Source organism: Cimex lectularius, unplaced genomic scaffold, assembly GCF_000648675.2.
Source record: "Cimex lectularius strain Harlan isolate CLEC.00 unplaced genomic scaffold, Clec_2.1 scaffold234, whole genome shotgun sequence".
In the NCBI taxonomy this organism is placed as follows: Eukaryota; Metazoa; Arthropoda; class Insecta; order Hemiptera; family Cimicidae; genus Cimex; species Cimex lectularius.
The window spans coordinates 554,279-698,457 of record NW_019392804.1 but is presented as its reverse complement, the minus strand read 5'-3'; the positions used below and the strand labels follow the sequence as shown (position 1 = coordinate 698,457).

At 33.6% G+C, this 144,179-nt stretch overlaps 5 protein-coding genes and 1 non-coding gene across 19 annotated transcripts; 3 read left to right on the top strand and 3 right to left on the bottom strand.

Annotated features, from left to right (window-relative positions):
* Positions 1-72,011: 72,011 nt before the first annotated feature.
* On the bottom strand, positions 72,012-88,823 carry LOC106664737 (N-acetylglucosamine-6-sulfatase-like). Of its 4 annotated transcripts, XM_024228105.1 has the most exons (9): positions 81,643-81,731; positions 79,716-79,804; positions 79,519-79,578; positions 77,815-78,018; positions 77,577-77,729; positions 77,340-77,510; positions 74,874-75,389; positions 72,871-72,987; positions 72,012-72,264 (listed from the first exon to the last, which is right to left on the bottom strand). In XM_024228105.1, exons 3-9 carry the CDS (start codon positions 79,570-79,572, stop codon positions 72,082-72,084), a joined length of 1,398 nt encoding a protein of 465 aa, XP_024083873.1. In that variant the 5' UTR covers positions 79,573-79,578; positions 79,716-79,804; positions 81,643-81,731; the 3' UTR covers positions 72,012-72,081. The 4 variants fall into 4 exon arrangements, with proteins under 4 accessions (XP_024083873.1, XP_014246202.1, XP_024083872.1 ...); XM_014390716.2 differs by lacking the exons at positions 79,716-79,804; positions 81,643-81,731 and adding an exon at positions 88,499-88,823; XM_024228104.1 differs by lacking the exons at positions 79,716-79,804; positions 81,643-81,731 and adding an exon at positions 83,346-83,444.
* Positions 86,127-98,327, top strand: LOC106664736 (apoptosis inhibitor 5). Of its 2 annotated transcripts, none has more exons than XM_014390714.2 (10): positions 86,127-86,556; positions 89,603-89,764; positions 91,299-91,464; positions 91,530-91,687; positions 91,758-91,955; positions 92,019-92,213; positions 92,281-92,438; positions 92,498-92,711; positions 94,088-94,244; positions 98,103-98,327. In XM_014390714.2, the coding sequence occupies exons 1-10, from the start codon at positions 86,482-86,484 to the stop codon at positions 98,132-98,134; spliced, it is 1,515 nt and encodes a 504-aa protein (XP_014246200.1). In that variant the 5' UTR covers positions 86,127-86,481; the 3' UTR covers positions 98,135-98,327. The 2 variants fall into 2 exon arrangements, with proteins under 2 accessions (XP_014246200.1, XP_024083871.1); XM_024228103.1 differs by lacking the exon at positions 98,103-98,327 and adding an exon at positions 97,465-97,581.
* Positions 98,328-99,588: 1,261 nt separating this feature from the next.
* On the bottom strand, positions 99,589-129,912 carry LOC106664721 (tyrosine-protein kinase Btk29A). Of its 7 annotated transcripts, XM_024228115.1 has the most exons (19): positions 126,296-126,530; positions 120,731-120,843; positions 120,588-120,656; positions 118,098-118,207; positions 117,773-117,832; positions 116,194-116,361; positions 114,462-114,666; positions 110,028-110,183; positions 109,461-109,513; positions 109,299-109,379; positions 109,101-109,231; positions 108,902-109,030; positions 108,636-108,829; positions 108,386-108,557; positions 108,122-108,290; positions 106,806-106,924; positions 106,621-106,739; positions 106,432-106,565; positions 99,589-103,654 (listed from the first exon to the last, which is right to left on the bottom strand). In XM_024228115.1, the coding sequence occupies exons 5-19, from the start codon at positions 117,818-117,820 to the stop codon at positions 103,556-103,558; spliced, it is 1,977 nt and encodes a 658-aa protein (XP_024083883.1). In that variant the 5' UTR covers positions 117,821-117,832; positions 118,098-118,207; positions 120,588-120,656; positions 120,731-120,843; positions 126,296-126,530; the 3' UTR covers positions 99,589-103,555. The 7 variants fall into 7 exon arrangements, with proteins under 7 accessions (XP_024083883.1, XP_024083881.1, XP_024083884.1 ...); XM_024228113.1 differs by lacking the exons at positions 118,098-118,207; positions 126,296-126,530 and adding an exon at positions 129,758-129,912; XM_024228116.1 differs by lacking the exon at positions 117,773-117,832.
* LOC112127337 lies at positions 112,644-112,760 on the top strand. The gene has a single exon (XR_002910515.1). It is a non-coding gene; the product is annotated as a small nucleolar RNA SNORA24 (small nucleolar RNA).
* Positions 129,209-137,303, top strand: LOC106664724 (DNA ligase 4). 4 transcript variants are annotated; one of them, XM_014390690.2, is made up of 17 exons: positions 129,209-129,312; positions 130,852-131,014; positions 131,433-131,590; positions 131,660-131,820; positions 132,089-132,267; positions 132,418-132,617; positions 132,675-132,835; positions 132,924-133,119; positions 133,195-133,324; positions 133,377-133,500; positions 133,741-133,925; positions 134,818-134,955; positions 135,032-135,272; positions 135,350-135,615; positions 136,503-136,628; positions 136,916-137,046; positions 137,104-137,303. In XM_014390690.2, exons 2-17 carry the CDS (start codon positions 130,868-130,870, stop codon positions 137,264-137,266), a joined length of 2,706 nt encoding a protein of 901 aa, XP_014246176.1. In that variant the 5' UTR covers positions 129,209-129,312; positions 130,852-130,867; the 3' UTR covers positions 137,267-137,303. The 4 variants fall into 4 exon arrangements, with proteins under 4 accessions (XP_014246176.1, XP_014246177.1, XP_024083877.1 ...); XM_014390691.2 differs by lacking the exon at positions 129,209-129,312 and adding an exon at positions 129,545-129,629; XM_024228109.1 differs by lacking the exon at positions 129,209-129,312 and adding an exon at positions 130,359-130,688.
* Positions 137,304-137,769: 466 nt separating this feature from the next.
* Positions 137,770-143,260, bottom strand: LOC106664725 (glutaryl-CoA dehydrogenase, mitochondrial). The gene is made up of 9 exons (XM_014390693.2): positions 143,077-143,260; positions 142,959-142,994; positions 141,180-141,314; positions 140,873-141,106; positions 140,495-140,624; positions 140,213-140,432; positions 138,349-138,578; positions 138,127-138,287; positions 137,770-138,055 (listed from the first exon to the last, which is right to left on the bottom strand). Exons 1-9 carry the CDS (start codon positions 143,114-143,116, stop codon positions 137,991-137,993), a joined length of 1,251 nt encoding a protein of 416 aa, XP_014246179.1. The 5' UTR covers positions 143,117-143,260; the 3' UTR covers positions 137,770-137,990.
* Between the last annotated feature and the right edge of the window lie 919 nt (positions 143,261-144,179).

The window sequence follows — 144,179 nt, the reverse complement described above, 5'->3', positions numbered from 1 at the left end:
GAGCCAGATGTTTGCAAATATTTGCGTTGTGTGGAATTATGAAAACGTTTTGCATATCGACTTCGAAAAATTTACGCAACTGGAGTTTGAAAAGTGAAACAACTAGTTTGTGGTGATCACATCGTATGAATACAAGCCTCACCTTATACTCTTGATGTCATACTTTAGAACCCGAAGGTATGTCCTCCTCATTAAATTCAAATCACATTTTTTCTTAATGTTGCATAACCTTTTGACTTGGATTATGAATTATTAAAATCTGTGCAAGTTTGAAACATTATGTTCTGATAAAACATTTTATTTGCATCAACCTTTATAACAAGTCTAATATATACAAATGCTATGCCAATTTTTAAGTATGTTTAATGGTAGTTTATCTATTGTAATAAAATATGTTATATGTAAAATTGTTGTGAACGACCCAATTAATAGACAATTGTTTCTTTTTATCGCTTATCACAATTGTACAGAACAGAGTTCGAATAATTTGACGAACAGTTTTAATTTACATTGGCCGTTTGTGTGCAATCCGTATCCGGTCAAAGCACTCGGGAAAATTGTTTTTTCGTGTGCATGTGACGAGTCTGTAAAATATACTCTTATGTGAAAAAAAGTTGACCGTTAGTCTGGCTATATCTATCCTAAATGTAGACTTTATCTACTATTCCATAGCTCCCCGCTTTTTACGTGACTTTTAAAAGATAAATTTTACATTTGTAAATATAAGTAATTGTAATATTGGGGTATTAAAAGGATATTTGATACTTTAAGAACGATGTGGGATTTTTCCTTTTTTGGGAGTTTTCCTTCTTTTATTATTTTCATACTTAAATCTTTTCCCGAGTGTTTTTAATTAGTGCTTATGTTTCTTTATTTAAATTGTCTAACTAAGGGAAACGTAGGATCACCGATGAATTTCTGACTTCGTTGTGCATATAAATCACCGTTGGTATTATACATATATAAGTCGATGTTTTTATGTAGGGTAAGAAAATAATATGCTAGTGGTGAAAAAAAATAGTTAAACTTAATTTGCTAGTTATTCAGATATCGTGAGATGCGGTCGGGTGTGATGTAGGTTTCAGAAAAACATTTTCTTTATCGTGCCAACGTTTCGATCTTTTATTGAGATCATCTTCAGGGCTCAACATGTTTGTCTTCTGTGTAATTGTGCCATCCTTGCGTGTCGTGTTGAGTTGTTGTTTTTCGGAAACCTACATCACACCCGACCGCATCTCACAATATCTGAATAACTATCGATTAACGGTCACTAATCTCTACACACTTAATTTGCTATTTCGTCGTAGCTCGAAGAACCTAGAAAGTATGTATTTTGGTACCTACAATAGCTCTGAGCAAAATTGGTGTTGTGCTTCACTGGGTATGTTAAAATTGTTGTTGTTGGTGATGGTTTTTGGTCAGCGAGTCGGTGACTAATCCACACTTTTTCATAGTCATCTACGTAAAAATAGTACAATTTCAATCCGAAGAGTTGCAGAAAGACCTCAATTGAATAATTCGCTAATATACGACCCTTGAAACATTGAGTTAATTAGTTTGGCATCTCTGATCATCATGGCTTTGGTGTGTCAGACATTCGAAATTTAGCAATATTTAGCGGTTGGCCTATGTGTTATTTTGTCAACAGTTTCCATTTACAAGATGTCAACTTTGCTAAAACAAGTTTGGCAGACAAAATCATAGGCGGCCGAGGATTGTCGGAGGCAACGAAACTATAGGTTCATTACCTCGCAGGTCCAAACAAAATATCTCTAAATTTCTGTGCCAAGGTAAGACATATCTGCCGACAATATCATCGTTCATGAGTTTAAACCTTTATGTTGAGTGTTAGAGTGATACTATATGTATCATATGCAGGATGTCCTTTTTAGATGGCTGAATTTTTCTTGGACCAATGACGCTATAAGAAAAACGTGTTGAATATTTTTTAGTCTAGTTTCAAATATTACCTTCTTTTGGAGAAAAATTATATAGGATACCTCAGGCCCAGTTCAACTTAAAAGTTTCAAATACGACCCTATACGTCCATGGCTTTTAAGAGTGCCTGAAACTAATGAGAATCTGTTTTGTTTTTTCAGACAAATTTTTTCGGGCCTACTTTACTCAAAAGCCTTCATTTTTATAACATTTTGTATAGCAAATCTTATTTAATACAATCCTGCATATCGTTTTTTAACTTACGTTAAAAAATTTAATGATATATATAATAACAATGAAAAATGAACACAAAAGAAAGGAAGAAAATATATTAAGAAACTATTATTTAAATTAAGAAAAATATTTTCCTAAATTCTTATTTTTATTTATATTCCATTTGGCACCCCCAAAACCCCCTGATTATAAATGTTTGTGAAAATATGACATGTAAGAACATAATCTTTCCTTCCTTATATAAATTAAATCAGGTCAAACAAAAATAAAATGTTTAGGGTTTTTTTATCGATTTCATCGGGTTTTTTCTCATTTGTAATGACAAATTCTAAACCCTCTTGACGATGGCTCAATGAAGAGAAATTCATCCTTCCAATTTTTGAAATAACATTGCATTTGGATAAAATCCAGAAGACGTACTTTGAAAGATAGTTGACAGTCTTGAAGTTATAAATCATAATATTTAACATTTCTTATTAGGAATGATAAGCTAGATTATCGACCTGCTGGAAACATGAAGTTTTTTCGGAGGATCTACGGAAGAGGTCAACACAGGAAAATTTCCTTTCGGTTGTCGCCGAGCTTTCGACAGTTTTTATACGGTCATCTTTAGGGCCTGTTTTATTATCATATAAAAAACAACAATTAAAAACATGAAAAACAAATTGCACAAAAAATTGAAATAGCTTACTTAAACCTTGTTTTTTTTATCTGTGATCTTAGTGTGTAGTAATTTAAATGTAAGATAAGTTAATTGTATATATGTATGTATAAGAAACACACTGTGATCGCATGTACCTGACAACAAAGAAAGGAATGTTTTTACTAGTTTTTTAGACTTTTATGAGGTAACCTTTTCTCGACCACGTTTTTTAATTTTTTGTACTTATAGTTGTAATTTTTAATTTTTAATTTATTCAATTTAAATAATGTTTAGATGCTGACCACCAAAAAAAAAAAAAAAACGTAATGTACTTCTGTGCCCAAAACACCATGTCTTTTTATTTCCCCATTAAGGTTTAAGTAAGATATTTCAATTTTTTGTGCAATTTGTTTTTCATGTTTTTAATTGTTGTTTTTTTTATATGATAATAAAACAGGCTCTGAAGATGACAGTATAAAAACTGTCGAAAGCTCGGCGAAAACCGAAAGGAAGTTTTTCTCTGTGTTGACCTCTTCCGTAGATCCTCCGAAAAAACTTCATTTGTTATTAGTCTTAGGCTTTGATGTGTAATAAATTTTTGTTTTTAACTCTAGTTATTTTACTAAATAATTATTCAATCTCGATTCTATTCTTAGTTTCTATTTTGGAACCTGAATTCTACCACCGATCCTGTCAATAAACACCTATTTCAAAGAATTTTAGACTGTTGTATGATGTACACAAATGTTTAATTGCTTAATTTAATAAATGGTATGGTAGTGAATTGGCATCCTAAATCAGAGACGTTTGTCTTTCACTGATTTTTAGGATTTTTTTCATCGTTGTATAAGGGGGTCTGGTATAATTATATATATCGGAGATTGAGAAGGGAGAGGGTATCCCATGAGGATTGGCTAACTCCACGTTAAGTATGACTAAGGACCTTTGAGAATAAGCTACGTATCGGTATTTGTCATGATCAGGAGCCCGCTTTCACCCCTCGCCTCATTTTGATAATGTGATTTCGTCTTCCACCTCCTTTCTCGTTCCACGTCCGCAGTCGATCGTGAAATTCAAGGGAAAAACCTTACAGCAGCGATTAAAAATGTTGAGTCCTCGAGGGAGGGGTGGTTTGATACATTGTTATTGCGCTACTTCTCAAACAGGATATATCGCGGAACTCCCTCTTCTCCTGCTTTACGAGAAAGAAAGCGACGGCGAGGGGTTGAGAGGGTGGAAAAAGAAAAAACTAGGGACGAGGCAACCTCCAGAATAATTGCCCTAATCGGTACAGGACGCCATTTAAGAGCTGTTCCCCTGGCGTCAATACATCAACTATTGCTGCATTAGTTTTTCTCATTCGACTCGATATTGTTTAAATTTAAAATACATATTACCTTTGGGTTTTTTTTTTAACTTGCTTACCGAATAAAATATTGGAAAGTTATCAAACGTGATAAACCGGTCTTATCCGGCCCAAAATCTTTCAGGGAGGGTCGAGTGGTTTATATGGCAGCAATTCCATTTACCCTGACAAATCTAATGTAAAAGATCAGTGCGAATCGTTTATAGCTTTCGAGGAGGAATTCTTTTTCTACATATAAACCCAATTTAGAAAGAAAGGTGGTCTTGTCCGTATACATGTTGTTTTATCATCATTGTTTATTGATTTTTTATTCTCAACATCTTGTTTTTCCTTATTAATGCGAGGCACATTTTAAATGACAATATTGCAACAAACCATTAACAGTATCTTGTTTGTTTTGCCAATTTGGCTGTTTTTCGTCCTGTCTCTCGTTGGAAAGGACTTTCGGAACTTCTTCCTCAGCAAATTATTATTAGTAAAAAAATTATTTTTTCTTTTCTATTTTTTTAACAGTTTTTTTTATCCTATCACCTTTAGGTTGGAAACGCTTTTTCAAGCGCAACCGCAGCCAATTTAGAAGTTTTTGTTTTTCCTGTCTCCTTCACGTTGGTAAGTCCTTTTCTAGTTCTTTCTCAACCAATTTGATAGTTGCTTTTTTCTTGGCCACCTAGTGAAAGCCTTTTCAAGCGCCCTCCTAGCAAATCTGAATTTTTTTTCTCCTGTCTCTTTCACATTGGTAAGGCCTATTTTAGCTTTTTTCTTAACCGATTTGACAATTTTTTTATCCTGACTCCTTCGTGTTGGAAAGACCTCCTCAGCCAATTCTAGGGACGTTGGGAAGGCCTTTTCTAGTTCTTTCTCAACCCTTTTGGCAGTTTTTTTATTCTGTTTCTTTTACGTTTGAAAGACTTTGCGAGTCAATTTGGATTTTTTATCCAGTTTCTTTCACGATGAGAAGGCCTTTTCTAGTTCTTTCTCAACCCGTTTGGCAGTCTCCTGTCTCCTTCACGTTTGAAAGGCTTTTCGAGCTAGTTTAAGCTCCTCCTTAGGCGATTTGGATGGTTTTTATCATGTTTCTTTCACGTTGGAAGGGCATTTTCTAGTCCTTTGTCGACCAATTTCGCAGTTTTTTTACCCTGCCTCCTTCACGTTTGGAAAGCTTTTTCAAGCCCTTCCTCAGCAGCTCTCGATCACCTTTTAAGTCGTGTTCAAATTCTTTCCCAGCCAATGTGGCAGTTTGCTCCTGTTTATTCACGTTTTGCCACAATGTCTGTAAAACATAGAATACAAATGTAAGGCTAAAAGTCACGTATGAAAATGTACAAAGACGCTTTCAAAAAAACCTCGTGAAACAGATCATATTTCGAAGAATTTTTAAAAAGAACTCCGGAAAAATTCCGTTATTCTAATGAGCAAAAGTGAAAAGCGCAGTTGTTCAAATCCACTCTGAAAAGGCAGTTCTCATCAGTCGGAGAAGGATTTAAAATCTTTTGTACAGAATTTCACGGTTGAAAAAGAGAATAAAAAAACAAAAACAATCTTTTTAAACTTTTTATTTATAATGAAAATACTAATTATTTTTAAATAATCGGGAATATGTAACGGGCAATGTTTTACACTAATTAAACCTGGATAAATAAAATTTAAAATACAAATAATGAATCTATTAAATTAATAAAGAGAAGAAGGAATATAGAAAAAATTGTCTCTTATTGATAATGTTTTGTACATTGATCGACCAACTTAATAATGTTCTCTTAGGTGTTATGAGAGATGTGGTCCATAAACTTTATTTTTAATTTGAAATCTTCGCCTAGCTTTCACCACTTTATTGTACCTTTTTCGGGGTTCTACAAAAGGATATATTATACATTTTTAATTTTGGCCAATTTAACACAGTTTTGTAAAAACTACACACATTTTTGTACTTACTGACTATGGTCAGAATTATAAAAAACGTAAATTCTTTTATTTTCAAGTCAACACTAAAACCGTTTCACTTTCTTCTTCACCTTTCCAACTATAACATGACTAGACTATTTTATCCAAATATCACATATATCAAAAACGTGTATGTAAAAACTGCAACTGTAAAAAAGTTGTTGACCAAAATGATAAAAAGAGACCAAACAACATGTTAACCACCCCAAGTGGTAATCTCCAATCTAACGCGGATAGTAATTGTCCAGGTTAAGTTATTATGAACGAACTATGTTCAAACAGTACCGCTGAAGATGATGAGAAGTCAACAAATTACACAGACAAAAACAGCAATGATACGCTGATCAAATTGATTGGAAGCGGCTAAACTACTTTTTAAAACCCTAAGTGATAATCTGACAATTAACGAAGCTACTAATTATCCAAACTTAGATATCATTAATAATCTGTGTAAAAATATCTAGCATTGCTGACCAAAATGATAGGAAACGACCTAGCTACCTGTTCATCAACCCCAAGACAAAATATTACAATTCAACACAGCTGATAATTATCCACGCTAAATTATCATTAATAATCGATGTTCAAAAACCTAGCATTGAAGTTAGCGAGAAATCTAAACGTGTCTGACAGAACAAAAGAGCGAGGATAGGCTGAGGTCAGCGGGGTGAGTAATTTTCGGGTTGCTTATCTTCTCTGTTTTCTCTCTGTGGGTATCGCCTTGGTTATCACAAGTAGATTTGCCTAAAAGAACAGAATTGACGAAATATCATGCAGACCCATCACTGAATAACTTACAAAATAGCAAACGAAACTTACAAAATTAATCAAATTGATAATTAAAATTATTCTTTTTTTAAGGTGTTGAATAATTATCATTGCTGTTTTGCTACCTCTTCTTGAATCTTCTGCAGGTAATTTAACTCACGTCTTCACTTTTTTCGACAAATAAAGTTCAGAACGACGAGAGCTTAATATGAAAGTAAGCGAAAACTTCTTTTTTTATGTTATTTTTATACATACTATTTTAACTAAATTATTCAAACTATATTTGCCGATGAAAGTGGTAAGTTTAGATTTCTGAAAATCAGGCCAATTTTTAAAAAATCCAGATTTTAAATTGTTTCCAAAAGATTTGATAAATTTTATCAATCACTGTCCTACATTAAATTATTTGAGATTAATGTGTTTTTTTAGCCTTAGGCAAAGAGAAATACATAAAAAAGGTGGGCGAAAGTATAAAGGAAGGGTTGTCCGTGTATGGATGGGTATTTTTTTAAATTAAAAGAACAGGGTCGGGCTAAGTAATTTCATTTAATTTTGTCCCACTCGTGCTCGGGACGATGGAGAATATAAATAAATATACGTTGTAAGAAGGAGAGAAACAGGAGGAGTAATGAATGAAGAAACGGCCGGACTAATTGCCGAGCTAATCTCGTGTCATTAGACAGAACGTGTCTAACAAACAAGTGTTATTTTTTCCCATTACATATTCAGAATGGCTAAGACATGAGGCTCCCATTTGCCCCTCATATAATCTCTGAACCGAATCCCTCGCTTGGGACTTAATTTCAGAATAATATTTTCGTATTATAATTCTGGTCCGAAAGGACGAGGGCCCTTGTGGAAAAGTAATTATTAATGCACAAGATCTACATATTTTATGCTGGGATGAAAAGGGGCCTGGCACTTGGGGCACTCATTAGCTGTAGCAGATGAGACGGGTTCACAACATGTATTAATAAGGACTCTTTGAAGCAGTGATGTGAGCTCTAATAAGTGAACTTTCTCTTCCTACTTATTGATAATGCTCACACGAGTCTCAACAACCTTCTTATAATTAGCAGGCTTCACTTAGCGACTTTGATCATTTCATCGAATCGTTTAAATTAATACCCACTCTTCGCATTAATGAGGTATCTATTGGAATGGCTTTTTGTAAAGGTAAAAGAACTGATAGGTTCGCTTCAATTTTTTCTCTATTCGAATGAATTAACGAATGAAAAAGCGAAATTTTTTGTTTGACCGTTTCATTCGTCAAATACGCACACAGCCAAATCACCACAAATTGAATAGAACAAAGGTCTTTCTACTCCTACAGTAGTACGATTTCCTATGGGGGAAGTCGTTTCCGATCATTTGGTATGACTATCCGTTCTTTATTGGTCTGTCTTACCCGTTTCGGTCTCTCACCATTTTCAGTGCTTTGTTAAAGCAGTTTATTAATAATAACTTAGTGTGGATAATTATTAGCTGCTTTGAATTTTGAGATTTCTTCTTGGGCGTGATAAATAAGTAGTTTGGTCATTTTATATAATTGTGCTCTATCTACCTTCGCTGTTTTGGCCTGTCAGACTTTCGTTCTCTCACCATCTTCAATTCTAGTCGTTTTTTAGTTCATTAATAATAACATAGTTTGGATAATATCTGGCTGTGGTAAATTGTCAGATTTACTCTTAACGTGATAGACATGCAGTTTGTTAGTCTATCTTCCTTAACTGTATTAGCCTGTCAGATTTTCAGCCTCTCACCAACTTCAATGTTAGTTTTTTTTCAAGTTTACTAATAATTAATTAAGGTTTTCAGTTGAGATAAAATAACTGAGATAAATGTTGAGATAAATTGTAATATATTAATTGGTCAAGCGGACCACGAAACTAGTGAATTGAAATTTACTAATAATAACTTTGCCTGAATAAATTACTAGCTGCTTTCAATTGCGGGATATTTTTAGGAGTAATGAAGAAGCAGTTTGGTCGTTTTCTTTTATTTTGGTCTGCCTGACCTGTTTTGGTCATTCAGCCATTTCGGCTTCTCCCCATCTTAAGCGCTACATTTCAAACACTGTTTATTTAGAATAACTTACTTAATTACTTGCTGTATTAAATTTTTATGATTTCCTTTTTGTGTCGAGGTGATGAACTTGTACTAACAGACATCTTGCCGTCTTCAGCGATGGGTCTGTACGGCATTTTGTCAATCGTGTCTTTTAACGCAAACCCACCACTGAATATGGAAAAAGCTACAAATTGTTTGAAAGACCAAAACTACAGGTTTCTCACCCCACAGGCCCCAAGAGAAAATCTCACATAATCAATGTATCTTATTTAATCACCATTAAGTTGACATCATGTTTATTTGTACACTGAGAGGCAAAAAATTTGGCCATTCTGTTTTTGGGGTAAATACTTGCAATCGTTATCATTTGTATTTTTTATTGTTTACTGCACATTTTAAAAGAAAAATATAAGATACAGCTAAATAAAAAAATTAAATAAAAATTAAATTGAGTAAAATAATTTTACCGAAAATGTTGCTGTGCAAACAATGAAGAAAATATTCAATTCAGTACGGAGTATTTCCTCCTCTTGCGTTGACCACCCTTATCGTAACATCGATTTTATCGATGGTTTTGAATATAGTGCAGTGGAATATTTTCATCTTCCCCCAACAGCGACATCCTTAGTTCCTGTAAATTCTCTGGCATCACTGGGGTTTTAGTCGGGACTACATGCTGCCCGCTCCAAACATTCCATTGAAGCCCGTTCCGTGTACTCACCAACTGTGTGGGGCCTTATATTGAATAAAACCGTCGACAATTAATGGCATATAAGGAACAACTTCAAACAATAACACATATTCACTGTATCGAACCTTCGATGAGGATCAAGTTTGTCTGACCTTCCATCGAAATTCCCGCCCAAACCATAACACCACCACCTCCATAGGTTCTCCGGAGTGAAAATGTTGCGGGATATATCGCTCTTCTGCTCCTTCTCTCTTTTCTCGTTCTTCTCCACACCCTCTCTCATCCGCAGAAGACTGACAAAACCTTGACTCATCCGAAAACAAGATTTTAGTCCAATCTTGCTCAAACCGATTGATGTGATTTCTGGACAAATGGCAGGCCTTCTCGCAAGTATTTCAGCTTCTGAAAGCCTTCGCCTTACAGTGTGTAAACTGACATTAACATTTCTAACTTCTTCAAGTCGTTGATCTGAACAGCGGTAGAATGTCGACTATGGAGTACATTCGAAACAATAAAACAATCATCTTTCTGAAATGTTATGCGATGGCGACCTGATCCTTGCCTTCTACAATAACCTCCAGTATGTTGGTAGCGACGGAAGACCCTTCGGTCGGTTGTTCTGGAAAGGTTCAAAAATCTGACCGCATACGCTTGACTTCTTCCATCTTCCAGCAATACTATGATTCAAGCCGAATCTGTATCACTTAGAACCATCACTTAAATCAATTTGCAGCTTAAAAATGGTACAACTTAAAAAAAATCAAATCACCGGAACTTTAGACAGAAGCTTTACAGAAAAACCAACAAGAGCTTGACTATTCAAAGATTTGTTTACAAAATCCAAATGTGAACACAACTGAGAGATTTTATCTGTGATTTATTTACCTATAAACCTTTAAACGGACCAAATATGCTGTAACATAATAAATGGAGAATCGTCCAAGAGATAATTAAAAATATTAAGGGTGGCCACTTTGTTTTGCCTCTAGTGCATTTTTTAATTTATCTCTGCATATACAGATCTGCCCCTTTCTTTTTATTTGCAAATGGCCATCATCAAATACATTGTAGTATATTTAAATGTATAAAGTTTTTATGTTTATATATATTTGCCGCAATTTTGACAATTAAACGATTTATTTCTGTTAGACCTGTGTACACCTCTTTTTATCGTTGTTAAAAATTATCTCTTAAAAGTTACCTCTATTGTAAAAAATATGATTATAGAAACATGTAATCCTTATTGTTGTCAATTAAATTTGGCTTTTGTTTGTTAATTCAAGTATGATAAAAAAAACTTATAAAAATACCTCTCATGCCACAGGCGTTAATACCAAGCAAGTACGGTTTGAAAGGGAAAGATTGAATAGAAGTTGGTGGAGAAGTTTCGCTTCTCACAATCTCACTCGCTTCTCGAAAGTCGGTTGAAACCCGGCCCGAATTCATTTGACGCTCGGGCGGCGCGGTCCGGCGAATGGCATCGATTTTTACCTCAGAATAATTGAAAGCATAAAACCTTGTTGAGTAATTTATACTAATTTGAAAAGGCTTTTACCGGCCCGGAGAAGTTTTGTACAACTCCCCCGTCTTGTGACGTCCTTCAGCCATTCATTTGGGCGGATCCACTCAAAGGTGGATGTACCCGTCCCTCTTCGTGCCCAACAAACGTCTTAAACCTCTTGTAAAAATTATTCATCCTTTACTACCGACTCTAATCACTAACGGATTGTCGTAGATTGTCAGCTGGGTCCTGTCAAAATAAAATGTTAACGTGTCTAGTCTTAAGAGGTGCTTAAACGCAAAATAAAGAATCTGTGAAGCAAGACTTTAAGTAATAAACCATAATTTCTTTGTACCTCAATTTATGATAAAAGAAGAGTGAACATGTGCCGCTCTAAATTTCAGAAAATCCTTTACGGTAAATTTAACAATGGAAAAACACGCCTCCGTGTATCCTGTGATGTCTTAATGGCAAAGGACTTGTAGAAACCGAGAAACCTGGCGCTCAAATAAGAAATACCACGTTTTTCTGAGACAGTTTTGTAAACTGACTGGAAAAATATTCATTCGTCCTTATAAATCCGAATAAACTGTTTCTGTACGGAAATTTTATTAACTGAGAGAGAAATTTGCCTGTAAAACTGTTAACACTTAGTAATTCAAAGCAGGCGGAGTGGGTTTTCCTTGTATTGTTTAAACAAAGAAATTAACACATTTTACAATATATACTGTATATATATTGTATATACACATTTTATACATTACGTCATTAATACGTTTTAACCGTTGGTTATTTTATATACGGTTTATATAACGGTTTATACGTTGGTTTATTTATTCTTTCATTTGATCAACTTAGTCCACTTTTTCTCCACATTTTGACATTTACAGTGATTGTTTCTGTATTTTGCCTTTTGTTTATGTCCTTTTTGCTACTACTAGTGAAAGACAAGGGAATCATGGGTAGATACTATAACATTAAGTAGACGGGTGCTAGAGTACACGACCAAACCTGGTAGAAAATCATTTTTTAATAAACCGGCCTATACTGTAACTACCTGTTCAAGGAATGACGCTGCCAAATATATTTTCGTTTGGATAGGAAATGTTTTGGTGTTTCTCCTGGAGCGGAGGGGTTGAGGGATGATATCGAGCAATGCCGACCGACCTCCCTCGATACATTACCATTGGCTCAACTCTTGTTTTAATTGGACCGACCGACTTAATGACATTTGGGAATACTTATTAGAATAAGTCGACCTGGCTCCATTAACAACTCTCGCCAACATTTCCCATAGGTTTTACAGGTAGGCCCAATTCTCTCTTTTCCCTTACTGCATTACATTTTTTCTACTACATTAGGCATTCTCTTCGTATCATTTATGTTTTGTTAACTTTGACGGTAAAAAGGCACATGCCCTTAGGGGCGTGGCGAAATTTCACAAAGGCTTCAATTAAAATAAAGAAACGATTAGAAATTGATAAATTTCATTCCCGTCTTTTCTTTCTACCATCCTATTCAAATGACACATCCATGCGATCAAGCCGACTACAAAGAAAAATGACTTTTCTATATACAATTTAAATTTAAATTTAATAAGCATAAGTTGATGGGCAAAAAATTCCACCCAATTGATTTTTTCTATTTTTGCAATAAAAGAAAATTCAGCCCTTAATTTGCCTCATAGTTTTTCCAATAAATATTTGTTTATGCTATGTTTTAAATTGGGAATATCAATTAGAGGTAAACACACTTAATCCTTAATAATTTTTACGGAATTTAAAATGTTTATTCAGTCTCATTTGAATTCTGAAGCACTAAACTGTTTAGTTTTCATCTTTGTTTGTTCATCTTAATTTTAATTTTTAAACTTTCAAATGCCACTTTGTGCTGAGGATGTTGCGCGTGGTGTGGCCCTTATTGATGATGGACGTTCCATCAGGTATGCGGCTATTGCCATCGGAGTTCCCTACAAACTCTCCGAGACGACGTTAGATGTTTTCGAGAAACTGGGTCCGAATAGAAGGCCGGGTTATGAACGCCTTAGGGTAACAGAACCACAGGATGATCTTTTTTTTACTTTGAGAATTTTGCGAAACCGGCACCTTACTGTTATTCAAACGATTCATCAGCTCCAGGAAGTTCGAGTTGTCCAAATTTCTTAACGCACTGCTCGAAGAAAACTAAATCAGTATGGACTGATGGCTTCGCCTCGTAAGAGGACCAGAATTGACCAAAACTCACAGAGCTGCACGGCTCGCATTTGCTCGAGAACACAGCCATTGGTCTTTAGACGACTGCTCTGCAGTACTTTTTACAGATGAGTGTAGATTTGCTCTACGATCTCTAGATAGGCATTTAAAAATGTGGAGAAGGCGAAATAGATGGTACGAAGCCTGTAATTTTTCTCAGAGCCAACCTTTTCAACGTAGCTCAGTGATGGTGGGGGCGGGAATTTCAATGGAGAGTCGCACAGAGTTGGTTGTTGTTCGTAGACGGTCTTTGACAGCCACTCGGTATGCGGATGAAATTAAGGAACTTCATGCCTTACCTATCCTCCATGAAATCAGCGACAATTCTATTCTAATGCACGATAATGCCAGTCCACAGGTACGAACGTACTAACAGCATAACATCAGGGTCTTAGCCTGGCCGCTCTTCGCCACTTGAACCCCACCGAAAATTTATGGGATATCCTCAAATGAAGAATAAGAGCACGTCCTTCACTTTCTCATACACCAAGATTTTGAAAAATCTCTTCGTGAAGAATGGGCTAACCTCCAGCAAAGAGACATTTCCAGACTGGTAGAAAGTATGCCGAGACGTCTTCGAGATGTAATTAAGGCAAGAGGAGGAAATACGGGATTGATAAATGCAGTGTCTGTGCATAATTTATTTGCATGTGAGAGATGGAGAGTGAGAGAGTGAGAGAGAGAGCGAGAGCGAGAGAGTTTCAATTATGTTAATTTTTTTTATGCGGAACAGAAATAAAATTAAAAGATTGTTTATTTGTTTGTGTGTAGGCGGAAAAAGGGAGGCAGTGTCTATGTTTGTAAGTACGTATAGGAATATAATTTTTTATTTCCTGCTCCGTTTCTGATTTGTAAATAATTTAGAAGTTAAGATAAGTTACTAAGATAATTAGAAAGGTAGAGGGAGCATCAATGAGGAAAAGGAGAACAACTGTTCAATGAACCCTACTAGCCAATTAAAACGGATTTCTATAATGGTGTAAACGTGTATTAGGAGGAAGCTGCTAAATGCTCATATTAAACCGAGAAAGGACAACAAAGTTCTTTGTGTAAAACAGGTGGTTGTCCGATATCTCCAATCCGCCCACCAATGCATTAACAAATTAACCTATACTTTGCACAATCGCCCTCCCACAATCCCACGCCAAGCTCTTGGATTTCCAGATTGAATTTGATGTCATCTTCGAGACTGCTTTTCCACTTCCATCAAATTATACATGTTTTAAAATGTACTTAGAATTTGCCGGAGCACGATTAATCGCTGAGCAATGTTGTATCATGCTATTTGTACCTTACAATGGTAAATGTTCCACTGCTAGAGCGAATCCCCCTCGCTTTTATTAAATGAACGAAAGCACACAGAACAATATTGAAAGGGAAAATGAAAAACAAAGAAAGGCGACCCTTATTTCACCAGGCTCCCTATCCATTTGAGATCAGGAATGAAAAATTAAAAAGATAGTCCTTTGACACCGAGGTTCGGAGGGGTGGCGACAGGGAGAGAGTTATGTTCTAATCTTCTAACTAATAGCCTCCTCCAATCGGTCACTAGCCTTGCATATAAAAAGCTAATCAATATAAAGTGAAGTTACCAGGCAAACACACACATACACTCACACACACGTCGACTCCCTCTCGATCCCACCCTTACTTTTTCAACCCTTCAACAACACAAAGAAAAATATTCACTTCACTTTTTAATTGTTTAAAAAATTAAATATTTTTCAAAACATTTTTACCCTGTTATTTCTTAAATAATGTAGTTTTGGAAGCAAAAACAATGCACTTAATAGATTATCACTATTAAAAAACATGTCGCATAAGGACAATTAAGCCACCAAAACTAAATACAGTCAAAGTTATCTTTTTTTAAATTTATTAGAAGCGTATCACTAATGAATTAATTGTTGATATGTACTACTTATTATTCATTGCAAAGAATCAATACACAAGTTGTTATCAGTATATTTGCCTTTCTGTGGTTTGTTCTTAAAGGTATTTAAATTGCATACTTCTAAATTTATTGGTTTTGTTATTGGTCCTTGCACAGCTAAGGTCATTTTACACATAATTGACACTTTCTACCCTAAAATGCCGTAAAGTTTATCATTTTGTTATAATTTAGAGAAAAATTTTAGAAAAATGCCTAAAACTTTGCGGCCACCGGCTCGCTTCGGCGGTACGTCCACTAAAAATGAAATGAGTCATTACATACAGTCTTCGCATCTTCTTCGGCCTGGAACATATTCGCTCACTCAGGACATGGTCGTTAGCATAAAGTGTAGGACAATGTGGCTTACACACTCTCGTCGAGTTAAGCGCCTGTTGCATGAATCAGGCAGAAAGGACAGGACTTTGTCTTTGCCCAGAAGGAATGTGCGTCCCATCCCAAGCTGCTATTAGCGGAACAATCGCATAATTGTACTTGTAAACAATATTACATTAAAAACAAGCGTGCAATCAAACATATAAAGACTAGAGTTTTTTTACATCTGTTTAATCAAAGCGAAAGTGTTTTGACAAAGAAAAGAGGGGTCTTTCTAACCCCTAAAGTTAGGGACCACTTCATCGCCATGGGACGTCCCATATACTGAAAGAATATATAACAATTTCTTGTTTGCTTTTATGTCTATTAGTATCTTTGATCACGAGGAAAAACAAGCCAAAGAAATATGACTATTTATGGAAGACATTCTTTTTCATTTGTGCTTACAACCTTTTCAAGAGCTAATCATTATCAATTAGTATGATAAATATGCAGAATAGTTTCCATGTTGTACATGTTCACCACCCCTAAGGGAATATATCACGGTTTTACGCAGCTAGTCATAATACCGTCTAAATTACTATTAATAAATCATGTTCAAAATTAGCATTGAAGATGACGGGACGCCAAAAAATAACACAGAGCAAACAGAGAAGATAGGTAGATCAAAATGATAGGAAACTACCAAACTAGATGTTCATCACACCAAAAGGAGAAATCTCGAAATTTAACTCAGCTAGCAATTACCCAGGCTATGTTACCATTAACAAACTATACACACTAGGACGAGAAGCCTAAACGAGTCAGACAAACTACATGTTCACCATTGCCTACATTACATAACCAGAACAAAATGATATTAGATAGCCAAACTACGTGTTCTTCTCACCCAAAATAGAATCTTACAATTTAACGCGACTAGTAATAAGCCAAGCTAAGTTTTAATTAATAAATTATATGCAAAACAATGTCACTGAAGACGGCGAGAAATTTAAACATGTCTGACAGACCAACAGCAGGATCTATGCGGATCAAAATGATAAGAAACGTCCAAACTTCACATTTATCGCCCCTAAGAGGAAAACCCTTTAACATAGCTAGTAATAATCCAGGCTTAGCTATCTGTGTGTGCTAAGCTTTGAACTGTGTACAAAAGTTGGTATTGACGATGGTGAGAATGAAAATGCGACAGACAAACCAAAATGTTAGAAAACGACCAAAATACATGTTTATCACGCATTAGAGGAAAACTCAAAATTTAGCACAGCTATTAATTATCCAGGCTATGTTATTATTAATAATCTATATTCAGAAAACTAGCACTGAAGATGGCGAGAGGTCTAAACGTGTCTGACAACAAAACAGCGAAGATAGGCGGAGTAAAAATAATAGAAAACGACCAAACTACATGTTTATCACCCCTTATAGGAAAACTCATAATTTAGCACAGCTAGTAATTACCAAGGCTTATTTATCATAAATTAACTTTCTACAAAAACCTAGCACTGAAGATAGCGAGAAACGTCAGACAAACCAAAATGTTAGAAAAAGACCAAACTACATGTTTATCACGCCTTAGACGAAAACTCAAAATTTAGCACAGCTATTAATTATCCAGGCTATGTTATTATTAACAATCTATTCATTAGACTCCATGGTCTGATTGACGGCGATTGATCGTTACTTCGATCGACTCGGACACCAACCTCCAATCTCAACCCAACCATTCAAATTTGTCGCCGAAAATCAAATAGATTACACGACATTTAAAAAATGGCAAAAAGGAGGAAAATTGGTTGGGTTCAGCTCGTGATCCTGACCACTGACTTTTTTATCTCAACCAATACCTTACATAAAGATTAATTAATTAATTATCTACATTCAGGAAACTAGCACTGAAGATGGCGAGCGGTCTAAACGTGTCTGACAACAAAACAGCAAAGATAGGCGGAGTAAAAATGAGAAATCCTTGTAGGAAAACTCACAATTTAGCACAGCTTGTAATTATCCCGGCTTGTTTATCATAAACTTTCTACAAAAACTAGCACTGAAGATAGCGAGAAACGGAAATGCATCAGACTAACCAAAATGATCAGAAAGATTAAATTACGTGTTTATCACCCCTAAGAGTAACAATTTAACATAGCTAGTAATTGTTCAGGATTGTTTATTATATTATAAATAAACTAAGTACAAAAGTAGAAAAGAGTCCGACAGACCGACCCAGCAGTGGTAAGCGCTCAAAATTTATCGGAAATGACCAAATTACAAGTTCTTTACCAGACAGCCCACACGGAGAAATCTCACAATCTCCAACATTGATAATTTCATTAATTATTTGCACAAATCCAACTTAATAACTGTAAATTTCGTCGTTTGACGGCCGTTGTTTCAGTATACTTTGGTTGATTCGTGCCGGTTAATGCAATGCGTGTTTGTAAAATACCCCTCGTTTTGCATTACTCCGTAAGTGTAAGAATTTTTCCCATTGGAACGAAAACTTTTACTTCGGGAGAAGTTTTATTAAAATGTAAATAAGTTAATAAATAACATAGTAGGTGAACTATAGCGGTTAGGGGGCGACGAAGCGTGAGGTGGGGTCGGGAGGATTAGGACGCACCTTGGCGATAGGCGGTAATTGATTTTATTCTTATGGCTTTCCATTAGAGCTGGAGGATCAACGATAAAACAGTTGATGATTTATTGTTAATATTGTGAGTGAGCAGTTGATATATGACTCTAGTATGTAGATGGAGACGACATTCTGACTAGGAAGAAGAGATTTATAAGCTTTCATATGCAAATCCGGTCGGGGTATTGGGGATCCCTTCATACAAGGCCAATAATATATGTCTCCCTTATATCTCAATGTTAACACTTTATACAGACCCCGTCTACGGATTTTATTCAGTTCGTAAAGCGACTTAGGTTTTATTGAATCTCACCTACACAAGATTAATGTAACACGTGCTTTTGAACTCGGGCCTGAACCACATTTTGTTATAATAAAAATCCGGAGAGAGTCGTCCCTCGAAGGCATTTTCAATTTTCTCCTCGGTAAAGCGTAAATACGGAAACCCAAGGCAAATTTACATATGTAAGTGTACATGTTATTACCAAGGCGGATTTAAATTTCCCGCGGCGTGTTTTCAAATGGTTACGGAGCGAGATATTCGCAAGTGACCGTTTAATATTTCTTAGAGGGTTTATTAAACCCTCGACGCGTGCCGCTGATCTTTATTGCGGTGAGAAGATGTAAAGTAGTGCGAGACGTAAGTACTTTTAAATGTGTATATGTGACCCTCATTTATACCGGCCAAGTTGTAATAAAATCGGGAACAAAAGGTGTTGCACCCGAGTTTTAGGGAAGCTTGACAATAAATCTGTAGATATGAAAATGCGAAAAGGGCCCACTGTGTAATAACGGACAATAACTCACGAATGTGCCACAAGAAGCCTCTATGTTAGTCCGTCTATTTAGCATATCAATAAAAAATACAGCTGGGAAACAATGGGGAATTATTGAGTGCTTCTTCCAGGGGCCGTATTGTTTTTCAAATGAGGCTTAAGCTACGATTACCACAACAATACCGTTCCACTTGCCCAAGGCAAAGAGACTACAATACTTTTGTCAAAATTACCATTGATACTCGCCACGTTTCTTTCAATTGTCGCTCATATTCAAAAAGGAATTACTCCCATTTTTAACCTTTAAAAACGTCCTTCTCTTTTGATGGAAAATTTTTTTAGGAAAAGCCCTTTCGATCTAAGCCCCAGATATAAACGATGAACTGACAGGAGATATATTATTCAAAAATGTATCCCTTTTTTTGTGACAACGAATACCATTCAGATAATCACACAGAAAAAATCTTCATTTTTCTCCTGGGTGCTTACGCAATTGTTTTAACTTTAATAAATTACTAAGAGTAGTTGGTCAAAGTGGCTAACACTATTGAAGACACAGAGAAACCAGCTTGATCCTATTTTTGTTAAACAAGACTGATTTTTTTTTTTTTTTTGCTTTGTTTTCAGAAGAAAAACTTCATCCAAAATATGAAAAAAAAGTATACCGTTTTATTAGAAATACGAAAGTTTTATGACCAAACTTTATCATTTTTAAGGATAATAATAGGTCATATAGTTTAAAACACAGGGACTGCGGTAGAAGAGTAGTGGTTAGGGTGTCCGACTCTTATTTCTCACGCTTGTGATCATTATGTTCATTGGTCTGTCGTGATGTCGGTTTTTTTTTTAGATGTTACTTAGGGATTACTTTACTTTACTAGCCCTCCATCCCTCACTATCTTTTAAAAAGGGATGACTTCATAGTAACCACACAGACACACAGACATGGCGAATGACGTCTGACAGATCAATTCGGCGAGGATAGGCAGACGATAACTTCGGGAACAACCAAGTTACAAGTTCATCACCCCTCAAACAAAAGGAAGAAATCTCGCAAAGAATATATCTTATGACTGAAAAAAATATCTTATGGAAGCCTTTTTTGACACTTAATATTTCCATACAGCAAACAGCAAATATTTATGTAATCTATTAATTATCTATAATTTAATTTATTATTTAATTTTATTATATATAATTTAATTTTCTGTTGGGATTTTTTTTCTTAATTGATAAATACCTTCACATTAACAAATCTTCGACCTTTTAAGAATCAGAAACGAAGAGATTAAGTAAAATAACAAAGTGTTTAAAACTGAAGTAGACCTTAAGCTCCCTCCTATATGTTTTAATTTTTAGTTTAACATAAACTAGAGGGAAAAATAATTAAATACTCGTCTTTCACTTTTTCCAAATTTTGTAATATTAAAAAATAAAGGGAGTTAAGCTGGAATAACTCTGGTTATCCTGTATACATGAACCTACCAATGAAGATGACCAAAAGGCGATTTTTAATTTACCCCGACCAAAATAATTTAAAAAACGACCAAACTATGGATTGTATTTATTAGAAAAGTTTTATTTTTCTCTAAACAGAATGAAATAAAATATAATTATAAAAACGTGATTTACATCGGGTAGTAGAAATGGATTAACAGAAAAGTACCCGGCCATCAAGATTAGACTAGAAATAGAAGTAATGGAGGCAAAGAGGATATCGTTGAATACGGATCTTGTCGTGTTTTTGTGAAAAACGATTCAAACTTTTGAGTATTTTAAATTATTTTATTGATAATTACCCACAAGGCAATTTGAATAAACGCTACTACTAATTTATTTTCCTGTGGAGGAAGGCCAAATTATAAATAATCGTCGTATTGAATAAACATTTAAGATAGGGAAAAAAGTATTGTTCCTCGAACAGTAATTTTCCAGCTGTATTAGCGGGTTTCTGTATTCATGACGGGGTAATTTCTGGTTTGTACGGTCGAAAGAGCCGAATAATCGATGTTAATCGCAGCAAACGGGTTTACCATATTCAAATTATTTCCCAGCAATTCAAAAAATTTGCATATTAATTTTATAAGTTGAAAAAGGGATGAGGTTGTAAGATTTTTCCGTCATTTTTTTTAGTTTAAGATCGCGTATTTTTAAGGCAGGAAAGGCTGAGCCGCAGAAAATAAACGTGCAGGATGAGCAGACTCTGTGTTCGAATGGGTGTGGATATGCCCGGGCGAGCGAGTGCAGGTGTTTTTATGATTTTCAGGATCCGGTAGGTGTGGTTTACGAGGAAAGAGATATACTCCTAAGATAAGAGAACCTGATATTGCCGGCGAGAGTCCCATAGTAAATCCAGAGTTCACTCCTCCCTCCCCTGCTCCATTGTCACCACTTCTTATTAATAATTGCTTCAAGGATCCGGCAAGTTTCCTTCCCACCTCATTGTTACAACAATACCGCATTAACATCTTTACACTTTTATTGCCTTTACGCAACTTTATCACAGTGCATTCTCTCCTACTCCCTGATAAACTCCAAACAACACCGGATTTATTGAAATGCTAATTGTCCTGGAGACATGGTACAAAGGATTTCTAACCCCATCCACAATATATACCAACTGGCACAACAATAGACCAGATTTCTCAGCTTTACAACCTCGCTTGTCCTCGTGGCTTAAGAAAGTATCTACTTTCTTTATATCACCTACATAAATAATCACTTCTCTAACTTTTTTGCTGCCTCCGGCTAAAAGGATTTAAAAACATATAATTCCAATTATTTGTGTAATTGTCAAAACGGGGCTTATTCACGTTTTTGTTTTGCAAATGTATACATTTTTCCCATTGTTTGTAACAACTTCATTACATTTTCTCTAGGCCTACTTGTAGGAATCGTATGAAGAAATCATAACAAATTGTATCAAGAAATCTTTTATGTGACCAAATTATCACACATCTCTTATTACTTTCATACCACAAAATCAACGTTTCCGAAACAAACAAAAAATTATGTAAAGGATAACAAGTCAGTATTTTCAATTTAACTCTAAACACTTCCCAGCTTCCTGGTGTGAATAAAAAGCGACTTATTCCAGAAATTTATGAAGGATTGTATTATTTAGACGTTGAAAAAATTTCAAAAATTCGAACATCAACCCATACATCGGCAAATTTTTTGTTTTGGTCAGAGACGGTATTACCCAAACAATGGAAAGATGAAGTAGGCCCGGGTTTTTGCTTATGTTAAGAGGTTTGATGCAAAAAGCCCCACAATTTTTGGAAAATCAAGTAGCATCAGCGATAATCACAGGTTAATCACCCCGCAGACCCAAACAGGAATTCTTACATACAAGGATAAGCGGGCCAAAATGATAGGAAATGACTAAACTACACGTTCAACACCGCCTAAGAGGAAATATCACAATTTAACACAGCTGTTAATTATCCAGGCTAGATTATCATTAATAAACGATGTTCAAACAGCCGGCACTGAAGATGGCGAGAAGTCTAAATTTGTCTGACAGCAAAACAGTAAGGATAGGCAGACCAAAATGATAAGAAACAACTAAACTACATGTTTATCAGTCCTTAGAGGAAAACTCACCATTTAGCACAGCTAGTAATTATCCAGGCTTATTTATAACAAATAAATTTTGTACAAAAAACTAACACTGAAGATAGCGAGGAGCCTAAACGATTCTGATAGAACAAAACAGTTAGGATGTCAACCCAAAATTATCGGAAACGACCAAATTCGTTATTCATCAATCCTACGAGGAAATGTTATTAATTAACGAGACAAATAATTATTGAGACTAAATTAATACTATTAAAAGTATGCTCCAGAAACTAGCACTGAACGTCAAAAACTCATACAGACCAAAACCGCGAAGAGAAGCTGACCAAAATGAACGACCAATGTACATGTTCAAGGAGAAATCTCACGATTCAACGCAACTAGTAATTTATTCTAAAGTATTATTGTTAAGCTATGTTCAAAAAAACTAGTATAGAAGCTGACGAGAAACCTAGAAGCCTAAAAGGCTATGGAAGTTAATGATAATGATCCATACGTGGAGGACACAATGAGATTTTTGGCGGACGCGTTTCGACCGAATACAGACCAATCTTTGAGTGGCTCTCGACGAACCCGACGTCTAAAAAGTAAGAAAGGGCTGTTAAAAGTCTATAATCTTTAAATATTTGGACTTCCGGAAGTAAAACAATTTAAAACAGAAATGCATAATTTATTAAGACGGTTGAAAAGTGAGTTAAAGGTGTGTCAGGGCAAATGGGGTGAGGGAGTAATTGATGCAAATCAAGGACCATGAAACGTCCTCCCCTTGAGCTGTGGGCTTTAAGGAATGCAAAAGTTATTCCAGTCTGTTCGTAAAAGGGTTTGTGTGTTGTTATTAGCGGTGGGATAAGTAAGGAGCACTGTACACCCGTTCTCTTTTAACTCTATTTTAACCAAGTTATCATTTTACGACGTCGGTCACCGGATGGCGTATCTTGTTTCAGCCGTGTTTCTTAACATCTGATAAAATCATAAGACGCCTGCAGGAAGTAAACATCAATTTGTCCTTCCCCGTTCCTTCTCCATTGCATATTAACGCACTTTCTTCTGTTCATTTGCGAAATAAGTATTAGATGTACCACACAAAAATTTCCTTTTTTTGTTAAATTAATAAGGTACTATCCATAGTATATTCATGTTATCGTGCATTAGTTAAATTTATAAGGAATAAATAAAAAACAATTGTTTATAATCGACACTAGTTGAAGAGTGAATAGACTGACCCTGAAGCGTACGTCTCGTATTGCTACACTAGCAGTCCTGAGTTCGAATCCCGACATAGCCCATGGAGTTTTAATTGTGAATAATGTGGAAAAAGTATTGAAAAATGGTTTGACCCCTCATCCGCGACAGCTAACAGGTAGTTGGACGTTAAGTCCTCCTGTATTACAGAAATTAATTTAACCAGCATAGGGTCACTTATTGATTCCGTCTTGAGTCGCGAGTTTGTAAGGGAGTAATTGATGCAAATCAAGGACCATGAAACGTCCTCCCCTTGAGCTGTGGGCTTTAAGGAAAGCCGCGTTTCTCAAACGCGTTAAAACATTGCGACATCTTCAGTGAGAAACTGTTTGTCACTTTGTCCGAGTAGGGCTTATATGTCGTTGGGTCCGTCAGTTGTCGCTAGGGGTATTTGCGGTAGGGTGGGTGGTCATGGTGTTCATTGGTCGGTCGTGATGTCGGTTATTGCATTTTTGTTGGGTTGGTTTCGATATTTCTTAGGAATTACTTTAACTTACTGACCCAGTAAAATTTCAGCCTAGCACATAGTTAAAATGCGTCCCAAGTCCCCACACCTCTACGAAAGATAACGCCAACACACGCCCTCCATCCCTCACGACCTTTAAAAGAAACCTCTTCACGGTAATCACCCAGACACACTGACGATGCGAATGGCGTCTGACAGACCAACCCGGCGAGGTTAGGCAGACTGTAATAACTATCGGTAACAGCCAAATTAAATTAACGGAGTCTTTCTTGTCTTTTTGGACATTTAACATTTCCGTACAGCAAACATTTATGTAATTTTAATTTTCTGTTATGCTTTTTTTCTTATATGATAAGTATCTTCATGTTAACAAAACTTCGACCTTTTAAGAATGAGAAACAAAGAGATATTAAGTAAAATAATAAAGTGCCTAAAACGGAAATTACTAACAAGCTTAAAGCTGATTAACGTCACACTTGAACGAAGGTAGACTGAAAATCAATTACACAGACTTGCAGCTTTCCTTGCTTTTGTAAACTGTTGACGAAGTTCGTTGTCTAATCTTCACTTCAACAGATTTTTAATTTAATTTGTAACTTACATTTTTATAAATTGCTAAGAAAAAATTTAAATTTATTATATTTATTGGATGAAGATAGTTTGAATGTTAAATTCATGCGTACTTAAGGATTTGAAAGTCATTCTAATTTTGTAAACTATAAAACAATTTTGTCTACAATTAATATCGGTTTTTAAAAGGGTAGAGTATGTACAAACTTTTCTGCACAGAACATAACGAGTCTCATGAAATTCCAAACTTTGAAATACTTCAACTACTTCTTTTGAAAGTTGCAAGTTACCATCCATAGCGCTATTTTTTATGTGCATTCAATGCCATAAACTACTTGAAATAAATTGTTTTGGTTGTCATTGTTTGACCTATGGTGTGTCGAAAAGTGCATCAACCTGTGTCTATAAAAAATAGGTGTCAATTTTGTCACAACTTGAGTGCATTGCTTTGTATTAAGTTCAGATAGTAAGGCCCATACCAATATCCTCCTTTTGTTTTATTTTAAATTCACAACCTATTTTAGTCCTAGGACCTTCTTCAGGTGAAAACACGTAGTGCCAATCCAAGAAAATTACCTTTACTCATGTAACACCTTTATTAATAAAGATAATTTTCTTGTATTGATACTCCGTGGAGAATTTGTCTTTGTGTTTCAGAAGAATATGAATTTCATTGTAATTATTGCGCTTTTTTTGCGCTTGTTTTCACCTGAAAAAGGTCCTAGGACCAAAAAACATAGAATTTAAATATTAATCCATTTACGTTTTCGTAGTCCATTGACCAGGTTTCTTCTTTCAATCAATTAATTATTCTTTCTAAGGCCTAGAGATAAAAAAGTCAATGTCACGAGCGGGATTCGAAAGCAAAAAGAGAGAAAATTATGTTATTAAGTTGAGATGGAGAGTTGGTGTCCGAGAGGATCGAAGTCACGATAGCTCAAGTGGTAGAATAGGGGCGTATTTAGCCGAAGGTCGTGGGTTCGAATCCCGCCCGTGACACTGACTTTTTTATCTCAACCAAGAGCTTAGAAAGAATAATTAATTGATTGATTGAATTTAAAATAAAACAAGACAAGGGAATTTGTTTTGACTGATGAGCCCTACAATCTCAGCTTAATAGATAGCTAGATAGATGGATAAATGATATTTATTATATTAATATTGCATACATACATATATACATGCTTCACCATTACACGAGGGATTTTGTCTTGGCAAGATTAACATCCCAAAGCTCCGTTTTGTTACTATTAATGACAAACACATCTCGTCTGTAAAAAAATGTTAAAAAACCCAATGTGTACAAGTAATGCATTTTAAGTTAAAGTCTTCGTCTTAGAAGTGACAATATAAATAGCTTTATTTATTTATTATTAGCTTTATTTATTTAAAATAATTAAATATAATAATGATAATAAAATAATTTAATGTAATAAATATAAATAATTTTAAAAAAATATATATAAATTTGAAAAGTAAACATAAATAAATTTGGAATTATAATAAACATAAAATAAAAAATAATAATGGTAAAACAAAATGATATTAAATAAGTAATTAAGTTTGTACTTATTATTATCACCGTCTATAGTTTTATATTTTACAACAAATTAATGTGTATCACATTAATTTGTTTATGACAGTTGGTAGTTTTGTGTTTTTATTAAGTACTTCAATCTTTTATGTTTTGTAGGGATATTGCCATCATGTTCTTCAATATTTCTACAAAGTGGATTTGGGTGGTTGGATAGCATCTTAAAATATTTTTCTATTATTTTTATTATTTCCTCTGTTAACTAAGATGTAACGGTGGTATGGTGCAGGTCACTAATTTTACCGTGGAGTGGATGAAGCAATCTAAAAAAATAATACTAAGCATAGGTAAACTACTGTTTTGTAAATCAAAATTTTATTTTATTTTTTATTTATTTATTTTTTGCAAGATACTTGTCTCACGACAAAGAATCGGAATTAGGGATTTAATTGCTGCTTTACCCAGGTTACCAGATTTTTATGCGTTTCGAGAAATTCAATTTTAATGACAAATAAAGATATTAAAGTTACCCCAAATTATTTGACACTTTCCTACCAATGTCACAATCATCGAAGGTAACATTATCTTCGATATCAGGATGCCTTCTTATGTAGAGAACTGCCTCAGTTTTTTCTGCACTAATTTTTATCTTCCACCTTTTGCAAAAACTGTTAATGGATTTTGGCTGTGGTTCAGATATTTAATTGTACAGCTGATGCGATATGTTGAACTGTAGAGGACGAGTCATCTGCATACATTCCGAGGTAGCAAGTCCTTGGGCAGACTATAGGATTTATGTAAATATAAAAAAAGTATGGGGCCCAAAATTGATCCCTGGGGCCCTTCAGCTACAAACTTGAAAATTCTGGACTGGGATGTCATTCATGGATGCAGAATTTAATTTTCTAAATATGAGTGAATAATTTTTACAATATAATTCGGAAATTTATAAAATTTTATGAGTCTGTATATCATACTGTCATGCCACATGGAGTCAATTACCTTTCCCATATCTAACAACACCACTCCGGCGTGCTTTTTAACATTAAAGTTCGCAGTAACTTAATCTACTACTGTAGCCAGTTGATAAATAGAGCTCAATGCGAATGTTCATTTGTACGATTAAGAATCAGCTTTTCCATGATTTTGCTTAAAGAACTAATAGGCCTATTCCTCTGTAGCTTGCTGGGTTTTCTGATGGTTTACCTGGGTTTTTAATCACGATATTTTTTTATAGTATCGATAAGTACCCTAGAAAAAAAATCGCGTTGAACAGGTGGCAAGAAGAACAAGAACTTCTTGGGGCAACAGCTTAATACAGATCTAATTATTGGCAATTTACTAAAAGACAACAATTTTTAGTTTGTTTCCAGAAATTAACGAATCGCTATTTTTAAAAAACTTCTACCTACGAATAATGTTTCTTATATGATTCTTGAATCCAAAAACTAGGTCGGGTATTCTTAAAAAAAGGATTGAAGAAGATTCAAAGGCAGTTTCTATCTCTGCCTTCCCGAAGCCCCAGCAATCTCCGTCCTTTTATTTACATTATTTCAACGGTTCCTCTCGAAGGGAAGACGAAATGAAGGACGTGTCGCACCACTCAGTGGTCGAAATTCCACGATGCCTCTTTGGATGTAAAAGGGGCTTTCTCTTAAAGCGGTACTTTTCTCTTTAAAATTATTCCAAGTGAGTGCTGTATATTACATTAGCCTCTTTGTGAAGGAAAGCCCGAATTTTCAGTGGCGAGGTACGAAACAAGGGAGGTATTCAAAGGAGGTTTAAGTATATGTAAACAAGCGTGTAGGATATGTGAAGTTGTAATGCAAGAGGCTCGTGTAGGTATAGTCTGGAAAGGACAAATACTTGCAATCAAGGGCGGTGGATGTGGGGGGGGCCGAGGAGGGCTGGGGGTGGAGGTTCGGCGCGAAGAAAGGCTCAGAATGTTAATTCCCATCCCTGGGAAACAATTCAATTAACATTTTCTGTTGCAATCCACTACTAGAGGGAGCCACCCTTTCTAGAATTCCACATCGGATTACTTCATGTTGAGTCTGCCATGACTGTTAAACACCCCCGCCCTCGTCCCCTCACAATCCTATCTACTTAATCTCCAGTTACCCTGAATTACCGGATATCAAACCGTCTTTAAACTCGTCTCCTAAAACACATTGGCCACCTTAAACAAGGTCGTACGAAGAAAGTACTACATTTTATTCTTGATTGGACGAGACAAGACTGACCTCGGTGACATACGGTGCAACTCGAAGTTTCAACACGTTAAGATACGGGGATTGTCGAGCTTACGTTGAAAACTTGAAAAGACCAAGTTTCCTATTAACCAATTAAATTAGAAATTATTATAAAGAAATAATTACAAACTTTTAGAACTATGGTTTGACCTAAAAGGAGTTAATTTTATCTGCCATATCATTTGACAATATGTTAATGTAAATAACAATTCATTTTTGTTCACTTTAAAAACCCTTCTTCCATAAATCTTTATCTTTCCCAAATAATTTTTTTACATAATTAATTGTGTCCTGAACCTGTGACTAGATCCTCCCTGACATCCCAATCTGCCCGTTCTCAAGACAATTACCAATTTGTTAAGTTTTCTAAATAAATTTGTAATTTAATCCTATTGTGATTAAACCGGAATAGGATAGTTTCCCATGCCAATAGCTATTTCCCCACGCATTCAAATAAAAGCGAAACACAATAATTACAAGGACCGGAACCCTTGGCTATTTTATGCGGAGAGCCACTGAAGCAATTAACAACAGATGACGCTTTACCGGATGGTAAAGAAAGTTTGGTTCAAGGGGCGAGACGTCCCTCGGGAATGGAAAGCAAAACAATAGCTTAGAGCAAGGAAAGGAAAGCCCAAGAAGTTGGGAATGGCGGAGACCGAGGTGATGGGATTCGGCCGGCTTGGCTTCAGCCCCTTTCCACCCTTGTGGAATGCCGGAGCTGAGGGCATTCCTTTGGCTTTGAGAATGTCACCGGTCTGTTCAACTAAGAGACACAATTATCAAGAAGTCCGTTGTTCTATCCCTCCGACGTTTATTTAGCTCCTGCTCACTCTCTGTTACAGGATGAGACTTTATTAAATCTAATTATAATTTTCTCTTAGAATCCCTCCATATAAACTACCCGGCTTTGTGTCCCTTGTTTTAAATTTATAGAATTGTCGAGGACGGTTTTGTTCATTTAATACGATTTAATTAATAAGACACTCTTTAATTTATTTTATACAACGTCGGACACATATGATACGTTTTACTGAAGTTTTCGTCTTAAATAGTGTCAATATAACCAGAAAAACAAGAAATCTGATCATTTTATTAAAATTAATATTATGATACGAGTTACACTACAACTTTTGCATACGTGCTTCAACTTTTAGGTTTTAATCCAGTCATTCATCTTTTACCACAGGGGTCAAAATACTCACAATGGTGACGAGAATCCATAATAGTGCAGGGTCCCTGTACACCATTGTTTAAAGTGTAATTTGATGGTTCCCGATTTTGATCCGCCTACACTCGTTGGATTGTTCTGTCATCTTCCATTTTCGTCTTAAAGGGAAGGTTACGGACGTGCTTTCAATGCAATTCTTTTTGGTGATACTTGGTCGAAAAATATTAGGATCGTATACGAACGTTTTTGACATTGGGCAGTACAATAATTAATCATAAAAACATGAGACAAATTAAGGGCAAAATTTTCCGGGCCTCGTACAATTAAATAATAATAATAATAAATTTTTATTCCACCATAATGGAAAATACAAAAGATAATAATGTTTTTTGGAGTCGAAGTCGAGTGATAAAAAACAAATTAGTGCATAATTGTAAAAGTAATTTGTTATTCTTCCATTACAGCCTGCAAAGAGCAGAATTTTCTCAATAAAAGAAATTATTGTCTCATGCCCTTAATTTGTCTCATGTTTTTACGAATAATTATTTTTTATGCTATGTTTTAAATTAGGAATATCAATTAGAGGTAAACATCCTTAATCCAAAACAAGGATAAAGGATTTTTCAATGTTTACTTTTTCGGAATTTAAAATGTATATTCAATCTCATTTGAATTCTGAAATAATAAACTGTTAGGTTTCATCTTTGTTTTCTTAATTTTAATTTTTAAACTTTAAAATGCCACTTAGTGCTGAGGATGTTGCGCGTGGTGTGGCACTTGATGATGGACGTTCCATCAGGTATGCGGCTATTGCCATCGGAGTTCCCTACGAAAACTGCAAGGCGCCATTAGATGTTTTCGAGAAACTGGGTCCTACCATAGAAGGCCCGGTTCTGGACGCCCTAGGGTAACAGAACCACAAGATGGCCGTTTTTTGACTTTGAGAATTTTGCGAAACCGGCACCTTACTGTTGTACAAGAGATGCATGAGCTCCAGGCGGTTCGAGGTGTCCAAATTTCTGAACGAACTGCTCGAAGAAGATTAAATCAGTATGGTCTGATGGCTTTTCGCCCCGTAAGAGGACCAGAAAACAGAGTTGCACGGCTCCGATTTGCTCGACTACACATCCATTGGTCTTTGGACGATTGGTCTGCTGTACGTTTTACAGATGAGCATAGATTTGCTCTACGCTCTCCAGGTGGGCATTACTACTGTACTCTTTTAGACAAAGACTCTATTATCAAACGTTAAAAAACGTGAAATTTTCATTAATATATAAAAATATATACAAATCAAGTTATATTACAAGTGGGCGGAATTTTTTGCCCCTCAGTGTATAAATACTTGTGCCGACTAGCAGAAGTTGTCTTTTTATTAAAACAAAACAAATAAAAAATAATATTATTTTTAAAAAATACATTGAGAAACTTAATCTCTTGAGTCAAGAATTTATGAATGTATTAATTTTTTGTTACTGACTAAAGTTCTGAAATTAGATATTAATTCCATTTTCATAAATATATTCAGTACCCTGTTATAAGAAAAATTATAGTATTGAATTGTATTTATTTTTGGTAAATCATGGCAATCGTTGATTTAAATTTAAAACGGTAAATTCTTTGTATAGTAACTTAGTTTTGTAACTTATTGGTTTATTTCGATGTTTCGAGCTGAAAATTAATGCTTAAATGTTGGTCCAGTAATACACCTAAGTATTTTACTTGAAATAAAAAGATTTGCAAGAAGAATTGAAAATGTTTGTGCACGAATGTGAAATAATTTTATGTTTATTTAAATCTGCCTTTTAATGAAAATCACATAACATTATTTTTTTATAAATTTAAAAGCAGAGAATTTTGATCATGCCAATCTTTTATATACAACAATTCTTTATTAGAGATAGAGTAGTTATTTCAATTACATTTTTTGCTGAATAAATAATAGTAGTGTCATCAGCGTAGCTAAAGATTTTCCCAGAAAAGTTCAATCTTAATAAATCGATAATGTCAATAAGAAAAAGGTAGTACCTAAAACTGAATGGATAATTGTGTACTGCTGAAAGATCCAATTCTAATTTTCTCAGTTGTATCAGATTAAATAAATTAAAAAGATTAAGAGTAATTCCATTCATGCCAATTTTAGATAAATTATAAAATCAGTACTGTATGGTCAACAGAGTCAAATATCTTCTTAATGTCCAAAAAATGCCAACAGCCTTTGATTAGCATACAATTCCTCAGCAATCAAATTAGTACCTTCAACTTGGGGGCTTGTTCTGCTGATTTTCTATGAAGAAAACCAAACCGATTATTAGAAATTATATTATTTTTTGCAAAGAAATTTAATTAATCGATTATTGATACATTTTCTACGATTTTTATTAATAATATGGCATAACAAGAGTTCTTTAAAAATACGTAGGGAAAATTCCCTATGAAAGAGATAAATTAAAAATATGAAGAAGAGAAGGGAAGATATTGGTTGAAATCAATTTAAGTAGTCGGTTTGTCGAGTTTCTTACTCTTTAATTACATTAATTCGTTTTTTTAAGTAAATTTGTGCCTTATTTCTCATGTATTTCAGTCTTAATATTATCACTCGATTTGTTTTTCTACGTACAATACGAAAATTCAATGGAGCGTTTTTGTTAATGTTTCTACATTTGTGAACAAATATAAAATCAAAACTGTGGCAAGTAAACGATATCACCCTGAAAAGAAAAAACAGAGAATATTATTTATGTAAACTAGTATCTGTAAAAATGTACATATCCAGGAAAAGGAAAGAATAGATTTTTGTCTGGAGGGTAAATTTTGCTTCTAACGGTTTTCAGTTTAACCTTATATTAAAACAAAATAGTTTTGGGTGGCTCTACAACCCCTACACCCATTTAAAATCCATGAGACTAAATTTGAATAAGCTATCTAAAGACCTACAGCCTTTTGCCTGGCTTCTCGGGTCGTCTGGTATACCTTCGGCTGGTTTGGATCCTGCGTGCCCCTGGATAGGGGATCGTTGGCAAAGTTTCGAGAGAGTGATGGCCCGTGGTGGTTTTAGCCCCGCACAAAAATAATGAAATTTTTTGGTGATACTAGGTCGAAAAATATTCTCTGTTTCCGCATTCTTGTCAATGCGTCCCAGAGCCAAAAAAAATTTAAGCACTTAAATTTTTGTAATTTGGTTGTCTGCCTCTATTGTGCATGTATCTCAACTTATTGTATATCAATCAAATTTTTTACGTAGAGCAATAAAATATAATGCGGGATCTTATTAAGTGAGAGTAGGTATATAATAGTTCAGGAGATCATCCAACATGTGAAATTTGCCTAAAAAATCCCTATTGTCCAAAATCTGACTCTCAATTGTATTCAAGATATTTCACTTCTTAGGTTAGCTCAACCTTTCACAACGTTGTTCCATAAAGTCCCCCGAATCTCATGAAATGTTAATCTTAATGGAAATGAGATTTCACCAATGGAAACAGCATTAAAACCACTATGCGATTCAATTGTGTTTTTATTTTAATCTTAAACTAACGAAATATGAAATCATTAACTACGAGGTTGCCAAATTCTTGTCTAAAGTTTAAGTAAAATTTTCTTAGTTCTTTACGTACTGGCAGATCCCCTACTAATAATCGGTAAACACATCTCAAATATCATTATCACCAATGTAAAATAAAAGTTGACCTTTGCAAAATTAGGTACATGTGTTTACAGATCATTATTTGGTGCAACTTTTCTGCAAGCGCCTATCTTTTAGGATTTACAGCACACAAAAATCTTAATTAAGCATTAGAAAAAAACTTTGAAAACTTATAAAAGTTTATATTCTAATTTGGTCATTTTTATTTTGTTTACTTGAGGTTACAATCAAATAAATCAATGTAACAGGGTTTTCATTGCACTTGTTATTGGTGGAATCAAATTTACAGTAGGATTAATATTTTATGAGAAAGTGGATCGACGTCATGATAGCTCAAGTGGTAGAGCAGCGGCGTATATAGCCGAAGGTCGTGCGTACGAATCCCGCTCGTGACTCTGACTTTTTATCTCAGCTAAAAACCTTAATTAATTGAAAGATATTAATTGGTAAAGCGGACCACGAAAACTAGTGAATTTAGTAAGTTAAAATGAAGTATATCTTCACTAAAGCTCTCCGTGGCCATTTCATTTGTCGCCGAGAATCAAATAGATTATACGACATTTGAAAAATGACAAAAAGGAAGGAAAATTCAAAAGGTGGAGTTGAGATGGGAAGTTACTAGTGAATTTATGAGAAACGTTGTACTTTATATAATAACTAACCTGAAAATTGAAATACCACCAATAAAATTGAGACTCAGTTTTTTGTTTTTTTTCCGTAGATATTGAAATACATACTTTGTGACCGAGCGATGTAGCAAAGTATATTAAAATATTTGTTTCTACCAAGAAACAAAATTGATATTCGTTTTTTACACTCAAAATCACCCTGAATACAATTTTTTCAGAAAAACAAAAATTAATTTTAATTCTCCAAATTGGCATTGGCCAAAACAATTGCCCCTGATTAATCGGACCCAAAAATATATATTTATTCTTTACTATAAACATTTGTGTTTAGGGATGTTAAAATCTGCTAAAAAAGAATCTGAATTGACTTCAAAAAAAAAGTTTTTGAACTACTTTATTAGAAACGTCCTTTGGTTTTTGTAATTTTTTGCATATCTAATTTCCTTTAACACGATCTAAATTAATTTAATTACGACTCGTAAAGTACATGTTAAAAAATCCCGTGATTTCCGTTGCACGGTTTAAAATTTCACTTAAATTTGAATGTGAACAAAAAGTGTTTTTCGATAGGGAATTAACACGTGTAAGGTGATTGTTTCTCCCCTCGAGAATCAAATATAAATTTCTTGTATATTTCCTGTGAATTAGATTTCAAAGTTTTATAACAACAAAAAAATTTAAGTGGTGCAATACAATATTTAACATTATTTGGAGATCGTGAAATGCGGTCTTGTAGGTGATGTAGGTTTAGAAAACATTTTCTTTTTTGTGCCAACGTTTCGATCTTTATTTAGATCATCTTCAGGGCCGGGGATTTAAAACATTGTTTGGATTATATTATATTATTAGTATAATCCATACAATGTTTGTAAATCCCAGGCCCTGAAAATGATCTACGTAAAGATCGAAACGTTGGCACAATAAAGAAAATTTTTTTCTAAACCTACATCACAAAAGACCGCATTTCACGATCTCCAAATAATCATTAATTAACAGTCACTAAATACTACACAATATTTAAGAACGGAATGCGAAATAAAAGAAAACGTAAGAGTAGTTTTTCGTGATACCATCCAACTTATAATGGCATAAAATCTAAACCTTGTTCACAATGAGTCAAAGAAGAAAAATCTTATATTCCAACGGTTGTCTGAAGACCTAAATCACATTGAATTTGAATAAAATGCAGAGGAGTTACGAATTTTTAAGTGGAACACATCCGTGGAAAAAAATTGCTCCTGAAATCTAAAAAGATCAAGGCATCTTTAAAAATTAAGCCTATCGAACAGTTGAAGCATTGAGACTATAACTTAATATTAGGAAATTGTCACGAAATGGCCAATGTTAAGATTATTTCCAATAAAAGTTTTTATGAAAAAAGAAGATAAAAGTTAAATATAAATGATTTAGTACGGCATATAAATGGAATCCGATGGCGTTTAGTATCGGGTAAAGTTGAGGGCGGAGTCTGGGGGTGGGAAGATAAAGCGTGGAATATCCGCAGATTGTATTTAGAGGAAGAATTCTTTAGAACTCCTGGAGTGTAAGGCGTACAATACTTGTAATTATTGTAAACCGGCATACCAGGGAGCGAAAACCGGAAAGTCCCGTGAATAATAACATAAAGACAGAAGGGCGAGTAAAGGAGGATTGGGTGATGAAGATTAGAGTTTAGCGTTTATTTGCGACACTTTATATATAGACAGAGTGGAGAGAAAGAGAGCAAGAGAGAGTAAGTGAGTGAGAGAGTGGGGTTTTGGAAGTAGCGAAGCGGCATGGAATAATAAGGAGCTTATTAATTTCGTCTTAAGGAAGAAGCTAGGGTCTGGGATTGCGGTGTTTTGCATAGTAACTGCCATGCAGCCCAGATAAACCGAGCCGTATACAGAAATATCTAATCCAACCAGTTCTTCCCCCAATATATAAATTATCTCGAATTTTAATTGTCATAATTTCTACTCAAGGAGTCAAAGTTAGCGTCAGGAGAAAGAACAGCCTCGGGGGCCTATCTGATTATGCGACTATGTCAGATTAATTCTAGGATTTCATTAGGATAGGGAGCATCAATCTTGCAATAACCTAGTTGGTACCGCCTACTGCTTCTTACACTCCCAGTAATATACACCTTGACTCCTTACAATTACAGCCGCGACCCGAGATTACTCCGCACCTTTACACAATCCTATAACAAACTTAGATAAACACCGGAGAATAACTTCAAATTAATTCCCTTACTCCTCCGACTCAACCAATAATGGCGAAAATTGAATTCATCCGCCCCACCCGGCTAACAGAATTTAACTCGACAGACCGTCCCCGTTTTGTTAATTCGACTCGAAAACTACCTCTTTGAAATTGTATTGTACACAGACAAAAATTGTCAGCGTCATAAGTTTAAATATTGTCCGATAAACTTCTTAAAAAATTCCGGTAAAACAATTTTCGGTGTAAAACCATCTCCTGGAAATAAAGGCAATTGTTGAATGGTTTTAGAATATTTGCGTAAGATAACAATCAAACACAAGTCAATCTTCAAAAATACGTGTGGTGATTAGTGACCGTTAATCGATATTTATTTAGAAATCGTGAGATGCGGTCTGGTGTGATGTAGGTTTCAGAAAAACATTTTCTTTATCGTGCCAACGTTTCGATCTTTATTGAGATCATCTTCAGGGAGAGACTTGAGATCTTACACACAGAACAAAACAAACATAAACGTAATTTCTTAGAAACGGTTTATAACAACAGAGATAAACACAGCATCAATTACAGAACAGATACATGTAAACTCAGTCGCAGCTACGCCAATATCATTAATCAAATTCAATACAGATAACATACCTATATCATCACATTACATTCCACACATCAAATATTTTTCACATAGTCTAATTTCCCAACAATTTAGCTTTCCTTTTCGTATTTATCCCTTTCTATATAAACCTGAATCTATAAGATCTGGCCGAACCATTACCAACACATTTTTTCCCTTCGTCGTCTCCTTTCACCTCAAAGAAGCCGACGCTTTATATAAAAATGTCTTTTCTATACTGACATCCTTCCCCACCCCTTCAAAATCCAACGTATATAAACACAAAATAGCAAAATCTCACTGGCACTCTTGACACGACACGCAAGAATGGCACAATTACACAGAAGACACTTTGAGTGAGTAGAAATACTTTGATTGACTATATAAAAAATATATTTTGCATTGTATAAATTCACTTTTCTACATCCAAAATGTAATTGTAATATGTAAACAATGTTTTTAAATCCCAGGCGCTGAAGATGATCTCAATAAAGATCGAAACGTTGGCACGATAAAGAAAATTTTTTCTGAAACCTACATCACACCAGACCGCATCTCACGATTTCCAAAAAAAACTTCAAAAATACATTCTTTTAACTAATTAATTTTTTTTTTTGAACCTGTGCTACCAAAATTTTAGCCCCCACTCATTGTTATGACCGATGGGTACTCGATTTTCCGCCATCGACCCCCTCACTAATTACACACAACAATTTAATTATTTAAAAATTCCACATTATGTTATATATGCATATACAAATGAATATACACACACATACAACACACCCCTTGTGAAACTTCCTTGATTCTCTTAAGAAACGGACCAGCGAACCCAGCATCTGACTTGCCCGCCTGAGCACCATTTTTATGTCAGGTGTCATGCCTACTCGCTCCCTGTAAGGGGCCAAGGCATGGCACTCTTCAATCAGGTAGGACATACTGAGCAACACTCCGAAGCAAATCACTGCGTTACCTAGGGATCCATCTATACTCACGCTTCACACTGATACACATCTTTGATAAGCTCTTTTTGGACGTAGAAGATTGCTTCGAATTATAATTCGGGTTGCGGTACCATCCGCATAGAAGGGTAAATCTTCTACTGATAATTTTTGATAAATTAATTTTTATTTTTTACTTTCAGGCTTTTAGCTCGTCGGTCTCAAAAAAGGGTGGAACTGCACAGAATCCGATACTGGATTGTAACTACTTTTCAACCATTGTTCCTTTCGATAATTTTACTGCTTAACCAATCCAAATACTGTTTAGTTAATTCGTCTATTAAGATCGATTTTTGTCGCTTTCTTCATTCATTTTTCTTCCCCCTAACGAGTTGATATTAGTTAGGGACGATGAATTGTTAGCGCATTTTTCCCTTCTCTTTTTAAAAGATGAAATTGGATGATTAATTGCAAACATTTCTATACATACCTTTAAACATATTAACCTAGCCACGGGCGTAATCTCGGGTTATAATTTATGTATTAGAATCGCTCGGAACAATAAATCATACTTCTTTAAAAACACCGTGATACGAGCCTCGCCACTCCTGTCACTCAATGGCTGATTGATAAAGCTGTCGGTGTGTACTAGCCTTTTAATCTACAAAAGAAAACCACAATTGCGTGTAACAGAGAAAAAATATTTAAAAGCGATTATAATAATCATATATTCTGGTTTGAAGGTCATGTAGATTTTAAATAATAATATGAAGTACTTGTGGATTTCCATGAACTATCCTAATCAGCTAAAAAAAACAACTACATAAACTAAAAATCATTTCATGTCTATTTTTCTGTAAATAACATAATGCCACGACGTGTCAATCATTTTTAATGAATGTGATAACATCCGAGAAGCATTTTTAAGCCCTCTAAATCCGGCCTATTTATCCACTATAATAAGTACAATAATTCGGCACAATGACTGAAAAACTGTGGTGCTACACCGTCAAACTTTTGTCAAAATCGAATGTGAACCCCGAAGTAGAGGTGTGTACTTTATGAAGTCCCCCTTAGAAGAAATGACCACCGACGAGCCGAGAGTGTGACTAAAAAATAGGAATTAATTTATCAATAAAGATTTACCCTTCTACGGGGATGGTACCGTAACCCCAATCAATATTCAAAGAAATCTTCAACCTCCCAGAATAGTGGAACCAGTGCAGGATAAAGACTGAATTAGGAAAAACACCCACAGAAGATAATTCGATACATTTGAAAAAGAAAAGTTGATCACCAGGTCGGCTTAACCTGCAACTTATTACTAATAGCAACTGCAGATTTTACGTGAAAAAATACCGTTGGAACCATACTTGATTTTACAATAATAAAAAAAGCAAAACTAAAAGGCAATGTTTTTTATAAAAATTCACTGGGTATATTTGGTTTTCAAAAGATAAATAACTGTCATAAGTGCGTAACATAACGGTTGTTTGATTAGAATAGATTAGATTATTCCAATCTTAGGATTATCCATTGGATTGGGTTTCACTTGAATTAATTGGGAAAGCATTTATTAAAACATTTCCTAGCAGCTAAAAAAAAAATTATTTAATTCATTTATTTCAAACAGATAAGTCTCACTAAGGGTAGATTAATCCAACAAAAAAAAATTAAAGACAAAAGTTAATTTTAAAAAATTGAAAGAAGGGGAGATCGCATTCAAAATGTAACCTCTCCAACCTCTAATTGATTACCAGCTTACGATTTCCACAGTCCGCCTAATGCATCAACATTTTTCATAATATGGCCAGTCATGACTAATAACATAATGGAGCCCTAAATGCCCCCCTCGCTTTTCCCCCTTGTTCCAGTTACCATCCATAGTTCCAACTTGGATGGATGGATTAATAACCACATTTAGACTGGAATAAATTAATGAAAATCATCCCCTTTCCAGGATCGGCGACCTGGTTTTATGTTTTAGCTCTTCTTTCCAGAGGGAAAATCAGGAGAAATTTTATTTTTTTTCCGGCAGATCACAAATTGCTTCAGTGAAAAAGAGACAATTTGAAACCACGCAAGCATTTTGCAAAAACTCTTTCAGGAATAGATAATAAAAAATGGGCCCTGAAAAAACATCACCACGGAACTCTCGACGATTAGAAAAAAAAACTATATATAATCTTGTCTCTAAGAACTTAAATTATTCAAGATCATTTATTCTAATTATACATATAAATAGATGAACATAATATAATCGAAAAACGCCTACTTCTGTAGTATTAAAGATTAGTTGGTTTTCATTTGAAACGTTTCGCACATTGTACACTGGAAGAATACAGTTCCAGAGACCCACCCATACGTAATATTTGCACACAATTTTCTACTGCAAAACCTATTTTATTTTGATGAGACTTCTTGGCTTTGCTCTTTTTCTAAATAGATTATGTATTTAAAATGAATCGAAATTTAGCGCTCCCACCGAGGGTTCCATCTATCCAAGAGTTGCAGGACAAATGCTGGAAAAACTAATTGTTTAGGAAAAATTTATTATCTGGTTTTAAAGAATAGTCGAATATTGCAAATGAAAAACTCAAGTCTAAAGAAACTATGTTGGCGACTGTGTTAATTGTTTTTTGTGTGATATTGTACCTCCAACTTATTAAATTTTTCCAAAATGTCTGAATCGTGTTTTTTTAACTTGGATTATTTTTAGTGACGGTGTATTTCTGGCCGGACTATCCATTTCCCCGCCCCAATTTCACGGAACATGCGTTTGTAAGATGTAACCCCCGATATCAATTACTCCTCCGCTCATGGCCTGGCTTTCCATTTTTTCTTCTTATAAATTATTACCACGTTGGGCTCACGCAAAGCATTAAACACCTTTCAGTTCGAGGTACATTAAGAACTACAAATATTTTAATATTAGTTTATGAATTGAAGCCAAATGAAGAATTCTTACAATAAAGAAGGGTATGAGAACATATCAAGCGCTTGTACTTTTATTTTCACATTGGTCCCAACGTAACTTTAAATTAAACCCACCAGACTTCATGGTTTATGTATATTGTTAAGAAAAACTGTAACAAAATATCACTAAATCATCGCTATTAAGAATTATTCTTCTAAATTAATTGTGAGTTGATCTTAAGAAATAAAAAGATATGAAACATAAAGTCTCAAATTTGATCTTTTTCTTTCTCTCTCTCAAACATTGACATTACTTCTCTCACTTCTCTCTCATAATTTCCCTCGCGGAGGAGACTCTCACACACTCGCTCTCACTCTCTCTCTCTCTCTCTCTCTCTCTCTCTCTCTCTCTCTCTCTCTCTTTCTTTCTTTTTTGTTCTCCGTCTTTCTCTCATTCTCTCAATCAATCAGGCTTCTAAGGTTTTTTTCTTTCTGCCAGTACCCCTGTTAAAAGGGAGTTTATCCTGTAATGACTTGAATTAATATATTTATAGTTAATATTTTTATGCTTCAACCTTTTCCAGTCATCGAATGTTGTTATGGCCCATTGGTTTTCTCGTCTCGTTTCTTAATTGTAGACAGATTACGTTTCATTTTTGTGTTATGTCCAAAACGTTTTTTCCAAAAAGACTAGGGGAACTTGTTCGCAGTCTAGAGTCAGTTGCTAACTCATTGTCGACTGTTCCAACATCTTAATATAATAACCAATCATTTAGAACCTACCTACAATTTATAATTTTGCTTGAAAGGATCACAATATTACGTTTTTACTTGCTTAACAAAAAAAGAAATTCGATGATTACTTTCCGCTCATGTTCGATCAAAAAATGTCTGCTTTTTTAAGTAATTATGTTTTGCTATACGTTTTTATTATTAGGAAAATTCATAGTTCTTTTAATTCAATCTATTTAATCTATATTAGGGCTTTAAGTAATGATAACAGTTCTATTGTTACAGTTTCTTGATAGTCTGTATTTTTTTTTTGTGTTTTAGTCAAGCAATCCATCATCATGATATAATTCTAGTGTAACATGTAGGTGTGTTTTATTTTACAACAGCATGTGAACATCTTTCGGACGAGGAACTTTTTGATTCAGCAAATCATTCAGCTTTCCGTTTTTTCTTTTCAAAACTCATGAGTCGTGTTTGATCAGATTTGCTTTGCAGTGTTGCAACTTTCCAATAAAAATTCTTTAATCTGATCTTGATCTAAAAGTATAATTTTAACTTTTGTATGTATTTTTCTTATATCTTGTTCCATATTCTCTTTTCAAATATTTATCAATTTTGTTGTAATTATACACAAAAAAATATGGTCGGTATGTCGCGCTATAAGTGTTTAATTTATATTGGACAGTAAATAATTTATTCTTTAAAATTGTCAAATATTTTTTGGTCCAATTAAAATTGTGTATAATTACACCAGTTTAATTTTGTAATTTGTTGCTATTTTATGTTTGTGAGAGCAGAGTGAACTATAAATCAAGACGGTTTCGAATAAAGGCTTTCATGCTATCTAGCGGTTTCTCCTCGGATTATCAGTGGCAGTAATTTATGATGTGCATGCAGTGTTATATTTTCCTTTCCGAACATAGACATCCTGATTTCTCCATCGATTTTACACGGTTTTGTCAAGAAAATATTTTTTTTTACATTTAACGCTGCTGCAGGTCGTTTGTATTTGACGCCACTAAAACATCAAATTCCCATAGCAAATTTTAGTACATTCGGCCTTAAGTCTATAGTAATAATAATAAAACATATATGTGATATGTTTTAAATATTTTTATTATATTTATAAAGGAAATTAGATCAAAGATACAATAGACTGCCTAAATAGCCCGATGTGATAAAATTTACTTACAATTGTTACCAATAACACGATATAATCATTAGTTATATTGATTATCTACTTTAAAAATATGTGTGTTTTAGTGTATATTTTTATCAATCAACCTCATCTATCAAACATTGGTACTTGTGATCCAAAACTATTTTTATTGAATAATGATAGTTATAACAATCTTGAATGCACTACTCGTAATTATGATCATTTACAGTTAAAAAATATAATAATGTTAATTTTGTATGAAGAGGAGATTATGGCCCGTGAAGTTATTTTGTACAATATTTAGCATCAAAGCGATAGGTGTTTTTTTTTTATATATTACACACATCCCTTCTGTAAAGAGAATTGTCCAAATAATTTGGTTACATAGGATTTTCGGGTGTGGAGGAAGGTTAATAGAAGTAAGATGACATAACATCAGGCAGAGAAGGATCTGGGCTATGTTAATAGCACATACCTACATCTCACCTATTTCTGCCCAATCGTGAGATTTCTCCGCATTGTCTGCTTGAAATTTGGTCGTTTCCGATTATTTTGGTCCTCCTATCCTACTTGGTTTGTTTTCTCAGACACGTAAAGACTTCTCGCTCTCTTCAGTGCTAATTTTTGTGCATAGTTTATTAACAATAACTTCATCTGGATAATTATTCTCTGTGTTAAACTGTGTGATTTCCTGCTAGGAGTGATGAACATAGGTTTTGGCCGTTGCGATAATTTTGGTCCGCCTCTCCTTGCTTGATTTTTTGGTCAGTCAGACAATTTTAGACTTCTCGCCATCTTCACTGCTAATTTTTGTACATAGTTCATTAATAATAGCTTAGCGTGGAATTGGTAGTTGCGTTACATTGTCAGATTTCCTCTTAGGGGTTGATGAACATGAAGGTTTCTTATCATGATCAGCCTATACGCTGTTTTGTTCTGTTAGACAAGTTTAGGCTTCTCGTCATCTTCAGTGCTATTTTGTCAATATAGTTTATTGATAATAACTTTACCTGGCTTGAGAGATTTCATTTTAGGATTGATAAGCATGTAGTTTGATCGTCTCCTATTATTTTTGTCCACCTCTCTCCTCGCTGTTTTGTTTTGTCTTCTCGCCACCTTAACTAGTTATGTAATAATTATGTGTCCGGGATAACTATTGGCTTTGTTAAATAGTGAGGTTTTTCTGTGGGTGATGAACATGGAGTTTGGTCGATTCCTATCATTTTGGTCTGGCAGTCCTTACTGTTTTGTTCTCTCAAACACGTTTAGATTTCTTGCCATCTTTAGTTCTTTTTTTATATTGATTTAGCCTGAATAATTAATAGCTGCGTCCTCTTGTGTGGCGGGGGGACATTAAAAAATTAAATTTTGGTCTAAAAATGATTACGTGGTTTAATACCCTATATACTGCTCGTACGAGCGAGACACAAAAGAAATCAAACATGACCTCCGTAAATATATTAGAATTGAAGATATAAAATAAAAAATATGTAAATATATAAATATATANTTTGAGGAGGTTTTGTTGTTTTCTTCCTTATTTTTCTCAACTTCAATGAAACCTGAGTCTTTTTAACATATGCTGAAAGTTAAAAGAAAAAGCTTTCGAACTGTTGTAATAAACTTGAATTTGGATAAAATCCGAAGGAGTTATGAAGGTTTAAATGGAAGCCTTCGGCCGATATACCCCAAAAATGACGATTTTTTATTACTATAAAAATTCGTATGTAAGAGCTTAATGTAATGTTGTTCCATTACATTTAGCAATTTTGCTGATCTAATTTACTGAAAGGGTCTTTTGAGTTTTGTAACTTTTTATGCATATATTCTTATTTCATGCAATTTTACATATCATTTTCATGTCTTACGTTTAAAAAATCGAATTGAATGATATATAATAACTTTTAAATACATGGATAACTCATATTTAAAAAAAGATACATTTAAATTGGTTAAACATTTTATTTCTCAGCTCTTTGTGTCCATTACATAGAATGCTCGGACATGTGACTACAATTTTTTGGCCAGAATTATCAAAAAATGTTTGATTAAAATCACGTGATCCCACGTCCATAGTATCCCCTAGGTAAAATAGGTAAAAAAAAGCAACTGGGTCTTAATCAATGGGAATAACATAAAACTACAAGTACCCATTTGATGCATGCAACATTTGAATCTACCTCACACTTCTTATAACCCTGCGCTGCTTTTAGTTAGGAACTTTCCACGTGTGTTGCTCACTTCATGAAAGGACAGGAGTTTAATCCTTTGACTAAGAGATTATGCCGTACCAAGCTCGACATTGTATTATGTCGGGAGCATTAACAAAATTCGCCGAAGGTAGAGCAATTTTATGCGAAATTTTTAAAATCTGCCCTTGAATTGTTTGAAGTTTTGATGTACGAGGTAAAAAAAAATTGCATCTAATGAAAACATCTCTAATCTATTAAGTACAATATTTTTCACTCGAAAAGGTTGTTTTCTGAGAGACACTGCTAAAAAAAAGTCAGCCAGGGCTTGTATTAATATATCTCACAGATTTCTAGTGGTTTGAATGTCTGCATCTCCGTGTGTATGTAATACGCTATTTAATCTTCATTGGTAACGGAATGATAACAAATCGTCCCAGGGGATGTCCCTCGTTTTACAGAACCAACAACATCCTTCCTCATCGCATAAAGCCTTCATAATCAGTAAATGATACTGCAGCTGGATGTATTACAACATTTGGATCCTATGTCTCTCGAAAATAACATGAGTGCCCCTGATCAAATTTATGCCTTCCTGAATAGACAGCATACAATTCCACGTCTGATGAACATAAAAGTTCAAGACTTATTTGAAAAAGCCGTGTTGCAAATTACTTCCACTTAATCGACTTTTTCTATATGTTTTATTGCGGATTTTTAAGCGCATAGAAAGATCATGACAGTAAAGTCTTCAGGTTTCAATTTTAAAATTTCGTTGTAGTTTTGTTCATTGTATTTTATTTTGGATTTTTGTTTCGTAGGTGATAGCAACATTAAGTCAGAGATTTTGACCTATTGAAATAACAATTTCGAAATTCAAAAAATAGTGAGAAGTTGAAAGCGACTCCACCGACCCACATGTAACATTACAGCGTCTTACGACCTTAGAACATATCGTAAGGTAGCAAGCATAAAAGCGTAAATATAAAATAAAACATTTGAGGAGTTTCTGTTGATTTCATCCTTATTTTTCTCACTTATAATGACTTAAAATCTTAACGTAGTTAGTATAGCCTAAAAGAAGACAAATTGAGCTGCCCAGCGGCTGTAATAATGTTTTATTTCGAAAGATTTCAGAAACATTATGAATTTTTAAAAGAACGCCGATGGTTTTGTAAAAATTGTTTTATAGTGTGCTTGAAATGAATCCGAATTGTTCCGCTTTTGTCCCTTCATATATAGCTAATCTTATTTAATACAATCCTGTATATTATTTTTTATCATATGTAAAAAAAATCGATTGATATAAATTAACCTTGAAATACATTGGCAACAAAAAAATAAAGCCATATAAAATATATATATTTATATATTACTTAAGGGGGTACCGACCGTTTCTCGAACTGGGTTTGTAAAATAATGAGGATTTGGTGTTTCAAAACAAAAATTCTGCCTACCTTAATGTGATCTTGGCCTTTTGGTTTTTGTAAATTTTTATATATGTGATCACACTTAATGATTATTTATTATTCTTAAAAAAGATGGACTGATACATATTTTCCTTGAAATACATGCACAACAAAGAAAGAAATCTATATAAAATATACATTTATACATTACTTCATGGTTATCGAACTTTTTTAGAACAGCTGTATTTAAACTGTAATAAGACACGATGGATTTTAATTTTATATACGCATTTCCTTTTCAGGAGAATCTATACTTTTTGTTTAAGCATAAGACTCTAAAATGTTACCATATTTCAGCAAGTTGTCAAGATCATTTATTAATTCAAAGAGCTGGGAAAAAGTTGCTACCAGACTACCATTTTCTCAAAATCTATTGGATCTATTACAATCAATTTTTTTTACTATTACTTTACATACTTTACTACGAATTCGTAGCTAGGGGTTTTTGAAAATAGCAATTTTTTTGCAATACTATAAAATTGTGACAAAGTTTTACACCTTTTATACAAAACAAAAATTTTCCTCACTGGGTGTGTTTTCCAAAAAAAATATGTTCAACTTTCTAACAGTTGTAATAACGTTGGATTTGGATAAAAAATACAAAAGTTACGAATTTTTAAGTGGATCATCAGACATCGGAGAAAAACAAAGTTGCCCCCGGTTGATCCACCCCAAAAATGTATATTTTTTCGTTTCCTATAAAAATTCGTATTTAAAAGATTTAAGGGGTTGTCAAAAACAACTTTTTGACCTACCTTACTGTGAAGTATCTTTTTGTTTCTGTAACATTTTATGCATGTGATTTCACTTAATACGATCTTACTTACTATTTCATTAACCTGAAAAAAGGATAAACTAATATATAATTCCCTTGATATACGTGCAAAACGAAAAATTAAAGCCATTTAAAAAAAATTTAATTAATTAAAAATAGTGCATTGATAAATAATTTTTGGTGAAAGTCTAAAATTAGGAAAAAATTTTACACCTTTTTATGCAAAAACTTACATCCTCGCCCCGAGTGTTCTTTCCTAAACTTCGTTGCCAAAGGCTGAAAGAAAAAATATTCTACTTTCCAACGGTTGTACTAACTTGGATTTGGATAGAATTCGGATGAGTTTGAATATTAAAGTGGATCACCATACATTGGAGTAAGAAAAAGCTGCCGGATAATCCAGCTCAAAAATGTCTATTAAAAATTATCGTCCTCAATCAACCTCCTTATAACCCTGGGATCGCACTATTTTAAAGGTTAACCCATATGAATCAAGTTACGAAGTTGTTTTCGAAACAAGAAGAGAATTTAGCTACAAATCTGTATGTTGAAAGATTAAGCTTTTTATATTAAATTGATAAACGAAATGTTTTTATTGGCAAGTTCTTTTGTACAAATGGTTTAGTTTTAAATGTTATAACAATCGTTGAAAAGAAAAGTTTTATAAATACCGACGATATTTTTTTGAAACTGCACATAAAATAATTTTCAACACGGTTTCGAGGTTTATTTTTCAAATCGTAGCTTTATTTGAAAAAATAGAATATTAAAAATAAAGGGCATAAATATTTATGATATGTGACAGAAAGGGTTAAAAGAGGGTGAATATTGTTACCAACGTGAACCACCTTGGAGGGAAGAAGGGGTTCTGTGATATTAGTTTACGAACAACTGTTGTGCGGCAAAGTTGAATCAGGTAGCTTTGTTGGGAGTGATGCATTGTAGGCCAGTGTCCGAACCTGTGGGACAATGAGTGTCACCGCGAAATGCGCAAGAACACGCCACAATATACACAATACGGTTCTTAATCACCTCCTATATCTCATACCTTACACATGGTGTCTTTTGTACACAACTTTCTGTATCTAAACATTAGCATATTTCACATAACACCTCATTGTTAATTGGTTAAGTTTAAAACTGAAATTTGTTACTCTTTTTGAGTGAGGACGGGGTTGAGATGAGAATCCCTGACGGCTGCTTTTGTCGAGTTTTACGCGTTGTGGCTTTTAATAAGAATGAACGAAAGGAAAATCGTTTTATCCTTAAAAAGAAAGCTATACGGCTAAGCTCCACATTGAACTGAGGTTTCAGGAAATTAAGCTCTTAAAAATATATATAATATTTTATTATGAGTTTCCGTGATGTCTGCTTTGGTCATTAACGATCATGTTCCGGAAACTCAGTTGACTATATTTCGACTAATAAGGTCGATAATTAAATCCCAACAAATCTATATTAGAAAAAAATTAAAATAAGAAAAATTCGATTATCCTCAACTCCGCAGGTTTTCTTCATCCACGAGGGATGCAGGGGAATAGGAGAGTTTTGAAAAGATCATAGAAAAGATCCGAGAGAGGTATAAGGAAGGTTTTTAACTCATGATGATTTCCACAAGCTTTTCACCAGTTTCCAACTAAAAAAGAAATGAGGAGTCCTCCACACCTATGTGGAGACGAATCAAAAAAACGTCCGCAAAACTGACTGTACCGGTTGAATGCAAAACTAGGGCTGACCGAAAACGGTGTACATCGCCGGCCGTCAGCTCTGGTTCAGGTCCAAAGTGGCGTAAACAGATCATTTTTGGTATCCCTATTTTTTTCTGTTTTGCCTGTCTGACTGATCGGTAACGATCAAATTACAAACAATATTTAAATCTATTTGTGCCACTCGGTCATAATCTCAATATCAATGAAATTCTATAGCTGCGGAATATAATTTTTGAAACAATGTGGCAATAATGATAAAGATGTCTAATTATAAAAAATGTAATTACTGAAAAAATTAATCCACTTAGGCACGAACATCTCTCGGATCGTAATTACATAAGCAACTTGAAATACATAATTTGTGGCCAAGAAACATAGCCAAAGTAAGTTAATTTTTTTTAACCTTTGGATTCCACCGATCTAAACCTTACAAGGGTCCACAACCCTTATCGACTGGACGTAATGGTACAAACTTGGCCTTCATCATATGCCATGTCCTCTTAGAAACAGTGGCGGTGTGCAGCCTCAACAGGTTTCTATCTTACGCCATTCTAAACGGAGAAGAAGTCACTGCTGATCATTGGTTTAAATTCTGGAACCAGAATGTTTTCCTACGCTCCTACGCTTCCTATCTATTTTGCCTTGAAGGAAAACCTGCAGTAGATGGTATGTCTTATTAGTTTTTATTCATTTCTTTCATAGCATGCAAGTATTTATAAGATACTGACGATCTTCAGAAGTTTCTGTGAACCATTTTGGTTTTTTGCTGATAACCATTCCGTCTTCTTCACGTTAGGTTGCAAGCCTATAGCACTGCTTTCTACAGCGTCAAATACGAATAATTCTTGTAAATCTGCGTAGTTAGCGTTCCTTATTTTATTAATAAGAACTCCATTCACTTTCACACCTTGGTTCTTTCCTTCAAGAGCATTCCGGACAATTCTGGGTCCTCCTTAAACAATGTAGAACCTGAGATTTAAAATAAAACGTTTGAGAGGTTTTTGTTGAATTCGTTTTATTTTTTTATCATTTACAACGACTTAAAATCTGTACGTTGTTAGAATAGACTAAAAGAAGACTAAAAGCTGCTGTAATAATATTGAATTTAGAAAAATTCCACAAACATTATTTTCTAAAATTCCTTTTCTCAAATGCCATGTTAACCACACTTTTTGAGTGTGCAATCAGTATTTATTAGCAAAACATAATGTATATATACACAAGAGTTAAATAAAATAATTTAAAAAAAAACACACAAAAAAATGATTTTTTTAGGAGAAGCCAGTGGTTTTGTAAAAATTGTGTGCCATGTAGCTGAATAAGGGGGGTTTAATTGTTAGATGAAGAAAAACTACAAATATTGTTCGTGAGTTGGTATGCAGTAAAGTTCCTCCTGTAGTTTAGCCGTTTTGGGTCATTTTAATCTGTCCATCTTCGCTGTTTTGGTCAGATGCGTATCGGCTTCTCGCCGTTTTAGTGTTTGGCCTTTGTGATTTTTTTATATTTGTTACAAAGGAGAAAACGTTTTAACGTAAAACGGTTTTTAAGAACGGCAAAAGACGGCAAGAAGCCGAAACTCGTCTGACTACAAACTAGCGAGAATAAGAGGACCAAAATGACCGGAAACGACCAAACTAAACATCCTTCCTCTCCAAGAGGAAATATCACCAGTTTTCTTCTGCCTCCAGCTAGCAACATTTGGTCCTAGATGTGTCTTCGTCCTGTTTAATCACAGCTGTGATAAGGTTCGTCTGTGGTATGGAACCTATGGAGGTAGTTCTGCCATGCCCACTTATTAGTAATAATAATAAAGTATTTATATCAATATATACAAAGTTACAGTTTCAAAGTTCTATTCAGGGGCACTAATAAATAGACAGAGTCTATCAGTATAAGTTGGCTTGTAGCCATTATGTGTAACAAGTGATGAGAGCAATAATTAAAGTGTTCAACTAAAAAATCTCTATCTCTGCCAGCTTGAAAGTGATAGTTTTATAAACAATTGCAATCAGAACTGTTTAAGCGTTTAATCAATTTCTTTCTTTTTTTAAGTATTTTTGCCAAACCATCTGATCCTGAACTCTCGTAAGATAGGGCACACCACCACGTAATGGTACAAGTCCTCTCTTTCCTTTCTATTACACTTAGAGCATAAATGTAACATAATTCAAACCCGATAATTGTCCCCTAATTTAAAAATTACACTCATAAAGCTATTGTTATCAGAAATATAATGATTGTCCCCTAGTCCATACCCAGTTATAATTTGGAGGGTCGAGGGCAAACAATAGCGACCACTGGCCGGCTAAGACAATTTGGATTAGTCTATAGTCAAACCTCAAATGTTCTGATGGGCTTCTCCGTCATTTGCCTTATTTTGAAGTCAATTCTCAAATATTTTTATCGGCTACCCAACCCCAATGGCTTAAATTGTGTTAAATTCCTAACCCTGGGGCAATTATTAAAAATTAAATATAAAAATCATCGTCATAACTTAAAAGTCAATGAACTTTATAGATCTGTACAACAAAGAAGACGCGTAGAAATAGTAGGAAGTAATCTTCGCAAGGGTTGATGTGAAAAAGCTTTCCAAGGCACATGTTTTGAATGGACAAAGGATCGTATTGTTCGTTCTGTAACAATTGCGCCGGACAGATCTTAATTCTAGGCCGTTTGTCATTTCGTTGTCTTAGCCGGCCAGTGGTCGCTATTGTTTGCCCTCGACCCTCCAAATTATTATACATTTGTTTTCATACAATGCTAATCACCTCACCCACTGATTAATATATCGGTATCATCCTTCCCTAATAGCCGTGCCTAATATAACCGACGTCAAGGAACGCAATTTGAATTATAAGGTAGCACAACACCTCGCTTCCAACAGCTGCAGGCCATTTCACATTTACGAGGTACATTCATCACGGTGAACAATTGATAAAACGTGAACTAAAATGTATCAGTTTATCAATGATTGATTGTCTCAGCGTTGGACCTTTACTGAACAAAAATTAATACTCTCGTGTAGATTTATACATCGAAAGACGCTATTAGCCGCCATCCAAAGGACATTGGAAAGGTTAAAACGTTAAAACGGTTGTGACCGAAATCTGTTTTTTGACTGTCTTTATAAAAGATATGCACTTAAGTGATACGGAGTAATATCTCATGGAAACTCACGATTTCATGGAGGAGGATGGAGGAGGAAAAAGAATGGATATTCTATGAACTCTGAACTCTAATGACAATAGTTAGAAAGTATAAGCAAAATCGTCACAGGGTTAGGCAACTTTAAACTGCAAAGGAATTCAGTTTCAACAACATTAAACTCTGAACCAAGTAAAAGATCCTCATAAAACCAACGTCCTACCAAACTTACCGTATAATCCCGGCATTCTTCTGTCTGATTATTACTTGTTTTGATCCATGATCCTCTTTTGTCAACTTTTTTTCGACAACCTCGTGAAAACCAGCATGGGTTCGAGCCAGTGGGTGAAAGATGAACTAGAATGGATTGCAATTGGCTGTATTTTGAAAAAAAATATTAAGTTCACTAATTTCGTGGTCCGCTTGGCCAATTAATACATTACAATTAATTAAGGTTTTAAGTTGAGATGAAAAAAAGTTAATGGCACGAGCGGGATTCGAACCCACGATCTTCGGCTAGATACGCCGCTGCTCTACCACTTGAGCTATCATGACCTCGATCCACTCGGACATCAACTTCCTATCTCAACCCCACCTTATGAGTTTTCCCTCCTTTTTGCCATTTTTCATCTCAACTAAAAGCCTTAATTAATTGTAATGTCTTAATTGGTCAAGCGGACCACGAAATTAGTGAATTTAATTAATTAAAATGAAGTATACTTCACTAAAGCTCTCCGTGGCCATTTCATTTGTCGACGAGAATCCAATCCGATTACACGACATTTGAAAAATGGCAAAAAGGAGGGAAAATTCAAAAGGTGGGGTTGAGATAGGAAGTTGATGTCCGAGTGGATCGAGGTCACGATAGCTCAAGTGGTAGAGCAGCGCCGTATCTAGCCGAAGATCGTGGGTTCGAATCCCGCTCGTGCCATTAACTTTTTTTCATCTCAACTAAAAACCTTAATTAATTGTAAAAAATACTAAGTTTGTTTTATAACTAACAACAGCTTTATTTCACGCTACGACGATTGAGAATTTTATGTCGATTTATTGTATCATAGGTCGATAGCATTAATTACAAGAATGAATAAATGCTGGGGTGCACATTAATACAAAAGTTACTTTGAATTTAATCAGTCGACCAAAAACTTCCATAATGATGGTTTAGCATGACCGACCGCCTATTCGTATACATATGAATAATCGAAATTAAAACGGAAACGATACATCGTGGTAAATAAGAGGAAACGAGAACCACCTGCGCTTCTAGAAGCAATAACATTTTTCCCCTCACCCCGCCGGTATCGGGATATATAAATAAGGAAAGAAAATTATCTGTAATGGGGTAACAGTTTCAGGGAAAATTAAGCCCTATTTTATGACGCGTAAGGGAGTGGGCCTCCATTGATTTATTCAAGGTATTAAGCAAACGGTTTATGTAAATGCCTTAAATTATAGCCATTATTTTTATGGATTTTCCATTTCTTTTCTCAGTAGAATCTAGCCCAAAAGGGCCCTTATCCATGAGCCGGCCCGGCAATTATCTTAATAGACAACTTATCCCCCTGTACTGATTGTCTTCAACCCCTTATATAAACTGGACCCTCCTTCCTCGCATTCCTTGAAATGCCATTCTCGACTTTAAATCTTAAATCCAATAAGAATACTAACTCTATTTTTAAATTTTCCCTACTGAACCTGGAAACATTTTAACAGACTGCAAAGAGGAAAAAGTAATGAAGATAAAAACAAATACAATTATAAGATATACAGATGACTCCAAAGTCAGTGAAGGAACGGTTTTTGTGCAAACCCAAAATATAAGCGATCAAACACGGCTAATAAGATTTTGTACCATACAAAATTTTAAAAAAGAACTGAAAACAAAATCCTCATAATAAGACACAATCAAGCATCCAAAAGTTGGGCAAACATAATAACCTAACAATAGCATGGGTGCACAGGAAGATATGCTCAGAACCTATAATCACCAATAAGATGACAAAAAAATCCTTATAACATCAGACAGCCAAGAAGCCCTAAACGCATTAGCATGTAAAAATTTCACATCCAAAACCTAGCAAAACATAAAGCCTAATAATACCTAGAGTGTCAAGGCACAAAGGTTGGGTAATGAGCAAGCAGGCAAACTGACAAGAGAAGAATCTTCAAGATTATAGATCATGAAGATATAATCGTGATAACAAGATCAAACATAGGATCCTCTCTCAGAAAGGGTTCATACGAAGCAAAAGGAGAAATGAACGAACTCTAAAGGTGCCGGACATAGTATACTCATTGGTTAAACATCCCTTGTCAAACCTAGCCCACACAACAGTTAAACGGGGCTCAGGAGAATGATAATGAATGATATGATAAAGCTTGTGTAATAGAAAATCTTAAAAGGTTACAATGACAAAAAATTCTTATAAGATCAGACTGCCAAGATGCCCTACAAGCATTAGCTAAAATACGAAAAAATATCCAAAACCTGGGAAAATCAAATCAGTAATATCTAGAGTGTCAAGGCACAAAAGTTAGGTAATGAACAAGCAGAGAAACTGACACGAGAAGTATCTGCAAGATGATAGGTCCTTAAGATATAATTGGGATAAATCGTTCATACGTCATCATCTATCTCAGAATTGGCCCATACGAAGCAAAGCCTGAAATGGAATAGAATAGAATAGAGTTTATTTTAACTCAATTTACATACATATGCATATACAGTTACATTTGCTATTTACAGAGGAAGTGGCGGGGCACTATTACATCTCGTTTCATATGTATTTCTATTTAAACCCCAGACATAATTTCATTGCCTTTTAATTTAATCACGTGGAAAAATGGAGTTACCACAACAAAAGAAATGAAGACAATTTAAATCAGGTACAATAGAAGTTAAATTAATTTTTCGATATGGTAGGAATTGCAAAAACATGTATACAATTATAATAACAATTAACAAATTAAATAACCCAGCCAGATTTAGGTAATCAAAGTTTAAAAATCAATATATGGCCAATAAACAAATAAATAGCCTAAGTAAATAAATTTAAACAATTTAAAGAGATAAATAAATAATTTATATAAATAAGGCAACTATAAAAACCATTGTATATACAGCTATATAAATAGGCCTGATTTTTGGAGATTAAAGATTGAGTGTAATATATGCTTTACTCTCCTGTATTTCCTGTTAGTATTTGTAAGGTACCTTCCAATTTGTTGGCATTTCTGTGTTCCATCATTTTATTAAAGAAGCCAGCAGTGAGACGTTTAGCTTCGTCTCGTCGTGTGTATATATATATCCCATTTTTGTACTTTCATGGATGAGGCTAAATTTTGTGCGACTGTTTTTAAGTTGGACGTGTAGTTCCAGACGTGGCAAGCATACAGGAGGGCGGGCTTTGCCAGAACTTTGAGGATGAGGAGAATATTTCTATAGTTCAGCCCAGGGTTGCGGGACAAAAGCGGAAAGAGGATCCTCGTAGCCACCTTTCCTTTTTTTCAATTTCATTTACGTGACTACAGAAATTAAGCTTGCTATCCAAAATAACGCCTAAGTATATAATTTTTTCGTCCCAAACAATCGGTACGCCGTTTACAGAAACTTTGTCCCTAAAGATAGGGCGACGCCCAGTAAAATATATGGTCTCAGTTTTAGAAGCATTTATGTTGAGCTTCTACCGGTTACAGAAACGGGACACCCTGTTTGCAATCTCAGTTAACTTCCTCACAATGGTTTCAGGCCTCCAGGCCGGACTATATAACACTATGTCATCAGCATAAAGTGCAATTTTGAACGGTACCGCGACGCCAAGTAAGTAAAACGTGAAATGGATGAACTTAGCTATGAGCCAGACTTAGCTCATGGTTAAAGAGCCCTTGCAAAACTAGCACACACAGGTAAAACTCAGGGAAGCGATAGAACAGAATACCGGTCACTGGCATAATAGAAAACACCTACACAACTTGGGTATAGACAAGGATGACCCTACTTTCAGGTTATGCCATGAGGAACAAGTCATATTATCTTTTAATGCGGGGCGACAGTTCAATAGAGACATAACCGAGAGTACAATTGATCACTTTCTTCACGCTGGGTGTGACTAGAAACTGTTTCCTTGAATCCGGAACGAATTCAAGAAAAAACTTGCCAAATCGAATCCGATCCAGCTTATGGTTAATAAGATTTTTAAATTAAATTTTTATTTTTGATTACTTCTAATGATTCACATAGCTTTTTTGTACAGTCACGTATCATACGCGTCTGACTAGTTATGAAGATCTAATCCACTAAATCGACGCGAAATTTTCTAAGATGGTTACCATGACATTTGAAGCATCCAAATGTTCTATTATCTTCAATCTAGTTCCTTCAATCATGGTGGATCATTGAAGGTTGACCTCATCTTAAAATCTGGTGCCTAATGATGCACAATCTTCATCACCCACTGCACAAATTTCTTAGGTTCCTGCGCAGGTCATTTTTTCCAATAATGTCTCAGAAGGTTTGATGTTTTATTATACATTTTTGTTTCAATTTGTACATAAAAGTTTTTGTTTTCTTTAGGATCTATTATTTTTATTGGTAAGGGGTTATATGGGCCTGGTTAAATCCTGTCTTTTTTATTGTACTTCACCAAACAGCAGTTGAGGTATTGTTTAATTATTTTTACATGTGAGCATTTCTCGCCCAACAGCTTGTTTACTGAATCACATGTTGTTTTTTAAAAAGTCTGAAGATGTTTCCTTCATTGAGCTAAAAGAATCCATCCGAAGAAAAAGGGAAGAATTGAATCAAAGTGCGAACTCTGAGTGGAAATAAACCCTTCTGGGTTAATAGCCCGAAAAGAGACCGTATGAAGGGAATTTGAATTAATAGTAATAATTGAAAGAGAGAGAGGGCAAGAGGTTAGGGTTAGGGAAGAATGTGTACGAGGTGGCCCGGAGAGAGGAAAGGGTAAATAGGGTGGCTAAAGCTATGTGAACACAAGCTGTAAATTGTGCCTTCCCGAGCTATAATGTGTTATTAATGAAGACCAAGAATTTCATTAAAGATTACTCTCTAGAGCCTGTGTCACTAGAGCTGTCCACTAAATCTTCCACTTCCACCAAAACACACTTCATTACCAGCCCCCTCACACCGCCCGTCTCACGGACCTATCTTCCTCTCTCCTATTTATCTATTCTTGTCTCGATTGTTAACTTGAAAAACGAAAGGAGAGCCGGAACGGGATCGAAAACACGAATCTGACCGGGCAAATGTTTATTCTTCGTCATTGACCTCGATGAGTTTGAGGGTTACACGTCTATCACTACATCTCGACCAAGGGAACATAAAACAAATTAAAAATCGTAAATCTTTTTTGACAATGAAACGCAAAAACCCATCTTCTTGTAAAATCAAAACTGCAGTAATATTTACTTTTATAATTAGGTAATCTTATAACATTACTCTTGACAGCCTTCGATGGAACTACCCCTGTTGAATTGATCAACACTAATACATTACTGTCCGTCTATTTTCGCTGGTTTACACTCTTATACAATTCACTGAAGACGGTTTGAAGCCGAAAAGCGCAAAGTAAATCAGCGAGAAGAGACGGACCCAGTATAGTTTTATACCGGATTGATTGGGGTGTTTCAGCCTGCTTATTACCTTATATATAAAGTATATAAAGTCTTTTACCAATTTATTAAATATAGACTTTTCATCGGGACAGTTAGTCTTAAGAAGTCGAGGCACAACAAGTTCGGCCACACATTTGACCTAGGAAAAATCAAAAGTTTCTCATGAGAACTCATACCACACCTCCCATATAGTCCAGACTTTATACCTTCAAATTATTACTTCTTTCAATCCATGGTCTTCCCTGCGTTGCTCGGATTTAGTTAGCAATAAAGAAGGTCGGCCACACATTTTAGTCGGACCTAGGAAAAGTCAGAATATCCTCATGGGAGCTCCTACACAGTTTTTGGTGGAGATTAACGTTAAAAGAAGCAGGCCTCTTTATGACCTTACGCTCATTGACCAATATTGGTCTACTGTGCAATTTCCATCATTATCTAGAACTCTTTTTTAACTTTAAATTTTTTTATCAGAACCCAAAGCTTTATTAAGGTATCACGTGTGCGTACTTCAAGGTTCGTTTTTTCCTCTCCCATGAGTAGGAATCTCAACCTGCATAGGCTTTCGCACCTGGACACAGGATAATATGATCCGCTGTTTTTTTCTTCTTCTATGCTTCTGCAGTTTACCTTCCATTCATCAATACCATCATTCTAGACCTGTTTAGTAGTTCTGTCGTCAGGTTCTGAGAGATCTTTTAATTAACCTATTTCGCATGCACCTGTGCTATTGAACTTAGTACTTATTGTATACCCAATGTCTGATGGATCTACATTTTTGTCATGTTGGTAAGCCACAAAATTATTCAGTGCCGATAGATATCTTCGTCGAACTTTCCTTGGCCAATTTATCGGACTCCTCGTTGTCTCTCTGCCTTGTATGCCCTAATATCCAAACAAGGGTAATTATTTTGTTTTACCCAATTTCTGACAGAACTTGATGCATCCCAAACGCCTCCGGACTTTACTACCAATGAGGTGCCAGTATCGCCTGGCTAAGCCATAAGAACAAACTGATAGATTTGGATAACAAAGGGTACAAGTAAATTTGGCCGGGTGAAATATCGTGCCGGCCAACTGGCAAAGGAAAGGGCGAGCTCACTAGATAAAAAGGCATCAAAAATGACATATTCAAATGTAGGACCGGCTCTGGTATAATTCTGCTAATACGACCCCTTCTTTCATGCAATATTTTAAAAAAATCATACTGTAGTAAAACCATAATCTCGCGCAAATACTGACACGATGCAACGTCTACCGCCTTCGATTTGGACACGCATTTTCGCCAGCATGCGCTTGTGCCTTTTTACATTCTTTCTTATTTATATACCATTCACTCGACCAGGGTGATAAAGAACACAATATTCATCCATCACTCTTATTGTAACTTAATTAGTCTAAATGAAGTTCGAAGGGATACTTATTACTACTTGCTTCATTCAACCAGGTGTTCCAAAAGGTTCAATACTGGGCCCCATACTGTTCTTAATTTTTGTTCAACCAGTGATGTATTCTGGTGATGCCCTCTACTGCTACTCTTCGAGGATCGGGGCGGTAACCAAAAATTTATATGAGAAACTAAAGAAGCGATTCTGATAGAAATTGAACGTTTACATCCATAAAATTAGTTGCATCCTCTTCACAAAACCCAATCCCTTGATCTCCCAATGGGGTCCAGAGCCAGGACGATAACACACCTGGGAATAAAACTAGACTCAGTATTGAATTTCAGCCATCATATAAACAGCCTTGTGAATTAAGATGAAATTGCAATCGGATGACAGCTTTCATTGCTGGATGAAGGGGAATGTGGTATGAGCAATTGGACCAAACTTATGATTTATTAATAGGGACGTCAAACGTCAAACTTAAAGTTCCAAACTACGCAACATAAATTTTTATGCTTCATGCTCTGGCAGATATGGTTAAAGAAGATTGATATAAAAAAAGGCACAAGGCGGATATGCACATCTTTCAAAGAAAAAAAACTGCCATAAAATCTCTATGCAAGTCCATTGAGACATGTTCTACCGCATTTCACTGTAAACATAGACGTATTAAATATGCACAAACTGTACGGAGCTCTTAGCTTTCACATTAAGAAAAAATATAGCCATAAAACCATTAAAAATAATAAGTATATTTAAAAATTATTTTATAAAAATCAGTACATCCCTCCGATGTAGGCAAGTTTACCCTCCTTCACTTTTTTTAGCTTTTTCGATGTTTTCCCTTACTTTTTCGGTCAGCTTGTCCTTTATCTTTTGCGATTCTCATTTTTTCTTCAAACCGTACCAGGTTCGATACCAAGATACTTTATTGTCTTTAGCTTGAAAATGTCGTTGGAACTTGCTACAGCGTCAAAAGCCTCCTCAACTTCCGCCTTTGTCGATTCCTTTTCAACTTTGTATGTAATGACCATGAATTTAGCATGTGGGTTTTTAATGTTAAAAATTACAAACATAACATTTCAATAGAAGTTTATAAAGGAGAAAAAATACGAGGATTTTATAGGATAAATTAAAATACAATGACTATTCGGAAATCGTGAGATGCGGTCTGGTGTGGCGTAGGTTTCAGAAAAACATTTTCTTTATCGTGCCAACGTTTCGGTCTTTATTGAGATCATCTTCAGGGCCTGGGATTTACAAACATTGTTTAAATTTAACAAATACATGTAGGATGTGGAAAAAAGTGACTTTATACAATGCAAAAAAAATTTTCCGCAACAGATTACCTTACGATTTCCAAATAATCATAGACTAACGGTCACTAATCACTACATATTAAAATACAATGTGGGTAAATATTACATTAAAATGTTAGATAATGATTTTTCCCCCATTATCCCTGATTGCTCGATTGTTCGGCTTGTTGTAGAAGAAAATTTATTCAAAGAAAACCCTTCGGGTTTACGATATACAATCACATTTACACGTAAACGCCGAGGGAAGAACTGTCGCCCGTTTTCCACCCCAGTAAAGATTATATTAGAGGAGTCCGTGAGAATGTCTGCATGTATTAGAAAAGGGCACGATTACCTTGATTGTCTTAACGGAATGTTTTATTTAAAAGAGGTACGTCACAGTCAGGTCCCTCCACAAAGCCCACCCTCATACGGGTAGGGAGATAGCTATGGACACCAAGATAACTTTATCACATGGTATTACCTTTTCCGTGCAATGAGCATCCAACCTTTTCAAAATCAAAGGAACTCGCCTTGTCGTCACAAAGCCGAATAAACCCTTAACCTTCTTCAAAATTCAGACAGCTCTTTCATGTGATTAATTCCTACTCGACCTCAAAAAAAGGAAAGAAGGGGAAAGAAAAGGATGTGTCAGATTCATAATTTTGTTATTCACATTCGAGTAAAACATTTCCAGATTTTTTTTCACACGTTACAAATTGTCATTTTCACATTCAGACCCTATTATAAAAGGTTGTTTTTTGAACGTGTAAGCAACATTGATTTTATTTCACAGACTTGTTTGATACTACCTAATGCTAAACATGAATTCCATAATACTTTTTTGTTTAATATTGATTCTATATCAGACTCGTCTCGGCTTCTCGCCATCATCAGTTGCTGGTTTGTGTGTTTAATTTTAAAATTAACTCGGCCATCGAAACAAAACAACAGACGGCTCGCATAAAGTCAGTGTAGTGAATGAGTCACTGTTGCTTACGTTGATAATCATCCAACCTCTTATAAGAAAAACATTTCAGCGATGAATTCAATGTATTTAGTGGTGAAGGCAATGTCAGAGCATGGGGAAGAAAAGAAATATAATCCCATATCAAGCACGTGGAGGAGGAATTATGATTTGGGGGTTGTACGGTCGCATCTGGTGTAAACAAACTGAACATCATAGACGTAATAGTGGATTGGAATAATGGATCAGAACGTGTAATTGACATTCTTAAATAAAATTTGAAACATTTAAGTCAGAAGTAAAAATGAGAATATTTATTTATAAAAATGCTTATTCGTTTGAATTTGAATTGCATAAATTTGAACAACAGATGCCGAATGCCATTCACGAAATACAACATACCATTTAAACAATAGGAAATACGGATAAATTAAACTTTACTTTAGAGCAAGTCTGACTAGTACTCGTGCCAATCTAAAAATAATAAAAATACACAGAACTATAGTAATCACAAAAAGTAAAATATCACATTCCTCAACATAGTCCGCAATGATATGAAAACCCCATAAAAATGGAAAGGACTAAAATTTAGAGATCCACTCAAATTCACAGAATATTTATACAGTATAAAATTGACCATTCACATCTATGTTTTATAAGACATCCAGATACTACTGGCATTCACGTCTTCCATAAAACGTTCATATATCCATTCACATCCATGTTTTCCATAATGTATCCCGATACCATTCGCACCCATGTCTCCCATAAGACATTCACATATCATTCAAATCCATGTATTCCATAATAAATCCAGATATCTTTCACACCCATATATTCCATAAAACATTCATACGTATGTTTTCCATAATGTATCCCGATACCATTCGCACCCATGTCTCCCATAAGACATTCATATATCATTCAAATCCATGCATTCCAAAATAAATTCAGGTATCTTTCACATCCATGTCTTCCATAAGACATTCATACATCATTCAAATCCATGCATTCCAAAATAAATTCAGATATCTTTCACATCCATATCTTCCATAAGACATTCATACATCATTCAAATCCATGTATTCCATAATAAATCCAGATATCATTCACATTTGTCTTCCATAAAAGGGAATGTACGTGAAACATGAGAGTTTCAATCAGCTTAAGTTCAGTTACTTTTGAAAAATTAATGTTTTAGTAAGAAAAACGGTCGCTACATCTTTAATGATAAATACACTGATACCTGTTAATAATCACTAGATAATGATCATATAAAATTATTATTCACGACCTTGGAAACCTGAATGAACTTTAAAATATGCACAATTTATAATACAACTACGTATTTGAATATTCTAATAGGTTGTACGATATTGTATTATTCTGCCATTGACAGAAAAACGACCACCGCGCCCTAGATTTCTTTTCTTCGATTAATTTCAACCCAAGATCGTATTTCCAAGATGGCCTGGCGGCACGCGGTACAATTCCTAACTGTTTGGTAATTTCACTTCAGAAGAATATAATTATGTAGATCAGCATTTGACGTTGAGGGCATATAATGACAGGTATTCCCCAATATAGTTCCTGTACCGGATGTCTTTTATGGCTTTTGTTCCTTACTAAATCGTTTCCCTCTCCCCCCCCCATGGGGTAATATCCCGTAATATATTTACACCCGATAATCGTCAAACTTCTTATCCATTAAGATTGGAATACAAATTTATGGATATTACAAGCTTTTTTCTTAAATGAAATAAAATTATAATCTAGCGATAAATTATGCTTAAAAGCCTTTTATTAAGAAAATCTAAAAATACGTTATCTTCCCAGCTGGATAATAGATAGTATTAATTTCAATAAGAATACATTCATATCATATTAAATCTTGCTTGAAAGATAGTGAACAGGTTTTCCGGTTTTTTACATATTACTAATTTGTCTTTTTTTTTATATTCACCCAACACAAATACTACGACCTCCACTGCTTCAGAAGGACATTTGTCATGAGAAGCCAGCACTTAATCTGTTAATAGATGTGCCTTGAAGCCATTTCACATGGAGGGTTCTGGGGATGAGAGGTAGTATATAGTACTGGACCAATAGGATTGAAAGATTAGAATGAAACATTAGGAAATGTTAAGGTCAGAGACATAGTAAGGAGTTTGAAGATTTCTTCTGAGGACTTTAAATACTTTAGTTGAACATTAGATGGCTTAGGTACCCACTTGTGTTCATATAGGTTAGTGTTTTGTACGGTGTTAAATCGTTCTTTACAGTTTCGACTGGTTTCTTACCTTATGTTTGGGATACAATGACATCGGGCTACAATCTTTTAAGCAGTCCTAAAGCGCTATACTTCACACATCCGAAATGTGGCCAGCTGATGTTCTAGAAAGAGGTCAGTTATCATTCTATAAAAAACTACTTAACTTTCCAGTTCCAACAACTTCAATGCCTCCGATTACTTGGTAACATTAGAAAACGGTCAGGTCTATGGTAATGGTTACGTGCATTTTTAACATGATTGACAATCAGTTATCAAAAATCTGCCTTGCTTAAGTTTACAGTAAAAAAGACAAATGAATCTTATAAGACTTTTAATGCTATTTTCATTGAGCTAATCACATTTACAGTAGGATTAATAGATTTTGAGATGAGGGGACTTTATGGGAAAAAGTTGTGAAAGGTTGAAGTAACACGAAAGTTGAAATACCTCGAATAGTACTGAGAACCTCACTAAGAACAATTGGGACTTTTTAGTCTCTCTATACAATTTATACTTCCATAAAGATGAAACTCTGGAGGTAAATACACAAAACACCTATTATCTTTAATTCAGTTAAAGTAAACGCATTTTATAATCGTTACAATGTTTCCGGAGATATTCAACAGGGAGGAAGAGCAGATTTACTCCGAACTTTAGCATTTGAACAAAAATAGTGACTTTTAAGGGCCCCCCTCACAGACTCCCCCCGATGAACTATTGATATCTTTCGTAAAAGTGTGGAAAGCTGAGTCTTACACTGGGGCATATTGTCTATGGAAGGATCAAACACACAAGAGACGAGACAATATACCCCAGGAATCGAACCAGAGAACCCTACGTCTTGCCACTTCCATGGCTACATCACTTACCAATCGATAACCGGGAAATTACAACTATGAAAATGCTGGCGTAAGGTAAATAACAAAATAGATTCAATGAAGGTTTCAATATCAATCATGTAAATACGGTTGTTTGTAGGTACAGAGAATATATTTATTTAAGAAATAACTTTGGAACCTTTCCAAGATCTCATAGCGATTATAGCCCCAAATTTGAGCTGCATAACAAATTATGAACCGCAACACGCTATGATAAACATCTTATTTTGATTGCAGAGCCACGTCGCTTTCTGAGAAAAACTTTGACCAGATTCTGTTCAGGCCCAGCTTAGCCCCGGAAACTTGAGGTGGTGAGAGAACGATAATTTGAAGGGTCATAGTGACTCCCAAATATTTGCGTGTTTTCATTTCACTATTTGAAAACCTCTATAAAACCACTTTTCAGTTGACTTCAGTCTACCACCTTTACTGAAGATCATAACGTTAGACTTTTTAGGTTCAGAGTTAGATGTCAGTTTTTGCAATAGTTTTTATTTCATTTATTCAACCTGCGCCAATTGCTGCAATTAAGTAAATTTGATAACATTTTAAACAACAAAACAAGACAAATAACAAGAAGAATATAAAAAATATACATAAATAAGAAAAAACAGGAACTACTCTACAGTAGTCACTACTAACGTTAATCACTTAGGAGGTCGCGAGGACAGTGACGCTTCAGTCGTCGGAGAGGATTACTTGGAAGGGTGCAGGATGAAAGGTTTCTGGATAATTGTTTGTGGGAACTTCTTATAGCGGTTTTTCGCCACTTCAAGGACATGTTGGATATTAACGTCATTGTAAATGGAAAGATTTGATGGTAGAAAAGAGCATTGACGATGGTTCGGAGGATTTTGGATTGTAGGGTTGAATGCGTTGGATGTTGGACGTTTTGCTGAAACCCAAACTTCGATGCCGTATTTCCATGCAGGTCTCAAAATAGAAATAATTTACAATAATCACATAATAATAAGTAAGCTACAAAAATAAGTCGTTTGTTTTGTAGTCGGTTTGGATTATTTGTCCAGGAATCTTTTAAGAAGTCTGAAGCGTCTGTTTATTTATTGTCATTTGTGTCGTGTGTTTCACGTTTGTCAATGTATTGCACAAGGTAGCGGAGGGCATTAGCTGGTAGGAGGGGGATACTGTGTTATATTAGGTGGTAGCAATGGTTTATTCTCCGAAGGGTGAAAGTGACATGTTCACATTTTGTATGTTTTTTCTTCTTCCATCGCTTGAACCAATGATCAAGGATGTGACATGGGTTTGCGTCTTTCTGGTTGAGATAACAGGATCTTCATGAGACCAAAGGATGACGGCATCATCCGCATAGATGGTGAGGATCGTTTCAGTAATGTTAGGACTCTCTGCCGTGTATACTGTGTAGAGGAAGGGTCCTAAGATATTTCCTTGTGGTATCCGTGCATCTGTACGATAGCAGGCCGATAAAGTGGGGCCCACTGGTGACCCTGATCTCTGTCAGATAAGTAGAATTTTTAGAATCAGGTACTAGGAAAAAGAGAGGACTCTCTTAAGCTTCCAGAGCAACCCCGAGTGGTCGAAGGCTGGCTTCACATGTAGGAATACACCGGAGCAGCACTCCTTTTTAGATGGCAGTTGTCTATATTTTTCTAGAATGTTTACATTTAACTGAAGAGCAACTGGGTATGTCGGCTGTAAGCACATCGTCTTCATATAACAGTGAGTTAATTTTTGTGTTACCGACTATAACTCCTCTTTCAAAGATTTTCGTTGTTTTACATCCGTCTACTCGTAGATTGATTTCTGTTCGGTCTTTGTTTATCACTTTTTTTACATAATTTTTTGCTCCTACAAACAACAGCAATCTTTATAATTTTGGATCACTGAGATCTAAACAGTGTTCTAAATTGCAAGAGGCCAGATAATTCACTGACAGGCAAAAAATTCTACCCACTTAGATAATATAACTTGGTTTGTATATATTTTTTTATATTAATTATGTTTCACGTTTTTTTAAAGTTTAATAATTGAGTGTTTTTCTAAAAAAAGTTTTTAAAAAAATGTAAATTGCTAAGGAAAATGAAAAATGGAAAAAACGGATAGATAAAATTTGTTTTAATTAATATTTCAATGTTGCATATTTCCGCCTCTTGCCTTAATTACATCTCGAAGATGCCTCGGCATACTTTCTACCAGTCTGGAAATGTCTCTTTGCTGGAGGTTAGCCCATTCTTCACGAAGAATCCTTTCAACTTCGTGGATTGTATCAGGAAGTGAAGGACGTGCTCTTATTCGACTTTTTAGATTATCCCGTAAATGTTCGATGGTGTTCAAGTCTAAGACCCTGATGTTACGCTGTGGAAGGTATGTTTGTATTATGCGAGCGACATGTGGATGGGCATTATCCTGCATTAGAATAGGATTGTCGCTGATTTCATCGAGGATAGGCAATGCATGATGTTCCAAAATTTTATCCACATAGCGAGTGGCCGTCAAAGACCCTCCACGAACAACAACCAACTCTGTGCGACTCTCCATTGAAATTCCCGCCAACACTGAGCTAGGTTGAAAAGGTTGGCTCTGGGAAAAATAACAGGCTTCGTACCATCCATTTCGCCTTCTCCACATTTTTAAATGCCCATCTAGAGATCGTAGAGCAAATCTACACTCATCTGTAAAACGTACAGCAGACCAATCGTCCAAAGACTAATGGCTGTATTCTCGAGTAAATGCGAGCCGTTTAACTCTGTGTTCTGGTCAATTCTGGTCCTCTTACGGGAGGAAAAGCCATCAGTCCATACTGATTTAATCTTCTTCGAGCAGTGCATTCAGAAATTTGGACACCTCAAACCTCCTGGAGCTGATGAATCGCCTGTACAACAATAAGGTACCGGTTTCGCTAAATGCTTAAAGTCAAAAAACTATCTTCCTATGGTTCTGTTATCCTAGGGCGTCCAGAAGTGGGCCTTCTATGGTAGGACCCAGTTTCTCGAAAACGTCTGACGTGCGGCGTCGCGCAGTGTTTCATAGGGAACACCTATGGCAATAGCCGCATACCTAAAGCGGCCCATAGACGATCAATATTATTGCACAATATTTTGGGTTGTGCAATTTAATTGATCGTGTGTAGACGATATTGAAAGTTTGCGCAATACATTGCATGATTGACGAAAAGTTGAAAATATATTGTACAACCTGGAAAATATTGCACCGTCTGTTGGCATTATTGCGCAATATCAGTCAGTTTGTGAAGTATCAACAAGTGCACAAAATATTGTACAAACTTCAATATCGTCTTCAAACTATTCAAGTTTATTGCACAAACAAGATTTTGTGCATTATTGAACGTTAAGGGGCAACCGTCAAATTATTGTGCAATCTATATTGTACAATAATATTGACCGTCTATGGGCCGCTTAATGGAACGTCCATCATCAATAAGGGTCACACCACGCGCGACATCCTGAGCACTAATTGGCATTTTTAAGTTTAAAAACTGAAATTGAGAAAACAAAGATGAAAACTAAAAAGTTTATTGCTTCAGAATTCAAATGAGATGGAATAAACATTTTAAATTTCGTAAAAAGTAAACATTGAAAAATCATTTGTCCTTGTTTTTGATTAATGATTAAGCGTATTTACCTTCTAATTGATATTCCAAAATTAAAACTGCATAAACACATATTTATTGGTAAAAGCATGAGACAAATTAAGTGCAGAATTTTCTTTTATCGAGAAAAAAACTCAATTAGCCGAATTTTTTTGCCTGTCAGTGTATTAACAGTACATACATTAAATGCTCTTTTATCAAAAAATTAAATGTTTATTGTAATTATTTACATTAAATTTTATCTATTTGCCTGTCAATGGAACATTTTTACACCATTAAATTTCAAGGTTTATTTATATCATGTGGAAACTTTAAGGAACAGTAAATCACCTTCTGGATCGCCCTTAGTAACAAACAGCCGAAACTTATCTGGGCGGGTGGAAAAAAAAACGTAATTTGATGATTTGGCTATAACCGATAATTAATGTTTGGGCAGGACTGTATGGGGAGTAGGGGGAAAAAAACGAAGTGTGCCTTATCAGGATCAGCTCTACTGGCCATTGGCCGCTTTTTAAATTGATTCCATCCCACATATTTCTAACAGAATTCGTGCCCCCTTCTTCCTGTATAAACATTCGCAAATCAATTTCCAGCAGGCATGTTAATTTTTAATTTTTTTCTTTTTTTTTATTATTATTATTAAATTGGCCTTCTTCATGATCCGTCACGTTCTGGTCTACACTAATTCGATGATATGATGATTTATATAGTTTTTTCTTCTTTTTCTTCTTATTTTTTCTTCCGATACAGAATATTATTAAGTAATATTAAAATAAAAATCAAATCTTTTCAACAATGAGATCATTAACAAAGGTATGTTTCTTATTTATTAACAGACACGACCTCACTCCTGCAGATTACCCCCATTTCTCTTTATGGCATTATTTTAAAAAAAAATCACTTGCAAGGAGAGGCTACCATTTAATGTAAGGCTGGTGCAAAAGGAATGTAGGTTTGATTAAGACAGTCAAAACTTTTTTTAATTAGTAATTCAGATATCGTGAGATGCGGTCGGGTGTGATGTAGGTTTCAGAAAAACATTTTCTTTATCGTGCCAACGTTTCGATCTTTTATTGAGATCATCTTCAGTGCTCAAAGTGTTTGTCTTCTGTGTAATTGTGCCATCCTTGCGTGTCGTATTGAGAGTGCCTACATCACACCCGACCGCATCTCACGATATCTGAATTACTATCGATTAACGGTCACTAATCTCTACACATTTCTATTTTTAATTTTTATAAAATAAAGAAAATTTATTCGAAATATTTTCCGTCAAAATTGGCCTGGCGTTATCATGAAGAAGAACGGCCTCTTACGGTTTACCAATGCTGGACAAAGACGTTGCAGTTTCCCGTGCAATTTTGTATATTCTTGGTAATATTTCTCTGCTATGATTGTTTCGCCATAATTCTGGATATTATAGTTAACAGCTCCAGCAGTACCGCACCAAACAATTACCATAACTTTTTTGGGTGAAAATTTGGTTTCGGGAAATATTTTTGCGCTTCATCCTTGCCTTCAACTTGTTCTCTGCGACCTGTACGCCTCCTCTTATCTTAGAAAATCCATTTCTTATCGCACGTGATGATTCAATCGAGAAATGGATCATTTTGGTGGTGCAACAGAAATTTCAATTTTCGCCAATTTCAAAGCGTTGAATTCTTTGTGCTTTGGTTAGTTCTTGCAGTACCAACTAGAGCTTCTTTATTTTAGTCATTTGCTCTAGACGGTTGAGTAGTCAATACTACGCTCTTCCGCAATTTCCCGTGTTGTCTTACGTGAATTTTCTTCAATCAACGTTTTGAGTTGGTCGTCGAGCACAACAGAATACCTACCCGCGACCTCCCCTGTCGTCCAGATCGAAAACCCCAAGGCGAAATCCCTGAAACCGTTGCTGCACCGTGCATTAGCTAATGCTTCCTTCCCCCCAAATTGTATTGATGTTACTCGCGCTTTGAGCCGCACTTCGCTCAAGTTTAAATTCGTACAAATAAATTTCACGAAAATCTAGTTTAGACATACTTAATTTCTCAGGCCCTCACTCTTATAAAATTCAATATAAACTAAAATGTTTTATATAAAAAAATAACAATTAAAAGTATTTATTATAATCCATAAATAAGGTTTGAGGATTTACCTTTGTTTACATGACACCTGCGAAAATAAAACAACTTTTCAAATCCTGCATTAATTTTGCATCAACCCAATACTTAATGGGAAAGGAATTTAAAAAATGGAAGAATTGAAATATCGAGGCGTGATTTTTGATCAAAAGCAAACATGGAATATATTTGCAATAAAGTAAGTACAACTGTTCAAACACACCAGGTATGAGGCAAGCTAAGAGATTTATAAATCTCTTAAACAGGAAAGCGAAGAATTCCTCTCTTTCAGCAGGCAGGATTTGAGGAAATTATAGGCCTCCATACAGGCCACTGCCCTCTCAACTACCATCTGAAGAAGACGGGCTAATGAGAGACAGAAACTCTGACAGGAACTGAAAACAGAAACTTAAGAGACATCGACACAATGTGAAGCATTAGTCCGGTTACAGTACAGCCACTTTGGTTCTGCCGAATGTCTGACACCAAAGGAGGTCCGCGAAGAGGACCAAGGAAAGTGCTTACAAGAATACGACCAGGCTGGTCACGGATTTGGACGAAACTTTTTTTAGTGATTCTAGATTCAAAATATCAGACAAGTATACGCAACTTCTTGTAAATCGGACCCGGTTTCGTCAAAAAAAATTTTTGAAAGTTGAAATTTTCTGTTTTTTAATTTTTCTTTTTAACAACGTATATACCATTAAAATATATAAAATAGTTCTATAACAAAATACCCAAAATAGCATTTGTCAGAAATTAAACTCTTTTTTTTTAATGAAAATAATAGTCCGATTTTTTATGTTTGATACAGTTATAAAATGCAACTTGACAATTTCTTTAAAACGAATTATCAACCATGAAAATTGGTCCATTAGCTTTTGAGAAAAATTATGTTAGAGCTTGCTCTAGGAATGTCAGTTTGGCAGAAGGTTATCGAAATTATCAGTCAAAAAATTAATTTACACCGATTTCCGCGAAATTCGGCATCTAAGGGTTTTATAGCTCTAGAATCATGAATCTTACAATTTTACAATTCTCTATTTATAATGAAGCAAGAAGTTTAGCCTTGTATAACCATAGAAATATGGTCAACTGGGCCATACCGGGTAGCACACTAAACTGTTTTTCCCTCAATTTATGACAGTCTAAAAAATAGATATTCCAAGCACTTCAAAGATTACAATGATGCTACTAATCATGGTAAGCCCAAACAATTTTTGTATTGGAAGATATTTTTGTAGCATGTAGTGCACTCAATCATGGAGACACCTAATATTTAATCACCATTACATAAGACAGAAGATGCAAATTATTGACCGATGAACAGTGGTTATTACCCACTGCCAGGATGGCACAAATTTATTTGTTTCAACTCTGGTGAAGACTTTTTTAAAGTCTTAAATTCTCTAGACTTAATAAGGTTGTTTTTAATTATATTTTTATTTCTACTGTCTGTGATATTACATGAAACTAGTCTAGTCATTTCATAGTTGAAAAGGTGAAGAAAATGGTGAGGAAAAAACTTTCTGCGTTAGCATGAAAATAAAACAATTCAAGTTTATTTACTTCTGACTAAAAATCAAGCCCTGAAGAAGGTACAATAAAGTTCCGAAAGCTAGGCGAAGATTTAAAATTTAAAATATTTTATTTGGCCACATCCCTGATAACCAAGTGTCTTATCTGTATAAGATAAATCTACAAAACATCATGTGTCCTGTACATACTCGACAGGAGTTTAAAAACTAAATTAAAAATAATAAAGTTTAATTCATCCACAATATTTTTATATTCTCAGCATTATCCATTACTGACTTATGATAGACCATATTTATGATGCAGATTTAGAAAAAAAGTAACAAGCCACTTATATAAACATTTCATATTTATTTGACATATATAATGTTGATTAAGTAATTTTACAATTTATATTTTGTTCATTTGTTAATTATAGTAACAGGATTCATTCCAAAATTCATATCATTACACTGTGAGTGTCTACAATACTTCAGATAGTTCAGTTTGTACTTTAGCTGTAATTTTTCATGTTCAGGAATACTCGCAACGGCATTCTTCAGCTGATAAGGATCTTTCAGCAAATCATAGGCTTCTTCGAAGTTCTGAAATTCAATGTCAATAGATGCAGCTACATAAAGCGCAAAGCATATTTAAATCAATAAATTGAAACAAAACCAAAACAGGCAACTTTAATATGTCGATTATAATTTAAATCATCACTTTGCAGGCTACAATATCTCCCAATAATTGAAATGAAATGTTGTTTTTCAATCCTTTTAATTTAAACAAAACTTGCAGGTTTTAACCCCAAGAATTAGTGTTAAATGATTGTTTTTAAAAATGGCATTACATTATAAAACTTTTTTAAAAAATCCTAAACAAAAATAAATATGGTAAAACATTTGTTTTCTAATAACACAAAGAAAATATGTACAATTGCAATGTTTACTTTGTGACAATTATTCTCGAGATCTGCAGGGTGATGATGCTATGATAATGTTTCCAATCATCCAGATCAACCAATTTTAGCTATTTTTGACTGGCAGACTCGGGATCAGATTGGCAAATCAGGATGATTGGAAACAACAAAACTACAAATTTGTAGATTATTTGACACAAAGTAATACTTAGTAAATATCACATTTGCAAACAATATTGCAACTGTCTAGTTATAAAAAATTATAAACTTATGTATAAAGTAATTGTACCTCATTGTCAAAAAATTGACAGTAAACGGTGTCACTGTTTTGTCCAAATGAACGAATGCAATTGTAAGTATTGTTTGCAGCATCTTGACATTTGCATTGAACCTCTTTGAAGCATTCCTTAAAAGAAGATTTAATTTATCCAAAAGATAATCCAAGTTCTTTGTTAAATATTTGTGCCATTTCATTATAGTAGTGATGAAGCAAGCAAATTGCATTCTCGCTTTATTATAAATTTTCTATTATATATTGTAATAACAATATATAATAGATGTATGTAGATCCATATATTCTATAATAAATACTGTTGATGAGAAAAAATTCAACAGTTTAAATAAAATTTATTTTAACATGCAAATGTTGTTTTTGAGCTGGATATGAATTTTTTGTCAATCTGGGAAAGAGACGCATGGATTGAGTTGGGTTAATTAGGTTAGGCTAAGTTAGGTTAGGTTGGTTTGATCTGGGTTAGAATAGATTAGGTTAGGTTGTTAGGCTAGATTAGGTAAGAGAGAATGGGAGTATGCATGAACTGGGTTGGTCTGGATTAGAATTGGATTAGATTATTTAGGGGTGGGTTAGATTGAATTAGATTAGGTTGTCAGGTTGGGTTAGGTGAGAGAGAATGGGAGTACGCAAGGTTGGACTGGGTTGGGTTGGGTTAGATTAGATTAGGTTAGGTTAGGTTAAGTTAGGCTGGGTTAAGAGAATGGGGGTGCGCATGGATTGGGTTAAGCTTTTATCATAAAAACATAATCCATTAATCATTAATTGCCATCTAAAGACAAGCTGCTCAAAGATAGAAAAATATAATTTAATCTAGGTTTTGAAGCTGTTGCTTTGAGTAATAAAATAGATTCCATTATTCAGAATAGCACATACTTTTACAAAGTCTGTTTCCCTCTTATTAAAAACATTCTCAGACAGAAGTGGCCAACCAGGTAGTTCGGCCCACAGGGTCCTGTCCTAAAGAGAAAAAAGCACCCAGGAAGAGAGTGAAGGACTATTATATGTTTAGTCAACATAAATATGGGGAAATCTCCTAAGAATTGTGGGAACATTAATTTGAAAATTTGAAACCCTTTTCCCACCATGAAATTGTAGAAGCTTGGATGCTTTCCAGACACATGCTGATCTTGAAATGCTGCCTGAGATTGATGTGAAGATCTGACTAGTACTGAACCATCAGTTTGGCCAAAGCTAGATATAAAATATCCCGTACGCGACTCACAGACATATCTGTGCCATTGAATGTTAAAAAATGCATACTATGTGAAACAATTTCCTTTTATACTCTAAAGCTGTGTTTACCATAATCAAACCACTAGTAACATTTCTTTTGGTGCAACGGAGTACTTTCTGAAGATGGACCGTTTCTACTTGCCTTTTTCACTTTCCCTGATTGTGGTCAAACCTAGTCAGTGGACAGTAGAGAAGTGGCCTAATAGCATCTTCAAAAACCCTGCTGTTCATTAGTTTACCACCCTGAACCTTGCTCCCTTTACAAACTAGTATCACCACTTTTCCTTCCTCAAAATTTATTCTTTTTTTACTAATTTGAAGGTCAATGACTAATTTTCGTGAGCTGAAAATTTTCTACTCTAAATAATGTCTCAATAATACTTTAAATTTGAAATTGTAAAACAAAATTTGAGTGTAAAACATAGGACATTAAATAATAGATAATGTAATAATAATGTCAAAAGAAAAAGTAGGAACAAACTTTTTAGTAAAGTAATTCCCATCATACAGGAGTGCTTAACGTCCAACTACTCATTCTGGGTGCTTGGCAAATAGGTCAGACCACAACAATTCTCATATAAAATTCCAAGAGCAATGCCAGGATCCAAAATCAATTTTGGAGGAGCAAAACCTTTGGCTAATAAAAAAGTTTGGCTTTTGACCTGAGACAGTGCACAGGCACATGTTTCTATTTACTTATTTATTTAATCAAATAAACATTTATTTATATTAAAAAATCCAATAAAATGTTACTGTGAACTTACTGAAACACCAACATCTAGATTGGGACATTCTACATTTTGTGCCAAACTCCTCTCTCCCTGATACTCGATTAAAAATGACCTATCATCATTCAGACTGGGTTGTTTCGAATCCTTAATTATGGGTAAAAATGGTATTCCATCCATGCTGGCTCCATTCAAACCAGCCAAGTTCAGTATTGTTGGAGCGACATCGATAAGCAGAGTTGGTTTTGTAACAGTGATGTTTTTATCTATACCTGGACCTCTAACAATGAAAGGTATTCTAATGTCGAACTCATAAAATTGCCTCTTGTCCCAAGGCATGCTGAACTGCCCAAGGTGGAAACCATTGTCAGATGTATAAAATATGTATGTGTTGTTCAATTGGCCGATATCGCTTAATTTGTCAACAATCGATTTTACAAGGTCATCAACAGATAAAAGGGTTTCCCATCTTTCTGAAAATTTATGATCACAATCTCTTATGATGTCTGAAGGCAAAGGTGCTGGCTTCATTCTCATAAACCAATGTTTATCCTGGAAAATATGATACATGTTCAATTAAAAATTTAAAAACATATCTACTTAATAAGATGAATACACTATAGAGATATTTATGGTTTTACATAGAAGTTCCAAACCCATAAAAAATAATCAAGAAACTATGAAGAAATAAATTTTTTTTTAATGTATTAACAAATTAACAAAAACACTATACATAAAAAATTATCTTTGTCTCCCCGGCCTAAAACAAGCAAAACTTGATTGATTTGAAAATCTTTGTAAAAGCAGATGCCATTGTGAGGAAAGGGACTGTTACACTGCTCCTAGATCCTGAAACCTTTTGTCATATCCAATTGGCCATGACTACTATCAACGAATATCTTAAGAAAAGAGACATGGTGGAAGTGGGGAAAAAAAGTAAGCAATTTAAAAAAATCCAAAAACCTCCTGTTGAGATTGGAAAAACTGTAGAATACATCAAAGGAAACAAGAAGAGACCAGCATGGTAGTGAAGAATCCGCAAAGAGGGAGAAGAGACCCCAACGGACCTATTAACAGAATGTGGTAATTTCTCTGCAAGAATATGTGTTTTGGGATTAAAATATAACCGTAGAAGAGAATTACTGTGTGTGATTTCTTTCAATGAGTTGTTTAAAACACTGAAGATGGTGAAATGCCAAAAAGCATCTTACAGTCTAAGCCACCAAAGATAGGATGACCAAAATGATCAACAATGACGAAATTTCAGGTTCATCACCCTGCAGATAACATGGAGAAATCTCACAATCCACGGGCAAATCTTTTTTATTTTTTTCCTAAACCAACAGTAATAATAACAAATAAACAGTACTCTGTTGGTCTGTTGTGAGAGTCCAAGCACTACATACATGGGACAACTGTTCTCGATTAAAAAAGAAACACTGAAAGGTGTAAAGGTGTAAGGTTGGGGCTTGGGCAAAAGAAATAATTAAGTAAATTAAACCAAATGCGTATGCTCGAGGTCTGTCAGCATTCTGCTGGCACAGTCATTGCCATGCGACAAAAAGAGCCATTTCCCCCGTCGTCCACATAGAGAATTATTTTCTAAAAATCAATTTCAATAATAATTTTTTTTAAGAGGGTTCACAACAGCAGAGGTAATATCAACCTTCAGGGTATCAGTACAAATCCCTATTTATGACACCCCCTCTAGTCAAAATTTGAGAAGCATATTTCAGTACTGGGCGGATGAGGGTTTTATAGAGCCTGATGATTTTAGTGCTCCTGGAGATTAAACTGCTTTTTATATATTTTGAAAGGCCAAAATAGCTCCTGTTAGCAGCTATGATTCTCCTGCTGAACTCCTGGGAGATGTTATTAAAGGAGTTAATTGGGAGCTCAGATAGATAAATTTGTCTAACATTTCTATAAAGGCTAAATTATTTAATGCCAGAATTCTCCCTTGCTTAATAATAAAAAAATTTTACAATCTCCCCAACATGCCATGAAAAGGATCAAAAATTGCCAGAAGATTAAGAAAAAAATTAGAAAAAGAACTGAAACGTCAGATGTCCTAAAAGCACTTCTATTACAAAAATTATGCTGGCCTGGCCATGAGGTGAGAGTAAAGGAGGATGAATAGAGACAAAGAACAGCAGAAAGGGCACAATTGGTTGAAAAAAGGAAAAGAGGAAAACAATATCAAAGATGGAGAGACAACCTGGATCATTTCTGAGCATGCTTTAGAACTGGACAGCACAAAACAAAAATATTTGGTTGAAATATTGAAATATTAATCCAGCCAGCAAGGGTAGGCAGACTAAGATAGTAGATAATGATCAAATAACAGGTTCATCACCACACAGACCACAGGAATCAATCTCACAAAATAACTATAAACAACCTTTTAAAAAATTGACAGAAAAGGCTATTTAATACTATTATTATTAAATATGTAATGATTTAAATATTATATATATTTATATACAAACATAAAACATTTACCTGATTATGTCCATAATTAAAGTGAGGCTCTCTTGGAATTTTTTCATTTAAGAATGAACCATTATATTTTGGTTCAGGAGTAAAAGGAGCATGTGGTGCAGGCGGGGCAACCATCATCAAAAATGGACTGGAATGATTAACATTTGAAAGAAAGTTGAGTGCATATTTTTCCTAGAATAAAACCAATAAATAAATTACTAAATTAATTATAGCAGAAAGAAAACTAATAGAGCTTACAAGCACATTTGTCAAGTATTCGTTATTCATAAATTTTGTCTTGCCATTAATGGACAGTCTATAATTATAATACTTTGAATTTCCTACTAAACCGATCCAAGTGTCCCATCCTTTAGGAATGTGCTCTGGGCCACCTGCTTTGACATGACCATACTAGAAAATAACCTAAACATTTAAAAACTATAAAAGCAGTTTTATCTCTATGATACAACATAGATTGGTTTAACTGACAATTTACCTGATTTAAGTATTTTCCTCCATAAAAAGTATTATAGCCTATTTCTTTCAAGTATGTGGCAAAAGTATTCCCCTCGAAATGTGTCTGCCATTCTTTGCTGCTGCAATTTCCATCTAAAGTGTTGTTTTTGACTTGGTGATTGTGTTGGTATAAGCCGGTTAATAAAGATGCACGACTTGGACAGCAAATCGGCGTAGTCGTAAACTGTAAAATTTACATAATTTGTCACCACTAAAAATATTAATCAATAAGTAATTCATATTCCAATGTTACAGATTAACACAAACTCTATATGCAATTTAATAAAAACATTGATCTCTACAAAAAAAATTACAACATACAACAACTATCTTACCAACTCGAAACAGAAATGGTCCTTACACCGCACCCTTCTTCACAAATAAACAATGAGTCTTAGTCCACTGCCTAATCCTCCTATTAACAACCTAAATTTTATTCAGTGGAACCCAACATCTTTTCTCCCTAAAAAAGGATTTCTTGAACATCTCATTCAAAATCAAAATGTCAATGTAGGTTTATTCTCAGAAACTTAGTTAAAACCAGATTCAGGACATAGATTCTCCGTTTCCACTTTATAAGCAACCTTAATAAAATGGATATTTGACAATGGACTCTCAATTTCTGAATCCAAATCTCATCTATATCCTTTCACAGGAAATGACGCAATGAACTCCATCACACCAAAACATTAGATGGACTTCCCTGTTGTTAAACAAGTGAAATTTTTAAGATTCCACTTAGATACTAAATTGAAGTGGAATACACATATTACTCATACTTTGGAGAAGGGGAAAAATTGGTTAACATTTTGCAGTTCACAACTACAAGCAAATGGGGAGCGGACACCAAAATAGGTCTTCTCTTCTACATTACATCCGTTCTGGATTTTGGCTCAGTTTTTATGCCCAGGCTTCAAATCTACTCTGAATCAACTTAATACATATCGCAAACTATGCTTGAGAAGAATTACAGGATGTCTCCCAAGCATTCCTATTCCTGCACTTTCGGCAGAGCTCTTCAGTCTACTGCTAGACGTTAGGAGAGAACGAATTAGCGTACAACACCTTGACCTGATTATAAGTTCCAACAGTCCTTTAATTAAAACCATTTGCCTATTGTCTATCAACGTTCTTACAGAACGTTACTGGCAGATGAAGAAGTCTTCTCTGATAGTATCCACATTCATTTCGTCTACTCCTGTCCTATATTCTGTCCACAAAAGCCCAATTCCACCAATCTTTACTCTAAAATTTGAAGCCATTATGAATAAAATACTATGCTATGAATTAAAAGACTATTTAGAAAGCCCTCCCAGCATAGCTTAGTTAAACTTTTTGACTGGCATAAACACCTACCTTCCAGGTTTTCGTCTGATTTACACAGATGTCTTATTTATGAATGGCAAGTGAGGGTGTGCCTTTTTAAATAAACATAGGGAACTAACTGTATCACCTAAAATATTTTTCAATTTTTTCCGCCAAGGTTGTTGCCATCCTGAAGGAATTAGAGTAGACACAGGACTTGGACTCGACCAAAGTATGGTATTGTGACAGATAGTTTGAGCACAATCCATCATCTAAAAAATTTTACTATCACTTCAGAGTATGTTTAGAAGTACTACAACCCATTACAAGTTGGACGCCCTAACCACTCGGTCAGTAAGAACTATTTTAATGTACTTACAGCATTTTTGTATGTAGCTCCATTTTTCGATAACAGCTCTAATGTATTCTTCATCGGTTTCTAAAAAATACATATTTTGTAAATATGAAATATTTTTAATGTAAATATATAGGTTTAAAGTAAATAATAATAAATTATAAAATGGTGCAGTCAGTTAGCTTTTTATCCATATTTGTAAAATAGTTGTCAATACTCACTTCCTATATTTTTAAATTGTTTTGTAACTATTAAATTGAATCAATAACAACATTTTCTATCAAAACAAGTCTGGAACTGCCTACATACCCTAAAATAATTGGGATCCGTAAATAGTTTAACACTATAATGGGTGAGGAAATTTCAGATAATGAAATAGCATATACTCTAGCGAAAAAGGGAGTCTTGTAACAATACATATGTCCAAATCCCTTTTGTGGCATAAAAAAGAACCACATTAATTAAAAACCGGAATCTTTGGCTATTAGAGAAAAAAAAAAAACAAATACTGAGAACGTATGTCATGTCATACTGAGAACACACCTTAAGAGACCCACAATATTACACTAATATAGCAAAGACTCTATCGTACAACTTGGGGGCTAAATCCTAAGATGACCTTAGGTTGAACAAATAAAGACAAGGGTACTACTGCAAAATGTTCAAAGAATACCATCATCGCTGCTCTTAAAACAACATCAGAGATGAAATACATCCTTAAGCTAACACCCTTAACCATATGTATATTAAAAGAGTTCAGTGGGAAGAAAGCATAGAACAAATTCTGGCCATACGAAAATTTTTGACACGTTAAAATACCTGATATGGCTAAAACAATCTCTGGTGCATCAGAAAAAATACTAGACTTCATAATTACTGAAATGATATACAGATGGCTCCAAGATGGAAAATGGTATGGGTAATGTTCAAAAAAAGGACTAATTGTGAGCACCACGTGAAACTCAGGTCCACCACAACTTTCAAGCTTACTCACTAACCATAAAAATGGCACATGGACCAAGGAATGCAAAGGAGTTTAACGGACATGATTCGTGCCAGAGGTGGAAATTCTCGACATTAAAGGGGGCAAAAACTTTTTTTACATTTTTATTTTTTTAACTCAATTTTTTTAAATTAGGTAATAAACTATTTCTTTTTAAATGTCTTTTAGAACCAAACCTATTTTTGGTATGCAAAACATGAATAAACCTAAATACAATAAAATTTGAGGGAGGCGTGTTTATTTTGTCCATCAGTACTATCAGAAAGCCAGATAGTAAGCCTACAAAATCAATTCAAAACTAGTCTGGAACTGCCTAAATATCTTAAAATACTGAAACCCACAAATAGTAGCTAAGGTGGGTCCCAGGTCAGGGAATTTTAGGAAACAAGGCAGCAGATATCCTAGTTTAAACAGGAGCCTTGGAATAACACCAAGGCCCAAATCCATCTTTGTGGCATAAATTATAGCTTACATTAAAAAAGAACTGGAATCTTGTGTAACTAAGGAACACAACAAATACTGGGAACATCAGGCATGGCCCAAGAAAATAGACTATGTGCAAAAACAATCCAGTGGAAGAAGAAATAAATCCTACTCAACAGAAAGGAATTAAAACCTCAGATATTTACAGGACATGCTGTAATAAAATAACACTTTTAAAAAAATGTGACTAATAGTTGATCATGTCGACTATAGCTAGAAGAAAGAGGTAGAGTCAACAAATATCATTTGTGAATACCCTGCCTAGCCAGGAAAAGGTTATGATACCTAGGAAAGACATTATTTGCATCATCTCTATACATCTAAGACGAATTCAGTACTTTATTAAAGAAACGAAATTCTTTCAGGAAAATCTTTTCCAGAGATTGGTCACAACAGAAGAAAGGTTCAGTGCAAAAAAATAAATAAAAAATGTTTATAATGATAAACCTTACAAGAAATATTTTGGCACAATTTTATAGGTTAAAGCGTGCACACGTGTTATAATTTAATGGTGCCTTTGGCTCCAAATAGAGAGCGAGTAGGTACTAGCAACCCCGAAATGCGAATCGATGATCAAAAATAGAATAGGTGTATTATCATTTTGATAAAACTAATGTCCCAACGATTTGAAAATCGTCGTAAAGTTGAGAAATATAACTTACGAGGCCGCCTAAAGTCACATCTTGATCGTCCGTCAATATCAGGACAAAATTGGGAGCCGCTTGAACGGAACAAAGCAAAGTTAGAATAGCAAAAGTCGACAGTAGAATCATTCTTGTTACAAACGAGACGATGTTATTAAACAACCAGCTGATTGTTAACACAAATCAGCTCCAATTAGATATTATTATATAACTATTGTATACATTTTATCTAGAGATATCTAAATTGCTCACAAACGGATAGGGATATTTGTAATTTATTCTTATTCTATTAATTTTTATTAATTGGATAAAACAAAATAGAAAATACAAACAAATGTTAATCCTCATTTTTAATAACGGATTTACTGCAGTATAGCAAACATGAAGATCACTCATTTTGTAAACAAACAACTTTTCTCGTCTTTTCTCCATTTTAATCCGATTGTATTCTCTTTAACCATGGAAAGACATCTTGAACCAGAAGTTATATATAGCAATATTATTGTGAGAATGAATCGAGGTCAGCGGCAAGTGGATATCGCAGAGGTAGCTGGCGTTTCTCAGATTACGAGAGACTGGAAGTGCCAATAGGAGGCCTAGTAGTGGATCTCAGAGCATTATGACGCTAAGGGAGGGCAGAAATATTGTCATAGCTGCAAGACGGAAGCCTTTCCATAGTGCCTGCCAGATCCTAAATGAAGTACAAGATGTTTTGGGAAGGCCTTTATCAACATAAACTTTGTGGGAAGTTGGCCTTACATCGTATGCCCCTTTGAAACGAGCTGCTGCAACAGCCCGCCACCAGCAACTCAGGAGGATATGGTGCAGTGAGCTCCTAGAAGAGAACCAATTGGAATGCTATGTTATGGAATGTCATGTTTACTGATGTGTCGGGTTTCTGACTGTAGTGATAGCAGGCGCCGAATTGTCTACCGAGAACGGGGGACACATACAACGCCCCAGTTTTTGCTTCCTTCAGTACAGTTTGGAGGGAACGGTGTAATGGCCTGGGTTGGTTTTACATTGGAGGACGAACTGGACTCCATATTATTGAAGGCAAACACACCACAGTCCATTATGTCCAAGAAGTTATCAAGGGATACATCCCTCAAACCAGGGATCTTATTGGCAGGGATTTTTGATTTCTGAATTACAATGCCAGACCTCATAGAGGCAGAGGTGTTCATCAATGTTTAGAAAACCTGGGAATTTCCCGTCTGCCCCTTCCCCCATTGTGTCCAGATCTCAATCTCATTGAGCACATGTGGGATGCGTTGCAGAGAAGGCTTTTCGATTGCCATCTGCAGCCAGTTGACCTGCAACAACTGAGTGCAGCATTGCAACATCTATCGAGTGAAATTCCTTATGAAAGTAGTGACAACATTAATAACAGTATGCCTAATAGGTGGACAGAGGTTTTAGCTAACAGAGGGCATTAGACATGGTATTAATTGTTTAAAAAAATTATTGTGTCCAATAAACAAAATTATGGAATTAACATATTTTATTTTGTTATTTTTCAAAGTACCTTATTTAAATTTTCCTTCAGGTAAACACATAACAATTTCAAATAAATTTTAATGCAATTTATAATAAAAATGCTAGTAAAAGTAAATACTACAAAAGTGGCAATATCTCTATTCATTTGTGAGCAGTTTATTAATATGCCCCTAATCCAATTGAAAGTCAATATTGCTTGATTCAATAATTTTTGAACGAACCTTTATTTCAATGTAATGACAAGGAATAGAACATGTTTTCATGTTGGTCCTGATGGTCTGTCTTCTGTTTTATAAATCCCTGTCAAAAGTTCTTACACCCACTTTAACTGTCTTATTTATTTTTTCCTTGTCTACTTGGTGTTTCTCTGAATAGGGAAAAAATAAAATTTGTTAAACCTATTTGCAAAGCTGGTGATAAAGAAATGCAAGAAATTACTGACCCATATCCAGGACTCTCTGTTATACCTAAAGTTTTTGAAAAAATTGTTGCAAACAAGCTAAAGTAAATTTAAATTCCATTATATCCCCTTGTCAACACGATTTTGTTGCACCTCACTCAGTCTGTGTTAATTTAGTCAATTTTGAGCAGTGATTTTACTAGTCAGGTTATTTACGGGGTGACTCAATTCACACAGATATAGCTAAAGCATTTGATACTGTTAATCATAGAATATTACTGCAGAAACTTCACTCGTATGGTGTGACTGGTAGTTTATTACCCTGGATTAAAAATTATCTGTATGCAAGAGAGCTAATTATAAAAGTAGGATCATGTCATTCAGGTTTGTTCACTGTACATTCTGGGATCTCCCAAGGTTCGCACTTGGGGCCACTGCTGTTCCTTATATTCTTTAAGTTTTTTTGTTTTTTTTTCTGCAACAGCAGAGGTCATCAACCCGCAGGGTGTCGGTGTTTTTTAAAAAAGCCCAAAAGCCCATTTGTAATATTGCTTTGAATGCAAGGCCACTGGATTCAAACCAGGGACTTTTACATTACAGTGATGAGAAAAAAAATGATGTCTTTTCTAATACTAATGTTTTATTGCCGGCTGACAATCGAAAAATCTTTTATAAAATTAATACCATATATGATACGATGGTACTCCAAAAAAATTTATAAAATTTTCATTCAGGGTGTTGTAATAATTTGTTCAATCTGAACATTGAAAAGTGTAATGTAATTACATTCACTAGATCCTCAAAAAAGGTACCTACCAATATTCTTTAGAAAATACACAACTAACAACAATAGTAGGGACATCGGAGTTATATTCAACTCAACACTCTCATTTAATATGGTTATATCATTGCCAAATCTCATAAATTATTTAACTTTATAAGCAGAAACGCTCAACAATTTACCTCTAATGTTTAAGACACTTTACATGTCTCTCTAGTAAGGCCTCATCTTGAATTTTCTACTCCCATTTGATCTCCTCACTATGCTATTGCACGCATAGTTTAATGCAATTGAAAAAAAAAAAAAAAAAAAACAGCATAAATTTTTGAGTACATTGCATTTAAGCAAAAAATTCTATTTTCTTCCTTAGAATTTGATCAACCACTAAATCAACTAAACATGATTAGTTGTTCTGATAGGAGAAAATATGATGCTCTCTTGATTTATGATATTGTAACTGGAATAAATTATGGTCTCTGGTATATCTGTCTATGTCTCCAGTGTCAATACTAAACATAATATGTATAATGATTTATTTAACATACAATTCTATAAAAAAATTTATGTCTGTTATTCTTCTATTTCTAAAGTCTCCAACCAATAAATCAGCTTCAACCTCACATAAATATTTTTAACATGTCAAGGTCCCAATTCAAAACTAAAATTACTCAAATCTTTCAAAATGCCATGTGTGAACTTTAGAAACATATTCATAAATCTAGCCTTTAAACAATTTTCATCTATTTAATTGTATAATTTCAAGAACTACATTATTCTTTAATGATTATATTTATATTTTTGTTATATTTTCATCTGTAAATGTTAATCTTAATGTTTTTATTCTCACTTACATATTATATATTTTTATATAGTGCGTTCCTAGTTGATATTAGTTATTTAGTGTTATGAAACTTATATTTTTGTAACAAGGATAATAATCCGTATATTTAAATAAATAAATACATGTTTTACTTTTATTTAAAAAAAAAGTTAAAGTTAAAATAGGAAATATTTAGTGTTAGTAACCAATAAATAATACATCATCCTTGAACTTGATTCTTCAAATCTACAAATACAAAAATAAGCATTTTTATTTTATTTATTTTTAAATTTTTTGTTATCAAAACAATTCCATGTGTTTTTATGTAAATGCATTACTTATTTACACATTTATTTGGATGTTTCAGGAATTTACACCCATCATTTCCAGTAGATGTCCTTCTTCACTGTGAGTTGTTGATGTGTTTCTTTCCTGGGTAGAACATTTTTCGAGGTATATCTTTTTTGTAAGGAATTTTTTCTTATAAATTTCTTATGTTTTTGGAACATGGAAATTATAGAGAATGATTTGCTTTGTTAATTTTTTTGTTTGTATTTACACATTTATTTGTATGTTTCGGGAATGTACACCCATCATGAGTCTTTTCAGTAAGATGTCCGTTTTGACTGTAAGTTGTTGATGTGTTTCGTTCCTGGGTAGAACTTTTTACCAAATATATCCTTTTTTGAGGGAATTTTTGCTTATATAAGATAAAATTTCCTACAAAAAAAGGACATACGTGTTTCTAAAAATACACAAAACGTTTCTGTAAATCCGTCCCCTTCTCACTAATTCCCAGTTGAAACGAAATGTAAGATTATCGCTTAACAATTGTTTATAATACAATTATATTACTTTTTAAGATATTTTAATGGAAATTATGCGATATTTTATAAGCTCGTAGTTTTTTGTAGGATATTCAATTTCGACGTTTGAGGTAATTTATTTCGTTTTTGGGCAGTTGTGTGGCCAGCCTGTTTGAGGCATTACCTAAACCCAATCTCCTGGCTTGTCCGCAGTGTGATATCTAGTGTTTCTTTTCTGAACGCTTGGAAGGGAAACTTTCTCTTTTTCGACGGCCCATCGTGGACGAAATTAACAATAATTTGTGCATTTCGCACAGTTTTACCAGTTTAAGTTTTAAGTTTTACCAGAAAGCCATTTTAAAAACGTTTTTTTGGCTCCTCTGCTTGTGTTGTGATTCGTAATTCCGGGCTTTTTAAGTCAGGAACGGCTCCATTCCCTTCCCCAGGGAATACAGAATAACATTTCTTTTTTTTTAAAACAATCAGCGTACTCCTTTCAAAGTGCCATCCAACATATTCATCTAGGAAAGTTTCATGTTCGAAATCAAAAATGACAGGCGATTCAATTGAAAAACTGTACAAATATTACGGAATCCTCGCAGACGCCGGTGACAACATTGTAAAGGTAAACTTCCAAATATTTATGGGAATACATATAAGATCAATACTAAATAGTTTGTTGTTTTCCTTTCTAACACTGCTTTATCATATTCAGTATTTTTTCCTATGACGCCAGAAATAACATCGTTTAATATACTTTGTTGCCTGTTAACCACTTTTAAACGTATTACCTCGTGTTCTCAACTATAATGACTAGTTGACATAGTTTTCCTTCAAAAATGTCATATGTTCTGAAAGTTTTCTCCTCCCAGATGTTTCTTTTGTCGAAACTAGCTTACACTGAAATCTCGGGATTGTTTATGTGTACAGACACCATAAATTTATGTGCCCCATATTGCCAGGAAAAATTCTGAATGCGGGAGATTCGCCCAGTATCATCGTTTCGTTTTAAAAATAAAATTCTGTTAGAATTCTGGTTTAAAATACAGCAAACTAGCTGATAGTGAACAGCTATAGACCAGTAGGCAAAAAACACTCCTTCAAATACTTCCCTAAAATTGAGAAGGCACAAGCGAAGGGGTGTTTTCTTACTTCCAGACCTCACGAACTTAACTGTGATTGTGTAGCACAGTTCAGTTTTGTTCCAGTTTATCCATTATTTCTTTCAGTTGTGTCTTTTTTCCTAGCTCTTAGTATTGTAAAGCAGAGGTAACATTGGTGGAACTGAGTTCTCGGGGCTCAGGTCAAAAACGCCCCATATACTGTTAGTCTGTTTGTTTTCCAAATGTCACGTCATGTCCCGACTGGACAATGTAACTGGAATTAGTACCGTATTTAAGCCTCAATATAAGCTCAGATTGTCTGTCAGTTTGCCTGAATCCCACAAGAATAAACTAAGCATGTATAGCCTCAGTTCGGTTTTTCATCCAGTTTCTCTGTTATTTCCTTCAGTTGTATCAGTTCTTCTTGCTGCAGATGTCGCAAAGGGGATATAGCATGGGTGGAACTGAGGCTTCTGAGCTCAGGCCACAAATGTCACGTCCTATACAAGCTCAATTTTCCATGTGTAAAGTCTAGGTTTCAGGGCTCATGCCAAAACGACCCCATACATGCTCATTTTATTTGTCAATTTCATGAGCGATTGAGTAATCTAAGTTGGAATGGCGGAAAAATATCTCAAAAACCCAGTGCTTGGAATTCATAAATAAAGCAACTGAAGGACACTGCTTGGCCAAACATATGAGAAAGCAGCTCTAATGGTTTACACTCTCCTTTGAATACTTTACTAAAATCGAAAAGAAAGCTCAAGCATAGGCTAGAAAGCTCTCACAAACTTTGCAAGGACATTGCTACTTCTTGGTACATCGCTGCAAATTCAAAAAGTTCAAACTTATGGTGACGTACTCCTCAAAATTCTGTCATGAAGGTTTTATGAAAGGAGAAGAGACAATCTAAAAGTCCTCTGCCACAACAGTGCCCCCACAATCTAAATTGAACTTGAACAAGTCAAAATTGCTTCTAAGCACCTAAACCATTAAGGTTAGATGATTAACATTTAAGCTTGAAAGATTGACAATTATGAAGCACGAATTAGTTTGTTTGTTTATTTATTCATTTATGTATTAGATAATAGTTACATAAAGTTAGTTCAGGCTGGTTTCCCATCTTATATTATGTCAAATATAAATGACATTGTAGCAATTAACATCCCAGGGAAAAAAGCGTATAGAGGAAATCAGCAAGGGGCATTAGTTAAATAAACGTCCTTTTCCTCCTCAAGACTCATCTTCATAAAGCAAGCCTGAAGGAAAATGAAAAGCAGAAATATCTCCCTTTTTTTAATTATTTGTTTTTATATTTTTTTAGTTTGTTTAGGTTGATGGTTGTTACGGCCAATGCCGGGTAAGAAAAAAAAAAAAAATTAAAAAAAATGAAACATTAATAAAATAAATTTAAGAAAATTCTAAATTAAAATAAAATAAGGGAGAAATTCATAGGGGACTTACCACCTTCCTTCAGATGCCGGCTGCAAGAAGCGTAGGGAGCTCGGGCCCGATTCCTCTGACTTCGTCGCAGAATATCCGATGATTCAGGTGGAAGAGATCGATGCAGCAGCACAGAGGGTTTTTCATGATTAAAGACTTTTTTATTAATACGGGAGAAAAAGCATGAGAAAAGAGAGACGTGAGGACCTTTCTATCATAGGAGTAGAACAGGACTGGGTTTGCAAGGAGCGTGGGAGTAGGATTAGGGATTACAATAATCCAAAACAAAGTATATTTAAAAATGAGATGGCTGGCGCCAACAATGGTAAAATGTCTAAGGTGGATGGATTAGAAAAAAGCATTAATTTGCTTAATAGTGTTGACACTAACTGACATAAATTTTCTCATAATCCAAGTATGATCCAACTTTCTCAAATAAATATAAATAAACAGGCCCAAACTTCATAATTGTTTTTATGTTTGATTGCCTGACACTTGTTGACTTGTCAATTCTGATGTTTCGTTTAGTAGATCAGTTGTACATAAATTCTATAAAGGTAAAGGGGTAAAAGTTAATTTTTTGGGCAAATGGGATTATGTCGTTTTTAGCTTCTTTGTAACGTTCTTTACCCATCAGAAAATGGTTACAAGTTCAATGACCACATAATTTGGGAAATTTGATCGATCAACTTGATTTAAAGCTAGACCGTAAGTAAACTTTCAAAAGCTGTTTGCCAAAAATTGAAGAATAAATGACATCTTCTCTTTCACCCAAATACTACAACATTTTAAATTTGGCCTTTTGACAAAGGCAAGGAAAATCAGTTTTGTCTAATAACCATTTCATCACTTTACATTTCGTGTAGCAGGGATATATTTTTTTTTTAACATGCCTAACATATTATTGTATATTGTGTTTAAAAAAATGTTACTTTTTTTTAATTTTACATTTTATTTGCCTGACTTAACTCAAACATTTTACTTGTTTGTGTAATCTTAACTACAATAACAGAGGTTATTTTTCATTTAAAACAATGCTATTCATTTCCAAATTGTTTGAATTGTGATTGTAGTAATTGTAATTTGAATAATTATAATTCTAACATTTTAACATTGTACATTTAGCATGAGGACTTGTACTCGGAAATAATTCAAGCTGCTAAAGGGGACCAGAGTGAAAGGCGTTTAGCATGCCAGTTCATTCCTAGATTCTTCATACACTTCCCTAATCTTGGAGAGACTGCCCTTAATAGTTTATTCGATTTGTGCGAGGATCCAGAAATATCTGTAAGTATTTAGTTTTAAACTTTAAAAAATTATAATGTTTTTATGTTAGTAAAACATATATTTTTAACTATGCACTAAATTATTATAAAAGTCCTTGTGCCCAGAAACTAATTTCTTATTCTGATATTAATTTTATAGATCAACTCTACACAGACTGCTTATTACTGTGCAGATATTGCATAGTCATTTACTGTCAAGGCTGATTTCTTGATGAGTTGGCCTCAAACTTGTGAGTCTGTGACTATAATCTATATAAGTTTAATCCCCCCCCCCCAATGGGTTGAATATTAAGCCCTCCTTTATACAGGAATGACTTTACTTTATATAGTCTTAGAATTTTCTCAAGGGAAAAAGAACTAATTGCAAAGTCACTAGAAATTGCAAACAATGTGTAGGAAGGCATATTCTGTCATAATACAGAAGGGGTTTGTTTCATACATTTCAATACCAGTGACACAATTAGATTGTTCTTAAGAGCTCGATGATGCTGAATTATTCAATAGTGTAAGCTTATATGCTACCACTTATCAACTGCAATGAAGGTTCAAATGCTGTATGGTGTATGAAATATCCAGGCAATATTAGATCCTAACAGTTTATTAGAAGTCCCAGGACAAACAAACACTGGTAAAAGTAATCAATAGCAAGCAGTTAATACACCAAGACTGATTTGGAACGAAAGTAACTTATTTTGTATCTATGAAGGTATTTTGTTAGTTTGTTTCTGATGACAAATGGCTCTGCCCTGACTAAGCTTTACACACAACTTTTTAAATTTGTCACAGACAAAATTGGAATTTATGAATGGCGTCTTGTGTAGCCCAGCTTATATTCCTGATGACGCACCATCTGACTGCATTCTATTCCAGTCAATGGCACACTTTCATAAACTACAAGGTTTTGATATTATTAAATCAAGCATTTGTTGATTAGTGAGCTGGTTACTCATAAACTAGACCTTTTCTCTTTTGTTCGATTAGGTTAACCATTCTTGTATATTACAAATGCCACTTGCACTAAAAAAAAATCAATCCATGCACAATAGTTAGTAATGCTTCAATAAATAAGAAAGCAATAATGGATAACAATAGACTTCACTGATAAAATTCTATCGTATGATAAGGTTTAATTTGTACTTTTTTTCATTAACTATTAGTACAAATACCTTTATCATTATTCTGGGATTCATTCAAAAAGAAATCCTGCTCAAAAGTATTGCAACTTTTCTTTAATGGTTTTATCTACTTTTAAATGACCCAGCATTGATGTTTGAGATTTTCCTTTATTTAATTAAATAAAGTTAAGTCACAAATAAAACATTGAGGAGTTTGATTGCTTATTGTTTTTACCACAGAAAACCATGATGATTTTTTTGTTAAACTATATTTAAATAAAAGAATATCTAGCGTGAATTCTTCACATTAGGAAACTAAGCCAATAGAGAAATGTGTAAATTTTTTCCTTTTATGTTTCAAATCAATATTTTCAATTATTAATTTCTACATAGTGACAATAAATATGATATTTGTTTTAGATAAGAAAACAAGTCATTAAGGAGCTTCCACACATATGCAAGCAATGTACAATGTTCACAAAAAAAACCTCCTATATATTGTCACAACTTCTGCAATCAAAGGACCTAGCAGAACTCTCTATTGTATCTAGATCTCTCCTGTCATTGTTTCAAATATACCCTGAAGGTTGGTGTTTTAAATATGAGAATGTTTCAATAATAAAAATAACAAATTTTTTTTATTCCATTTAGGTGCTGTTGCTGGTCTGTTTAACCAGATTCGAAATGGAGAAGACACAGTACGAGATAAATGCTTAAGTTTTCTTACAAATAAAGTGAAGTCGTTGCCAATAGCCAACCTACCTAAACTCGAAGAGGCATTGATTACTGAGACAAAAAGTACCTTCGATGTAAATATTATAATCATTCCTTTTTTCGTTTATTAGCTAGTTTTGATACAAGGTTTTGAACTCATTGTAGGAGGCTAGTCCTGAGGAAATACCAATATTTATGGATATACTGTTCTGGACCAAGCTAGGCAAGGATGTAACTGGACATACAGTCATTATCAATATGATAGCTGAGCAAATAGAGTCCGAGACACCATTTAATGTGCATGATGATGATCTGCTTGAGAGGCTAGTTACTTTATGCAAGTCTGTAAAGCCACTGTTCAAGGTAAGCATTAATGTGTGTTAATTTTTAACAGTCAATTGATTTTCTGTTTGTTTATTTTTTTAGCCTTTAACATCTCCTGATAGGTATGTTACGTATTTTTGTAAGGAAGTTCTACCTAACTTTAAAAGCATAAGTGGATATGATGAATGTTCTGGTTACGCCTTAGAATTGCTCCAGCTGTTTACTGAACTTACAGTTTACTGCAATAAGTTGAACGAACCTGTGATAGTAGTTGAAAGTATTTTCAACCTATTGATTGTAAGGCGGCTTATTATATTTTGATTTTTCTTATTTCTTTTTTTTGTTAACCATATTAATTTTATAGGAAGTTATGCCATATTCTGAAAGTGGGCAAGATAATTTTGACGATTTAAAATTCCACTTTTCCTACATTGAGTGTCTACTTTATTCGCTGCATAAATTGTTCAAATTACATCCATCTTTCTTGTCCGATGATGTTGAACTTTCCAAATTCAGATCCAGGTTTGTTGTCACTCACAATTTCAACTCTATTCAATTGATAAAACAAACAATTATTTTAGATTGCAGTACTTCTCGCGAGCTCTTCAAGGGTACATTAAGACACTGCACAACGCCATAAAAAGTGAATCTTTAGATGCTCTGAAAAAGCCAGAGAACGCAATAAAGACCTTGGCGTTAAAAACAACATTGAATATTAATGCTTTAATCAAGGATTTCTTTTATAATCCGCCTTCAAATAAGGCCACCATTCAGCTGTCATGGCTTATTCCCAAAGTAAGTACAGTTGACTCTTGTTAATTCAAAACTTTATAATTCGAATTTCTTGATAATACAAACTCCTCAGCAGGTTGCTTTAAATTTAAAAAAACATGTGTATTTTAATATACTCAGTAATATAAAATACGTTTTATTACGGGGAGAAAGATCATCCTGTAAATCGAAATGGAACCCTCTTTATAATTCAAACTTTTTCTTTATAATATTTCTCTAAATTAACATGTATTTCCTTACAACCTAAAGTTTCTTCTAATTTTCTCTAGTTTGTTATGTTTGGTGGCAGTGTTTTGGCAATATGTTCTCAGCACTAGCCACTTTGGAAAGTCATAAAAAAGGCCACCGCTTCACCATTTTTTTAAATAATGAATAACAATATTAATAAATATAATTGGTCAAGCACACCACGAAAACTAGTGAATTTAACAATATTAACTTTTACAGTTGATCTATTCCCGCTGTTTATTCTTTTTACGATGTTTTATATATTTACAATTTAAGTAATAACTTGTAAAAATGCATATCAACAATTATACATTTTTTCCTTTACTCTTGATAATTCAAATTATTTTTGTGGTCTCTTGGATCTTCAAGAGATGAAGAATCAGTCTCAGCAAAAACAAATCCCAGCAAATAGCCTCGACCCTTTGTATCTTTCCAATCTAGTACAAACCTTCCAGATGAACCAATTTCATCCACTATTTGGGAATACATCGACAAAAGACTTACTTTTAAAACCCCCATGCTCGACTTAAAAGAAAGAACAACAGACAATATAAACTACTCAAAGACTATTTGACAACTACTACAAAACCCTTTCCACCCTCCTAAGAATCCAGCCACTCCAGTTCAAAATCCTTCAAACCATTGCCCATGGTCCACTCCATATCCTACCTAAATAACCACACAGACCTTCAAATCTCATTTGTCCTCAAAACCACAAGAAGTTGATACAGACCGCAAAACCCTGGATCCTCATCCCTCCTCTTGATCCAGCACCTTTCCTCTTGAACCCTTCCTTACAATCCTCTAAAGTGCCAATGATCTCGCGATTTTCTCCTTAGCGATGTAAGTGTGATGGTATAATTAAAGAGTTATTTCTCAACTCTTATAATACAAAATTCATAAAGAAAACAAAGGTGCTTGCGCACTATCGCCGTTGCAGCATAATAAAATAAAATTAAAATAATAAAAGCTTTTAACTGAAATTTTTGAAAAGTACACAAATTTAAACTTTATTAGCCTTTACAATTGTAAGAATATAATCAATTTGACTTCTTTTTATCAAAATTAAACTCTTATCTTTTTTATCAATTGTAATACCTGTCATTCATCTATTCAATATATTTAATCGTAACTAACAATATCTTTTACAGGCCTGCCAGAATGAAAAAGCTATTGTGAGATTAAAAAGAATGTGCAATAGTCTCGGTGTAGAGATTCCAGCAAAACGGTCAAACACACTGAAGCCATACCGCCCTATACAGCGCCCACTTTACCAACCGCCAAATGGGAAGTACAGTAAGACTTTCTGTAAGTAACAAGTTATACATTTTAATAATCCATCTTTCGTTATTCTTAGTCTTAAAAATTAGTCGTCCCCTTTGCAACCAGATAAAGGTATTTATCTTTAAACTATTGAATTTATGGTATTTTATAAAACACTCAAATACTGTTCACAGAAATAAGTTTTTCTTCCCCATCCCACCGCAATCCCTCTTTTTATTGCTTCCATTAAGAAAACTACATCGTGTATTTAATTTGGATTTGCTTTTACTTTGAAAGGATTCTTAGATTTATTTGGGTGCGTAATTGGCAGTTATAACAATAAAAGTATATCCAAGCTCTCCCCTTCATGCTAAAGGCAGGAAAACCTAGGAAGACTAGGCCAAGGCATTGTATAAAAATGTGTAGTATTTAGTGATCGTTAATTAATGATTGTTTAGAGATCGTGAGATGCAGTCTGGTGTGATTGGATTTATGAGTATTTCTTAGTGCAATCGCATTAATTTGTTTAAGAACTGTTTGATTACATGCAGATATAATTTAAAGTTTGGGAGATCTGTGAGTTTTTTCTTAGCACAATTTATAGTAAAAATATTTTGAAACTATCTGAGTTTGGGAGATCTGTGAGTTTTTTCTTAGCACAATTTATAGTAAAAATATTTTGAAACTATCTGATTTATGCAAATTAAATGTTGCGGATGAAGTATGCAGCTGAAATCAGTTGTAACATCTGGCCAGTTAGACTGAGGTTTGTCTAGAAAGGTTCACCTTACAAGAGTAATCCATTACACATTTTGTTTGAGGTTCCTCTTTAGTTTCAAATATTTTCTTTGTAACGTCTTTTTTTTTTTTAATATTAGGGGGATTCGTCTGAATTTGATTTTGCATACTACATTTTGTGTACTATTTCGGCGATTGTCGTGCTGAATTGAGGTAATTTATCCGATGCTTCCAAGTCAGGGCAAGATTTTTTAAATTGCTCAGTTAAATTTTGGACTAATGTGTCAGTATTACTTTTAATCAACTCTTCCCGGCACTATAAAATGCTTTCACATATAGCACGTTCAATTTGTAGCTGATCTGGGTAAAGAATGCAGTGGTTTCTTCCTGTAAAATGTTGCATGAACATGCAGGAGTATGTTGTGATATGCACTGCATTTGCTTTTTTATCAATTTTTTAAATGTAAATTATTTGTCTTAAGTTATACATACTTGACAAAATAATTAAATGTATTTAAAAGGGATTATTTTAAAAAACCTTTAATTTAATATAATCCTATTTTTTCGAACTTCTAAAATTCCTATGACGAGTTTGTGCTCTGCTATGACTATTTATAATGGGAGTCTGAGCGAATAGATTATTACAAGTAATTATGTGCTTAAACTGTCCCAAGGTGTGAAATGAAGGGTCTGTTGCCTTGAAATTGAAGTTTTATTGTTAAGAAAACACAAAATACGATTTGCAAGGGGTCGCTTCTAAATTGTTTTAAATGAACAAATATATTACAAAATACATCACACTAATAATTAATTAAGGTTTTTAGTTGAGGTGAAAAAAGTTAATGGCACGAGCGGGATTCGAACCCACGATCTTCGGCTAGATACGCCACTGCTCTACCACTTGAGCTATCGTGACCTCGATCCACTCGGACATCAACTTCTTATCTCAACCCGGAAGATCGTGGGTTCGAATCCCGCTCGTGCCATTAACTTTTTTCATCTCAACTAAAAACCTTAATTAATTGTAATGATTTAATTGGTCAAGCGGATCACGAAATTAGTGAATTTAATGAATTAAAATGAAGTATACTTCACTAAAGCTCTCGTGGCCATTTCATTTGTCGCCGAGAATCCAATCCGATTACACGACATTTGAAAAATGGCAAAAAGGAGGGAAAATTCAAAAGGTGCGGTTGAGATGGGAGGTTGATGTCCGATTGGATCGAGGTCACGATAGCTCAAGTGGTAGAGCAGCAGCGTATCTAGCCGAAGATCGTGGGTTCGAATCCTGCTCATGACACTAGCTTTTTCATTTCAACCAAAACCTTACATAAAAACGATTAAGTAATTGAAAGAAGTAATTTGGTCAATAGATCACTAAATATAATGGATTTAGTTATTATAAAGGGTGATGGATGAATATCAAGCACTCCCTCAGTGAATGGTATGTAAATAAGAAATAATGTATTTAAGAGTGAGTGAGAGTGTGAATGGGTTTGTATTTAGGAACCAATTGCATTGGGGGCTGAAATGACCTAGCTGTTGATAGCCCCTGGAGCACAACCTTGGTGGCTGGACGGATAAGACCTAAGTCTGACCCCAGAGTACAGACTGCCAACACCTGGGGTGGGTGATTCTCGAGATAATTTATTGTAAATTACACAAAAGCTGGAATTGTCAGCAAACTGCGAGAAGTGATGGGCTCAACTCGATATATATATGTACGTGCAGGTGCAGATTTGGACTTATATAAATCAGTAATCAGAATACCAAGTGTTTAGGTTTTTTTTCCTATTTATAGTTAGCCTTTTAATTGTAATGTGTAATTTAGGATTTTATTACAACGAAGTCTCACAACTACTTTTAAAGGTACATGCCGATATCTCAGACAATATCATTTGGACTAAATTTACTTAGTTGATGTGTATATATTGGATTGGATCGAGGTCACGATAGCTCAAGTGGTAGAGCAGCGGCGTATCTAGCCGAAGATCGTGGGTTCGAATCCTGCTCGTGCCATTAACTTTTTTCATCTCAACTAAACACCTTAATTAATTGTAATGATTTAATTGGTCAAGCGGACCACGAAATTAGTAAATTTAAATACATCACACTGTTTTGTGAGATAAATCAAAATTGAACTTGATAATAATTCTCCATTTGATATAAGAAATTACATATTACAAATTAATAGAAGGGCTAAAAAGAAAAAGAATCAACTTTGAAAATAAAAACACCAAGATAAAACCAAATAGCTTTAACAATTGAAATAAGTTTTTTAACAGATAAAATCAAAATGATTGGCAAATCTTAATTGCTCAAGTTGGATGTTTTCTGTTTTCTTTATCAATGTCTAGGCTAGTCTGGCTTATTCCTCCTAGGCTCTAACGTGGAGTGTTGAACCTGGATATACTTTTTTATTGTTGTACAGTATTGAAGTTTTGAACCATTTCCCCACTTTGAAACATCGATTAGTAATGGTTAAAGGCTTATATGATGTCTATGTCAGCTAATTTATATTTTCCAGAGGCTGATTGTGTGACAGTCTAGCTGAGGTTGGAAGAAGAATAATTTTACATGAATACTTCTTCTGTGTTAAAAATATAAGACATTGTAACAACTATTAAAAAATTAAAATTATAGAATTAATGGAGTAAATTTGACATTTAGTTTCTAAAGTTTTAATTAACAATATTTTTTTGTGTTAATTTTAAAAGTACTTGCTTTGATGCTTGTTTTTTGTACACAATTTTCATTTAAAAAAAAAATTGTTACAATTTATAAAGGGGAACTGTTTGAACTGATAAAGGGGTTATTCATTGCCTTCTATAATGTGGCGTATTTGAAATTAAGCCCTCCAAACTGTATATTTGACACTTGTTTCATTTGAATCACAAAGCGAAAAAGGCAAAAGTCGTTTTGTACCAGTACAATTTCTCATTTTTCAGTCCATCCAGTTTTCTCTTTTCAGTAGTTCATTTCAATAAATTAAGCTTTGTTGGTGGAAGAAAAGGCAGTTAACATTGCTTTACAATATACTTTATATCTGTGACTGTATTTGTAGTTTAAAAATAGTTTGTAACTAGTTTAAAATTAATTTAATAGAAAAAAAAACTATTGATCAAAAATTGATAGCACTTCAACTCATATTTCTCTTGGTTTCAGGTAATCCCAAACGTAACGGACCATCATTGTAAATATTAAAAACCCTCCTGTGTAAATATAACATGTATTTATGTACGTTTTCCTGATAAACCAGTTTTATTCTTGGGCTTCGTAATAACTTATTAAATCAAGTCTTAACCAAATTCCAAGTCAAATTTGTGTTTAATTAACAAAAATGAATTGTTACTTTTTTCAATAATTTTAATAAAACAAATCTGTCACTAACTGTTTTCTTAGAATTTATTTTACCACTCACTGCATTTGTTCCCAGCAACAGCAGAGGTCATGAACAATGTTTTTCCGTTAAAAAAAAATCAAACACTGAACCAAGGATCCTTCCAGAGACATCAACATCTTAACCATTGTGGCCACCGGTGCCGCTAATTATTTATTTTTGTCAGTTAAATTTCCTTTTAGCAAATGACATGTAATTGGGGCATGCAGCCTCTTAATAAGTCGTCAAGAATCAAATCCTGTTGAATTTAACACAATATTTGAACTATGGCAAAAAGAGGGAAAATTCGAAAGGTAGTTTGAAATTAGGAGTTGGTGCCCGAGTGGATCGAAGTCTCTATAGCTCAAGTGGTTGTAGGAGCCAAAGGCCGTGGGTTCGAATCCAGCTCATGTCATTTGCTTTTTCATCTCAACTAGGACCTTAGATTAAAAGAATAATTAATTGAAATCATTCATTTAAATTTTCTAGGAAAAATTTGAGATATGACCTCGGTCATGGAATGAATTAAACTCGTATCTCAGTTTTGTTCCACTACCTATTGCCATTTTCTAAGAAGATTGAAAAGGCAAATTTTGAATTAAGCGTCTCGTGGATGAATGCCGACGAGTGCCAGACTCACAAACTTTTAAGACATAAATTTACATGAAATGGTCAGCATTTGAGGAACAATGATGTTGACATGCCGATTACAGTTTTCACCAATTGTATGAAAAAATACCTAATGCGACTCACATACTTGTGCTGTTGAGGTTTAATTTTTATCCTGGCTTTAATTATCTTTATCCTGGCTGTAATCTTCTGAAAAAAAGATATATTTGTTGAGTAAGTGGAAAAGAAGATACATTCTTGTAGCTATTGTTATATAAGATTTAATACGAATTTAACAGCAATAACAATATAATTAATTTGGTATACAACATGAATTCAGATAAATAATTTCCAATTCATTAACTCCTTTAAAATACAAATTGTAAAAACGTACAATATGATTTTTCTAAAAATAATAGTATAAAATTTAATCAATTTAAATCATGGAACTAGCGATAAGTTTCAAATTAACAATATAAATATAGTAGTAAAATACCTATTAAAAAAACTAAAATGTACACAGAACATATAATACATTAATGTACAATAAAATTTTGTAATCACTTTTTATTAAAAGACTAAATTATGTACAACTGTGACATAATATAGTTAATGCATACTAAAATTTCTACATCACAAAAATTAAAGTAACTTTTGATGTTCTTAAAGTCAAACTCAATATGGCTAAGCAAGCAATTATTACTCTTGCACAAATGAAAAAAAAAAAAAAAATGATAATGTACGATAAATATTGCACACTTCACTATGGCACAGTTTGAAATACTCCAGTCAAAATACAGTTTACAATATTTAACTTAAAAGTATATTAAGCGGTTATAATACTGTAGTGACATACTCGTCTATAAATATGGCTAAAGTTCAGTTCCATTATTAAACTTAAAAAAGTGAAATAATGTCAATATATTAATTAAATGCATAAATAAAACTGACAATTATTGATATAAGACACCAAATGTTTAAAAAAATTATAACACAAAACACGCATTCATGATTAATTATACCACATTATTATATTGCCTACAATTTGAATCAATTTTGACAATGCAAGGGAACAATTTATCTACACAATAAGCACATCCTCTTTTTCTTATAAATTATTATTATTATTATTTTAGCTACACATAAAACTCAAAAGGGTATTCTTTTACACATAGAATAGCAAATTTGACAAAATAACATCGCCAAGTCTTGACTTCAAGCATTAATAATTTATTTGAAGAGATCGCAAGCAAAATAATTCAGACCCAATTTGGTTAGTTTAAATGAGTAAAAGCATGTAACATTAATTCAATAAAATCTACAATTTTAATAAAATTAATGGTAAACAAAACGTTCCAGCATTATGTCATCAATAAAAAAAGCTACTTTTGTTTTAACAAAAAAAAAATTTATATATTCACCAGTATGTTGGTCAATGTTTCATATATATAAGAACTGAAAATCATGATGTATAGAAAGTCATATTATATTTGTTATTCTACCGTCTTAAAAGCCTGAATATTACATTCATAATACTAGTTATAATAGCATTTTTTCTAAAAACATCAATTTTTTTAATTGCTGCTATTCATAAGTATAATTTTGAATATGTTTAGGCATAGTATCAACTCTGTACAGTAACTACTTTTTATTCCAGTACCAAATGCTAAAGTACAAAAACCATAATGATAAAAAAAAAACATGCCTGATTTGCATGATTTTTCACCTAGCTATTATTAAAGTTAATCATGACAAATTTGTAGGGTAATACATAATGAGGCCCCCACGATTAGTTATATCGAAAAGTTTATACCGGTTTGTCAACAGTGAATTATACTTCAAATCAAAAAAATAATATCTGAAATGGTAAAAATGAATTAAGTGTAATGGAGCTAATTAACTATTTATTACAAACGATATTGTTATGGAATGCAAAAGGGCAGTGGAAACTATAATAAAACCCTGTATTTTGATCATTACCGATTATTTTGTTCTGTTTATCCTCATTGGGTAGGTTTGACAGTAGGATAGGCAGACCAAAATGATAATTAATGATCAACTATGCACACCATAGGAGGAAATCTCACGATAAATTAAAAAGGTTAATATAGAATCAAAATCAATAAGCACTTATCACGCTGACTACTGTGTCAGGCACTAAAACATTTCCTGGGCCTGAATTAATAAATTGTCTCACACATTGAATCCTATGCTCTCAACGAATTAAACTAGAAATGATAGAACTTGTTTTTCCAAAAGAAAATTATAAAAAGAAAATATGAACAGCGATGTTTAAAATTATTGTACCGTGGATAATTTGAAGAAAACTTTTAAATGGAATATATACACTGTTGAAAAATCGGTATTATAAGCAACTTATAAATTAAATCATCAACCTATTTATTTATTTTTTTTACAATTCTCACTCCTTGATATTTTTGTAATTCAGTTCAGTCAAAACATTCATTATTGTTTTCACGGAAAGTTATAGAATAAAACTTTTTGTTAACAATTTAACTTAATATATATTAATTGAGACCACCGATACACATACTTCTTAAGGTTATTGCATTTAATTGATCGAAAAAAATATTAACCGTTTTGCTAAATAAGAATTAATTAAAACAAATCAATCACAGCAAAATAAATCACAATTTAAAAATGGCAAAATTGGTTAATAGCTGAAAATATTGTAAAAATATAATAACAAACTCATATGCAGCTTTGAAAAACTTTTCAGTTCTAAGGGTGCTGGAGAAGAACCAACAGTCCAGTTTTTGTAAGAAATGAGCTTGTGGTCTGAGAATATAAAATGGCAGTGACAAGTCCCAGGGACTGAAATTGGAAAGTTTTCCACAAAATGAATTTTTTATTTTTTGCAAGAAAAATTTTGAAGCCAATAGTCTTAATTTTTGAAAAAAATTGTATACCAGACACCTCGATCTTGAAGGCCAAATAGGACAATTTGTACAAATAGAAGAAATACTTGAAGGACAGTAGGCTACAAATTTCTATAAACGATTGGCCTCCATAAAAGAAAGTGTGGATGATACATTGATTGACTGATCCAAAGGAAAAGTGACTTTTGTCTGTACAATTTGGTAAACATTTTGAAATGCTTTTTTAAAAATTCTATTGAAAACCTATTTTAAATGTTCTTTGCTGTTCTAATAAATATAATTTTCTGAACAAAAGATTGTGTTTAGATAATTTTTTCCTTGAACCTAAAACCATAATTTGCAATTAATTAGTTATAATTTGAATTTTATCCAAATCCCGTTTTTGAGGACTGAGATCATTCTTATCCAGTGCCCTTTATATACTTTTCTTGACTTATTTGGATAGTTTAACATTTTTTCCTCCTAAGAATGAATGTTACCAAGTCATATTTTATCTCTGACTTTAGTGTAATTAAATTAATTGGTGGAAAAAAGCTTTTTCTAAAATTTTATTAGTGATTTGCAATGCACCAAGAAGCAGGCGTTGACTTTTAAAAAAATTGCTATTAGATACCCAAATATACTTGAAAACTGTTCTGGATAAATTAAGAAAATTAATTTGTTTTAAATTTAAACAAGGACTATGCTCCTCTAACATCTGGCCTAAATTTATGTGGGCCAAAGATAAACAAAAAGCTATTACAAAATTAAGCCACGATAAAGTAAAATTGATTCAAAAGAAATATTTTTATTTAAAAACAGTGTCCTGCAAATACTCCTGTTATGGTTATTCTTACATAAAGAATAACCTATAAAATTATTAATGGCATCATTAAAAGATATTAACTTTCGTATATTAAAAACATAAAAAGGTTGTTTGTTTAAATACAGAATTACTAGTAATAATGCGTTTAAACATTTCCAAAAATTTCTCAAGGAACCGAGGTTTAGCATCACTTTAGATTGTGCCCTACACAAGAAAGAATGTTTTAAATCTTGATTTATGTAAAAGGAACTCAGGAGAAACAAGAAGCCCGTTTGATGAATTTTTACATAGGAACAAAGCAGAACCTTAAAGAAAATAAGAGGAAAACAAACAGAACGAGAGAAATAAGGAATAAAGAGTTAAACAGGAAAATCAATTGTGGTTGTAAACTTTTCAATCCATGACTACTTGAGACTGATATGAATTGATCAACAGGAGTTGGTTTTATTTTCAATAAACTGGTATGAACCCCTCATCTGAGAACAATTCAATGTAGAGTTCTCTTATCAAGTTGAATTTTCTCCCCCGATTAGTTAACCCCGGAAGTGTAGTTCTCTTGCGAGTTCGGCAAATGAAGCTTTTCCCCTTGGTTCAAACATTTTATTATTTGTGTAATTAATTGTAAGTTTTTACGAAAGATTTATCTTTTTATGGAGAAAAAATTATACTCAAAGGGCTGTCAGCCCATAACTAAAACAAACTACTACTACAGAATACCGATTGTGTTTTTTTACCCATGTTACATCCCTGAGATTCAAACTGAAATGAGCAAAGGGAACATATAAATGCACTCTTAAAAATCACATGTTAAGATTAAATTTAGTTATTATCAATGTTCATAATGTCGTTGCAAACTTTGGAAAACAGTTGAGAAAGCAGGTGAGTTAATAATAGCACAAAATGGACAAGGATCGAGAGAAACCTGTCAATCTGCGATGCTTTGTCCAACGATGGTTAACTGTTCTTTCAAAGCTCTGAATGATGGTCTGTCTTCTGGAGAATGTGACCAACATTGGCGCATTATCTGAAATAAAAGATATTCATATAATTATTAAAAGATAATGAACTGATATTAATATACTTTATATGAAATGAAAAAATTATATACAAAGTTTATAAGCAAAACTCCACAATTATTTCAAAATATAAGAAATATTTTATTCTTTTTAGCCAATTAAAAGTACTTATTTGGAGAAAAACTATTTAACAAAAGGAAAAGAAAGAGGTGTGAGCTATCCATGCTGGGTGTTTCATAACCAGAAGAATTTTAATTGAATAATTATCTCTTCCAGGATTTTGTATGTTTTTGTATATGGAAAAACAATACTAAAGGTCTTATTTTTCATGCTCATTAAAAACACATTGATTTATTTACAAATTATAAATCATTACTCTTTCCAATGCATAACAATATAAGTTCCAAAATATATATACAAAAGTTAAACTGTGTTGACAAATAATACATATTTATTTGATATTTAACAATTCTTTTAATATTTTTTAGAATATTTGTTTACATTAATGTTTGTAGAAATGATAAATGGTGGGGTATCGGTGATGATAAAAAATATTGTACAAAAATTGTTTATGATAAATGGTAGAGTATGTTGTTCAATCTTAATAAAAAAAGGTAGTTCCTACCCACAGTTAGTTGTTTTCAAAAATCCGGATTTCAAGCTTATACTCACTATCAGGTTGAAGACATTTACAAGCACATCTCTCAACATGAATTGTAAAAGTGAACTCGCCTATCCCCCGCCAATGCAACATTCCAATGAGAAGCTGGTTTTTAATGCTGCTCAATTTTCAACGTGTGAAAAGCAGGAATTATAACACAATTAAATATTATATTAATAAATACTGTAAGAAAATAATTATAAATTGGTGATTATTTGGGTTTTTTATTCATTAATTAATAAAAATAAAAATAATAGATTAGTAAATTAATGGTAAAAATAAATAATAAAATTAGCTTAATTAATTTTATGGCTAATATTATTTAGGTACATATTTAAAATAGGAGGTAAATCAAAATCTACTATATTATTAATGCGTTTATCTTCATGTTCCATTTTACATTTTGTTAATTTCAAAATCGAGCAGCATTAAAAACCAGCTTCTCATTAGAGCGCTGCATTGGCAAGGGATCGGCAGGTTCACTCTTACAATTCATATTGAGAGACGTGTTGATAACTCCTTCAATATGTTTATGAGCTATAAGCTTGAAATCCGGATCATTGAAAAAAACTAACAGTGAGTAGGAACTATCTTTTTATAAAGATTTAATGTTTGTAGGCTTGATATTGTGAAACGTATTTCACTTTGGCAAATAAGTGGAAAACATTACCAAACCAGCCCTGTCAATTTTTGTTCAAATTATTCCATTGAACTATTTCAATATAGATGTTTTTAGGCTAGATACAATTTTTTCTGCAAACATTTTTGCAATATCAGAAGTGTGCATGGGTTGGGTTAGGTACAAGGTGAGGTTGGGGTAACAACAAGGTTAGGTTAGGTTGGGCTGTAGACAAGGTTAGGATAGGTTAGGTTGAGCTAAGGACAAAGTTAGGTTCGGTTGGGCTTGAGACAAGGTAAGGGCTAGGTTGAACTAGGGACAAGTTAGGCTAGGTTGGGCTAGTGACAAAATTAACTTAGTTGACTAAGGTTAGATTAGGTACAAGGTTAGGCTAGGGATGAAGTTAGGTTGGGCTAAAGACAAGGTTAAGTTAGGTTAGACTGGGCTAAGGCAATGTTAGGTTGGGCTTAAGACAAAGTTACATTGGGCTAAGGCCAAAGGTAGGCGAGGGACTTATTCCATTAAACTATCTCAATATCGATGTTTTTGGGCTGGGTGCACAATTTTTTATGTTAACATCTTTGCATAATCAATTTTTGCAATATCAGGAAGTGTCCATGGGTTGGGTTAGGTTGGGTTATCATTAGGGATGTAACAGATGTGGGTTAAAGTTAGGTAGGGTTAGGGTTAGGCACGGGTTTTAATAATCTATATATCTATCTCCTAATTTTCTTTCTTTCTCTCTCTCTCTTTCTCTGAAGCAACATTTGAACATCAGCAAAATCAAAATTTTGATTTTTTTTTTTCAATCTATTTAATAAAATATAATGCAATTTGAACACATTGGGTTGTCTAGTTCACTGAACATGTTTAAGGAAATCTAAGCCTGCGAGGGTAGAAAGACCCAGAGGAGTGATCAAGTGACAAATAAAAAACATTATCATCTAACAAATAATTATCAATAAGAGTGAATTACTTATTACTATCAGTAGCCTTTTAAATTAAATTTTGGTAGTGGATAAACTACCACTATTACAAAACAATGTTTGTTGTTTAATCGCTGAACTTTCGGCAATTACACCAACATTTTGCAACTATGTTATTATCAAAAGTGTGATCAAGCTAGAGTTTTTAAGAATATAGTCACTTCCAATTCATTGAGTGGGTGTAGGACTCATTATATGTGGCAGATCATCTATTGGAACAGTTGAGTGATATAGTTAAAATATAATTTCTAAATTTTTGTTGATTGCTGTTCAACAGTTAACAATCAGCCAAACCAAACAAGTGACATGCTATCCTTCCTAATCCTAATGTTTTTCTAACATTCAGGCAAAATTAACATTTCCCAAGAGGCTACAGGGTTTAAGAGTTTTTTTAGGACGAAGATTATAAATGGGAACTTTACTGTTGGGTGTGTATAGGTGAAATCTGCCCACAAAACAATTTCATTGTGCTCAAATATCAAATAGTGATATANAAAAAAAAAAACATTTTGCACCTACATCATATACTTCTTTGTAACAATCAGGAGGCCTCTCTAGAATAATTCCCCTTTGAACTCTCTCCACGACTTCTGTGTTTTTTAACCGTCCATACGGCATCTTTCCACATGTAAACACTTCCCACATTAAAACTCCTGCAAACGACAACAGTTAACAATCAAGTGATTAACCGCATTGATAATTTCTTACCATATGCCCATATATCTGACTTAGAAGAAAATCTCGTATAATTAAGAACCTCAGGAGGTGCCCATTTTATTGGGAACTTAGTGCCACCAGAGCTTGTGTACTGGTCATCGAGAACATATCTAAAATAGAAAAAGATGTGCCAATTAATACATTTTTATTAATAACAGTTTAAACAAGCTGTGTACCTCGCTAAACCAAAATCTGCTACTTTTACTACATTTTCATGGCCCACGAGACAATTTCTAGCAGCCAAATCTCTGTGTATGTAATTGTGACGTTCAAGATATGCCATTCCTTTACAGACCTACAGATTTTTAAATTTGTTTAAAAATCATCTAAAAAATTGTATGCTCACTTCTTACGATGAAAATATTATGAATTATTTTAGCAATTTCATAATCAGTTTTTTTATGTTAAAATTGCCAATAAAATTTATTTTTTTTTATCTTCACTTATAGTGTCCTTTTTCATATGGACCAGCCACTTTTATTGCAAACAGAGCAAGACAAAAAAAAGTTAAATTGTAACCCCCTTTATTTTTTGAAAGGTATGTATTTTTCAATTAATTATACATGATTTTTCGAAATGAAAAATTTGTTTCACAGGCTAGATTCGAACCCACGATCTTCAGATCAATACTCTGATACTCTAACAACTTGAGTTAGTGTGGTTCCTTGGCCTTCCTTGGCCATCATCTGACTTACCCTCATGACATCTTTTTTTTTGGGGTTACCCTAGGTTTATGGAAATTTACAGCCCATAAATGGGCAGCAGGAATTACGAGAAAGGATCCAGGAAGCATGTAGTACGATAACTTCAAGTTGGTTGACACTGTACAACATTATTTCTAGTACAACTCTTTTAATTGTTTATCATTTAGTTGTAATTAAACATTTTGATTTTTTGTAAATTATTTAATTTTTTTCTTGGTTTCGTTTTTCAACTGTACGCACTATTATCTAAAAAAATTATTTATATTTCAGGAAATCCTTATCCGATTTCAATAAACAAACAAATCATTTTTCATGAAAACATACTTTAAGAATATTCAACAAAAAACAAAAGGTTGTATTTAAAAAAAAAAAAAGAAAGAAAGAAAAAAGATTGAATGAGGCATCATATATATGTGGTAGAAAAAAGCGTTTAAGTTTTTTCATTATATATAATAAACAAATATTACATTTTGTCATTTAACAATTTAAACTTGCACAAGGAAATCGTTAACTTTTAACCTAATTTCTGTTTACTNTTAACTTTTTTATACCTTGCTTTGTATACAGTAATAGTGACTGGTCTGAGCTTGATCAATCAGTAAAATAAATGAAAATATTGGAACTACAGGCTCTAATATCAAATGAAAATTAGTGTTGCCACAATTAAGGGCAATATTCTATGTAGTATAATCGAACAAGTTATAGCAAGCGAGTAAGAAAATTTCACCAATCATTGTAAAATGTATGAAATTAAATGTGATTATTTTTTATGTGCTTAGAACAATTACCTGGATGCACATATCAAGTAAAAGATCTACATTGCCAGCAATAGTGTTTTCATGACGTCGAAGATAGTTTAAGAGAGATCCATGTTTCATATATTCGGTTACTATATATATGGGTCTATGTTTACTACATACACCATATAATTGAACTAAATTTCCATGTTGTAATTTCCTAAAATGTTATATGAAATAAGCAAATTAAGTAAAAGTATGTAATGATGTGTTAAACAAAAATTGTTTAACAACAAACTAGTTGAAGTTACTAACGTCATCACTTTTGCTTCCTCAATAAAGTCATCTTCTGACATTGTACCTTCTTTCATCATTTTTACTGCGGTGTCAATACAACCTCGCCATTTCCCCCTTCTTACAACTCCAAACTGCCCTGAGCCAAGCTCTTCTAAAAGAATCAGTTCTGCTGGATCTATTTCCCACTTGTCTAAAAATAATTAATATGTTAAGTACATACTTCATAGTTAAAAAAATATGCAGATATATGTATACATAAAAATAATACCATGGCTTAGACCTGCTGTCGGTGGAACGGGCCGATCACAAGGGGATGTTTTTAAGCGAGAAGCCAAGCCCCCACTATTATGTCGGTGGTAGTTTATCAATTCTGGTATTGAAGGGCAGCAATGTTTTTCTGATAAGAAAAAATCACCCCGAGAATTTTGTTTTATGTGATAATGTTTCACATGGGCATGGGGACTAAAAAAACCATGTCACAATTAAACTCGATACAATCGAATTAATATAATTTTGTATGTATAATGAACATACACTCTTGTATATAAAGAAAGAGTATAAAGGCCTTTAGTTGAAGAGTTTCTCACAACAAAACAACCCTCTTTTTCCTCTTGTTTGAGAAGAGATTCTGCCCTTTGTCTGGACATATCTCCAACGTACCACCTGATTCAGAAAAGGTGAAAATAGAACCATTTAAAAAATGTTACTTTTCATATCAAGTTTTGCCACTTACTCATATTTTTGCAATCCCAATAACTCTTTCTCTTTCACATAATTACTTGGTATGTAGCCGATAGATCCATGGCTATCCTTAACCTTCCACCAATGCTCCTGTGAATCATCCAATACTTCGTACTCTGCTCCCTAGAAACGGAATGAATTGAACAATCAAAAGCTGTACTTGGGGTAAATAATAATTAACGACAATTACCTTTTCTAATGATAAGTCACCCCCTTCGATGGCTTTAAAAGGATAAAGGGCAACAACTACTTTCGGACGAGTCATAGGTTCCTGGTAAAAGAAGAAATCATAAAAATTGTGAAATAATAATTCAAAAGTTAGAATCGTTTATGCATGTTATGAACAACTTACTTTGAATTTATTAGCAGATGTACCTCCAGGCATTGCTTGACTACTAGGTGAAGCTATAACATTATTAAAATTAGCATTAAATTAATATTTTAAGAAGAAGAAAATAAATTTTATTTGTGGCTTTAGGTCCCCTTGAATAACAAAAAATACAAAATTTGGTACAATTTGTGTCAAAATGAATATATAAATTGGGATTTAAATGTAATAGCATGAAAATAAATGAAATGTATTAAATTAAATGAGAGGGGGACTGAACAGAAATTAAACATACCAAAACAACAGAAAATTAACCATCCTCAATGTTAAATTGGAAGGACAGGAGATAATAAAAAAGACAGGCCTTAAAGGTGGACAAGTTAAGTTAATTTAAAAGATTACAAATTTCAAAATAAACCATGTATAGCAAAAAAAATTCAACCATAAATTAATGCAATACCAACTAATAAAGTAACTACTGTTCAGATAAAAAGTTAAAACACTTTCAATTAAGTTGAGCAAAACTTTTTTGAATTTGTAATGAAAAATTTCACTTATAATTTTGTAAAGTCATCTGACATTCATCTTCACCTGAATTGGTTTCACGTATAGTTTGAGTTGTTGACCAGACTGTAGTATTTGTGCAACCAGCGACTGTCCTGGTAGACACACGGCAACAAGTCCAGCGTTTTCCGTTCCACAACCCACAATGGTAAGTAGTACTTACATCAGAATTTTCACCGCAAGCTGATTAAAGAAAAAAAATAATAACAGTATAAGAAGTTAGAAATCATCAGCTGTAACAGATTAAAATATTAAGACATTTCAGTTCATTTTATCCTCAAGCTCCCCAGTGAATCCCCATATTCAACACTTCCTGTAAATGGGGGAGAATAAGGCAAGAAATTAGGGATTTCGCTTACTAAAGGGGAGAAAGTGTTATGACAGAACTGACGGAGGGTGGAAAACTAACAGAAATCTGTGAGATATAAGACTTCCAGGACAAGGTCTGATCAAGGACAATCCAAGGTTCATGATTGAGAGACAGAATGAAATAGGGTGATTTTAAATTTTAAAGGGGGGATATGAGGTGGAGGAAGGAATGGAGCCAAACAATAGCTTGGGACTTTTCTACATTCAACTTGAGCCAACTTTCAGCGGCCCAGGAACTAATTGAGTTGAGTCCTAAATTCTTACAATTCAGCCTGTAAGTTAGGAGGTGGGAAAGAAAGGTAAATTTGGGAGTGCATAAAAGTGATTGAAACAATATTTTATAGATTTAGGGAAGTCTGTATCTGAAAAAAAGGCAAGCAGAGTTGTTTCAGCCAGGAGAGACTCCAGAAGTTTCTTCCAAAAATAGGTGAAAAGATGTTTGCTTATTTGAGAAGAGATTACTTGAGAACAGTTCAAATGAAAAGAGGTGAATCAGAAGGAAACTGTGGGAGAAAGAGGTTTTAAAACAGATAAGGTAATCTGCAGTATTAAAGGCTAGAAAAATCTAGAACAAAAATCAAGACTGCAAGTCAGTAGATAATGTAAATCAAGAGTTTTTTCATTAAAAAACAAAATATTGACGTCCCCCTTTCCAAGTAAAAACAAGTGAATATTACTAAGTATAAAACATTCAACACCTTTATGAAAGATGGTAGGAACTAAAGTAATATTTAATCGGGACTGCAATGACAGAAATCATTATGTAAGGGTTTTGAATAAACAGTTCTGGGTTCAAATCCCACTTTCAGATCCTGTAGCTACTATGGAATGAGTCTGTACTAAAACCATGATTAAAAAAAAAAAAAAAACTAATTTTCAGAGTGTGCCTACAGGATTTAGTCTGTGAGTTGGTGGGCACATGTTGAACAGGCACTTCACTCATGGGTTTTGTCCTGACCTGGGATTTTCCTGAACATACAACATAACTTCACTAATTCCATGGTCCATTTTTTTTTTTTTTTTTTTTTTTTTTNCTTTTTTTTTTTATTATTATTGGCCTTATGATCTTTGCATATTAGCCATGACGAATTCTTATATATGTTGTTCAATTGGGGGTTATCGGGAAAAAATGGCCAGAGGCGACGGTGGGAATCGAACCCACGACCGCAGCGTGAGAGTCTCTCATGCTAACCACTCAGCTACCGCGGTCCCCTAAAGGTTTTTAGTTGAGATAAAAAAGTCAATGGCACGAGCGGGATTCGAACCCACAATACAACATAACTTCCAACTCGCTGTCAAAACCCTTAACTTTTCTAAATGTATATTGTCGTGGCTCAGGTCAGAGAGACCTTGTTTGTTGAAACTGCAACCTCACAATGGTAAAGCGATTAAGATGCTGTGTGGTAAGGATACTGCTGAGCAAATTGGAGTTCTGCTTCATGAACTCTTATGCCGCACAATAAAAATGTAATAAATATTGGCCTGTTCTATGTCAGTGTGAATAGTTCTCATCATGGTTGATATTAATAAAAACCAATTTTAAAAATATAAAGCTCTTAAAGAAAGTTACAAAAGAAAAAGAAGAAAATAAAAATTGTTCTAAACGAATTATCACTCAGAAATTGAAATACTCATACCACAATATCAAGATAGAAACTGTGTACTTACCAGCAAAACAATGTGCCTGATTATATTTTTAGAGAATGGATTAAATATGGAATTAGGTATTGTTTATTATGATACAAGATCAATACGAAAATAACCAATAATTCCTTAGATATTGCATAAACAAAGTTTTGTCTCTAGGCTTCAAAAATGTTTTGATTGTTAATAATAGTAAAATTGTTTTCAAGTGAAAAAAAAAAGGTGACTAATTATCCAAATAAAAACACATATGTACCTGAAAATAATATCATTAGCACTTAGGAGAAAAATGATTTTTTAAATTTGGCTTTAACTTTAGCTAAAAGTGATCAATTTCAAAATTTATTTTTTTTATTTTTATTTTTTTATGCTGAATCTCCGATTCTAATGTATTTACAAAAGGCCAAAGTTATGCCATTACATGCAGTTTATAAGGTTCTAAACCATGTAAAATTTCCTGAGGATATGTGGAGTTGTTAAATAAAAGAATCACTGGAAAAATTGAAAGAACAAATTCATCGGGAGGATGAATAATTTTGAAGAAAAAAATTATTTATAAACTTGTATTCATACATTTTTTGGGAGTGTGGAAAACGAAAATCAACTTTGTTTCTTGCATAAAAAAAGTTAACCTACTTTGCTATGCCGCTTGGCCACTATGCCAAAATTGCATAATTGCCATGGGATGGTTTATATTGATATACATAATTTGTAATTTTTTTTTTAATCACAAAAATAGTTATCTTCAAACAATGCCACTGATCCATAGGAAACTTTATAACAATTTAAAACTTTATAGGCTACATGTAATGGCAACAACACAGCATTTCTAAATACATTAGAACAAGAGAAATACAATAAAAGGAGGAGTTTTGTTTTATTTCGACCTTATTTTTCTCACTTATAATGGCATAAAAGCCAAAGGTTGTTCATATAGCTTCAAAGAAGGAAATTGCAGCCTTCCAATGGTTGTAATACCATGGATATCAAATCCAGAGGAGCTCTGAATTTTTAAGTGGAACAGAGAACAAAAAAGCCCCAGCTGATTTAGTCCAAAAATGCCTATTATTGTTTGCTATAATAATTGTATTTAACAGCTTTAAAGGGTGCTTAAAACCGATCCGAATCGCTTCCTCCACCTACTTGACTGTTATTCTTTTCATTTTTTGGTGACTTCTTTATACTCTAATCTCATTTAATACAGTCGTCATATTATTTTCTTATCCACCTTAATAAAACAAATTGAGTGATGCACAACAGTCAGAACACCAAATTTTAAAAATATTGTATGTATTATTTAAAACATTTTGTTCCCAGCTCAGGAGGCCCATTGGATCCAACACGGGTCTAATATTTTTTATATAAAAACACAAAAAAAATATAATTGAAATCGGCGACCCAGCCACCTGAGGTTCTTGTCAGTATAGGGCTGTATCTTGAACTCATACAACTTATAAATTTATTCTCTTTGTATTAGTTTCAAAGCTCTGACCAACTTCCTCTTTGGCATCATGTGAGAGACTTTAGTCTGTAACCAATCTCCCACATGATGCTGAGATTATTAAATTATGAAATAACAAACGACAACAAGAGAAAAATTATATAACATATTTTACTGTTTCCACAAATAATAAAAAAACAGAAGGGGATTGGTTTAAGTATTGGTTTGAAAAATAGATGTATATTTTGCTTATTGATGCTTTGATAACCAACCTAAAATTAACGCAAATAAATTTCATATGATTTATAATTTCAAACTTGTCCTTTACTACAAATAATCAATAGCATAAAATAAAATATTTCAAAATTAATAGAGATTAATTTCATATTATCAAGTTTTATGCATNTATTTTCAGTCGGCTTTTGTTAATTTGAAACTAGATAATATGAAATATTTTTTGTAACAAGGGGTGAGAGAGAGCTTTGTATAAATCAAAATGTAGCCACTTCCTCTCTTTATAATTTGACTTTTTCTTTAGAATGTTTCTCTACATTTCAACATATTGTTTACCTCCTTACAACCTAAAGTTTCTTCTAATTTTCTCTAATTTGTTATGTTTGACGGCCACAAAGGATGCCAGGCCACATTGAAACCAAAACCGCTTCATGAATTTTCTTTAATAATGCTTAGCAATGTTCAATTTTACAGTTGATCTAATGCCTCTTTTTTATTATTTTTATGTTTTATGTATGTACAATTTAAGTAAGGACTTTTAGAAATGCACATCAACTCTTAATAATTATTTTTTCTTTCCTCTTGATAATTCAAATTATTTTTGTAGTCACTTACGTTTCGAATTATCAAGAGTCGACAGTAGTAGTATGTATGTTAAAATATATTAAGATATCATTACACAACTCCTAAAAAATGGATCAATAAACAAAAACTACTTGGACCTATGATATCGACTAGAAACTAGAAAATTTCTGGAATATTTTACTACTTACTTGATCGCAGTACATTAATCCAGTCATCCCTTTCCTGTGATTTGCTCGCGAGCAAATAGAGCGTATAATCTTGTCCAGACTCCGTGTATCCCACTTGAAGTGGTGAACCCTGAGGCACTGAATTTTCCCCGCTGCTGTCTTGTAGGTTTGCTATTTCCACAAACCGGACTGAACTCAACAGAATTTTACCCCTTTCTTTGCGTTTCTAAAGTTAAAAAAAAAAAGTTAGAAATTTCTGCACTAAAAAAAAATTATAAACTATTGATCAATAAAATAATTAAAAATAAAGAAATGCAACAGATAACTTGAAGGGTAAGTAAGGAAGAAATAATGATTTTGCAAAATGGGTACCTGTTCACTTTATCAAACCAAAGCTATAATCCCAGTTCATTGAAATAAAAAACATTTTGAAACTAAATAACTTATTTGTCCACATTTTATCCACTACATTATGATTTACACGTGCCTATTCTCTAAATACCTAAAAAACAAACTGCTAAGCAGCAACAATTTAGCCTACTTTTCAACCAAGCCCTACCTAGTAATCCCAACCCCACCCCATCATGTAACAGTGCTGAAGCACAAGTAATAAGGGGTGGCCTTTTCAATGGTAGTTCAAAATTGTCCTTGCTAAAATTAAAATTTTACTTTTCCAGCTATTATTAAATAATTCAAGTTATTTGACAATTAAAATATATTTTACTAAATATTTTTATACCATGAACATATTTTTATATCACTTGTAATCACTAATTGTACAACTTGTTCAACTTGTCGATCCATAAAAATAACAAAAGGAAAAAAATACGTCCGGTTTAACAAAAGTTAGAAATCTCATTATTGTTTAGCATTACCCAATTATTGATTATTATAGTAATAATAACATGGGTGTTACCAGATGTAGAAGAGCAGTATTGATTTTTCAAACCACCCTCTTAGTCATACCTCCCCTCCTGCTTCAGACACTCACACCAATGATACATTAAAACCTCCCCTTTCAACCACCCCTAAGCAAGTCCTGTTAAACATTTTATCATTCGTCACTGCACCTACGTGCTAATATTTTAAATTCAACCGTACTATCACACATATATTTTTATTATATTATAACAGTTTAATTTTAAAAATTTGCAGAAGTAAAGAAAGATCCAAACATAAAAACTGACTCCAAATCAATACTTGAAGGGGTGCAATTGACTATCACACTTTGTAAACCATTTCTATTATATATTTAATCACCTCTAAACAGTACTAAGTGTTTTTAATTATGTGCTTAACTATTATGGATAAATACTTCTTTAGAGGCCATCATTTACTAAGTTAATAATTTTTTTATATATATTTTACAATCAAATATGTAAATTGTTATGGTGAAATCAAGCCATATAAAAAATAAAGTCATAATCAAAATTCTGCAAATATAATTAAATTAGATTAGTATAAAGGAGACTGACAACATGAAAGAACTTACATTTTTGATCCACCTTTGTAAACTATTCTCAAAATCATAAGAAGTGAAAGCAGGGCTTTATTATATTACATTTCTTATTTATATTTATTAGAATTTATCTCTAGCAAACCCTCTAAGACTCAAGATGTCGTCCATGCAACTGGAATAACTAATTTTCTAGACCTCCCTAATGTTTGGCAGAGTAGATGAGTAAAAAATAACAATGTCCATCCTCATAAATATCTATAGGTGCAATTAAAAGTGCATGGCAATAATACTTACATCTCCTTCAGTATCATAGTACACCAATTGTTTCCTAGTTAAAGTAAACCAACGCTGTTTATAATTTACAGGAGTGAATCGCTTTTTGTTTTGAGACCTTTTTATCATCAGCCCTTGTTTAATAATTTCATCATCATCATTTCCGGCCATTACAGTTTTGTAATTATCCTAAAACAAAAACAAAAAATCAATTTTACTAGGAAAAAAGAAACAAGATTATGAAATATTACAAGCCATCATTACCAAAGTGTTAACTTATTTATCAAGCTTCATTTACAATTAATACAATACCAGAATTTATATGCGACAATATAATATTGGGTTGTAAAATAAGTCTATAACATTTTTCAATCATTTGATTTTATCCCTCACGTGTTTTGAAGCAATTTTTATTCAGTCATTATTATTTACACACTGAAAACATATTAGTTAAGATATTTTTATTCATAAGTTTCATTCAAGATCTAGTATTTTTACTAGGTAATTTACTAACTTCAAATGGAGGGAAAATAGTGTAACCTGGTTATTTAATTTTTTTTAAATTATTATTACCGAAAAGGAAAAAAAGCCACAGCCACAGACTACTAGGATAATTTGTGTGATGGAAGGGATGTGTATGATGACACTTTAAGAGAAAGAACTGTCCGTAAATTATTTGCTTAGTTTAGTTATGGAGATTTTGATTTCAAATACACAAAACACACTGGTCGTCCTTCAACTGTGTTGACGGTGACCAGGTTAAGCTTTTGTCTCAAATAACCCATAATGAATGATATGAGGCATCCCAGAGATATTTAACTGGATATGTTTGTCAGAGTGATGGGTTCTTCACATGTTCACTGAGAATTTATTGAACCCATATTCATCTATGATTCCCTCCTAAAACGCAATGTAAACGGCCGTTTTTTTTTTGTTTTTTTTTAATATAGATAACCAGGGATGAAAAGAGGGTCCTTAGAACCTGGGAAAAATGCAGCGACCCATTTTTAATACTTCAAAAGTTGGATTACGTCCCAAGAAGTAATGTGTATTTAGTGGGATTCCAAGAGGTTGCTAATGATTTATGAGCTTCTACTTCCCACCAAACTGTTAATTATAGTGTGTACTGCAGTAGTGGAGCGATTTAAGTCAAAAATTGACCCAAATCTGGCATTGGTTGATCACAAAACAAAAGGGATCGTTTTGCACCAGGATAATGCTCACCCCATGTCTACACAGATGTCCCAGATACTGTTAGAGCTAGGCTAGGAGGTCCTACCCTACCCAGCATATTCACCACTTAACACAACCCCTTTCAGATTTTCACTTATTCTGGGGTCCTCGAAATTCGAATAAAAGAAAAACTACTACACTTGAGGACTGTTGTAAATCCATCAAGGAGTCCATCACTCAAAAATCTAAGAAGTTCTAATAGGAGGGAATTATAAAGTTACATGAAAGATGGCAACAAGTAGTGGAACAAAATGGTTCATATATTTTTTATTAAATTTTAATTTACCATCAAAAAACGCTATGGACTTATGTTACGACCTGATACAATTAAAAATTAGTAATTATTTTTTAACAGACGGATGCTTACCAACCACAACCAATGTTCCAATCCAAGAATCAGTGAAAAGTTTAACATGCATCGAACAGTCTATGTGCAGATTTCCAAGAACATTTACATTAATTTCATATTGATTTATGTGCGCAAAACATAATTATATGTGCGCCATTATAAAATCTATTTTATAATGTCAATGGTAATTAGTTGTTGATTATAAATTAGTGCAGTAATTTACATGTGATTCTTAATATCTTGATTAAACATTTTAACAATTATTTTCATTGTTAATATTCATAATTACATTTATTTAGATCAAGTCACAATGTTTTTTGTTGTTTTTTAATGTACACCTTACCTTTGTGTTTTTCTTAAACAACTGCAGTTTTTCTATTTTGTATTCATCTATTTAATAATCGACAAAGTAGGGGAAAGACCTCTTAAAATGATTAAAACAATGTCACACTGCTGTAACAATTCAATATTGAATAAGCACAAATATAAACATTACAACTGTCAAAAAAAAGACATTCTTAATTTTCAAATTTTAGAAGAATAAATAAACCATGTTGTATATAACAAAAAAAATTAAAGTTTGGTTTAAAATGTCAAACTGTACAAGAAGTCTTGTATCAATCAAAAAAGAATTTGAAAATGAGTACCAAAAATTTTTTAAATTTAAATAATGACTTTGATGAAGGTGAAAGCAAACATTTGATAATCTAATAAAAATATTTATAAGAAGAGATCAAGTTAACAATTGAGTAAATAATGAATGAAAATTCAAATACTATTTTTAGATTTAAAAAATTAGCAGTCATTATTATACTTATATTATTTACTTAATTTCCCAGCACAACTATACAAAAAGCTCTCTTACATTGTGTTACAACTGAATTTTAATGTGTTTTTTTTTCTAATAAGAACAACAACAAAACAAATGAATTTATACAAATATTCATAGGTAATATTCATGAACGCAAAATCAGATCTTCTAGTCTAACTGAAAGATAGAGATATGGAAAATCACTAGCATGTTGTCCTTTCCCTGCATACATTATAATATTTTCTTTTAAGGTTCCACACGTTTTAATAAAAAAGATATAGATATATTTATTGTATTTTTTGTTATTGTATGTATTGTATTATGTAATTTGGTCCTTAGTAAATTGGTCACCAGGATGCTTGGAAACACTGAAGATGGCGAAATGTCAAAGCATGTCTCAGACCAACCCAGCGAGGATAGGTAAACCAAGATGACTGGTACAGACCAAATTAGGAGAACCGAGTAGTCAGTGTGATACATTCTCGGCTTGTAGACCCAGCGGTCGTGGGTTCAATTCCCATTGCCCCAGGTCCAGGAGGAATAAAAACACCAAATAACCTTGCTGTCCATTCATTTTTTCTCCATGAGAGATAGTATCATAATTTTTTTTTTTTTGGGGGGGGGGAACCAGACTTAAAAGTCCCTTCATGGCTGTTCATATTATTTTTCTACTGATGGCGGTGCAAGTGTTAGTTTAACCTTAGGTTTTGCAATTTAGCATTCTCGAGCTAGTATTTGAGTTTAATACTTTGATGGCTGCCTGACTATCTGACATTACAGTCTTTGTTTTTATAACCTCTGTTTAAATTGAATTTAGTACATTTTTGGGCCAAAAACTCCCAACCTTGTACCTTCTTGCATCCTAGATCAATCAGTGTACCAACCAATTATATGGTTAGTTGTTATAATTAAAGTTACAAAATAATTCCTTACATGTGAAGGAAGAAGATGATGTGGATTTGGCAAATTTCAAGAGTTATAGGGTGTCATTCCACTAAATTAAATAAGTTTTAACATGACTGGTTTCGCAATTTTATTTCTCGCATCCTCGGGTGCTAACATGAACAAAACAACAATTAACCTACTTAAGGTTGTTGGAGCATTGTTTACTTCAAACAATACTAGTCAGTCAAGACAATGGGACAATATTCTATTCCCAAAATGTTTTATATATTGTATTTTGTTTTATATTTATACAGTTTAACAAGGTGTGTCCTTAAAATGTCACCTTGACTTTGAATATTTATATCAATAATAACTAATTGTTGTTTGGTTCATGTTAGCACCTGAAGATGCGAGAAAGAAACTTGTGAAACCGGTCATGTTAAAAAGGTATTTCATTTAGTGGAATGACACCCTCTACCTCGTGGTTAATAAGACATTAGTCAACTTTGAACTAACGTTTCCCCACCGAAATTAAATAAATGTTTTAACACACAGATACTTTTTTTATCCTGTATGTACAGAGCTGGGTTCTTATTGAAATTTATAATATCATTTATGTTCTAAAATGTACCTTACTATTTGCCAACGCTGTGGGCCTGATGGAAGAGAAAGTAAGAAACTGAAACCGCACTAATATTTATTTTCTGGTTGATGAAATAATGGTTTATTACTATTACAACGTATTATAATTTTAATTAAGTCAATATATTATTATTTAATCTTATTCAATAAGTTGGAAATTTTTAATTTTCACAGTGAAGCACACAATTTTATATAAGTGTGGGGAACCTATTCTATTTTTTTATTTAATGAGATTTAGGGCAGATAATTGCCAATCAATATGAAATTAATACATTTATATGTAAGATGAAGATGAAAATCTGAGATAGAAATAGACAAGTAAACCTGTTGACAAAAGTAATTTGAAACTAATGAAGTTAATATGTAGCATTAAGAATTGACGCAATAATAACAGTGAAAATAATAAAAATAAAAGAGCAGAAAATGAAAACAAGAATATAGGTTCAATTTAACAGGTAAAAATATAAAACAGAAATATATAAAAAATATACTTACAAGATCATAACGATCATGGTGACATTTCAGCCAATTAAAGCGAAAACTCATATGTTTTAAGCACCAGAACTATAGACACAAAAAAATGAGATTCCTAGCTTAAGCTGCTTTGCTGAGCGTAAACATAATAAAACCATACAAACCTGGAGAATTTTCACAGCTGAAGGGGAGTCCAGTTTAATTTATTTAATGTTTTCTTGTTTCACCTGGAAGCATCTCCTCCCACTTTAATTGTCTTGGCAAAGTTACCATGTCACTAAAAGTAAAAAATAATAATAAGATTATACTTCTACAGTATCGTTTCTGAAATAGATTGTCACAAAACGTAAAACTACCAGTAAACAGTGTAGTAGTAAAGATAATAAAGTAGCAAAATACATGTAAAACATAAATAGTTTAAATTTGGGGAAAAAACTATGAACAAGGACAATCGTCAAATTGCCCATTGGGTGTCATAGATGAGGGTTCAAACACTTTACAATAGTTTTTTCATACTGTTCTCAATTGAAAATACATGAGCTAAACCAGGATTCAAACCCAGAACCGCTAGCATGGCAAATGCAAGTTTAACATCCTAACCAGTTGGCCACTGCATTCCCCATTTACATCCATAACTACAGGAACCAAGCCTCTTAAATGATTTAAAATGAACTACAAGAGTATAATGATTTTTACTTTTTAGAAAATTGTGTTTTAATTGATTCTATGAACAAAGTATGTTTGCTGCTCACTTGAAGATTTAATCACACCATTTGATTTCTGATTCTATATTTTATTCCTACATATTATATGTATATGTAAGTTCACAAAATAATTACCCATATGTAGTATGTGGAAATTAATTTTCAAAAACTGGTCAACTTTTTAGTAAATCGTGTTTACTCTTGATAAACAATATTTGCCATTCACTTGAAGATATAATTGTACTAGAACCATGCTGATTCAATTTTGTGAGAAAAAAAGCCACAATATGAAAACACTTTTGATAAGCTTGATAAAATGAGTCAAAAGAGCATTGGATTTTAACATACAACAGAATATTGTACACGCGTGAATCAACACATTTTCGCAGCAACTTCTCCCAGGAAGTTTAACATTTCAGAAGAATCTTTCTTCAATTTTGTCCTGCCATATATCTTGCCTTGATACACTGTATTTAAAAAATATTCTCTTGTGATAACCTTCACATTTGTTTTGATGCTCAGAAAACAAAAAATAAAGAGAAAAACAACTGGGTCATCAGTAATGCAAATTTACACAGTGAATACTAATCAATACTGCACTAAGTGAGGGTTTAAAAATGCTCAGGAGCAATTAGCCTAGAATTTTTCAAAGTTACCTTTTATATTCCTTTTTTTGCCTTTTAAATTATTTATCTTAGTAAAAGCAATTTCCTGCTTAGAATTTATAAGAATGGACCATTAATGTTCATGTGGCCACAATAGTGACTACATCAATTATTTTAATTTTTAATATAAGTTGCAATCAAATAACAGAGTATGTGCCAGTTAGATGCAAACAACAAAATCTCTGGGTAAAAGCACAAGTCTTCTAGGCAGAATTAATTAGCATGAATGCAATTTGCAAGGAAACCCAGAAATAAACCGTCAATTTGAACAGTCAAGTGATCAAAGCTTTGTAACTGGAAACAAATTAATTCGAAGCTGATACACAAATACACCAACATCCAATCACTAAGGGTTCCAAGGCATAAAGGACACAGAATCAATGTATAATTGTAAACTTGGCAAACAATGGATATTTTCTAAATTTGTAGACATCGAGCGTAAACAATTCGACAAACTACATCAAAGTGGTCACAGCACAAAGGGAAAGAAAGATTGAGCCTCAGCTTATAGAATGTAGATATAGCATCAAACACCTAAGTTAATATATGTTAATGCGATAGTTTGGCGCGTGCGCGCACACACACACACAAACCCACACTCATATGTTAGTTTTACTTTTCATTCAGCAGTAAAAATTTGAGAATGCTAAGAAGCTTGAAAGAGCACCTGACAAAAAAAGTACACATTATGGTGATTCTCGATTTTTTGCAGAGGCAACTTCAAATTAGCTGAAGCAAACTTCAAAACAAACACCATCAGGTTTAAATAAAGCACAGTCGAACATGCCATCAATATAATTTTTCACTGTTTGCTACTAGCATGGGACCAGGCCTTTAGCCTAAAAGACCTATCAGCAGGATGACAAGAGGGAAAACCACCTTATGCGTAATCTTCAACCCACAACCAAGTAGAGTAAGAATATGGCATTAAATAAATTATATTAAACCAGGTTTGAAGACATCAAATAAACAGACGAACCCATAACAGGAGCCAGAACCTCAAAGCAACTAATCAAATTAGCAAATTGACCACTTTTATTAAGCAGTAATGATCTTATAATGCTGACATGCTTGTAGCAATTACGTTCCTCAATGGCACACATATACGTCAAACAGTTTATCTTAACGGTGTATAAAAAACATCATAACAAACACGTAAAACACTCTTTAAACGAAAAAGCACATGAAATATTAGCACGAATGGCTGTTGTGCCTGGAAAACCGATCAGCCCATTCCAGACTATCCTTCTAATAAATATATGTAAATTTTGGACAATTTAACGTTGTGAAAATGGCTTTGTTTATTTTTACCTGCCTAATTTAGTATGATAAGTTTATCGAATAAAGAAGTGTTAAATACACATTGAAGAACATTTACAATGGCTGATATGAAAAGGAGATAGTATTGACTACTAAATAGACACAAATGTTGCATTTAAAAAGCCAATCTTTCACATACATACTATTTAATAATTTTTTTTTATATGTTGACTTTTTGACCATCAATAAAGGTCTAACTTTAAATTAATTGAGTTTTTTAGGCTTCAGTGTTTTTCTTATTGATTGGATTATAAAGCAATCTTTTCTTGCAAAAACACCAAATGTTTTTCTTAATAAAGACAGTATTAAACTAATCTAGCCTTAGTTAAGCCTTTAAAAAAATCAATATGATATAATTTAAAATTAACATGATCAGTGCCGAATCCCAAATTCATCCTATTTTGCATTATGAGTACAAACTAGAGTTAAAGCAACTGCTCATACAAATGCTCAGTGTTTGGAGTTGTTGCATCATATACTCTCAAGGTGCAATTTTGTTTTTAGAAATTTCACAATGAGGATGCAAGACCAAAGGTTTTTGATGAGATGCAATTGGAGATTAAATTCAAACAGATCCACATAGCTTCCAACTGCCTTGAATTACTCATACCATACATAAAAGTGTACTGACAATGTAAGTAAAGTTAAAAAGTCAATTCTTGTCATTCAGGAGGGCTTAACATCCAACTACCCATTGCGTGTCACAAACGAGGGGTCAAACCATTTTACAACACATTTTGCATACTATTATCAATTAAGAAGCAATGGCTCAGCCAGGATTTGAACCCAGAACCCCTAGCATGGCAAATACGGATGCCCTAAACAATCTGCAACCACTACCATTCACCACATCGTATCAATACAGGCAGGACAGACCTGCAGTCAACACACTAAAAGAACACACAAGACTGGATTGCTAGATGCTAATTGATAATTCATCAATTGCTATCAAATAAAAATATGATTGACACAAGGAAACTTCCATCAGAGAAAACTTTTACTTACTGTTTTCTTGACTTCCAAAGGTGCATTATGGGCTTTTTGCCTCCTGGTTAAAACACCATTATGACAATTTAACTGACTCTAGTAAGTTTGTTAGTTTATCTATTTTTAGTTTACAGACAAGAACAGATACAATTTCGGATATAATCACTTGTAAGGAAAAATGCTTCCTGTATAATAATTTTAACAGCCATAAGCCTCTTCACTCAGTGAAAAGTTTTACTCACTATTTTCTTGACTTGACAATAGCCTCAGACATGAAAAATTTGACAACCAACTAAGTATTGAACCAGAGTTGACTCTTTCTATGACTCAATAAACTATCTAGGATTTTTTTCAAAAGTGCTTTGCGCTTTCAACATCGTGCTCAACCTTGCTTCTCGATGAATAAGGGTAGTCAAAGGCAACAGAGATTATTTCAAGGAAGAAAATTTTATTAATATGGTCCGTGTTGAACCAAAAATTTGCCTTTTTTGCTTAATGAGCCCAACTGAGGCTGCTTGGAAAACTTCTTCCGTGTTTGGTGATGGTTCATTCTCTATCAAGAAGGTGCAATTTTGGTTTTAGAAATTTCATGATGACAGACCAAAAATTATTGATGAGAAGCAATTCAGGTACATGAAGTTTATTATCTATCCTTAGCTCCCAGCTAAAAACAAATACTGTTTTAGATGCTAGTAAAGAAAAATGTATCCTGTAAGTCTCTTTAATCAGAAAAAAAAGTTTTACTCACTATTTTCTTGCTGCTGCCTTCTGATCAGACCTACTCGAGCTTTCAAGCTCAGTGTCATTTAAAACTTAAAAACTTTGAACTAAGCTCTTAAGACCTGTCACCAATGGATATTTTAAAGGTCTCAACAATAAACTTAGGCAGGAAAAAAAAACTGACAACGTCTCAAACAAAATTGACTCTTTTGTCACTCATTCAACGATCAAGAGATTTTTGACCTTGCTTCTCGTTTGGCAAGTGTAACAAAAGGAAACAGATTACTTCAACAAATAAAATTGTATCAATATGGACATTGCTGAATCTCCAAGCCCTATTTTTGCTTAAAAGCAACTGAGGCTGTTTGATGCATAATCAAAGAATATGTGTGAGAAACTTTGTCTATCCTTAGCTTTTAGTTAAAAACAGATACGATTTTGGGTAGAATCACTTATGAGAAAAATGTATCCTGTAGAATAATTTTAAGCAGTCATAAGCATCATCAATCAGAGGTTTTACTCACTATTTTCTTGACTTCTAAAAGTGCACTATGATGAGTTGTTGGATCCTGATCAGACCTACTCTACCATGCTTGCTCGGTGTCATTCCAAACATAAGAACTTTAAACTAAGCTCTTCAGGCCTGTCACCAACAGATATTTTAAGGGTCTCAACAATAGCCTTAGGCAGAAAAAATGTGAAGACTGACAAAGTCTTGAACCAGAATTGACTCTTTTTATGACTCAATCGACTATCAAGAGATTTTCGACCTTGCTTCTCGTTGGACAAGGGTAATCAAAGCCGATAAAGATTATTTCAAACAAAGAAAATATTAATTGCTATAAGGTTTTTTTACCCACTTCAAAAATTTATGCTATATGTATCAAACTGACAGGACTTTCTGCGAAGGCCTGGTACAACCAATTTTGTCGTATCATATTTGCACATTTGGCGACGAACGTCCATATAAATCGAAAAGCAATATTTAATGGTCATTTCAGACATATTTCCAAAAAAAGTAAGCCCAAGATTATTATTTTAGGAGATGCTTGTCTGTTTAACAAGGTGAACAACAGGTGGAAAATTTTCAAATTAATTCTGCCCCCAAAATACCAACTCTGAAATGACACTTTTAAAAAGAAAAAATTATACATTTACAAAACAAGGATCAGAAAAACATTATGCGAAGTACTCCAGGAAGAAAAGTTATAAAAACGAAGAGGAAAATATAAAAAAAACTGGTTTAAGTTAATAAGACGATAACGGAAACTATGTAAACAGCAAATTCGTGTGAAAATTAAACAAAATAAGTAAATAAAAGAGGAAAACTCACGTTGAAAACTAAGGAAATATCTTCACTGCTGCCGATAATGCACATATCATGTAGAGGTATTTATTTTGAAACTCGCTGGCACGGAGACGAGAAGCGGTGTAGAAATATGATAAAAAATAATTGATTAATTTCCGACTCGAAATGAAAAAAAAAATCTGTACAAACTATCAGAGGCCGGAATGTAATTCAACAGGTTTTCTCTGTTTTCATAACCAATGCATCCTTTATTAATGTTTATAAAGACACTGATTACAAAGAAGTATCGATTTTTCACCTGCTGCTCAATTTTTTTTCCCCCAGAAATTAATTAAAGCCGTGATCTTCTGCGAGTATTTTTTACCAAAAGTAAAATATTGATGGTTAAAAGAGCAAAAAAAACAAATGGAATAACAATTAAAACTATATTTTTCCAGTTTGACGATACGGTCGACGTAGTAGACGAGCACGTAGGGAAATTTGTTGCCTGCGTTGTGATCAACCAAAAAACAAAAAACAAAGAAAAAGAGAGAGAATGAAAGAGTCAAGAGAGAGAGAAAGAGATAGCCACTGTCATCAGACCATTGCACCTTTTTTTTAAATATATTTGAAGGCCAATTTTATTGATTTTTAGGGTAAAAAGCCTGCCACCCGTTCAACTTGCGACAGGCGTTAAAATCTCCAGCTCACTCCTCCCAAAGTCCCAACGTCAACAACAGTTATGCTGGACAACATACAGTAACGTCCAACGAAAAGACAGAAAGAATTTTATTTTGCATAAATGTATTAGAGAGGTCATATAATAATTTACATAAAAAAATAAATCTTAAGTATAAATGGCTACAATATTTATTATATTAAGCTAAATTTTGATACTACGCAGGTGGACAGTATTAACGCACCGGCCATAAATTTTAATGTAATCAGGTTTATTCATATTTTGCAGACCAAAATAGGTTTGGTTTTAAAAATAAGACTTTTAAAAAGAAAATGTTTATTACCTAATTCTACAAAAACAATTATTAAGTTGAAAAAAAAGAAAATACAAATGTAAAAAAAAGAAACTTTTTGTCTCCTTTAATACCAACTATTTCCACCTCTGGCTTGAATCACGTCCGTTAAATGCCTTCGAAATTCCTTTGAAAAGAACAGCCGTTTCCACCTCTTCCAAGTTATGACCGGGTTTTGCCGTCGTACTCGTCGGTAAAGTTGGTCCCAGATGTGTTCTTATCTGGATTTCGAGTTGACCAAACCAAGCACTCAATTCCAATCTCATTCAGGTAGTCATCCACAATACGTGCTCTATGGGGGGCTGGATTATCCTGCATTAGCAAGAATTTCTTACCAATACGAGGAGCAAATGATAGTACAGGTTCTTCGATTATGTCTTGTGTACCTCTGTAAAGTTAGTTAGAGATCTTCCTCGCACAACAACCATTTCGGTACGGCCGTCCAACGAAGTGCCACCTAGAACATCAATGACTCACCGTGGAATTCCATCTGAGGACCTTACGCTATGGGGCGTACATTTCTCCTGAGCGTCTCCAGGTGAAATTACACCCTTCTGAGGATTTGAGGCCAACTCTCACCTCATCTGTAAAGAGAACTCGTCCCCAATCTTCCAATATTTAGGACTTAGGGAATTATAATTTTCTTATAATCCTGCTGAGAGATTCTTTGAGAGTGATAGAGGAGATCCTTGCCTTCCTTTCTCAGAGATATATAAATTTATCATATCTGGTTCTTTTACCCAGTGCTTGTTTTCTTTCTCAAGTTATTTTTTACTGCTCCAACTTTAACCCACTCTCCAGTGCAGCTAGTTGTGATTCTGGTCCCATTGGTGAGAGGGCTGCCGCTTCTCTGGCTAATCGGTCATGGAACCCACCGGTAAGACTATGTGCAGCTGAAAGCATACATATTTAGTGCCTTTATAGCTTTCTGACTATACTACTATAAATATATGTAAATCCATGCACCTTTAATTTTCCTTTTTACCAACTCTTATGCACAGAGTGGGATTGCGTAGACTTCAGCTTGGAAGATAGTTTGAACCGGTCCAATTTGCTGGGGTGTGATTCAGCCCTTGTACCCTTACACATAATCTCTATTCCATGTTTGATCTGATTGTTGGTATACCATATTTTTACCCCCTTTCTGAAAATTAGAGTTGCCTTTCTTCCAAAAATCTGTGTCATCGATGACCACTTGAGAAGGTCTATTGAAGTTATTAATTTGAATCTCAGGAGCCTCTTTTGAGTTTGTTGGTAGTATCAAAAGCCACCTTTTCGCACTAGTGCCTCACATTCACAACATGTGATGTCTCTGGTTTCCGTTGACAGATTCTTTATGTTTCTATCTCTGCTTTGCTCATCTTCTTTTTAAGTTGTAGTTAAGTGGATTTATAGGCTTATAATCTTCCCCAAATCTTGCCTGCTGAGAGAAAAGAGTGCATAGACCTTCCCTTTTCAGAGGTTTAAAAATCTCTCAGCTTACCTGGTACTTTTATCCATACTCTTAATCAACTTAAACATGAATTTGTAATTTCACAAGTAATTAGGTTTGCTCATTAAAAATTGTTTATTTGTATCAGAACATTTGTAAATATTGTATATTGTTGAATTTATGTCTTATTTACTTCGTCATTATTCCTAACTACTTTATAAACGTTAAATCTGTAAAAAATATAGACAAATTTGTGTAACAAATTATTTTTCTGACACTTAAGATAATAGCGTCCACCAATATGGTGGTAGAAGGGACGGGGAAAATCAAAAATCATATCCCATTGTAAAGATTTAAACTTTATTGATAACGTGCGATAATCGTCCTAATTTAATAACACTTTTAAATTTTTTCAGAATATTTATTTCTGAGTTGAAAAATCCTAATGGTTTGATGGATCGATTAAAAAAGAAAACATTCTCGATAGTCGATTCAATTGCCTATCACTACACTTCGATTTTGAGCCGGGGGAACCTCCCGGGGAACCTTTAAAATAACAAAGTGTATCAGATTAATTATCTAACTTGAAAAAAGATAAGGTATATACACCATATTTGACATGCTAACAAAACAAAACTTTCTATAAAAAGCATAAATTTATTGGCTTATTCGCCAATTGAACCAGTGCTTGTCAAGGACATGCTTATCAAAAATGTATTGACACACCCTTTATATCTTGATTTTAAGACATTCTACTCTTGAATTTTATTTTTCAATAGTTGTAACTTTTTAAGATTAAAATATTACGATAAAATAAAATATTTATAATCAAATAAGAGATTAAAAAAGTATCAGCACAGCTGGGTTTGTTTACAGATACGCAATCATCCTGGAAAGGTTTGCGAGATATGTAAAGGTTTGTGAAGTGATATACTCTGTTGCCGCATTCTTTCGTTTTAAAATTAAATAGAGGAGGGTGTTGCTAACAGTTTCTCAGTAAATGTGAAATTGACGACATACACAGTCAATAAAAATTGTGCGTACCTTTGTTTGGTAATGTTTGAAGTGAACTGGATCTCACGAAACCACACCACGCCACTGATTGAGACTGGAGCAAACTGAAGCACACAAAATCTTTCACTTGACCAATGTGGCTTTTTTTCCCCCATCCACCACACCACCCTACCTGCGGGCCTCGCCACTTTAGTAAAATTTTGTACAATTAAATTCTTCATGCCTTACCTGGTTAAAGGTGAAACTAAAGGAAGTAAAAGGTTTTTTCTTCTTTAAAACTCTTCTATCCAAAAAGGTACACTAATGAGTCTCCCCCCTTGCTAGTTTTTCCTTGACCCCTGACCCGGACTAATTACATGAATAATTCAGTGAATAAAACATTTCATACAAAATTAAGTAGAACAATTAATAGGAAATAAATAAATGTATGCCTAAAAATCATACACAATGCTTATGCTAAACCATTTATAAGCTCTGAAACTTTTTTTTTGTTTGTCAATTTGTTCAAGCCTGTTTTTTGGGAACTAAGCGTTTTGTTTTCCCTTTCTTTTTCTTGACGGGGCATATAAAAATTCTGTTTGCTACATCATGCCCGTTAGCATTTGCATCACATAGTGATCAGGAAGCAACCAGTTAGCTTTAGCCCTCTCTTCAATTTTAGTGAAGAATTTGAGTCTACTTACCCTTATTGCTGCTTTCCCATCTTGTTTGCCATCTTGTATCTTGTATCCACTTTTTGTAAACTGCAAACATTTTTGTTTTGGAACACTTTTGAACCAAACCAGTTCATGATCTTCAGCTTATCACAAGTTTGGTTGTTTCCTATCTTTTATTTGCCTAAGACCAGTGTGGCTTATCCTCACTTGAACCTTTACAAAAATTCACTTTAAGGACATCTGGCACCAGCTGGATAATTTACAGTTTTACAAAACCATTTGGGTCAGAAAATTAATAGTTTGAGGTAAAAGAAAGCTACAAATTGTAGGCAATAATGCTGAAAAGAAAGACACACTTAATATATGAAGATTTTTATTATTATGTTTTTTAATTTAAATTATTTATTAATTGTCTGCAAGAGTGTGTTCTACTTGGCTTTTATAATATAATTGTATGTTTTTTTTCAGGGCCTTAACAAAAACGATGGACCATACCAGTAGTGACTTCATCAACAACATAAAATTCACTGATTTTTGTGATGTCTGTGATAAAGTGAGATCCAAAAAGGAAAAGAAGATAAAATCTGAAATCTTAAGGCGGTACATACTGTATTTGCGTACAAATTCCAAGGTCTGTATCAATTGAAAACAAGCTTATTGGTTATTAACATGATTAGCATCGTGCCTTACAACTAATGTGCATTTGTATGTTTAAAAAAATCAAGGGTGAGGCCAATTAGAAGGAAAATCTCAGATCCTTCATCGAGTCTTTAAATATTCCCCATCGTTCAGAACTATGAAACTTTAATTACTAATTTAAAAGGTTCGCAATATGAAGATATATTCACAACTTGATGAAACCTATGAAATTAAAAATTCAAATTACACAGCACCAGATCGAATAGGACTAGGGCATTCTATAGCAAAAATATGTTCTTAATCTTACTGAAGGGAAATTTAGATGGTGATAAAAAATTGCTTCAGCTTTATTAACAATATTCCAAAATAACATTTCATTTTGTACAATTTTACTTCATCATATATTGCAGGGAGGTAATTTATACCAAATAATTAGGTTGATGTTACCATATTATGATCGGGACAGAGGCTCTTATGGAATTAAAGAAGATAAATTAGGGCACATTTATGTCAAAGTTCTGGATCTAGCAAAAACAGGAAAAGATGCTGTAGCGTTATTGGAATACAGGTATCAAACCTATCGTAAAATTGTTTTTGAGGATTTGAATTAAACTAAAGTAATTTTTTTTTTGTCAAGGCATCCAAACAGATTTAAATTTAATCAAGCTGTCACAGATTATGCTGATATCGTGTATGGAGTTATGAAATCTAGAAGCACTACACCTTCCAATTTAACAATCGCTGATGTCAACAAAGCTTTGGATGCCATTGCTAAATCTTTTGCAGAGAAATCTTCAGGTCAGTTGCATAAGGAAAATAAATAAATACAAATTAAGTATTAAAAAAATGGACTTATGTCATACATGTATTCAGAAATTCAGACAGTTTTGAGCAACTTGACATCAATTCTAAGGAATTGAGGAACTGAAACATGTCTGGGCACATTTAAACAATCAACTAATTTTGATCAAACTTATGTCCTAGTTCACTTATTTGATCACAGTCCATTGCAGTTTATCAGTTCTAACTTCATTTTTATTTAATTTAACTTTGTTTAATGTTTTAGAAGCAAAATTGGATGTGTTTTTTGATACGTTTATTGGCAAAATGTCAGCTAAGGAACAAAAATGGATAATACGCATTATTTTAAAAAGTATGCACTTTGGAGTTGGCCACAAACAAATGTTATATTTTATACATCCAGATGCCTTCAAGTTCATAAGCACTAATTTTAGTTTACAAAAGGTAATTTTGTATTTCATACTTTCAAAGGTTTTCTAATGAAAAAAATACAACATAATATAAAACAATTCACAGTTTATGAATTTTTCCATATTGCACACTTTATAATTATTTTGCTTATATTTGTGAGCTATTTAGTATGATAATTTCTAGCTGTGTTCAACTTTGGGAGATCCAAACGTTCGCTATAACGAATTTAACATCAATCTATTTGAAGCTTTTCGTCCGATGCTTTCTTCAAAATGTAACATTGAAACTATCAATTTTTCCGGAGACCATTTCATTGAAACTAAACTGGATGGTGAAAGATACCAAATTCATTACTCAGATGGGGAATTCAAATTTTTTTCAAGGTATTTTACAAATTTGTCATTGTTTTAAATGTTTATGTTCACTATTGTTTCGCCTAGGAATGGATTTGAAGCATCGACATACATTTATGGATCGAATGTTTCTACTGGATACTTTGCCGCTTCTTTAAAAGAACAATTCAGCCCGCATTTCACCAGTTTTATATTAGACGGTGAAATGATGGCATGGCACAAAGTTAAAAAATGTCTTATAACTCAAGGTAAATGCAAAATATATATTGAAAAATTATAGGATCAGTTTAATGCTTGCTTATGCTTAATATTTTTTTTTGTTTTGTTTAATGTTAGGCAATTTCAGGGATGTTGGAAAAGTGAAAGTTGGTGGTGATGTTCAGCCTTGTTTCTTTCCTTTTGACATTGTGTACTGCAATGGTAAAGTGATAACAAATAAACCTCTTTTTGAACGAGTTGCATTATTAAAGCAGGTCTTTACTCCCAAAGAAGGTGTTATAATGGAATTAAACCGAATATCAGTCAAATCCAAGTATGATTTGTTGGTTTGGCAATTTAGACTATTTCGAATGAGTTTTCAGTACTAATAGTTAATATGATCTTGCAGTGATGAAATACTTGATGCACTAAATAAAGCAATTGAAAAGCGCGAAGAAGGAATTATTGTAAAGGAAGTCAATTCAATATATAAACCAAATGAAAGATTTAGTGGGGGCTGGTATAAAATTAAACCAGAGGTAATAGAAAATACAATGTATTAAAAACCAAAGTTAATTTTTTTTAACTTAGTACACACAAGGTGCTCTTATGGAGTTAGATGTTTTAATTATTGGAGGTAACTTTGGTTCTGGTCAACTAAAGGGGACTGTGAGTCGATTTTTGGTAGGATTGGCAGCTTCAAAGGACAGTGATGGTAAGTTTGTACAATACGGTTTCTGTTATTACAATTTTTTGTTTTGGATTTGCCTTTATTGGTATTAGCCATGTAATTTCAATTTGCTCACAGAGAGTATTTACAATATGCTGTATTTATTGAGTTTTAATTAATTATGTGCCTTTGGTATTATTTGTAAGCATTGTATGAAATGGGTTATCTGATACAATTTGCCTTTGTTCTTTTCCATAATTTTATTTTGATGTGTATCATCTCCAGGTACTCCCAATGAATTTCATTCGTTAACTATGGTATCATCTGGGCTCACATTTGATGAGCTTGATGAAGTACGAAGTAAATTGAATACACATTGGATTGCGAAAAAGAAACCACCGACAATGATTCAGTTTGGGCACACAACTCCAGATGTGCACATAGATCCAAAGAATTCCATTATTTTACAGGTAATTGACCAATTTACACCTCATTCAGATCTAATTACAGACACGACGAACACATTCAACAAGACCTAGGCTGCTCTTTATCACTCTCTTTCCTCTGAAACCTTCACTCCATCATCAGTCACAGGCGACCTCACTCTACCATTCAACAGTGCCACAGGACCATCATCACATCTTCCCTTGAACTTAAGGAATGCTGTTCCTATGCTTCGATTGAGTGTAGCACCCAGACTTTCTTTGGAACTCAATTGCATCCTTCTATACTCTTATTACCTCATCCTAAAATCCTATCTGCCCTGTACTTTCAAATAGTATCCTATAGTAGTAATAGTATAGTATCAAGTATCCTTCTTCCCCATTCATTATGCCAAAGCAGGTATTCTGCAAGGTAGCATTCTTGGTTCCATTTTCTTCTCAGCATACACTGCAGACATTCCTTTCATTGCTGACACAGTACTCTGTCACACTCATTTACGCTATGCCTAGGAGACTTACACCCTCTGCGAGGCCAGACGAGGTTACACGTGTTTTTAAGAGCAAAACCAGTTAATAAATTGTTAGTTAGATTTTAATCTATCACTAAATAATTTTCTGGTGTTTGGTGAATTTTCTTTCAAAGCATCATAAATAAATAATTTTTATTAAAACCCACAAATTTCTATAATTTTTTTACATTAAATTTAATTGGGTTTACATTAAAATAAGTACGTTGTAATAAATATAACAATAAAAATATTTATAGTTTGAAATAAACAACAACATACGAGTGGTTGTTTTTTTGTTTGAGTGTATTGCAAAATTCATAAAGAGAACAAAGTTGCTTGTAGCTGTTGTAAAATGATAATTAAAAAAGTTATTGTTTAAAAATCAAAGTTTTATATTATGCTTTTTGTAGGTTAAAGCATCTCAAATTATCAAAAGTAGTAAATTTAAATGTGGATTTTCGCTAAGGTTTCCAAGAGTAGAAAAAGTGCGTTTTGACAAGAGTTGGAAAGACTGTTTAACATCAGAAGAATTTTATACCATATACAATGTAAGCTAAATTTAGTGTTTGACCTAGTGGTACATTGTGGATTTATAAAGTAAGTTTTTATTTTGTTTACCTCAAGGAAACTGCAGGAATGCTCACATCAGGCCCGCTGAGTTCAAAGAGTGAACATAAAACACGGAAACGAAAAAATCTACATGTTTTACCACATTTCCAAAAGCCAAATTTAAGAGGAGTAGATGTTATAGCAAACCTATTTCAAAATAAAAGGATAAGTGTTACAACTGGTACCAAACAACACTCGAAAGCTGATATGGAAAAGTTAATTTTTAAACATGGAGGAAAAATAGCTGCAATGCCTGGTATATTTTGTAATTGTTCAATAATTTTAACACATGTATGCGTAAAATTATTTGTTAAAATATGTATTTATTTTCAGATTCAAAAACATTTTGTATTGTTGTCGGTGATAATAATGTCAGAACGAAAAATTTCATCTCATCTAAAAAACATATTGTGACCAATCACATGTGGGTTTTGGATTGTATTCAAAAGAATAAATTATTGCCTTGGGAGCCTGTATATCTATTGGGCATGACGCAGCTGTGTGAAAGTGACATAATGGAAAGGTTTGACATTTATGGCGATGGCTATTGGAAATGTGCGACGAAAAAAAGCTTAGATTTTTCCCTCAATTGTCCTCAGGTATTGAACAATTTCATGGTTTTTTTGTTTTGAGGTTTGTGGGACATATCTCTTCCTCCCTACTGGGTAAGCGACCTGTCAGATTTACGACCTTATTAAAAACAAACATAAAATTCCTTACACCTATTTTTGACTTCTATTCCTAATTTATGCTAAGACCAGCTTATAGGAGAATAAAATTGGTTGTTGTACCCCCCAATGCGACCATATTTTTTAATTTTTGTTATATGTTTATTATTTTTATTATTACTTTTATTGTTATTACATTTGTTATTAATATTTATTACAGTTTTAATTACATGGTGTAATTTTAAAATATTTATTAAAAATAAAAAATAGAAAAGTGCTCACAATAAAATGATCAAAGTCCAATCTCTAAAGACAAATAAAAACTAACCCTAATCCCGTGTAAAATGCATATCTAACCCTAAACCTAACCTAACCTAACCCTAACTAACCTAATCTAACTTAACTCAATCCAACCCATCCCAACCTAACTGAATCCAACCTTTTTTGTTAATTATAGAACTGGATCATCTGCTCAACAGCATCTCAGAATGCAAGCAAATAAATAAATTGTTTACGGAGATAGAGGACAAGTTGTTATTTGTTTTATGGGATTTTCACAAATCAAATGTGATTTGGAATTTTCTACTCTTGATTACTTCATAAATGAACCAGGGAAGGAAAAAAGCTGAATTCGAATAGGAAAATAACGTTTTTTCTTAATCAGAAGTTTTTCACATTTGTTAGTTGACAGCTAAAATGTGGGGCATGATGAGTAATAGTCATACTGAACATAGAAAATTATTTTAATTTTTTTATTTTAAATATTGTTATATTAAAAAGAAACTATTTGTAATGTTGTATGCAAAAATTTCTTCTAGATGATAAAAAGTTTGAAGAAACCTGTGTCACCTGAAGATTTGAATGAAATGTTAGACTTGTTATTAGACGATGCAAACTTTTATTCTTGTTTCAAAAACTGCTGCGCTTTCTTTGCCGAAGATCAGGTTAGTATTTGTAATAAAATTAACAGTCGTAATTTAAGAAAAGAAGAATTGGACATTAATATCATCATTTTGCTCATATTGCTTGAAATACAGTTTTAAAGTTCAGATCCTTAAATAGTACAATTGTTCTTGTATAATATTTATTGTGTTATCATTTTATTTTTTAATATTTTTCCATAATATTTACACAAGTAGTCAAGTATTATAGCAAAGCCGTTATTATATTTCAAAATCTTAAATTGACTAAATGTCATGTTAATTTAATTTGAATATATCTTTATGTGAAGGAGCATTATGAAATGGGACAGAATATGGCCAACTTATCGTTGAAAGAAGAAATGTGCTGCTTCAAATTCCTATCTGGTACAATTTCACAGGAAGTTAATATTGAAACGGACTACATCGTTGTACATAAACGGTCAGTGTGAATGTTACATGTTTTAAATTGTTTCAACTATTTTATAAACAATTCCAGGTACAAAATCAACAACACAAAATTATTCGATCTAAAAATTAGAGGCTCTTTCTCAACAGTGATTGTCAGTAATGAATGGCTCCAAAAAAGCTGGGAAGAGAAAAAATGGCTGGATCATTCCCCGTATATCATTACAGACTGCGAAGATATGGATGTTAACTGAATTGTGAATCATCTGCTAATAAATTATTACTATTTCATTGTTTGTTTTCTATAGATATTGTGATGAGTTCTTGTAATATATGTAAATTCCATCATTCTGGCTGGATAGGCTCCTTCAGCTGGGCACCTATTTGTATCATCTCATTTATTCATCTTATATACTTGAAGAATGACTTCCTGAAGGGGTCGAAGCCCACTATTGAGTCTGACAGACCTCTGTCTGGTTTGTTCCTCTGAAGGAAAAATCTGCAATGTCATTAAACACTCAAAATTTTTGTATAATTTGATTTAAATCCACTGTTATCAATAGTGTCATGAAATACTGGGATTGCTTTCTTATTAGTACAATTGTTCTTAATCCATTCTTTCTTTATCTAAAGTTTTGTAAACTGCTCACACATTACTCTGTCCACGTCCTAAATATGATTGTGTAATTAATTTAAAAAAAAAAATGGAAGAGAGTAATAAACAATAAATGGGAAAACAAATACAGAATAACAACAATAAAGTCTTTAATTTTGTTTATATAACAAATCATGGTTGACAATAATTTAAAATTTTCAAATTACCTTTGGCAAATTTTTATTCACTATTATGATAAACCGAATAAATAGGTAAAGTGCAATTACACATAAAATCTCAATCAAGATAGACCTCAGTTAAAAATGCGTATTGTATTCTGTTCATTTTAACCAACCACATTTTTTATATTTTAATATCAACATTTATGCAAATGCGTTTAATCCAGTAATTGCTCTTCCAAGAATTAGGGTATGAATATCATAAGTTCCTGGAAAAAATATTAACCATATAAATTTTTTGTTAAAACTTTTGAATGAATTTAGAGAGAGATGATAAAACCTTCATATGTATTGACGGCTTCTAAATTTTGCGAATGTCGTATTACATGATATTCATCGCTGATTCCATTTGCTCCTAGCATATCCCTAGCTGTTCGAGCAATCTCTAAGGCTTTGCCACACGAATTTCGTTTCAAAACTGATACCATCTCTGGTGTCAATCTGAAAAAATGTTAAATAATAACTAATTAGTTAAAATAGCTAAATTGATTAATTGGTTTACTTGTTTTCGTCTTTAAGCCGACAAACATGGAGGCAAGCATGTAATCCAAGGGCGATTTCTGTCAACATGTCTGCAAGTTTTTTTTGTACCAGTTGATTAGAAGCCAGTGGCTTTTTAAACTGTTTACGGTCTAATGTATACTGTCTAGCTGTTGAAAAGCAAAATTCAGCAGCACCAAGAGCTCCCCAAGCAATCCCAAGACGTGCTGAGCCCAAACAGCTAAATGGTGCCTAAAAATATAGAAAATTTAAATGTTTTATATATCATTTTGAATATTATAAATATTATCAAAAATTGTGGATTATGTAGGAAAAAAATTCTAATACTAAAAGTAAATTTGAAAGGTTAATGAGGTTTTTGTTTGAAGAAAATTATATTTTCAAACAACAAATGTACTGAGCATTATCTGGAATGGCTGCAACCCATGTACGCGCTTTATGAGATGCATACCTAGCTCTGTTGAATAAATAAAAGTTTAGTTTTAGCAATGCAATGCTAGGCTGCAAACTTCCTAACTTACAGAGTAACAACATTCTAAAATGATGGAAATAAGCTTCGCATACACTCTACAATCCTGTCCTTGCTCTTTCAGAGAGCAATTGGCTAATTCATTAAGAGAAAACCATTTCTTATACTGGTAGCTGTAAAAAAATAAACAAAATAGCTCAACATTATTTGCCATAATTATTCAGAAATCGTGAGATGCGGTCTGGTGTGATGTAGGTTTCAGAAAAACATTTTCTTTATCGTGCCAAAGTTTTGATCTTTATTGTGATCATCTTCAAGGCTCAAAGTGTTTGTCTTCTGTGTAATTGTGCCATTCTTGCATGTCGTGTTGAGAGTGCCCTCTCTGCTAGAATTAACGACATACATAAACCACAATACATTTCAAAAGAAATATTTTACACATAGAAATAACCACGAGCATCAAAAACATTAAGACATTAACACAAAAATTACACCAATTAAAACTGAGTGCCGCCAATATATACCTACAGACATCTTAAAAGCTTTTACACACATCAAAAAGATGCATAAAATGTCCATTTTTACCAAATTAAAAACAAACATCAAAAAATTGAACAACTTAATCAACAAACAAACACCTAATGGTTCCTAAACCTAACATTCCACTAGAAATCCAGAATTTCCTATCACTTGGTCCCAAACATTCCATTCCTTACAAAAAACAGACTTTCCAACAGCTAAATTAATTATGGATGTAGACTATGCAATCCAAAAATCCACAAAAACAGAGGAAGAAAAAGATATAACACGATCAAAATGCATTAACACAATAACAAATCACTTACAACACCTCACTACAAATCAACACAACATATCTCAACAAACGTATGTGGCACTCTCAACACGACACGTAAGAATGGCACAATTACACAGAAGACAAACACTTTGAGCTCTGAAGATGATCTCAATAAAGATCGAAACATTGGCACGATAAAGAAAATGTTTTTCTGAAACCTACATCACACCAGACCGCATCTCACGATTTCTGAATAATTATCGATTAACGTCACTAACCACCAACATTATTTGCCATATTTTTCTACTATCATTTTAAAATATGAATATGAATTTCTCAAATTTGAGATAAAAGCACAAAGGATTATTACTGAAGATAATTATACACAGAACAGTATGCTACTTAACACTGAAATTTGTAGTTATCAATACAATAGTTAAATTATAAATATCGAATCGTGCGTTCCTATATTTTTAGTGTAGGGCTGGGTTAAGTTAGATTAGGTTAGAGATAGGGTAAGAGTCTAAGAGATAGGTTTGGTTAAGTAGGGTTAGGTCAACGATTCAAAGTTTTTCTGTGAAATGTATTAATTAGACTTACTCCCATTCCAAGAGCTTTGGGAAGGAAATTTTCCTCTTTAAGCTCAATGTTGTCCATATGTATTGTTCCTGTTTCTGATGCTCTTAAAGATTGTTTCCCTATAATTTTACTTGTGCTGAGCCCTTTCATTCCTCTTTCTAAGACAACTCCTTTGACTCTTCTGTCATCTTTGTCTCTGGCCCAGACGACAAAAACATCAGCTATTGGAGCATTGGTAATCCTATAAAAATAAACACAATTAAAAAATGAATTATTTATTGATTTATTTGAATTAGAATTTACCATGTTTTTGTTCCGTTCAAAACATAGCATTTGCTTTCTTTTGAATATTTCAAGTTGGACTCCATGCCTCCTGCATCACTTCCAAAATTTGGTTCTGTCAGTCCAAAGCAGCCTACTAATTCTCCAGAAGCTAAAATTCATTTTTCAATGTAACCAGTGATCTTAAAATTACCATTTAAAGAAGATATGAGACGAAAAATTTTGTTTATTAATAAATTGAACGACATGTTCACTTTAAGTAAAACAAAAGGAAACAAATCTTACATAAACTAGTTTCATCTGTAATAATTAGTTCACATAAAAATACATATTATTGAAAAAATTATAAAAACACATACAATAGTTGACATTAAGGATATTTAAATGATAACTAATTACCTAGTTTTGGTAAGAATTTTTGTTTTTGCTCCTCACTTCCATATTTGTAAATTGGAAACATTACAAGTGATGACTGAACACTGAAAGCAGACCTGTAAGCACTATCGACTCTTTCGACCTCTCTGGCTAAAAGGCCGTAAGCAGTACTTGAAACGCCGCTGCATCCGTAGCCAGAGATGGTGCAGCCAAGTGCTCCCATTTCCCCCATTTCTCTCATTATATTACGATCAAAGACTGAAAGAAGTTAAGACAGTTTAGTGAAAACGATTGGATTTGTACAATAGAAGGGACTGCATTCAGTTTATACCTTCATTTCTATTAGCTTGAACAATACGAGGCATGAGTTTTTCCTGGCAATAAGATCTGAACGAGTCCCTCAATAAGATCTCATCTTCGTTCAATTTGGATTCCAAATTTAATGGATCTTCCCAATTAAAGGAGACTGCAAAAAACAAATACATATAGAAAATTTTGAAATATTGTGGCAATGTTAAATTTAATTTTAAATATATTTTTTTAAACTTTCTACTATGCTACAAATCATGAAATAAATATGAACTAATGACCTGAATACACAAAACAATGATAAACCCCGAATGTGACCAACTTATATACACTCCAGTGGCATATATATAGATTGGCAGAAACAAGCCTGTGCAGCTATTGCCAGGAAGAAGAAGAGACAGCAGAACATGTTCTCTGTTAGTGCACACACTTATGTAGGCTAAGATTCCTATTCCTGGTAGAGGAAAAGCCTGGCCCTGAAGGATACACATGGGAGTCCTTGAAAAAGCTTTGAGATCTGGTAAAAAGTCAAACTTAATAAGGAGCTCTAGACAACAATGTACAATAGACCAATACTGGTCATGATGCGCAGGTCATAAAGAGGCCGACTCCTTCTTTAATCTAGTGCCCACAATGCCACATTAAGAATCCTGTTAGGATTTGAGCTTACTTCCTTTGATGCATTTTATTGTTTCGTTCTTTTCAAATCTTGCCAGGAGGTTTTCGGATCATATCTGTCCAATGAGTAAACTCCATTGTTCCCTTACTTCCACCATGTCTTCTTTACTTATATGCTCATGTGGATCCCTAAACCACAAAAGTCGTCAGGGTCTATCAGCAATGTAGAAGCTTTCCTTGCAAGGGTATCTGCTTCTTGTTCTTCTTCATTCACTTCTTCTCCTGCATGTCTTGTCTTGTCTGAACGCTTTGTTTAAATACAAATGTCCTGTTCTTGTCGTCTCTAGGGGCCATGAGTATCGGATATTCTCTTATGGTGTTCTTTCTCTCCATTTAAGTTTTAATCCTTTTGTATTTGTATAACTTTATCGAGCTAGACAATCTCAATGTGAGTATCGGTTTCACCAACATGGTGTACATCCAAGGCTGGATTTCTAATCTACACCCCCAACCTGCTATCCTTCATACTATTAATTTTTTTTAGTGGTGTCAATATGTTCTCTTAAGAAGCGGGTTAAAAAATAAACTATTTCGTCTATATATAAATGGAAAACACATGTTTTTAAAACATAGCGGAAAAAGAAGACCTCAACAGTAAGAAAAACGCTGTTTTTTCAAATAATCTATAAATGTGTGAATAATTTTTTGCACAATGTAAAACCCAATTATTTTATAACAAATGTATTGTTGAATCGTTTAGTTAAAACTGAGTATATTAATAATTTTTGGACCCTCTGTAGCTGCACAGAAAAATCGGCCTAAATTAAACTTGGGGTGTTTAACACAACTTCCTTCAGCAATTATAGTTTCTCGTGAAATTTAAAGCGCTTCAATTACATCATCGGCCGAAGGAATAGCGAGGAATAGTTTAAAAAACATAAAAATTTTAAATTTTAGACTTCGACAGAAGGGAAATTTCGACGAGGTGAGTTCGAGTTTGCAACACTGATGGTTAACAGTACAGAAACCAGTTGGTATGTTCTGCAGAAAGTTGTTTATCTTTATTTCTTTCCTATTTGTATTAAATCAAAAATACACCTTTGTTTAATGAAATTCAGTAATAAATTTAACCGATTTATATATTTAATTGGGTTCAAAATTATTTAGAAAAATAGTATCGTACCGTTTAAAGCAGACGAGAACAGTCTTACTGCCGTACCTGGATTTTATTGTTAAGTATTTTTGTTTTTAAGATTTAAAAAAAAAATTGAATAGTAAGTAGAAACGTAAATAAAGGATACTGTTTGCCGGCAGGCTCCTCAGTATTTTCGGGGCGAACATTGTCAGCTACGCCTTCACGCGTCAACGCTCAATACTAAACTGAGGAAGATTATTTTAGTCGAATAAGGTGGTAGCAATATAGAAAAAAAAAAGAAAAAAAGAAGGGAATAAGGAATGATAAATCACTTGGGAGTATGTTTCCAACACTTTAGACGTTATCTTTGATCAAATTCGTTATCTCATACGTTCTTCAATTTATTCTCAGACGTAATTCGACCTTCAAAGTGTGTTGAAGGTGGGATGACCATGCGGACGGTACATCACGCTGTTCCGGTAACACAGAAATAACAAACACGGCTGGTGAGGGTTACTGTGTCAAGAGTCCAATTTATTTTTTATTAAATAAATTAATATCTATGCATTGAACGAATTAGTAAAAGTCCTCGGAATATTTCTTTCCCTATCACAAGTTCTGCTTTCACGGGCCATGAAAAATTAAAGCTGCTCTCCAAATTTCCCACTGCTTAGGCATGTTTACAATCGTGAAATATATGCTTCTAATCTTGGACTTCTTTGTCATAAGAATCTGCTACCAGAATCCTTCCCTAACCACACCTAACCTAATCTAACCTAACCCTACCAACCTAACATTTTTTTGACATGTTGGTTTGCCGAAAAATAGTTCAGGGGATGTGTCCTGATCGACCTTTACTTGGCCAATTTATCTTTCAGAACTTGGCTTTTCCTTTTCCAGGAGTATGAAGGCAGAGAACATGTCCTTCTTTCTATTCAGGTTTGTTTTAGCTTTTCTATACGCTTCTGGAGTCTGCAGTGTACTATCATTCTCGTTCTAACAATTCGTAGGTTTAGTTTTTCTGCCGTCAGTTTCTGCGATGGTACTTTAATGAACTTTTTCGCAGGACTCTGCAAATACGTTCCCATTGAACCGACCACTTATTTCCAATTTTTGTCTGATGCCTTTGTCTTCCTGTTCTTCCACGTTCTTCCTACATAGGCTTGTTTTTGTTGCTCCGAGTCCACATGTTTCTGGAGTCTGCTGTCCTACTATCATTTTTGTCTTGGTTTAGTATAATAATAAGTTTATTGCACCAACACATGAAAA

Coding starts and splice junctions, on each gene's coding strand:
- LOC106664736 (XM_014390714.2), top strand. CDS start 86,482: ATGACAGGCGATTCAATTGAAAAACTGTACAAATATTACGGAATCCTC. Junction 89,765..91,298: donor GCGAGGATCCAGAAATATCT/GTAAGTATTTAG, acceptor TATTTGTTTTAG/ATAAGAAAACAAGTCATTAA. Junction 92,214..92,280: donor GTATTTTCAACCTATTGATT/GTAAGGCGGCTT, acceptor TTAATTTTATAG/GAAGTTATGCCATATTCTGA.
- LOC106664737 (XM_014390715.2), bottom strand. CDS start 81,753: ATGATTCTACTGTCGACTTTTGCTATTCTAACTTTGCTTTGTTCCGTT. Junction 77,730..77,814: donor GAGGAAAATACTTAAATCAG/GTAAATTGTCAG, acceptor GTTATTTTCTAG/TATGGTCATGTCAAAGCAGG. Junction 77,511..77,576: donor AATACTTGACAAATGTGCTT/GTAAGCTCTATT, acceptor GTTTTATTCTAG/GAAAAATATGCACTCAACTT.
- LOC106664724 (XM_014390690.2), top strand. CDS start 130,868: ATGGACCATACCAGTAGTGACTTCATCAACAACATAAAATTCACTGAT. Junction 132,268..132,417: donor CTAATTTTAGTTTACAAAAG/GTAATTTTGTAT, acceptor GATAATTTCTAG/CTGTGTTCAACTTTGGGAGA. Junction 133,120..133,194: donor CGAATATCAGTCAAATCCAA/GTATGATTTGTT, acceptor ATGATCTTGCAG/TGATGAAATACTTGATGCAC.
- LOC106664721 (XM_024228113.1), bottom strand. CDS start 120,638: ATGAGTTTTCGCTTTAATTGGCTGAAATGTCACCATGATCGTTATGAT. Junction 109,380..109,460: donor CATCTGCTAATAAATTCAAA/GTAAGTTGTTCA, acceptor TTCTTTTACCAG/GAACCTATGACTCGTCCGAA. Junction 109,232..109,298: donor GTGACTTATCATTAGAAAAG/GTAATTGTCGTT, acceptor TTCCGTTTCTAG/GGAGCAGAGTACGAAGTATT.
- LOC106664725 (XM_014390693.2), bottom strand. CDS start 143,116: ATGTTCGCCCCGAAAATACTGAGGAGCCTGCCGGCAAACA. Junction 140,433..140,494: donor TTGAACGGAACAAAAACATG/GTAAATTCTAAT, acceptor TTATTTTTATAG/GATTACCAATGCTCCAATAG. Junction 138,579..140,212: donor CCAAAGCTCTTGGAATGGGA/GTAAGTCTAATT, acceptor CTATATTTTTAG/GCACCATTTAGCTGTTTGGG.